The sequence below is a fragment of the Rattus norvegicus genome, chromosome 1, assembly GCF_021556685.1.
Source record: "Rattus norvegicus strain SHRSP/BbbUtx chromosome 1, alternate assembly SHRSP_T2T, whole genome shotgun sequence".
In the NCBI taxonomy this organism is placed as follows: domain Eukaryota; kingdom Metazoa; phylum Chordata; class Mammalia; order Rodentia; family Muridae; genus Rattus; species Rattus norvegicus.
Window position 1 is genome coordinate 96,676,953 of NC_141534.1, and position 139,441 is coordinate 96,816,393.

Sequence of the window (139,441 nt, forward strand, 5' to 3'; positions counted from 1 at the left end):
CTATGTTCTACTCCCAGTGTGTGTGTGTGTGTGTGTGTGTGTGTGTGTGTGTGTGTGTGCGTGTGTGTGTGTGTGTGTGTGTGTGCCCCACCCCCATCCCACCCCCCCACCCCCCCACCCCCGTTTCTTGCTGCTTGAGTCCCCCCTGGGCTGCTTTCCTTCCACCAGCCTGTCCCTAGGGTCCACTTCTGGCCACAGGCTCATGATCCACTTGGTCTCATGGCAGCCTCCTCTCTGTCTCCCTTCTCCTTCTCCTTCTTGTGGTCCCTACTTGTGACCACAAGCCCAGTAACCAAAACTCCATCTTACCTCTGTTCTCCCCAGTAATTGGCTGTAGACACTTTTATTTAATCAGTCAGAGAAGATTGACAAGCAAAGTTTATACAACAACATTTTGCTCTTTGTGGGCAACCAGCTCTTGGGGGCCAGTATTTAGCATTTGAATACATAGCAGCACCAGGCCAACCCCCAACACCCTGTTGCCTCTGCTCCTGTGTGCTGGGAGCTATGTTCTCGGTGTAGAAGTGGGGCTGTTTTAATAACTTGACCGTAGCTGGTTTGGTGGTACAGTAGATGCCAGTAGCTGGGAGACAGAAGCAGGAAGATCACAAATTCCAGTATGGACTGTTTCAAGAAATAAAGAAGAGCCCGGTGTGGTGGTATATGCTTTTAGTCTCAGTACTCTAGAGGCAGAGGGGTGGGTCTTTGTGAGTTCAAGGCCAGCCAGAGCTACATAGTAAGACCCTGTCTCAAAATAAGCAAAAACAAGGGGTTGGGGATTTAGCTCAGTGGTAGAGCGCTTGCCTAGCAAGTGCAAGGCCCTGGGTTCAATCCCCAGCTCCGAAAAAAAGAAAAAAAGAAAAAAAAAAAGATCTGTGCAAAATAAGCAAAAACAAAAAGAAAAGAAAGAAAAAGTGGGGGGGGGTCTCTGTGTCCCCTCTTGTATCTGAGTTTTCACATGAGCTCTTTAATCAATGGTACATAGGTGACAAAGTGTAGAGGTGACTGTGTGGAGGTGACTGTATGTGGAGGTGACTATGTGTGGAGGTGACAGTTTGTGAAGGTGATAATGTGTGTAGTTGACAGTGTGGAGGTGACTGTATGTGAAGGTGATAATGTGTGTAGTTGACAGTGTGGAGGTGTCTGTGTGGAGGTGACAGTGTGGAGGTGACAGTGTGTGTGGAAGGTAACTGTGTGTGTGGAAGGTGACTGTGTGTGTGGAAGGTGACTGTGTGTGGAGGTGACAGTGTGGAGGTGACAGTATGAAGGTGGCAGTGTGGAGGTGACAGTATGAAGGTGACAATGTGGAGGTGACAGTGTGTGGAGGTGACTGTGTGTGGAGGTGACAGTGTGTGGAGGTGACTGTGTGTGGAGGTGACTGTGTGTGGAGGTGACAGTGCGGAGGTGACTGTGTGTGGAGGTGACTGTGTGTGGAGGTGACAGTGCGGAGGTGACTGTGTGTGGAGGTGACAGTGTGGAGGTGACAGGGTGGAGGTGACAGTGTGGAGGTGACAGGGTGGAGGTGACAGTGTGTGGAGGTGACAGTGTGTGGCTTCTGGAGCTAGGTCAAAATAATTAAAAGCCATGTTTCTGGCTCAGAGCACAGCTGCAGAGAAGGGGGATTTCAAATCAAAAGGCCATCTGCACAGAGGCTGCCTCTCTGGAAAGGCCATGTGAGGTCTCCATTCCCAGGGTCAGGCCAAGAGCCAGCATAACCTCAGCCAAGTTGGTGAGTCACTTGGACATCCAACCTTGTCATGATGACAGTCAGAGAGAAGGCTCTGAGAGAAGGAAGAACCAAAGCACTGGTGGAATAGTCGGACATTTCCATTTTTGCTGTGACGGGGTTGGGACCCAGGGCCTTGGACATGCTAAATGAATGTTTTCTACTGCCCCAGCCTTTGGACATTTCATCTTTAATTATATTTATTTTGCGCGCATGCGTGCGCGTGCATGTGTGTGTGTGTGTGTGTGTGTGTGTGTGTGTGTGTGTGTGTTTGGGGCTAGAGTGCCAAATGCATGTGTGGAAGTTGGAGGTCATAGAGCGGCTTGCAAGAGTCATTGCTCGCTAAGATGTGGGTCCTTAGAACAAGCACCTTTGCTCAATGACTTCACTTGCCTTTTGTTCTTTTTGATACAGGGTCTTCTGTGTCCCACACTGGCCCTGAACTCTCTCTGTAGCTGTCGGTGGCCATGACCTCCAGATTCTCCGGTGACTGCTTCCAAATACTGTTCCCTGGGTGCTAGGGATGAAACACAGGGCTTGTGTATGCCATTCAAGCCTTCCACCAACTGGGCTACACTCCAGCCTTCCTTGAATGTAATTTAAACACACACACACACACACACACACACACACACACACACACACACACACACACACACACACACACACAGAGAGGCCTTATAAACAGGTTCCAATTCTAACTCTGAAATAGTCAAATATGGAATATGTGTCAGGATTGGGGCTTCATGTAGCACTCCGGAAGCTGAGGCAGAAGGGTTGGGACATGAGTTCAAGTCTAGACTACATGCCTACCTAGATCCCGTCTCAAACAACAACGACAGCAACAATAACAACAACAACAAAACACCAGACAGACAGACAGACAGACAGACAGAGAGAGTGGATCTCTGTGGGTTTGAGGCCAAGGCAAGGTTACATAGTGAGACTGTCTCAAAAAGGACAAAAACCAAACAAGCGGCTGGGTGTGGTGGTGCAAACCTGAGCTGTGGGCATGTTTACCAGGGGTAAACAAACAATGACTGTTCACCCCAAATAGGGCTTGCCAGCACATTAAAGTAACAATTCCACTCAAGTCTAACTCCTCTGAGCAAGTAGTTATGTAGGGTTGTTCACAGGACTGTGGACAGCCTCTGAGTGCTTGGCCTGCATTTCTTCTCTTTAAAAACTATTTATGGGGGGTTGGGGATTTAGCTCAGTGGTAGAGCGCTTACCTAGGAAGCGCAAGGCCCTGGGTTCGATCCCCAGCTCCGAAAAAAAGAAAAAAAAAAACTATTTATGGGGGGTTGGGGATTTAGCTCAGTGGTAGAGCGCTTGCCTAGCAAGCGCAAGGCCCTGGGTTCGGTCCCCAGCTCCGAAAAAAAGAAAAAAAAAAACTATTTATGGGTGGGAGAGATGGCTCTGTGGTTAAGAACACTGTATTGTTCTTCCAGAGGTCCTGAGTTCAAATCCCAGCAACCATATGGTGGCCCACAACCATCTGTAATGGGATCTGATGCCCTCTTCTGAGCCAAATGAAGACAGTGACAGTGTACTCACATGCATCTTAAATATATAAATAAATGTTATTATTACTGGGGCATATACATATGGAAGGCAGAAGGCTGTGGAATCAGTTTCTTCTACTTTTATGTGGGTCACAGGGATTGAACTTAGGTCCTTCTGCTTAGCAGCAAGCTCTGTTAGCTACCGAGTGTTCTCACCAGCCAGGTTTGTATTTTCTCTCCATCTGTCTGTCCCCGTCTCCTTTTCTGCTGAAGATCAAACCCAGGGACCTCATTCGGAATTCACCCTCCTTTTAAAAACAAGTCTCCACATGTACCCCAGATGGACTTCGAACTTACAACTCTCCTGCCTCGGCCTCCCTAGAGCTGAGATTGCAAGCATCGGCCACCAAGGTCAGATCTTTTTAATAAACTGTTTTAAATTTTATTTTTGTGTATGGTTGTTTTGCCCACATGTGTGTCTTTGTATGTTTGTGCATGGTGCCTTGAGGCCAGAAGAGGACATTAGACGATCTGTAACTAGAGATTGTGAGCTGCCATGGGATCCCTGGTCCTCTGGAAGGGGAGCCTTTGCCATTCTGGTATCTCTCCAGGCCCAGCCAGGATTGGATTTTAACATCACAAAGACACCAAATCTAGGGGTGGTACCTCTGTACCTTAAAGAAACAAAGTTCCAAAGCCTGAAGTTACAAAATCTCTAACTTCAGTGCTTACAGCAAGGTCAAGGACAGCCTGAACTACAGAAGGAGAACCTGTCTCCCAAGAAGGGACAAGGAAGCAAGGCCGGAATCTAATTCTGGAAGAATTCAACACTACCCATAAAATAGCATTTACTCTAAAATACCATTACTCCAGAATAGTATTATTCACTTCCAAATTGGATATTGTTACAGCCTTTCAATCTATCTATTTACAGAAGACTAACTGGAAATTGAAGAACATCTCAGGGCTGGTGTGATTGCTCAGGGGCCAAGGCTTGATCACCTGAGCTCCATCCCCGGTGACTATAATTGGTGGCACCCACTGCCTGGAAGGAGAGAACTGCCTCCTGCTAGTTGCCCTTTGACCTCTATAGACTCACCCAGGCACGCGCGCGCGCGCGCGCGAGCGCGCGTATACCACATATTGAGGGGTTGGGGATTTAGCTCAGTGGTAGAGCGCTTGCCTAGCAAGCGCAAGGCCCTGGGTTCGGTCCCCAGCTCCGAAAAAAAGAAAAAAAAAAACTATTTATGGGTGGGAGAGATGGCTCTGTGGTTAAGAACACTGTATTGTTCTTCCAGAGGTCCTGAGTTCAAATCCCAGCAACCATATGGTGGCCCACAACCATCTGTAATGGGATCTGATGCCCTCTTCTGAGCCAAATGAAGACAGTGACAGTGTACTCACATGCATCTTAAATATATAAATAAATGTTATTATTACTGGGGCATATACATATGGAAGGCAGAAGGCTGTGGAATCAGTTTCTTCTACTTTTATGTGGGTCACAGGGATTGAACTTAGGTCCTTCTGCTTAGCAGCAAGCTCTGTTAGCTACCGAGTGTTCTCACCAGCCAGGTTTGTATTTTCTCTCCATCTGTCTGTCCCCGTCTCCTTTTCTGCTGAAGATCAAACCCAGGGACCTCATTCGGAATTCACCCTCCTTTTAAAAACAAGTCTCCACATGTACCCCAGATGGACTTCGAACTTACAACTCTCCTGCCTCGGCCTCCCTAGAGCTGAGATTGCAAGCATCGGCCACCAAGGTCAGATCTTTTTAATAAACTGTTTTAAATTTTATTTTTGTGTATGGTTGTTTTGCCCACATGTGTGTCTTTGTATGTTTGTGCATGGTGCCTTGAGGCCAGAAGAGGACATTAGACGATCTGTAACTAGAGATTGTGAGCTGCCATGGGATCCCTGGTCCTCTGGAAGGGGAGCCTTTGCCATTCTGGTATCTCTCCAGGCCCAGCCAGGATTGGATTTTAACATCACAAAGACACCAAATCTAGGGGTGGTACCTCTGTACCTTAAAGAAACAAAGTTCCAAAGCCTGAAGTTACAAAATCTCTAACTTCAGTGCTTACAGCAAGGTCAAGGACAGCCTGAACTACAGAAGGAGAACCTATCTCCCAAGAAGGGACAAGGAAGCAAGGCCGGAATCTAATTCTGGAAGAATTCAACACTACCCATAAAATAGCATTTACTCTAAAATACCATTACTCCAGAATAGTATTATTCACTTCCAAATTGGATATTGTTACAGCCTTTCAATCTATCTATTTACAGAAGACTAACTGGAAATTGAAGAACATCTCAGGGCTGGTGTGATTGCTCAGGGGCCAAGGCTTGATCACCTGAGCTCCATCCCCGGTGACTATAATTGGTGGCACCCACTGCCTGGAAGGAGAGAACTGCCTCCTGCTAGTTGCCCTTTGACCTCTATAGACTCACCCAGGCACGCGCGCGCGCGCGCGCGAGCGCGCGTATACCACATATTGAGGGGTTGGGGATTTAGCTCAGTGGTAGAGCGCTTGCCTAGCAAGCGCAAGGCCCTGGGTTCGGTCCCCAGCTCCGAAAAAAAGAAAAAAAAAAAACTATTTATGGGTGGGAGAGATGGCTCTGTGGTTAAGAACACTGTATTGTTCTTCCAGAGGTCCTGAGTTCAAATCCCAGCAACCATATGGTGGCCCACAACCATCTGTAATGGGATCTGATGCCCTCTTCTGAGCCAAATGAAGACAGTGACAGTGTACTCACATGCATCTTAAATATATAAATAAATGTTATTATTACTGGGGCATATACATATGGAAGGCAGAAGGCTGTGGAATCAGTTTCTTCTACTTTTATGTGGGTCACAGGGATTGAACTTAGGTCCTTCTGCTTAGCAGCAAGCTCTGTTAGCTACCGAGTGTTCTCACCAGCCAGGTTTGTATTTTCTCTCCATCTGTCTGTCCCCGTCTCCTTTTCTGCTGAAGATCAAACCCAGGGACCTCATTCGGAATTCACCCTCCTTTTAAAAACAAGTCTCCACATGTACCCCAGATGGACTTCGAACTTACAACTCTCCTGCCTCGGCCTCCCTAGAGCTGAGATTGCAAGCATCGGCCACCAAGGTCAGATCTTTTTAATAAACTGTTTTAAATTTTATTTTTGTGTATGGTTGTTTTGCCCACATGTGTGTCTTTGTATGTTTGTGCATGGTGCCTTGAGGCCAGAAGAGGACATTAGACGATCTGTAACTAGAGATTGTGAGCTGCCATGGGATCCCTGGTCCTCTGGAAGGGGAGCCTTTGCCATTCTGGTATCTCTCCAGGCCCAGCCAGGATTGGATTTTAACATCACAAAGACACCAAATCTAGGGGTGGTACCTCTGTACCTTAAAGAAACAAAGTTCCAAAGCCTGAAGTTACAAAATCTCTAACTTCAGTGCTTACAGCAAGGTCAAGGACAGCCTGAACTACAGAAGGAGAACCTGTCTCCCAAGAAGGGACAAGGAAGCAAGGCCGGAATCTAATTCTGGAAGAATTCAACACTACCCATAAAATAGCATTTACTCTAAAATACCATTACTCCAGAATAGTATTATTCACTTCCAAATTGGATATTGTTACAGCCTTTCAATCTATCTATTTACAGAAGACTAACTGGAAATTGAAGAACATCTCAGGGCTGGTGTGATTGCTCAGGGGCCAAGGCTTGATCACCTGAGCTCCATCCCCGGTGACTATAATTGGTGGCACCCACTGCCTGGAAGGAGAGAACTGCCTCCTGCTAGTTGCCCTTTGACCTCTATAGACTCACCCAGGCACGCGCGCGCGCGCGCGCGAGCGCGCGTATACCACATATTGAGGGGTTGGGGATTTAGCTCAGTGGTAGAGCGCTTGCCTAGCAAGCGCAAGGCCCTGGGTTCGGTCCCCAGCTCCGAAAAAAAGAAAAAAAAAAACTATTTATGGGTGGGAGAGATGGCTCTGTGGTTAAGAACACTGTATTGTTCTTCCAGAGGTCCTGAGTTCAAATCCCAGCAACCATATGGTGGCCCACAACCATCTGTAATGGGATCTGATGCCCTCTTCTGAGCCAAATGAAGACAGTGACAGTGTACTCACATGCATCTTAAATATATAAATAAATGTTATTATTACTGGGGCATATACATATGGAAGGCAGAAGGCTGTGGAATCAGTTTCTTCTACTTTTATGTGGGTCACAGGGATTGAACTTAGGTCCTTCTGCTTAGCAGCAAGCTCTGTTAGCTACCGAGTGTTCTCACCAGCCAGGTTTGTATTTTCTCTCCATCTGTCTGTCCCCGTCTCCTTTTCTGCTGAAGATCAAACCCAGGGACCTCATTCGGAATTCACCCTCCTTTTAAAAACAAGTCTCCACATGTACCCCAGATGGACTTCGAACTTACAACTCTCCTGCCTCGGCCTCCCTAGAGCTGAGATTGCAAGCATCGGCCACCAAGGTCAGATCTTTTTAATAAACTGTTTTAAATTTTATTTTTGTGTATGGTTGTTTTGCCCACATGTGTGTCTTTGTATGTTTGTGCATGGTGCCTTGAGGCCAGAAGAGGACATTAGACGATCTGTAACTAGAGATTGTGAGCTGCCATGGGATCCCTGGTCCTCTGGAAGGGGAGCCTTTGCCATTCTGGTATCTCTCCAGGCCCAGCCAGGATTGGATTTTAACATCACAAAGACACCAAATCTAGGGGTGGTACCTCTGTACCTTAAAGAAACAAAGTTCCAAAGCCTGAAGTTACAAAATCTCTAACTTCAGTGCTTACAGCAAGGTCAAGGACAGCCTGAACTACAGAAGGAGAACCTATCTCCCAAGAAGGGACAAGGAAGCAAGGCCGGAATCTAATTCTGGAAGAATTCAACACTACCCATAAAATAGCATTTACTCTAAAATACCATTACTCCAGAATAGTATTATTCACTTCCAAATTGGATATTGTTACAGCCTTTCAATCTATCTATTTACAGAAGACTAACTGGAAATTGAAGAACATCTCAGGGCTGGTGTGATTGCTCAGGGGCCAAGGCTTGATCACCTGAGCTCCATCCCCGGTGACTATAATTGGTGGCACCCACTGCCTGGAAGGAGAGAACTGCCTCCTGCTAGTTGCCCTTTGACCTCTATAGACTCACCCAGGCACGCGCGCGCGCGCGCGCGAGCGCGCGTATACCACATATTGAGGGGTTGGGGATTTAGCTCAGTGGTAGAGCGCTTGCCTAGCAAGCGCAAGGCCCTGGGTTTGGTCCCCAGCTCCGGAAAAAAAAAAAAAAAAAAAAAAAAAGACATATTGAAAGGCAGCATCAAGAGATGCAACTGGCTAAATAAGACTGGGAAATCCCAGAATGAGCGGGAGGCAGACTGTTGTAGAATACGAAAGCTATCCAGACGCAGCGTTCAAAGGTGGGGTCCTAGATTTTGATTTGTATAAATCAGTGGTTAAAAAAAATAAAGAAACAACCAGAAATTTTTGAATACTGACCGAATATTAAATCATACCTTAAAATTAATGCAACTTCTTTAAAGATTTAATAGAAACCTCTATCTTTTGAAGAATTGCATCTCTGGATGAGAAGTTACACCAAGACAGGCAGGCGTGGTCGCGCATGCCTATAATCCCAGCCACAGCTACACAGCAAGACCCTGTTTCCAAGACACCAAACAAATGACTTCATTAACCAAGACAACAGGAGATGTGTAATAAAGAAAGCAAGATGGCCATATGATGATGATTAATGAAACCGAATCAGGCGTGGCTTGATGGTGCAGGCCTGTAGTCACAATATTCTACACTGGTTGAAGTTCAGGCTAGCCTGGGATACACAGTAGCAGAGTTTTCAATACCAGCGCTTGCCCAGTACCGCCATCCTCACAGTGGCCTGCCAAAATATCCCACCGCACAATTCCCGGTATGTCAGGGACTGGGTGGTGGTGTTGAAGGGGGAGGGGGTGGGTAGGAAGGATCTGGGACGATGACAACCTCCACTTGGGGACAGAAAGAAGCCGAGATGTCGCGATGCTTTCTGGGAAATGAAGTCCTTTTCATCTGTGGGTAGCGTTGTCTTGCAGGGGGCCGTGGGCTCAGCGGCTGAGCGGCACGCTGCTGCCCTCTGCTGGATGCTGTGCGGTTACGGTCCAGGGTAGGGTCATAGAGATGAGAGAAGAGGGAGGCCAGCCCGGTGCGGACCTGGGGAGGAATGGGAATCTTTTCTGGAAAGAGTAGACAAACCGACAAGAGCGTTAGGGGATGAAAGGGTGATGGGAGAAAAGAAGGCGCAAGGCCGCTCTGAGGGTTGCATGAACCAGAGCGCTCTATTCAAGTCGTATATAAAACCTCAAAGCGCTTCTAGCTAATAATGAGCAAGCGTGTCTTTTTTCTTTTCTTTTTTTAATATGCAACGCTTCACGAATTTGTGTGTCATCCTTTCGCAGGGGCCATGCTAATCTTCTCTGTATCGTTCCAATTTTAGTATATGTGCTGCCAAAGCGAGCACAAGAGCAAGCATTTCTAAGGTCAGTAGACTCACTAACCGTTAGTTTGTGTGCATGTGCGTGTGCGAGTGCGTGTGCGTGTGCATGTGTGTGTGTATGCGTGTGCACAAGTGTTATCAGCCCTGCTTCCTAGGAATGAGGCTGCAGCTCACTCATCAGAGTAGCCAGTGTAGGATTTGAAACTGGCTGCCAAGGGTCAAAGTCTGCACTCTATCGCTCACTAATGCTTACTGAGTATAACCTGTTCAAACCACTCCTGTTCAAACGTGACCACCCTTCCTTCCCGCTGACACCCCTGACAGATTTGGCTAATTAGCTTCCTCTTTTTTTTTTTTTTAAAGACATTTATTTATTATATGAGTACACCGTAGCTGTCTTCAGACACACCAGAAGAGGGCCTCAGATCCCATTACAGATGGTTGTGAGCCACCATGTGGTTGCTGGGATTTGAACTCAGGACCTCTGGAAGAGCAGTCAGTGAGTGCTCTTGGGGTTGGGGATTTAGCTCAGTGGTAGAGCACTTGCCTAGGAAGCGCAAGGCCCTGGGTTCGGTCCCCAGCTCCGGAAAAAAAAAAAAAAGAGTGAGTGCTCTTAACGGCTGAGCCACCTCTCCAACCCTAATTAGCTTCCTCTTCACCCATCGCCAGCTCGACTTACCTGGCGAACTCCAAATCCGGCTATGTTGTTAATAATGGAATATTTCAGGAGAGATTTCTCAGGGATTAAGAGCTGTTCTGTGACAGACTTTTCCAGGGAAAATGTGAACAAACTCACCCCAGATAGGAAGCCCATGACAGAACAAAGTACGGATACCACCGAGGTCCAATTTGGTGAAGCAATGAGTTTTACTGGGTCACTTACAGGGGTCTGGGTGAGGGGTTACTTATGGGAGCAGAAGTGACTCAAAGACATGCATCTCCAAAGCCCACTTTAGCCTACGTGACAACTCACAAAGGCTGCGAACCTGTAGCACAGAGCGCAGCCTGCAGGAGTTCAACGGGTTGGAGAACTTTCTTTTCAGGTGGCTAAGTTGGTCTGAGCCTCTTTCGGGAATCTTGGATGGTTTACTGTTTTTTGCAATAGGCTTGTCTTGTCTGAGCGTGACAAGCAGCAGGCTTTACACCTTACATACTTTTGGGAGGAGCCTAGGGAATCAGGTCAGTTTCAGCTGGTATTTTCAATTGTTTCCTTTTTGTCTCAATGAGCGCCCCTGGAGGGTGGAACGTTCACACAAAGGACCAATTATGTTCCCAGCACCAAATGAAGGAGGCTCACATCATCTATAACTCAGTACCAGGGAGTCCAGTGTCCTCTTCCAATCTCTGTAGGTACCAGGCACACACACACACACACACACACACACACACACACACACACACACACACACACAGAGGCAAAACATCCATACACAGAAAATACAATATTAAAAAAATACTGCATTTGGGGTTGGGGATTTAGCTCAGTGGTAGAGCGCTTACCTAGGAAGCGCAAGGCCCTGGGTTCGGTCCCCAGCTCCAAAAAAAAAAAAAAAAAGAAAGAAAAAAGAAAACAAAAAGAATCAGGTTTAGCAGGGAGTGGTGGTTCATGCCTTTTATCCTAGCACTTGAGAGGCAGAGGCAGGTGAATTTCTGGGAACTCAATACCAGCCTAGTGAGCTAGGACACACAGAATCACAAAACTCATAGCTAGGACTACATATATACAAAGAGAGCCCTCCCCCCACCCAAGCCCTGAAAAAAGAGCTGAACTCAATATCATAAGCCAGTATTTGCAAAGCTTGGTCACAGGGTAAGGCAAGAAAATTAGGAGTTTACAAATCTGCCTTGGCATTCTTAAAATAATAAGCTAACTCACATAACACTCAGAATAGTAAAAAAGTAGGGGTAGAGCCAGGCGGTGATGGCACGCGTCTTTAATCCCAGCACTCCGGGAGGCAGAGGCATGTGGATCTCTTGAGTTTGAGGCCAGCCTGGCCTACAGAGGGAGTTCCAGGACAGCCAGGGCTACATGGAGAAACCCTGTCATGAAAAACCAAACAAACAAACAAAGGTAGGGGCTAGAGAGATGGCTCAGCAGCCAAGAGCACTTATGGCTCTGGGTTTGGTTCTTAGTGAGCACACTGGGCAGCCAGCCACTGCCTATAGCCTAGTGTCAGGACATTTGTAGCCTCCAATAGGGCTTGCACTGATGTGCACACACTTACTTCCATACAGAAACACACAGAAACACATCCATAAAAATAATGAAAACACGTTTTAAATTTTTTTTAAGATTTTATTCATTTATTATATATAAGTACACTGTAGCTGACTTCAGACACACCAGAAGAGGGCATCAGATCTCATTACAGATGGTTGTGACCACCATGTGGTTGCTGGGAATTGAACTCAGGACCTCTGGAAGAGTAGTTAGGTGCTCTTAACCGCTGAGCCATCTCTCCAGCCCACGTTTTAAATTTTTAATAGTGGGTTTTTTTTGTTTTTTTTTTTCAGGGCTGGGGACCGAACCCAGGGCCTTGTGCTTGCTAGGCAAGCGCTCTACCACTAAATCCTCAACTCCACGTTTTAAATTTTTAAACAAAAAACCAAGAAGTTCTAAAAATTTGGTTCAGGGGTAAATATTTGCTTTGAATGCTCAAGGCCTTGGGTTCAATACCCAGCATTGCCAAAACAAACAAACAAACAAACAAACAAAAAAGCCCTAAGTAAACATAAATAAGAAAATCACCAGTCTGGTGCTGGGAGCGTGGCTCCGTGGTACAGTGCGTGACCAGAATCCATCAGTGAGAGAATAGGGCGGTGTTCAGTGGGTGACGGGAGGTACACGAGGGCCTGCGTTGCACCCCCAGACGTGAAATTCACACACACAAAGTATGTTTTCCATTGTCAGTTTACCACTTGACAACTGGGAGCCTTTATTTATTTTTATTCATCTTTAAAGTTATCCTGTCTTGAGATTAAAAGTTGTTTATGTGTTTTGCCACATTTATGTCTGTTCAGCACATGCATGTAATACCCACAGATACTAGAAAAGGGCGCTAGAGTCCTAGGAACTGGGGTTACAAATGTTTGTGTGGGTGCTGGGAATCCAACCTTTAGAAGTCAGTGCCCTTAACCTCTCAACCGCTGAGCCATCTCCCCAGCTCTAAAGGGAGGCTCTTGAAACTCCTGGAAAATTTGTGCTGACGCGTGGTGGATCTTTGTGCGCAGTGACGCAGGCTCCTCCTAGAGCTTATAGTGTGGTTTTGAGTGGTCAGCGCACCAATGGGCAAAAACGTAGTCCTCTTCTTGTCCTCTTAGCCATCAAATGCAAGTGCACTCAGAGGTCGGGTCCTCAGTGCTCCGGGATGAACTGAGGTTAGCATGTGTTACAGTGGAACCTCTAGACGGGAAACTAGTTGAAGGACAAGAGGGCATGGTGGTGCGCGCTTGCAGGGGATGGTGGGATCCTGGCCCCTTTCCGTCTGCTTCCCGGGCTACTGTGAGAGGTGCCACAGGCTCCTTTTGGTGTGAGTTTGTGTCACCACAGGCTGAGATAATAAGAATAACGAAGGACACATAATCACAAGTAGAAATCCTGCAACCAGGAGGAGCTTTCCCCATTTGCTCTATTTACAATGTTTCAGGTCTGGGACCTCAGGATGTTCAGCAACTCTGCTGTCACTGAGCCACGCCCAGCCTCCTTTCCTCTGTGCTTTGTTTCTGGTAGGGCTGCCGGTTAAAGTGCATGCCAAACTGAGATCTGGAATTTGCATGTCCGTCCACTAAATGGCAGGAAGAGGGGGAGGGTGTCTCCAAGCAGCTGTGTGGCAACACTAAGCAGATCAGTGAGCTCTGGGTTTGATTGAGAAACCTGCCTGGATTGGGGGGGAGGGGACAGAGAAATCCCCAACATTAACCTCAGATCTCCACATGCATGCCCATATACACAGATGCACACATACCCATGTGTGTCCACGCATGCAAGTATACCTACCTATATGAACTACACACACAGAGAAATGGAAAAAAACTATCTCAGGTATTTGCCACCACAGGAAGCTGACAAATAAGCCGGTGGGAAAGTTGGGGCAATCCTGTAGCTTGTTGAGTTGAGGGCAGCGGCGGTGTGGGGGTGGGAGTGGGGGTGGGAGCGGGGTGGCAGCATGCTCCTGTATTTCCTGTAATGTTTGATGGCACCCAGTGTGTGTAAATCAGCGGGCATTTTCCGCATGCAGTGTCTCCTGTCTGTGTTCCGGGTTGGCTCTGAGTCTCCACCGGTCGAGTCTCTATCAAAGTGAGCCCACGTGCTTTCCGGTGGGATAGGTAACACCGGCTGTGTGCCCAAGGATCCCAAAGCTCTCGGGCACTTTCATTTCCTGCTTACTGTAGCTGCTCACCATGTTACTGCTTCTCCTCCTTCAGAAGTCATAATTAAGCAATTATAACAATTACACCACTTTCCAAAATGTCATTCGACCAAGAATCCCTTCACGGAGCTAATGAGGGTTATAATTTTACAGGCAGGTCCACGCCTCCTGACTCACACGGGCAGCACAGATATCACACACCTGAGGGCACAACGTTCTCTGGCAGGCTATACAGTGGTATTTATCTGCTTCCGGTAGATGCTTTACTTATTTTCTTCTACTTGGGATGGAACCATACGTTAGACAAATAGTCTAGCGCTGAGCAATATTCCAAGAGCTTCTTTTACTTTAGTAAGAGAAGAAAGGATGGCAGGGCGGTGCCACAAGATTCTGTTGGAGGTTGAGTGTATGGGTTTTGGTCCTTCTACTGGGTGAAGGATGCTTGTCATTATAAAGGGGTTGGTTACAAGTTAATGAATGGTCTTGATCAGGGAGAAAACAAGGCACAGAAATTTATACTCAGGGGTTTCTTTCTTTCCTTTTCTTTTTTTTAACTTTTTTTTTTAAAGATCTATTTATTTATTACATACACAGTGTTCTGCATATATACTATAGATGGCTGTGAGCCACCATGTGGTTGCTGGGAATCGAACTCAGGACCTCTAGAAGAGCAGTCAGTGATCTTAATCGCTGAGCCATCTCTCCAGCCCCCTCTCTTTCCTTTTCTCTATCCTTCTTTCTTATGTAGTGGAGAGTAGTTGAGAAGAAAGAAGGGGAATAAAGATATATGAAAGATAGAAAAAAAAAGGGGTAGCTTATTGAATCTATTCTTAGGCTGCTTTCTTTCTTTTTTTTTTCCGGAGCTGGGGACCAAACCCAGGGCCTTGCGGTTACTAGGCAAGCGCTCTACCACTGAGCTAAATCCCCAACCCCTATTGAATCTATTCTTAACTCAAAATTTTATAGCCAATAATCTTATATTGGTATAGATCTTTGTATATTGATACACAATAAGGCTATTTTTGTTATATCATATTATGCATACATGTTTTAAACTCTTATTTGAGGTACTGTACCTAGATGATTCTTAATAATGTAACATGATGTTCTAGTTACTTTTAAAGCTGCTATTGCAGACTGTTTAGGGTAATTAAGAAATACGAATTAATAGTCAAACTCATGGTCATGTTAGATACTAGTCTATCACAAAATACTCTTTCTAGGTTGAACAGATAGTAAATGGTTAAAAACAAAGTTTGCTAATTCAGATGTGCTACAGATAAATAGATGGTCCCCCAAAACCTCAGAGACTTACAGAATATAACATTTAAAGATGATTTTTTTAGCCTTTTTGGCTAAAAGTGAGACAGGTCTGCTATTCACAGCAGCCTATTTTTACATCAAAGAGAGTGCTGGGCACGGAAGAACCTCCTTATGGCATCCGCTTCAAGGGGGCCATGCTGCCACTGGGCAAAATCCGTGCTGTTTCAATTGCAGACAGAATTCCAAAATGGACAGACATGGATGAAGGGAAGTTGGCTGCTTTGGAAGCACAAGGTAGGCTAATTCTTCATAATTCCTGCTCCACCAAAATTTCCATCAGACTCTGGGCCAGAAGGCTTTCTTTTAGAGAAAGTCTGGGGAACTGTCCAGACAGTTCCTCCTCTGTGGTTTCTATAGCTCTGGAAGCTGTGTCCCTGCACTTCCTGCATACTCAAGCAATATTCATTCCTTCTCAGGTCTCTGGTAGGGTTGAAGACTAGGGAGTTACAGTCTCGCAATTAAGCCCAAGTTGGTTAGGATTAAGAAGATGTCCTTAGGTCTAAGAAAATGTTTCTAAGTTGGTAATGCAAGTTATAATAACTCAGAACTCACCAAGATAGGATAAATGATCAAGTACTTTATCAAAAGTAGCCAAACACAGAGGGACTGAATTTTCTTTCTTTCTTTCTTTCTTTCTTTCTTTCTTTCCTTCTTTCTTTTAAAGATTTATTTATTTATTAAATACACTGTAGCTGTCTTCACACACACCAGAAAAGGGCATCAGATTCCATTACAGATGGTCGTGAACCACCATGTGGTTGTTGGGATTTGAACTCAGGACCTCTGGAAGAGCAGTCAGTGTTCTTAACCACTGAGCCATCTCTCCAGCCCCTGATGGTAAATCTTTTTTCTTTTCTTTTCTTTTCTTTTTTTTTTTTTCTTTTTTTCTTTTTTGGAGCTGGGGACTGAACCCAGGACCTTGCGCCTGCTAGGCAAGCGCTCTACCACTGAGCCAAATCCCCAACCCCAGTAAATCTTAACTAATAGTTTTCATAAGTATTCTTAGTGTATGTTGCTTATTATTGTAAGAGAAAGAGCCTTTTTATTTAGACAGAAGGGGGGAAGTGTTGGGGGGTTACTCTGGTGCTAAAGTATTCAAATGCTAAATGCTGGCCCCCAAGATTTGTTGCCCAAAATGAACAGATTTTCACACACACCAAATGCTGCTATGTAAACTTTGCTTGCCTTTCTTCTCTGACTAGTTAAATAAAAAAGGATGACCTCCGAATAGAGAGGAGGAGAATAGAGGTAGGCAGGATTTAGGTTACCAGGCTGGGAGTCAAGGGTAGGGACCACAAGGAGTGAGGAGAGGAAAAAGAGAAAGCAGCTGGAGAGATCAGGGGGGTCTGCATTAGATGTGACTGAGTGAATGTCCCCTGAGGACAGGCTGATGGAGCAGAAATAACCTGGGTGAGTCTCCAACAGCAAGTACTGGGGAGCATAGCTGGGAAGTTAGCAGTCGATGCATAGAAAAATAGCTTAGTGCTAATTTGTCCAGTAAAAATCCACAGGACTTTGCCTCCATTATTGGGGGCTGGCCAGGTCATATTAAGAACTAATAAATTTGGGCTGGAGAGATGGTTAAGAGCACTGACTGCTCAAATCCCATCAACCACATGGTGGCTCACAACCATCTGTAATGGGATCTGATGCCCTCTTCTGGTGTGTCTGAAGACAGCTATAGTGTACTCACATGCATAAGATAAATAAATAAATTTTTTTTAATAAGATTTATTTATTTACTTTATATGAGTACACTGTGGTTGTCCTCAGACACACCAGAAGAGGGCATCAGATCCCATTACAGATGGTTGTGAGCCACCATGTGGTTGCTGGGAATTGAACTCAGGACCTCTGGAAGAGCAGTCTGTTCTCTTATCGGCTGAGCCATCTCTGCAGCCCAATAAATAAATCTTAAAAACAAATGAGAAGAAGGAATCGGCCTTCCATCTTCCTTAAGCTCTGATTATTTGGGGCTGTTATAGCAGCAGAATGCTTAATTAAATTATTTTGTATTTTTTAAATAAGTTTTTTAAAGATATATTTATTTATTCTATGTAAGTACACTGTCGCTGTCTTCAGACACACCAGAAGAGGGCATTGGATCCCATTACAGATGGTTGTGAACCACCATGTGGTTGCTGGGATTTGAACTCAGGACCTCTGGAAGAGCAGTCAGTGCTCTTAACCGCTGAGCCATCTCTCCAGCCCTTATTTTGTATTTATTACAAATTTATTTTATTTTATTTTATTTTATTTTATTTTATTTTATTTTTTGGTTCTTTTTTCCGGAGCTGGGGACCGAACCCAGGGCCTTGCGCTTCCTAGGCAAGCGCTCTACCACTGAGCTAAATCCCCAACCCCTATTTTTTGGTTTTTAAGACAGGGTTTTTCTGTGTAGTCTTGGCTGTCCTAGAACTCATTCTGTAGACCAGGCTAGCCTCAAACTGAACCCAGAGATCTGCCTGCCTCTGCCGGAGTGCTGGAATCAAAGGAGTGCGCCATCACTGTCTGGCTTCGGAATATTTAAATTCTAAAAGAAATGTGTGTGGGTATGAGTGCTGTGTATGCAGGAAGCTGCGGTTACAGCTTTGTGAGGTGTCTGAGGTGAGTCTTGGAATGGACTCTGGTCCTCTGCTGGAGCAGCAAACATCCTTAACCACACGGTCATATCCCAGTGCTCAGGATATTATCTTAGTAAAAGGGACAAAGCCACCTCTGGGAGTCCTCCAGGTGTCACCATTTTGTCCAAATGGTGCCCCCTCCCCCTCCCCTCTGAGGCAGGGTCATTTTATGTGCATCTGGCTCTCTTGGAACTAACTTTGTAGACCAGGCTGACCTTGAACTCACAGAGAGCCATCTGCCTTTGCCTCCCAGTGCCGGAAGAATGCTGGGATGACCACCACCACACACCATCACGAGTATTTTATTATACTCTTCCTGGAATCAAGAGACTTCCACAACCTTCTCGATCTGCTTAATTTAATGCACAAATCTCAGAGGAAAGGTGCCACTGGCATTCAGAGGGGCTGTGTCAGGGATGGGGCCGGAAGGGATAGGGTCTCATGTCCATCAGTGTCACATCTCGTCCAATCCGTAATCTTCCTCTGGGAAATCTCCCACCGTGACAGCCGCTGGCTTCACAAAGGCACCGTACTTGGCCTGGCATTCAAAGTAGCGTTTCCCATTCACACTGTGGGCAAGATGGGAGGTAGTGGTGAGGGGAGGCTTCCAGTCCACGAGCCGGTGTGCGCAGGCTCAGCCAGCAGCAGAGGTGGACTTCCATGTCCACGCACGAGCATACGCCTCAGCGGCAATACGTTACCTGCCATCGTTTTTTCCTAATGGCTCATCATATCGGACACCAACCCAGTAGCCTGGCTTGAAATCTGTGAGTCCTGTCCGGGAGAGAAATCTCAGTGAAACCTCTCCAGTAAGCTCACTCCTTGTTGGCAATTTCTGGGGGAGCGGGAAAGCCATCATGGAGACAAAACCTTCTACCTCCATTGCTTATACTCATTGGTCAGACAGAGTGTGAAGGCCTAGGGAACTGTCACCTACCCTCTAGCAGGCTACTTTGTGTTGTTACCATATCATAAGGAAACTTTCTCATGTGCCTTACTAGGATGCCTTGTGCTTTGGTGCTCCTGGAAACCCATCCCAGCAGAAGTCAGGTAGTTAGCCACGAGAATCAACTGCCGGGCAGGGGCACTTCTTGTACCTGTGTATGAACCTGTATGGTGTTTAGAAGCTGCCCCTGGGATGGACCCCAACATAAGAGAGACACCTGCACCAATATAAGAAGCTCTTTGGCATGAGACTTCCATTTCAGTGGGGTTCGAGTAAAATTTAAGTTCCCAAGACCTCCCTGGGAACTGACATCCTACTTGACAGAATGAGACATGTATGTGGGCCTGACATCCTGGTTGGCGAGTTAAGACACTAATGTTAGGCAAGGTACATCCCCTACCATAGATAAACACCCCAACCAATGGGAACGGGGTAAGTACACAACAAAGACACGTTCCCAAGGAAGTCCCCATCCCTAAGTCCTGATTAACTTGGCACAGATGTTTGCGATTTTAGGCTTAAAAGAAAAGCCCTGTATGACCTTAACTCGATCACGGTTCAGCTCCTGAGTCTGTCCCATGGCCCTGATTGATCAGCCTTGGGTTGTGGCATTCAATAAACTATCTGACTGAGATTGGAGTTGAGTTTGTGAGGTGACTGCCAGACCCCAAGAGATGGCCGCCTCCTCACTGGAAGACTTGGGTGTAGATCTGTGAGCTTATCTTGCCCCTGGCCCTCTCCTTCCCTGCCGAATACCACCTCCTCCATGATGGTGCATGAGTCCAACTGGCCATGCTCTGACTCTGGAACCATGAACCAAAGACATCTCTCTTTATACCCTATCACGTTTCCAGTCGCAGGAACAAAAAGACACGTACCTACATACATGACAGTGCCCCTGCGAAGGGACTGGCCGGGTGCCCGCACCTCACAACGGCTCCCCACAGAGATGGCACTGGCTTGGGCCTCCTCCTCACTGAGACGCTGGGCAGCCTCTGCCTCTTGCTGGGCCCGGAGTTCTTCATTGTACGGGCCTAACTTGCTGCGCTTCATGAAGGATCGAACTGTGTCTGTGGGCAGGGAAGGGGTGGAGTCAAACTTGACCTTCAGAACATGTTTTGCATCTCCTAGCAATTCAGAACTGAAGGGATGACGCCTACCCCCAGCCCTCCTCCTCCACACACACACTCTGGCCTGCCCTCTGACCTGTCCTCCTTGCCCTGGCACATGCCCCATGACTACCCTCTCAACACAACCTCAAATAGCCTCAATTCCCCTTCCTTCAAAGCCCCCATCTGCCTGCCTGACCTCACTCCCCTCCTCTCCCAGTATCTATGCCCACCATCAATCCCATCTCACCCTCTTCCGCCCTCCAAGCCCGGGCCCCACTACCCAGGCTGTGACGGCCCTGCCCTGCCTGCCCCACTGTCTGGACCCACAGGTCCTCCCAGCCCCGCCCATGCATTCTGTACTCTGTCTCCGTTCGTAAGCTTCTGGTGAGATCTCGTATTTCTCCACTTTGGACACGTCCTCATATTCTCCGAGCCGGACACCACTGTGGTCAATGACCTGTGGTAAGAGGAGAGGAGTCAGGCCGGGGAGACATGGGATGCTGGCGTGAAGGGACACACCGGCATAGCCTGGAGACTATGGCAGGACAGTCAGGGGCCACTTCCTTTTCTCACGCCATCTTTGCCTTTGGAGATGCATCGGCCCCCAGATGTCCTCCACACACTGGCGTCAACACCACTGATGTGCCCATGTTCCTGAAACCAGCTGCAGAGCTCAAGTCTGCCTCACACCCTTCCTCGCTGGACCCTGTGATGCTCCTGGGTTGACTCCACCCTCCAGAACCAGGATCATCCGGGTCACAGCCTTCTTTCTGGTCTCCCTGTCCTGCCTGTCCTCTGTCTGACTGCCCACCCACCTACATCCCGAGGGTGCCCATGAACACCTGAGGCACAGCAGATCCTCCTGGCTCAGAGCCCTCCCACCTTCCACAGTCCGTCCCCAACAGCTCCAGCAGTTGCTGTGGCCCCTACCACTTGAACATTTTCACATACCATGCCCTTCCCTGCCTCTTCCAACCCTCTTCTTGAGGTGCTCCCAGAGCAAGCACTCCAGGAAATGCTCAAAGATCTCACTGAAGGCTGGCCTCGGGGATGCCAAGCTCTCCTGCGCCATCCTCATCCCCCCAGATTTCCCCTTTAGCTTACACTACCACACACACTGGGTAGGGATAACCTGGGCCTTCTGCGTCATGGCTTGTACCAGGCATTCGATGAACCAGTAACAGAATAATTGAAAGACAGGGAAAGAACCAGTTCTCTGAGGCAGACTTCTGAAGTCAAGGTGGCCCATGTCAAAATTCTAGCAAGAGTTCACTCTTAAGAAAGTAAATTCCAAGGCATGGTGGCAACACACGCCTTTAATTCCAGCACTCGGGAGGCAGAGGCAGATTGATCTCTTGAGTTCGAGGCTAGCTTGGTCTACAGGGCAAGTTCCAGGACAGCCACAGTTACACAGAGAAACCATGTCTTGAAAACCAAAACAATAACAACAACAAAAAAATTAAATTCCAGTGTTGGGAGGGTTGCCCAGGCCTGCAATCTTACCCACTCTGGAAGTGGCAGCAAGATGATTAAGAGTTCAAGGACAGTCTGGAACACACACACAGGAACACACACAAATCGAATTGCATAAAAAAGAACAACAAACAGAAGAAAACAACAACAAAAAACAAATTCCACCCTGAAGATGAAGTTTTTTTCTTCCTCAAATGGAGACAACCCAGCCATGGTCCTATGTTATAGGACCAGCCCCCATGTTATACTGGGGGTTCAACAACTCAGCAGTGACTCAGTGATTCATCGAGGACCCTGTCTGATGACAGAGTAGTGAACTAAATGAGAGAGACGTCTGCCCTCCTGGAATTCTAATCAGGGAGATGGACAAACTAGACCAACGAGAAAATCCATTCTATGCTAGAACATGATGACAGCTAAGAGCAAAGGAAAGTGGAGAAAGAAGCCAGGTGGTGGTGGTGCACACTTTTAATCCCAGCAGTCAGGAGGCAGAGGCAGGTGGATCTCTTGGTGTGAGGCCAGCCTGGTCTACAGAGAGAATTTCAGGACAGCCAAAGAAACCTTGACTCTGGGGAAAAAAAAAAGAAAGAAAGAAAGAGAGAAAGACAGATCAAATTTTTATACTAAGCCATAATCCCACTTGGGAGGTAACAGTCAACCTGGGGAATAGAGAGTCAGCCATGGCTACACAGTGTTTTGAGACCAATCAGACCAATCAGGGCTACATGAAATTATCTCAAAAAAACAAAAGAGACGCTGGAGAGATAGTGCAACAGTTAAAGAGTAGTATCTGCTCTTGCAGAGGACCCAGGTTTGGTTCTTTGCATCCCAAGGACAGCTCATAAATAACACTTATAATTCCAGTTCCAGGGAATCCAGTGTCCACTCCAGACTCCATGCATATACACACACACAGGCAAAAAACTGATAACATGCAGCAAATAAAATAAATCTCAAAACAATAAAAACACGGAAGGACAGAAGGACAGCTGTAGCGAGATGGTCAGGGAGACAGAGATGGCAGCTCCTGTACCAAACCTGGAGTTCAATTCATAGGACCCACACAGGGAGTGGAGAAAAACAAGCATGTGGTACCATACCCATGTGTTTGCACCATGGCGCACAATAAATATAAACGAAACAAACAAACGAAAAAGAAACCACTGACTCTTGTAATTTTTTTCTGTGCTGACAATCAAACTTTTTCCTTTGCGTTCTCTCTTCCCTTTACGTGGGTCCAGGAACTGTACTCAGGTTGACAGGCTATCTTTCTCTTTTTTAACAGCGTCCGACTGATTTTCTGCAGCTCACCTCCTAATTCCTCCTGAACACTGAGACTACAGGTGTGCCTCATCACATGCCATGATAGAAGATGACACCTTCAGTAAGTGCTAAGAATGGAGGCAGAGCTCACCCAGACTGTCAAGCAACAGCAGGGCAGGGACTGAGTGGGGGAGGTGGGGAGAGGCTGAGGGCAGAATGACCATCATGAGCTGATACACACAAAGGCCTTCCGTGTTCACCTCAGTTCTTTACAGCTCTATACTTTCTTCCTCTCCATGTACTATCCTCTAGATATCAACTCAAACATCCATTCCTCCAGGAAGCCTCTTCAGATATCCCTAGGTAAAGCCTGGCACCTCTTCTGAATTTCACCACTTCCCTGGGTTCCCCCTAAACCAGTCTAGACAACTCTGGTCTGTTACTGTCTACTGAACATCTAATTCTTACCAGGCTGAACTGGGGGTTCTATGAGGATAGGGCCTCTACTGGTTATCACACTGGGCAAAAGATAGTATTTGTTGAATAAATAAGTGAATGAATGTGGTGCGGGGTCCCAGGTAGGGTGGCCTCACATGGATTCGGCAGCCATCATCCACAGGATAGGAGCCCAGCAGTGCATCCTCCTGATCCAACTTGCTGTAGAACTGGTCGTCAGCTCCATACAGCTCCAGTTCCATGCAGGAAGCAGGGCTGCCCACCACCAGTTCCAGTTTACACTGTGGCAAGGAGGCAGGATGAGGAGAAAGGCTGTCAGAGGCCTCATCTTCAGACTTGTAACAACAACCACGTTCCAAAAAAGATCCACCTTGGACCAGTTCCTCCTGGACCCGCCCCCTCGGCTCTCAGGAGCGTCTGATGTACCCGGGCCCCGCCCCTACCCTGTAGACTCTGTTCTCTGGGGCTCCCAGGGCTCGGAGGCCGGTCGCCAGGCTCTGAAACCTTACCTCCAGCTCCGCCCACTAGTTTTCAGCCCCTACTCCCTTTTCTTTGCCCCGCCCCTGCGGACCCCGCCCCCATGGCCACACCTTGAACTCTGCGATGGTGAGGCTACGACTGTATCGCTTCTCCGAACGGAAGCTGTTGAGGGAGCTGCTGATGAAAACCGTCACGGTGGGCGCCGATGTCCCCGACACCTCCATCTCGCCGCGCCCTGTAGTGGCCCGCGGTCCGCTTCAGCCGTCTCACACCGGCTCCGCAGTGGCCGCCGCTGCTTCTGGGATATAAGTCCCGCCCTCGTCCCGGAGTTGACCAATGTAAGCTCTCCACCTAACATGATCAGCCAATCGCTGTCGCCCTTTCTCCACGGACAGGCGGATCCTCCGTTGCGTCCAACCAATCCCGAGAGGCCTTCCGTGGCTCTCGGTTCTTCCAATAGCTGCGAGGGAAGCAAGCGAGGCGGGCGGAGGAGGCCGACGCCGGGGAGAATGGCTGGAGTTATCCTGGCCCGCCGAGTATAAGCTCGGCGCATGTGCACTGGCCTTGGGCCAAGAAGAGAGCGGTGGCTTCTCCCGTTTATGCTCAGCGCCTTGTGGATGACGTTGCGCGTCACAGTCCCAGCCCTTGTCCTAAATCCAAACCACTCGGAGTTGTGAAGCAAGGTTCCGAAATAATCGGGAGTAGGTATCAAAGGATAGACGCAAGCCGTCAGCCAGACATCCATAAGATAAGGAGCCCTCACGTGCACGCAGCTCCGCCCCATTTTAGTGCAGCTACGCGATCCGACCCTTCCCGCGGTCCGTAGCGCGGCCGCGCAAGCGCAGAAAGGTAATCAGCCCAGTCGCTATGGAACCTGACGGGACGTACGAGCCTGGCTTCGTCGGTATTCGGTTCTGCCAGGAATGGTGAGGCCCGGGCAGCAGGTGTGGGAAGGCCGTGAGGATTGACTTCAGGGCTGACCTCTGACTTCCCCTCCCCACAGTAATAACATGCTGTACCCCAAGGAGGACAAGGAGAATCGCATTCTGCTGTACGCGGTGAGTGCCGGCAGCCCTCTAGCCAGCGAGTTCGCGCCTTCCCTGCGCGCTCCCTGCTGGCTCCCTACACTTTCGCCTCTTGACTACCCCTCAACACACCCTCTCTCCCATCTTGTCCATCCCCTCCTTGGATCACCCTATCCTCCCGTCCAGTCTTGTTGCGGATCTGATCTGTTTGTGATACTCTCTTCCCGCCACGCTCTCCCGTCTGCAGTGCCGGAATTGCGATTACCAGCAGGAAGCCGACAACAGCTGCATCTACGTCAACAAAATCACGCACGAAGTGGAGTGAGTGGCGGGACCCTGGCTCGGGGTACGGGTAACGTGTTAGGACACCGGGTCTGACCGTAATTACTTCCCCATCCCTGCAGCGAGCTGACCCAGATCATCGCAGACGTGTCCCAGGACCCTACGTTGCCCCGGACCGAGGACCACCCGTGCCAGAAGTGAGTGTACAGCTGGCATAGGGAAAGAGGAGTGGCTGTCCACCGAGGGGTCTTTCACATTTTCAGTAACTGAACCATTCCCTCAGGTGTGGCCACAAGGAGGCAGTGTTCTTCCAGTCACACAGTGCCCGAGCTGAGGTGAGTGGCTAACCTTCTTGGTGGCTGGGTTCGCCCCCTTACCCCCCGGGGGGTGGGGACACCAGTTTTGGGCCGATCCTATGTCCTCGAATCAAGATTGGGAAAGTTCCTTTGATTGTTCTTTTGGGCCTCACACTATGCTCTGGGTCCGGACCCTGACTGAACGTTCTTATTGCCAGGACGCCATGCGCCTGTACTATGTATGCACCGCCCCACACTGCGGCCACCGCTGGACTGAGTGACCGTTCCTTCCTCCATTTGTAATAAATGCCCAGTTTCCACACTAGTGTTTCCGGTGTTTATTTGTCTTGTGGGTAGGAGAGCAGTCAGTATATCAGGTTGTGCTGCGGTGTAGGGTGCGGTGCTGTGCATAAGCCTCAGGCCGAGAGCTGGTGAAGCCACAGTCTTCACATACGTGCAGCTTCTCCCTGCGTTCCCGGTAAGCGTAGCTGGCTGGCTGCCCGTGCACCTTGGCAAGATGAGCTTCAAGGGAGCAGCGTTGTGTGAAAGCTTTCCCACAAGCTCCGCAGCGGAATGGCCGTATTCCTGTTGGGATAAGCAGAGAGAGCAAGGGCCTGGGAGCCCTTCCCTTGCACTCCCCACCCTTAGTCCACTTATGTTTGTGGCCCACTAGCCATCTGCTACCCCTACCTAAGGCAGCAGGAGCTAGGCCGTGTGTCCCCTCCATCCCTCAACAGGAAGTGTCTGTTGAGAGAGGGAGGGGCCTTAGCAGCATGGCGAGTTCCCTTCACTGCTCTGAATCTGCAGCCTGACGATTTATCCATTTATCGGACGGACAAGGTCCCGCAGCGTAGCCCTAGCTGGCCCGGAACTCAGACATGTGCCTTCCTCTGATTCCCAAGTGATTAAAGGCAAGTACCACCAGGCCTGGCTGAATTTTTAATTGCATTTTGGGGTGTGTGTGTGTGTGCACATGTGTGTATGCACAAATGCTATGGTGCAAGTGTGGGGGAGTCAGAAAACAATTTGCAGGAGTCCGTTCTTTCCTTACACCACCTGGATCCTGGGAATTTTCTTTTTTTTTCTTTTTTTCCGGAGCTGGGGACCGAACCCAGGGCCTTGCGCTCGCTAGGCAAGCGCTCTACCACTGAGCTAAATCCCCAACCCCAGGATCCTGGGAATTTAACTCAGTATCAGACTTGCCATCAGTGACCTTACCCACTGAGAAGTCTGGCTGACCCCGAACCTGAGTTCTGTAGCCAGCACCCATCTCTACCCTTGCCAGGCCTCTTCCTTGGTGCCACCTTTATACTCACTCCTGTGAGGAACACTGTGTGTCCTGTTGCCTGTGTCCCTGCCGTAAATCCCTGATCCCGGGAAACCCCACATCCCATGTATCTGCCTCTGTCATTCCATCACCATTGCTATCTGGCGTCCCTGCTGTTGCTCACCAGTGTGAGTCCTCATGTGACGCTTGAGATCGAAGGCATCGTGAAAGCCTTTACCACAATAGTGGCACACGTGGCGCCTTGCTGGGCTGTGGCATTTGAGGTGCCGAGTCAGCATGCGTTGCAGCGGGAAGGCCTTGGGGCACAGTGGGCAGCTGAGTGTCCCAGGGCCCTTGGGAGCAGAGGTCAGTGTCCCCTGTGAGGACTGCCAGAGGGTGTAGGGTTAGTATGACCAGCTGGATCTTGTCCAGCCGTTGCTGTTCTGCAGTCTGTGGTGTGCCCAGACTGAAGGGCGGCTAGAAGAGGGTCTGTGAGTAGTGGGGGCAGCTGCAGCAACCCTCTCCCCAAAACCTTCCCTAACCAAGTCTATCACTCTGACCGTCATGTCCCTCCATACCCAGAACATAGTTGTCTGATAGGAGCTTTCTTAGTTTTATTGACTGCCTCCAGCTCCCACCAGAAAGAAGCTCTGTGAGGAAGTGGACTTCTGTCCCTCCTGCCGGACCCTCAACACCTAATCAGTGCCTGCCTCTCAGATACTCAAGTGACCACACACTGAATTTTGACTCGTATTGTCCCTCCTTCCAAAGCCAGCACAGCTAACCTACTCCTGGGAGGTTAAGATAACAGAGCCCCCTCCCCTCTGTTTATCTAGTGTTCTACATAGTTTTTGGAATCTTGTTTGCACCCACTGGACACAGACCCCTGGAGCAGGGCCTTACAGCTGCCCATCTACCCTAGGAATAGGGGTCCTAACTGAGACTGGAATGAGCTGGCTGCTGGGAAGGGAGTGATGCCAAGTGAAGAGACACGATGGGCCGGAGAGCGTGTGTGGGAGACCTGGAGTGAGGGCAGCCAGCTTTCTGTGCGCGAGGGGAGAGCCATCCCTGTCTTACTGCCAGCAACAGACTCACCGCTGCCCACGTGTCTCTCAGACCAGAAGAGCTGTGTGCTGGTGGCACTGCCGGGCTGCTGCAGTCTGGGAAGAGAAGCCAGATGGTGATACCCCGTGCCTCCCAAGCCCTCGCCTCCAGGCCCAGATAGATGCATACCTGGGACATAGGCATCTCCCCGGAGCTGGTCAGGAAGGTGGCTCCAGTTAGGTGGCTGTGGACGCCGACTCCTCACAAGAAAGACTCGGGGCATTGCTTTCAGGACGGTACTTCACAGAGCTGCCTCCTCTGTCTGCTGCCTGTCAGACCTCCGCCCCAGAACTAGGTGAAATCCAGAGACCCATGGCAGCCTCATTCGTTCTCATGCAAATTTTGGGACAAGCCTGGGGAGCAGCCTTAGCTGGCTCTGGTTACCCCTGCTGGGGCCTGCCATCATGGCTCCTTCTCTAGTCCAGGCTCCCAGGCAACTGTGCCATCTCCAGGGTACAGAGACACTGGAGAACACCCTCCCCTCCCCACCAAGGAGGCTTGAGTGAGAGAAGAGCCTAGGCTGCGCTTCGGGATGGAGATCAAAAAGACACATGGCCCCAGGCCTGGAAGGGCCACAGACTCTAGGGACTGTTTACCAGGCAAATCAGTCCCCTGGACGTCCATCAGCCTGCCTAGTTATTCAAATCACAGCAGCTGTCCGAGGATGCGGGTGGGGGCAGCTGTGATTGTTTTGTGCCACTGGTGTAGGATGACAGCAAACTAGTAGTTAAAGGCAAAAATAAAGATGGGGCTGTTCGTCCTCAAGCTTTCACTCATGCACATGCTCTCTCTCTCTGATCTTTAGATTTCCAAAGATGACATGGCATCATTCTGGCTTAGGGCTGTAAAATGCTGGTTTGTCAACAGCCCAGTTCCTACTGATTGTCGGGGCTCCTCCCATCCACAGTGGGTGGGCAGTTCTGGACTGCTCCTTCTCTGATGTCTGAACTAAGTTCAGAATTGTGAACACTGTCTTCACAGCTACTTTCTCTAGTCTCTCTGACAGTCTTCTGAATGGAGTTCTAGACTAGAAGTCTAACTATAGGCAGACCTTACTTAGTTCAGTACTGAAAATGAGCACAGTGTGTGGGGCCACAAAGGAGAGAGAGCAGTGACACCCAGAATAGTCAATTCATGAAGAACAGAGTAATCCAAGCTGGGATAGGCAAAACTGGGAGAGCAGAATTCTTGGAACCAAAAGAAGATTCTAATCTTGCCTATAGGTTTGTGTGGGGCCCGCCATCCAGCTTGCATCCAAGGGCCTTTACCCCTGAGCCATCTCAGTAGAGGGTCTCATGTAGGCCAAGCTGATCTTACATAGCTGAGGAGGAAAATGAATTCCCCAGTTCCAGCCAGAGGGAATAGTGTTACGAAGGCTTGCTGGGAAGAAAAGGTACATTTACATTTCATTTTTAATGTTTGGTGGTAGTGGTGGTGTGAGGGCATACACAAGAGCCCAAAAGGACAAACCATAGGAATTGGTTCAATTTCCACCTTGTATGTGGTGTGCTGGCTGGTTTTATATCAACTTGGCACAAACCAGAGTCACTTGGGAAGAGGAAACTTCGATTGAGAAAATGCCCTCACCAAATTGGTCAGTGGGCAAGCCTCTGGTAAACTTTCTTGATTGATGTGGGCAGGCCCAGATCCCTGGGTGATTGCCACCTGTGGGCAAGTGACCCTGGGTTCTATAAGGAAGAAGGAGGAGTAAGCCAAGAGGAACAAGCCAGTGAGCAGCACCCCTCTCTGGCTCTGGCGGTCAGTTCCTGACTCCCTTGAATGATGATACTGTGATGCGGAAGTGAAATAAACCCTTTCCTCCCCAATGGACGCACCGTCTTTGTGACTGTTTTGTTTTGCTTTGTTTTGATTCAATCACACTAACAGAAACCCTAAGACATGAGGATTTAAGGGGTTGAACTCGGGGCACCAGGCTGTGTTGCAGATGCCTTTACTTGCTAAGCCTTCTCGCTCCCTCCCCTTTATAAACAAAATAGAACAGAGAGGGTCTTATGTATCTCAGGCTGGCTTCCACCTTACTATGTAGCCAAGAATGGTACTGAATTAACGATCCTCCTGGCTCCGCCGAAGTGGAAACTTCTGGTTTGTTGGAAAGTTGGTCATTGTCAGATGAGGGTTTGCTGGGACACACAGGTGAAGGCTGTTTGCTATAGCAGAGGGGAAAGGCCGTGTGATGGAGTATAGACACCACCCCACAGCCGATGGGAGACACCACCGAGCATTGGTTTGGTTTGCTCCACTTTGATCTTCTTCGCTATGACGCGCATGCATTGGTTCACGTTACGTAGCGTAGTTGAGTTGCTCTTGTGGTACCATTCAGCAAGCGTTGCGGTTTCTTCAGGATTGATCGGCAGTTGTGGTTCATGTGTGACGTCTGCCTGCCAAGAGGACTGCACTGCAGCCGCTGAACTGTGTTTGGTGTTTGTTATGGAACTGAGCTGTTGACAAAGGTTGAGCTTGCCTCTGAACTATTGCTAAACAGGTCCACTTCCCACATATCCTAATAACTTCTCTTCCACTGCCTCTGGTGGGCTAGAGGAGAGGTTGAACATTCATTAAAATAGGCTGCAAAAAATGTATGCCCGCTTCTCAAGTGCTGGGATTGCAGGCATGTACCACCATACTCACTCTATGTGGTGCTAGGGCTGGACCCTGGGGGGCTTGGTGTATGCTGGGTCTGCACTCTTTACATCCCCTGCCCAGGAAGGTTTTCTTTGCATTTCCTGTGTTATGAGTATGAAGTGTCCCCCAGAAAGGCTCACATGCTAAAGACTGGTGAATCCAACTGAGAGCTGATTAGCTCATGAGGGTTCCAAGCTCCTCTGCGTGCTGTCCTTTGCCACCAAATCTCTGTAGGACCTGGGCAAAAGCCACTTCTCAATGAGCCTTTGAAACATATTGTGTGTGCACGTGTCCGTGCAAAAGTGCATGTGAGTGTGGGGCCCAGAGGCGCTGGAGCTCCATGAATTCAAAGTGGTTGTGAACCACCCAATGTGGGTGTTAAGAATAAACTCAGAGGGGCTGGGGATTTAGTTCAGTGGTAGAGCGCTTGCCTAGGAAGCTCAAGGCCCTGGGTTCAGTCCCCAGCTCCGAAAAAAAAAAAAAAAAGAAAAAAGAAAAAAAGAGAAGAATAAACTCGGGTCCTCTGGGAGACCAGTGTGTGCTCTTAACCTTGGAGCCAACTCAGCCTGTTGGTTTTTGGTGGAGTCGGATGCAACCCAGGCTGGTCTCAAACTCCTGTGTAGCTGAGGCTGGCCTTGAACTCCTGATCCTCCATCTCTACCTCCCAAGTGCCAGGAAGGACAGAATTGCAGGTGTGCCCCCTGGCAAGTGTGTGTTGATCTCCACTGGCTACACGTGCAGTGTTAGGTCAGCCAAGGGTGCACATGTAAATGGTCCTGAGGTAGCGGCTGGCAGGCTCCAGTGTCAGCTGAGTTAACGGAGAAATGGGGCTGAAGTGGCTCCATCTCAGACACAAATTCATGATTGATGTCCCGGGTGCAGGTTGGTGTCTCACTAAGGAACAGTCCTGGTATCGGGAGCGAAGGGTGGGTCTGGGGCACAGAAATGAGTGGACAGGCTGACACTAATGAGGAGCCCTATGCCTGCTACCATGCCAGCAGACACCTGGAGGCAACCTATTGCGCTGCACGAAGGTCCAACAACAAAGCTGCTTGTTTTTCAAAACAAGTTTCAAATAGCCCTGGTCTCCTGTAGACCAGGCTGACCTTGAAGTCACAAAGACCTGCCCACCTCTGCTTCCTGAGAGCTAGGATTAAAGGTGTGCACCACCACTACCTGGTGGCTGTTAGAGCTACCATGACTACCCCCAGATCAGGCCTGTGGACCTTCATAAGAGTGGATGACATGAAGCTGGGTGTTGGCTCTGTGCAATAGACCTCTCTGCTAGAGTCCCTTTTACAGGGACATGGCAGTGTATGTGGTCATGAGACTGTCCTTCTTAGGAATATACTGCCTGAGGGAACTGGTGTCTCAAGGAACAAGGGTAGACAGTCCTCTCCCTAGTGAAGGCAGCACAGGTCAGCACCTGAGAGGTTTGGGTCTGCTGCCCATCAGTGTTTGTTCAGTGGGTATTGATTTCTGCTCCCTGTTGCAGGAAGGACAACAGCAATGGGACCCTACAGGATCCAGTGTGGACTTAGCTGTGGGCTGGCTGTTGGCCAGTAGTATACTGAGGACAAGTCCAGACCTGCTGTGACCACAGTGACCCCAGTGAATTTGTAAGCACCCACAGGTTAAAGTTAGTTCCTCCCCAGGGCACAGCTGGATTCCAGTGGCAGAGTATGACCCTGCAGAGCTCAGTTTGCTAGGGATGGAATACATGAGAAGCCAGGTCATGCATTATGGCTAGTCCCATGTCCCCTGTCAGCAGGTCCACAGAACGGGGCCTGGAGCTAATGAGTCTCCAGGCTGCTTCATCCATGCAGGGGGCCCTCTGCCCTCTCTGCCTCCACTGAAGAGGGCTTTACAGACAGGACAGGTTCCAGGAAACAACTGTCAGTTTATTTGCTTACAAATCTATTTCTCCGGGGGCAGCAGGGCTTTGGTAGAGGGGCTGCAGCCTCTCAGTCGCCCCTCACCTTCCTCCTCACTGCCTGCACTAGCAGCTCCGAGTAGTGTTCCAGCAGGGCCTGCAGGTTTGGGCTGGCCAGGGGACAAAGTGTAGGTGGGGAGGGAGGGCCTGGGCTAGGCAGTGTGAGGGGTGGGGCCACGCTAGCTGCACCCACACAGTTGCTGGCTTCCAGCTGGTGGTGGATCCAGTGGAAGGCGGAGGCCAGCTCAGTCTGTGCCTGCTGCTGCTCTGCACCCAGCTGGTTGCTGGAGGCCAACTGTAAGGGGTGGCAAACTTGTTAGAGGACATCCAGGTTGTGTCAGGGAGCCCTCTCCACTGTCCCACCCTGCCCTGGGCTCCTTGGCTTACCATTCGGTAAAGGTCAAGGGCTTCTTGGAAGGCAGTCTGCAGCCTGTACAAGACTGATTCCACACTGTCTAGCTCAAGGGGTCCTGGGGGTGGGACTTCAGCTCGGCGCCCAGGCTCCCCACAGTGTCCAGGGCTGTCTGGGCTCCCACTCAATGCATCTAGGCGTAGAGAGGAGTAAATGGCTAGGATACTTTGACTTTCTAGATGGCCCAAGACAAGCCAGGTGGCTGGCCAGGCTAAAAGACTGCTTGTCCTGGACCACTGTCTCCGGCCCCTAGGCTCCTCTTTCCCATAGGGTTCTGCCGGCCGTTACCTATCCCCTAAAACCTTTTGCTGCCACCCTGAAACTTAAGCTGCACTGCCGGCCCTTCTCTTATTGTTCTCACTAGCTTCTATCACCATGATATGCTTGACACTTAAGGTTTTTGTCTGGGCTTCTCCCCTAGGGTAGGAATCAACCTTTGCTGTTTGCTACTGTGTCTCATGTATGCAGGAGCAGGAGCTGGAACAAAGGCCAGCATGTGCTCACCGACTATGTAAATGAGGGAATGGATGGGTGAACGAGTGAACCTGGCCCTCCCCAGTGGCCAGGCTGATGTCCCACTTGGGGAGGTGAGTCAAGCAGCACAGGGGACAGGCTAAGGCTCTAGCCGCCTCCCAAGGGCAGTACTCACCAGGAGTGGGCTCCAGGAGAGCAGGGGTGCTGCCAGGCATCCTAGACCTGGTCTCTAGAAGTTGGAGGCTGTTGGGGTGGGCAGGAGGGGTGAGGGGCCCAGAGGCTGAGGTCTTTGGAAGAAACACAGAACTGTGGAGTCCCAGGGTGCTCATGTCTGCAGGGCTGGGTGCTGAGAAGCTGGCTACTGTGACTGCCATACTAGGTGGGACATCCACAGCTTCCTGAGACCACACAGGTGTGGTGGGTGGCTCCAGTTGCGGTGGAGAGAGGAGCTGCTCACAGACACTGGATAAGGTCAGTCTCAGGCTGGCTCGGGCCTCATGGTTGCCCCAAGCAGGCAGTGCAGGCTCATGGCCTTTGACACTAGAAGTGAGTGCTACTGTAGTGGGAACAGCCTGGGGTTCCTGGCCGGGGGATACGGGCTTGTGGAGTGGCCTGGGTAGTTCGCCTGTCACAGGGCCCTCACTGTCCCCGAGAGAGGTGCTGCGAGTCATCTTGGCATGTGAGCTTGTTGTGGACTCCAGGTAAGAACACGGAGATGGGGCGGGAATACTCTGCTCCCGGCCTGTGGTCAGTCCAGACGTGGGTGTTGGAGGCTTCCTGTCTGTGGGTATCACTGAGGAAGGAGGGACACAGGATGCCAGGCCTGTGATGGGAGGGGCTGTAAAAGAAGTAGATGGTTCACTTGCACCCCTGCCTCCTAAAAAAGTTTCAAATCTGAACAGACACTCCCATGGCTCTGCTGGGTACCCAGGGCTGTTCCTCTAGGATTAGGGAGACTTACTTGGTAGACACGAGGCCTCTGGAGTCTCTTCAGCCATCTGCCCAGAGAGGACCTGCAAGCACAGCTCTTGGTAAGAGAAGGCCTCCTGGCTTGCAGCCCTGTGTCCTGAGAGAGTGACCCCAATACTCACATTGGTCCCATCTGAGGACATGTAGCCAGTACCTGCTCTCAGGGGCCCTGCTTTGGGCTGGTTGCCCCCTTGGCCCACAGGCTGAACCTCTGGAGACTTCATAAGGTGCAGGGGCAGCCGGGGAGGGAACCTGGGGAGGAAGCCAGGTGGGAAAGGCACGCTCACATAACCTTATCCTAGGGTAACTGAGGGGGTGTTTCTACCTGGGGCTGGGGTAGAAAGAGGGGAGCATAGGTAGTTTCTAGCTTCTACCTGGAGGTCTTCTGGAGGCGGGAGAGGAACTGTGTGGAGATGCTCAGCCGGGGATTGAAGAAATAGTCATCAGTCTCTGAGATCTTTATGTCTCCCAGTGATCCAGGAAAGAGCTCTAGGAAGACACCCATAGGCCCTCAGGCTGCTGACATCTCAGATGCCTTAGGTATGAATGGATGGGCCAAACTGTCTGCTCTCTTACCCATCTTTCACCACCTGACCATGGAAGACTGCTCAAGAACACCCACACTGTGCCTGGCACTAGACAGACACATACACACACCAGGACACCAGGGTGCAAGACAGACAGACAGACAGACAGACAGACAGACAGACAGACAGACACACACACACACACCAGGGTGCAAGTCAGGTCCTACCTTCAGCAGGGGCATCAGTAAGAGTCTCAAAATGGTGGCGGAGGAACTTCTCCTGCTCAGGCGTCTGGGGTAAGGAGCCATTGCCCAAGCCCGGCACCCCAGGCTGGGCAAGCTCGTCTGTACTTGAGTGCTCTGGATGGGAGGCAGGGTGGAGAGTTGTCAGCACTGAGTCACAGCAGGCGACGCTTGACAATGGAGAAATCCAGACTTGCCTGCCACACTCCTGGTTGCTACCAGGCTGAGAAGGAAATGGCAGTCTTCCATTGAGGAAACTGAGGCTCAGGGCTGATAGGAACCTTTACCTGGCTTACCTGTCATGGTGAGGTGAGGGCCAGGGTCCGTTCGAGGAGCTGAGACATGGGCGGCAGCAAAGCTGCACTCCAGTTCAGCCTCTGATTCCCCTGAGTCTGAAGGGAGAGGGGGTGTCAGGAGCCTCCCCGGGGGAGACGGCCCACTCCAGAGGCTTCGGAATTTGTTTCCCATCTGGAGGATGGGGTGATCTATATGTATCCCCTACATTCTATGGTCCAGCAAAGTCCCCCAATCAAGCAGGGGCAGAGCTGGGTGCTCAGCGAGTGGCTTAGCATACTCAGGTAATGGCAGGAACGCCTTTGTTTTCTGTGGCATTATCAACATCAGAAAACTGGATCACAGCCTCTACCAGTGCCCAGAGGCCATTGCAGACCATGAGGGTGCCTGGTTGCTCCCCACTCACCCTCAGGAGGGCTCTGATCCTTTGAACTGACGGAGGAGACCCTGAGATAGGAATCGCCTTGCTGGTCCTCAGGTCCTGCCTCTGCCTCCTCATAATACTCCCTGCAACACCGTCAGGGTGGGGTTATACAGGCAATGAAGAGCTGGCCTTGCCCGCAACCATGAGGCCCACACCCTGCTCCCAGAGCACACCCCAGCCTCTCCTGCCTCCAAACAAAACCCCTCATCCAACCCAGGACTGAACCAAGGAAAATGAGGCTGCAGCTGAGTCTGTCTGAGAGAGCCTCTCAACTCTCCCATGTCCACTCACACAAGCCACTGGGAGAACAGTTTTTCCAGGTAGGGCCTCTCACCAGGGCCCCCTCTCTGCAACTACGGCTCCCTGTGGTGCATAGGACATTCACCTGTGCATCCCTGTAACTGTCACTTCCACCTCTGGGGAGCAGAGGATGAGTTCTCTTGTCTCAGTGCCTTCCCTCTGTAGAGGCAGGTAGGAGGGGTGTCCTCGGCTGTCTTCTTTGGGGCTCCCTGACTAGGAGTGAAGAGCAGAGCCATTCTGAGGTAGCCAGATTCATCCCAGGTCCTTGAATGCTGCCAGCGGTTATGCACAAGTGGCAGAGGAGTGACCCCACGGACACCACTGCCAGACACCACATCAGAGACAGTGTGAAGTCAGCCCTTGGCCAGACCTCCTCCCCGATGTTGGCAAAAGCAGCCCCTTTATAGATAAGGTATAGTCTGGCCTAAGGCCAGAGGAGGCCTAACCTCTGTCTGTTTACAGGACAACCAAGAATAAGCAAAGCACTAACCGGACAGGCTCAGCGGCACACACACAAGGCCCCAGCATCCAGAGTCAGAGACAGACGGTCTCTGAGCTCACGGCCAGCCTAGTCTATGTAATGAGTTCCTGTCTAGCCAGAGTTACACGATCAGACTGTCTCAAAACACAACAAATCAGGCAAACCAGTTCATGAGAAGTGAGAACATGGGCTCCCTCAGTGGGGTGCGTGGGTACTGACTCTGGGTCAGGAGGTAGAACATGCTCTGTGGGGATGTAGGTGGCAAGTACCTCTGAGTGACAAAGGTAGCTCACCAGGCCTTCTCCCGGGGCCGTGTGTCCATTCTCTGGTGAGCACTGTACCACAGCAAAGAGGAAATGTATGCATGAGCATGGGAAAGGACTGCCCCCGAGGAAGGAAGAGTAAGGTCCGAGGCCTGCATCTGTGAGTCCTCTGAGGCAATAGAACCATTATTTGGAAAACTAAGACAAGAGAGGCAAGCCTCTTACCTCAGGTCAGAGGCAGGGAGGGGCTAATCTAGGGTTCACCCACTTGAGCGCTCCCCATTTAGAAGAGAAATCTATCCTGGGGCCCAAGCTTGAAGAGCTTGGTCAAGCCTCTGAGTGACCCACTCCCAAAGATTGCTTGTTTGCCCTCCACCATCCTGTGACTCACTCTCCTCACCCAAGTGAGCAGCCACAGTACAGGGGACGGCTGGTGGGCTTGGGGGACTGGCTGTACCTCACTTAGCAGGCCTGCCAGGTTTTGTGGCTCTACTGAGTCCAGAACAGAGTCTTCAAGATTTCCAGGCTTCATGGGTGTAAAGTAGGAATCCAGGGCCCAGGCATCCAGGATGGTCTTGAGGGGTTCCTGCTCAGCCCGCTCTGCCCAACGGCCATGTGGCTGGTAGCTGCGCTTGGCGTGGAAGGCTGAGCTGTCTGTCACATCATCATCCCCTAGCTTGAGGGACAGGGACAATAATCAGGCAGCTAGCCATAGCCATTGGTCTGCTACTTTCAACAAGGACTATACAGATCTGCTGCTGTCTCCTGGCTTTACAACCCTTCAAGAGAACAGCTTCCCGAAATTATGAGCCTCCATCCCAAACCTATCTACCTTCCCTGCTACCACCCTTCTCTCCTTCCCTCTCCTTCTCCTCCTCCTCCTCTTCCTCTTCTTCTTCCTCTTCCTCCCTCTTCCCCTCCCTGCCTGCCTCCCTCCCTCCCCCACCTCTCTCTCTGACCCAGCTCTCAAGAACCGGGACTACAGGTGTAAGCCACCAGGCCAGCTCAGAACCCTTACCAAGGTTTTGCCATCTCTCCACATGGGCGTCTCAGAGTTACTATGTTGGGGGCTCTACTTCTGATTCCCCCTTAGCTGCCCTCCTGAAGTCTCACCAGCCCCAATGATGCTTTGCAGTTCCTTAAGCCCCAAACTGGCAGTCATTCTTCTCATGATGTGTCCTGTCCCTCCCATGTCACTTGTATTTCACCAAAAGATTCTGTCAGCCATCACTCGAACACACCCAAACACAGCCCCGCTCCTCCTATCCTACCCACTGAGTCTCCCACCAAAGCTGCTGCTGGAGAGGACACGCTTGTGGTTTGTGTTAATTCTACATTTTCTTTTATTTATTTATTTTTTTCGCATACATCTTTTTTTAAAAAATTTAATTATTTTTTATTCATACAAGTACACTGTAGCTGTTTTCTGACACACCAGAAGAGGGCGCCAGATCCCCTTACAGATGGTGGTGAGCCACCATGTGGTTGCTGGGAATTGAACTCAGGACCTCTGGAAGAGCAGTCAGTGTTCTCAACCACTGAGCCATCTCTCCAGCCCCCAATTCTACATTTTCTAATGAGCAACTGGGAGACAGCTGAATAGGCACTTAATGTCTCTGGGCCTCAAATTTCCTGTCTGTGAAATAGGGATAGGAAAAACCCCACTGAAGGTTTTGTTTTGTCTTTTCAAGGTGGGGTTTCTCTGTGTATCCCAGGCTGTCCTGGAACTCACTCTATAGACCAGGCTAGCCTGGAACTCAAGAGATCTGCCGGCCCCTGCCTCCTGAGTGCTGGGCTTAAAGGTGTGCACCACCCACTGCTCAGCTAATTTTCTTAAATACTCAAATAACTTTTCACAATGTAAAGTAAAATTGTTTTACAGGAAATTAAGATATAAAGCAACCCAATAATAGACGAATTATTTCCACACCAGTGAAGACTGAGGAAAAGACAACACAGAGGCTTAGAAGTAAGGAGTAAGTAAGGAGTAAGTAAGGAGTAAGTTAGGAGTAAGTTAGGAGTAAGCAGAAGGGATAGGGGGTGGGGTTTACAGAGGGGAACTGGGAAGGAGGATAACATTAGAAATGTAAATAAAGTAACCAATAAAAAAATGAAGAAAGAAAGTAAGCATCTTATCCAGGCTGAATATCACTGCATTGTAAAGTGTGGGCAGGGAGAAGCTGGGAGAAGATCAGGCCTGACCATGGGCTTGGCCTTGAGGATAAAATAAAGTCCTGAACCTTTGTTTAGCCCTTGCAGTAGTGGGGATTGGCCTGAGGCGTCGCAGAGCTACAACCCATTTCCAGCTGGCTCTTCACCACTGTCTTGTTGCTGAGACAGGGTCTCGTGCTCAATCTCATGTGTCCCTGGCTGGCCTGGAACTTGCTACATAGCAGAGGATGACCTAATCCCGTGTTTACCCTCTGGTGCTGGGCCTACAGATGTGCATCACTACAGTTGAGGGCGTCATGAGTGCTGACAAGAAACTGTCACCTCCAACCCATCATTTTGTTAGAGACAGTCACATATACCGCAGGCTGGCCTTGAACGTCCATGAACTTCACATCCCTTCCTTCCCCTTCCTCCCAAATGCTGGGTGTTTGTCAGGGGTCTTACAGAGCTGCCCAGGGTGGTCATTTCCTCACTCCTCAGTGCACGCAGGCCCTGACCTGGTGACCGTCCTGTGACAGTCTCCTGAATACCTGGGATTACAGGCCTGTACCACAGCCCTGGCTCAAGGCCAGGTTCTGCTACCAGTCTCTACTCACAGGCTCCTAGCTGAGCCTTCGCCCTAGTACCAGTCTCTACTCACAGGGTCCTAGCTGAGCCTAGTACCAGCCACTCCTACTCCGTCACTGTCTTTGTAGTACTTCTTTCCCTTATATCCAATTGAATGGTCTCTCCTTTGAAACCCCTCTAGATTCTGCCCATTTCCTTCTGACCCTGCTCCCCAGCCTCTCTTCTAGGCCTCTTACCTTCCTGTCCCTTGACCTCTTTCCTGTCACTACTTCTTCAGCTCTGGAGACTTCAGCAGACACCCCTTGGCACTAAACCGACACCGTGAACAGTCTTTACTTCCCATTCTAGTGTCCTTTCCTCTTGCATATGTCGCTCCCACATACTACACGCTTACTTACTTAATGTGGGGTATACGCCCTCTCCCGCTCCCCTTCACAGGTGAGCAGGCCTTGGAGAGCTCCCGTCCCACCTCCAATGGTGAGGACAGTGGCAGGCATGGGGTGGACGGTTGTCTGAACCAAGGGCTGTCTCAGCTGAGACTGCAAAGACGAGGGGGTTCTCCACAGAAAAGAGACGCAGAGAGAAGAAAGGACTCCCTCAAGGGAGCACGTGGGGAGGGTTCCCCAGCCGGCCATCCTCCCAGCACACTCACCAGCCGCTTTGCCCACAGTGGCAGCTTGCCATTGGTCAGCAGGCACCGAGGATCTGCAGACAATGGTACGTGAGGACACGTCAGGCAACCTCAGAGATAGACCACACTGACAACTCAGTTTCTCCAACAAGGGTGGCGCAAGGACCATAGGTGGATCAAAAGATGTTCAACCTCACTAATTGTCAGAAAAATGGCAGTTTAAATACTAAGGTATACTGGTACTTATAAGACTCACCAAGTGTAAGAACTGGGGGAGAAGGGCTGGGTCTACTGCTACATGCCTATAATCTCAGCACTCAGGAGGCCCAGGCCGGAGAAGCAAGCGCTCCAGGACAGTCCGGGCTACAAAACCACAGCCTGTTTTCAAAAGACGAAACCAAGAGCACGGGTGGGCTGGGCTGCAGAGTGTTAGCCCCATGGGTAGGCTGGGCTGCAGAGTGTTGGCCCCATGGGTGGGCTGGGCTGCAGAGTGTTAGCCCCATGGGTGGGCTGGGCTGCAGAGTGAGCATGGCATGTGCAGGGCCCATCCTGAATTCCATCCACATCGCAGTGTCAGGGAAAGCAAGTGTGGCCTCACATACCATTTTGGATAACGTATGAATTTGGAGCACTTTTGGGGTTCCCTTTTAAAATATAAAATGTTCTGATGTCAGGATCCACTGTGCCTGTTCAGAAAAAAAACTCAACGCCCAAGTAGGTGACCCAGGAAGGTGGGTGCAGCTCCTCAATATGGTATGGAATTAGAAAAAAACTGAACGGGGGGGGGGGGGGTGGTGGTGGTGGTGGTGGTGATGGCACACACCTTTAATCCCAGCTCAGGAGGCGGAGGCAGGCAAATCTCTGTGAGTTCAAGGTCAGCCTGGTCTAGAGAGTTAGTTCCAGGACAGCCAGAAGTACACAAAGAAACCCTGTGTTTCCCCCACATCCACCCCCCAAAAAAGGAAAAGAAAAAGAGCAAACAGCTAAATGCCCACTTTTGTGGGAAATAACTATACAAGGATGCTGTGAAAGACAGACAGACAGAAAGACAGGTTTCTGCTTTACATCCACTCATACATGGTCGGATAAGCTGTCTCTGGGAGCACAGAGCAGGAAGTGGCTCCAGTTCACCGTACTTCCATCCCTAATAGCATGTGTGCCGCAGTGCACACAGAATATTAGTGTTCAGGGGAAGGCTGACAATCTACACCAGCCTAGTCCTAGTGGTCACTGGAGCAGCAGACCACGAGTGTGAGGAGACAACACGAGAAATTATACCGGCTTTTTCCAGCTAAATTCTCATACTGTTATTCTGTATCAGGAAGCTGAAGTCCTTCTGTCCCTGGGGAGAGCCACTCTACAGGCACCCGGTTCTGCCTCTGCTTCCAGCCTCCCTTACAGCTGGAGGCATGAAGGCCAGTGAGAACTGTGAGAAGCCTGAAAGTGACCTCTGAGGAATGGCTTCCTCTGTGCGTGCGTGCGTGCGTGCGTGCGTGCGTGCGTGCGTGCGACTGCACCCAGGATCTCACATACACCAGGCAAACACTTAACCACAGAGCTCCTTCCTCAGCCTTTTTTTTTAGTGAGCCAGGTTCCCAGGCTCACCGAGTCCCAGGTCAGCCTGGAAGTCTGTACCCAGATTGGTTCTGAGGTTGCTCTCTTGTCTCTACCTCCTGAGCCCCTGTGATTACGGGTCCACCAGGAGCGTCTTTGAGAGAGACTGTCTTCCCTCTTTAGCCAGCTCTAATGCCTGGACTTGAGCAGCCATCTTGGAACCATAGGCAGACACAGGGCCCACAGCTAGCTTTTCATCAAATGGAGCTAGTGTTCACCCTTTGCAGAACAATGGCACCTCCATCCCTGGGAAACCCTTTGGGGAAGCTCCCTTAGTCCTCAACTACGCTCAGGCACCTAAGCAGAGCCGACTAAGTCAGCCTGCAGGATCTGGCTGAGCACAGCAACTGACTGGACACGGGCCACAATTTACTTGAGGAACACAGATCACAACTCCAGAACTCTGCTTGAGAATTAGGAAGGAGGGCTCACTTCTCTGCAGAGTTTTATAAGCCTACAGCTAATCGAGGCCTCTTCTCCCCTCAAAGGGGACAGTCTGCCTGCGCACAAAGGCAATGTGAAGGAAAGCAGAGGGAGAGGATGGAGAAAAAGATCTTCCTCTTCTTTCTGGTTTTGAGATAAGCCTTACTGACTATGCAGTTCAGGCTGGCCTGGGACTTGCAACCCTCCTCCTTCATCCAAAGAGCCGCATTCTATGTGTGAGCAACCACACTCAGCCAAATTCCTCTTTTTGAGACAGTTTCTCTATGTAGTACAGAGTGTCCTAGAACAACTTCCTATGTGGACCAGGCTGGTCGTGCATTCACAGAGATCTTTTGGGGTTAAAGGCATTCCCAGGCCAGCCTCAGCTCACTGTGTGGCTAAATGCTGGGACAACGGGCAGGTGTACAACACTCAGTGGGAAAAGTATCTTCCTTTTGACATCACATGACTACCTGGGCCCAGCAAACCTTGACTAGGATTCATTTCGTCAGTGACATCACCAAATGGCTAGCTCAATGTTACACTCATAGTTCTGACCGCAGGCTCCCGGCCCTGCTCCCTCACCTGGGTCCAAGCTCTCTTTGGACGGTGTTTTCAGCGTCTCTTCTGGTTCACACTCCTCCTCCATCTCATCCTCTGTCTGCTCCCCAGGGCTCAGGGAACGGATCTCACTTGGGGTGGATGCAGAGGTCTCCTGGCTGGGAAGGGAAACAGAAAGGAGAGAACGTAGGTAATGGGGCGGGACAGGGGTTTGTCCAGAGCGGAGTCTGTCCAAAGTTTCAGTTCTGACTCTGGAGGTAGCCACAAGGAAGGGTATTAGCCTCAAAACTATAGCACCAGCAAGGCCCATTCCCTTGGTGCCTTGCCCAGTCATCCCTCACAGGCACCTGGGAGCCCGCATGGAGGCCCTCGAAAAGTTTCCAGGGGAAGAGCTGGCAGGAATAGACCTAGAGCAGAAAAGAAACCTCTGAACATTCCTGCTAAAATGAGCGCCCACCAACACCTTCAGTGGCAGATCGGAATCTGAGCCAGGCATCGTGGTTCATGCCTATAATCTTAACACTTAGGGGCTGAAGCAGGAGAAGCGCCTTGAGTTTAAGACCAGCCTGGGCAAGTTGGCCAGACTATACTAAAAGTCACTGTGGGAGTTCACTCCAAAGCATTCTGAGCAACGAATGTGTTTATGGGACTCAGAAGTGAATGACCAGCTCTGTGCTGAAGGGTAAGAGACGCTCAGTGACACTGGAGTCCCCTGCTAACCCCCCTTCTCCACCGATGGGAAGGAAGCACCTTCTGGTACCAAGCATGAGGTCCCTGCACTTTAAAGCCTGTCCTAAGTAAGCAGTCTTTGGAACTCAGTTTCCAAAGTCTGGCATCCCAGCAGGCTAAGGCTAGGGAGGGCTCAGCCAGGGCTTCCTTGGCCAGGGCCACTTCATTGGTCTCGGGGGTGGCAGGACCTGGGAGGGCCACTCCACTTCTGGTCCTTGGGCAGATGCTGCTGCTCCTGGTGGTTGATCTCCATCAAGTGCTGCTTCATGCAGGTGGTGATCTCGGGGCCCAGGTGCCAGATGAACACACAGCTGCGAAGACCGGGCACAAAGCAGAGCAACGTCCATGCGGGCCACAGCCACAGTCGGGCCTGGACCCCACGTCACCATGGCTAAGATCCTACCCCACAGATGCCCCATCGGCTTAGTTTAAGGGCTTTGGACCCTGGCTCAAGGTCCAGGCATCCCAGCAATCTAGGGCCTGCTTTGGGGCTTCAACAGCTTTGGGGAGAAATCAAAGGGAGAAACAAAAGACCTCCTTCCCCAGGACCAACTAATGCCATAGGACAGGGTACAGCATCGTGCTTTCAGACAGATGGGGGCCACCTCTCTCATAGAGCAAACCAAGGCTCAGAGGGGAAAGGACCTGTTAGCATTACAAGGAAATGACAGATCTGGTTGGAACTTAGGGCTAGAAATGACTCAAGGTGTACAGTGACCAAAGTGAGAGTGCGCTGGGACTGAACCCCTCTCCCCATGATGCATGCCCACCTATTTCTAGAGTGAGGCCCACCCAGGGGCAGCCTCCACACTTGTCCTACCTGTCTCCGGATACTGTGATCAAGTGGCGGCAGTCATAGGTGAACTTCATGCCAGTGACAATTTCTGCAAGTAAAGGAGAGGCCATTCTTACTCTGGGTCAGGCTGTGGGAGCAGGGGAGGGGGCACAGACAGTCACCTACCTGAATGGCCAAACATCTTGGCAACACACTCGCCTGAGTAAAAGTCAATTACGGAGATGCTTTTGTCAGAGCAGCTTGTGGCCAGGAAGGTGCCTGAGGGGTCCACATGGACCTGAGGGAAGAGGCACATGTCACCTTGAGCTGTTTGCTTTATCCCTATTGGGAGCCTGAGACAACATCTCAGTACACCCTGAGTGACCACCCCTCTTGTTCTGGACACTTGGTACAGGGAATCAACTCAGGGCCGTCTCATGACACCGTGGCCGGGCAGGAGTCTCTGCTCTCATTTTGCTGGTAAAGAATCAGCAGCTACCAGGGCAGAGATGGTGATGGCCAGGCCCTGGGCTAAGGACTGAGATGGAAGACAGCCTTAAGATGGAGGTCGGTCTCCTGTGCATCTCACAGATGACCAAGCAGGCCTAACACCTGCCCGCGGGCACGCGGGCACACGGGCACAGCTGGGAACTGCTCAGGGGCCTCAGAACAGCTCCCTAGGCCCAGAGTCTCTGAGAAGTGCCCACCTGTCCTGTGGGAGAACAAGCCAGGAGAGGAATGAAAGTCTCTGCTTCTTCCAGCCACACCCTGTTGTCAAACTAGAGCCCACTCAGCAAGAGAGGAGTCCTCCTCCTACTCCAACTCAAGCACCCTTGGGTAGCCAGGCCGGAGTGGGCACTGCTCAGTGTATGGTAATAAGCACCGAGGACAGAGACTCGAGGAGGCAGGGTGGGGCTGTGTTGGGGCACATCTGAGGTTCACACTCACCTTCAGCAGGGACCCTTCGTCACCCTGAGAGCCCTTGTAGCACTTCTTCTGTTTCCCGCTCACTGTGTTGTAGACCCTGGGGAAGTGAGGCTGTCATGTGGGACCTGGCCCTGCTGCCCTCTGCACTAGGCGCCTCTTCTTCCTCCTGCCTATGATGTCTGGGAGGGAGCCCCCACCTCGAGCAGAAGCCATGTCCTAAGTACTGCTGATTTGGCATCTTTCACACAGCAAGTTTAGGGGCCAGCCCCAGGCAGGAGCCCATGAAGGACGCAGAGAACGCATTCGCCAGGCCAACCGTGATAGCTCCCGATTCTCCTCCTACAGGCCACCCATGAGTCCCAGGGCTCCATTTCAGCCCTGACCACTAGGCACTGTTCCTTTCATGGACTGTGAGCTTCATGAAGGAGGACTGGGCTACCTTGGTCCCCACTGTGACAGCAGCATTCTCCTGCCCAGATAGGAGCTCAAGTGAGACAGGTAAGTAAGCTATGAGTTTGTGACTTCTCCATGCCTACAGTCCCAGGAGAGCCAGAAGTCCTCTGCAGGGCTGCTGGCTAAGCTGGCTGGAGCTCCTCCTCCTCCAGCTTTGTGATCCTGGGCCTTCGGTAGGCTTCCAATGGCAACTTCCAATTTGCTATGTATCCAAGGCTGGCCTTGAACTCCCGATGTTTTTCCCCAGTGCTGGGATTACAGGCAGGCACTGCTATGTTGAGGATTAAGATCCTGACTCTCTCTTCCCCTTGAAAAGAGGCCGATCTTGCTTAGCTCTTTCTCAGTTACAGAGTGGAGCCGCTGTGACGTTGCATCTCTTACAGAGCTGAGTTCTCTCCCTCCCTCAGACGGCTGGGAGACAACCTTGAATTATAACTGCTTTTATCAGTGCCTTGTAACTTGTAGGGCACATGAATCCTCCTACCCTCAGCCCCTCAGAAACCTACTTTGTCTTACAGAACTGAAAGGCCTCTCTCTCCTTTTGGGGCTCTCTCAATGCTGCCTATGTTAGCTGTATGGTGTTCAGGGAATAGAAGGGCCTACCATTGACTCTACTGTGTTTGCCACAGTATCCTGCCCTAACTCTCCTAATACTCCAGCGCTCTCTCCCTTTAAGAATCTCATCACACTACTAGAAGACTGTACCCTCCTAATATTCTGGGAACTGAAGGGCTGCCACTGCCTTTGGGACCCCTGCCATATTATATACATGGCTGCCTATATAAAGCTCTTTTGAAGGGTGATCTCATCTCAGCTTCCTAAGAACCTGCTATTACAGCAGTTATGATACATGCCTGCTTGAAGCACACTTCTAAGAAACAAAGGCTGGGTCCGTCAGCCTCACCAGCTTTTCAGGGAGGAGACGAACAGTGAGAAAAAGCAGGCAATCTCTCCTCAGGGAGAAGACAGTGAGCAAGCAAGAAAGATCTTACTAGGCCAAGCTGGAAGGAAAGGGCACAGAGAACTCCTTACCTTACATTGCGGTCCTGGCAGGCCACAGCCACATACTTTTGTGTGATGTCAATATCCATGTCATACAAGGTGGTCTTCTCTGCTACGTGGTGGGTACGGACAAAGTGCAGCCCATCCGAGGTCTGGCAGGGCAGGCAAAACCTTCAGAGGGCACCCCTGACAAGCTCCTGACCTTAGTTCCCCAGGAGGCCACCTCACTTTACCTGCTGGGCGCTGCGAAAGTAGATGCTCTTGTCAGCTCCGCAGCTGATCATCTGGACATCTCTGGTGCCTGGAAGAGAGGACAGGGGCTGCACAGGGCTGCCTTATGCTACACAGGAAGGAGGAAATAGGAAGCTGGGAAATCTACTTCAGGGCAAGCACCCAACTCTATTAGGGTCAGAAAGGTTCCTACTGGTGGGGAGGCCTTCTAAGACACAGTGTGTGAGGCAGGCTGGGCAGAGCATGGGCACACAGGGTACGAGGGGACAGCACTTTGAGATGAGGATGGTGGTATATGTAGGTAACCACAGCACTCTGTACTCCAGGGCATGGGCAATCGAGGCAGGAGGAACTCAAGTTCTACGCCAGCATGGTTACAGGAAGTCTTGTCACAGAAAACAAGAACTAAGGGCCAGGAATGTAGCTCAGTGGTACAACCCTTGTTTAACGTGCTCAAGGCCCCAGCGTTGTAAGACAAATCAGAACAAGTGCAAACTTTGTGCGTGATCCCAGCACTTAAGAAACAAGGTGGGAAGATCAACTCCAGATCATTCTTAGCCCACAGTCAGTTTGAGGCTAGTGTGGGCTGCACTCGAGAGCCCTGTTTATATAGCTGAGAATGCTCTTAAACAATCCACCTATCTCCACTTCCAAATACTGGGGTTACAGGCCCACGCTCCCACAGGTTAAAAGACTGTATCAGGTATCTTCCTGTCACCTACCTTTTCTTTTTTTTAACATTTATTAATTTGTTGTATACGCAGTGTATAGTGTTCCTGAGGAGGGCAAAGGATAACTTGCAGGAACTGGTTCTCTTCCATTATGTGGGTTCCAAGGTCATCAGGCGTGGTGGCAAGCACTTTACCAGCGAGCCATCGTGCCTATGTCTTCCACCTTAGTTTTTTTTTTTTTTTTTGTTCTTTTTTTCGGAGCTGGGGTCCACCTTAGTTTTTTACTTAGGTCTTCACCTTTCATTGAAACTAGAGCTCCCAGATTCCTCATGTCTCTAGGCCTTCAACACTGGGATTACACGTAGCCTTTTATGTGGGTGCTAGGGATTAGAACTCAGCTCACCACGCTGACATGATCTGCTGATCTGCACTGCCAACTCAGTTGGAATCATGTAACATACGTGTCTGTGAGGAACCCTGCAGGGTTAACGGCGCAGGGATGACCCACCCCGAATGTGGGCAGCACTGCACACACCTCTCTCTGTTCCTGACCGTGGATACTGTTTCCTACTCCTCATCATGCCTTCTTACCAACAACTGTATTTTCTCCTAAACCATGAACCAAAACAAGTCTTTTTTTTTTTTTTTCAGAGCTGGGGACCGAACCCAGGGCCTTGTGCTTGCTAGGCAAGCGCTCTACCACTGAGCTAAATCCCCAAGTCCTTTATTTTTGAGTCAAGTTTTCTCTGTGTGGCCCTGGCTGTCCTGGAACTCACTCTGTGGACCAGGTAGGCCTCGTACTCACATAGATCCACCTGCCTCTGCCTCTCAAGTACTGTGATTAAAGGTGCGAGACACCACTGCTGAGGCCTCCCATTCAATTTTAAAATAACATTATTGACATTAATTTTCATAACTCAGTAACCTGGGGCCGGCGGGTGGGAGGGAAGGAGCTTACCAGCAAACTTAATGGCAGTGATGGAGGAGGAGTGGTCATCCAGTGTCTGCTCCAGGTTGTAATTCTTCTCCACATTTAACACATGGATGAGCCGGTCCCGACTGGCTGAAGCCAGCAAAGTCACTCCTGTGAGTAGAGAAGACAAGCCTGGGCTAACAATAGCTGGATGCTTTTACCTCCCAGATAAGCAGGTAACTGAGATATCCAATGCTTGGAGAAGGGGTCCAGAGCTTCGGCCTAGCTGCCCCAAACCAACAAAGGTCAAGTTCTGGGCTCTGGGCGGTCTTTTTACAGAGCCCCCACACCGTTATCACCAGTCCGGTAAAGGCAAATATTGTGTGTGCACCACACTTATCTGCAGTAGACACCTCAGCACACCACAGCACTTCTGCTGAGTCCTACTGTGGAGTGCCATGGAAAGAAGCCCTGGTGTTCTCTAAGCCTCACTTCAAACCATGTCCCAGCTCTGAGTCTTGGCTACCCGGACCCCAGGGAGGCCTTGCTGATCACTTTCAGCCAATCCTTTCATTGGGCCTCCTCCCCCTTATCGGCCCTCAGACTCTGCCTGCTCTGGTCACCTAATAAAGTTTTATTAACACAGCCCGAGGCTGGGCTAGCTCAGAAAAGAGATGCTGATGGAGTGTGTGGAGGGTGAAAGTACAAAGATTGGTATAGAAGATCAATAGATCACAGCAGGATGGGACTCCACCTAGACTGGATAACATGGTGGTCTGAATGAGAAATGGCCCTCCTAGGCTCTCGTAGTTGAACAGACGTAGTCCTGTATGGAGAGGTAATGGAACCTCCAGGGCATAGAACCTTGTTGCTGGAAGTGTTATCAGTCACTGGGCACCAACTGTGAGGCTTTACAGCCTCACCCTGCTTCCTGCTCTCTCTGCTTCCTGTGTGCAGCGAAAATCATCAGCTAAGTTCCTGTTCTTGTCACATGCCATGCCTTCCTTGACATTAATGGCTCTATCCCTCTGGAACCATGAGAGGTAAAGGAAATTCTCTCTTCTATACATCGTCTTTGGTCATGGTATTTCATTACAGCAGCACAAAAGCAACTCAACACAGGCTATTCCAAACACATATTGTCTGAACCAAAAGAAGAAGAAAACAGACAAACTCCAAACTGAGGGAATTCTACATGACTGGCCTTACACTGCAGAAGGCCAAAGTCCAAATACCAAGTTAAGACTGGGGAAGTTCTCCAGAATAGACGATAATAAAGCCAAGGTAGCTAAAAACATGAACCTAGATTAGAAACAAGGGTTCTGTGGAAGACAATACTGAGGAACTGACAAAATTTGAGAAAGAACCATTGTATAACAACCTCATGGTATCAAAGTGGAACACAGATTTGATAAGTGTAGCACAGTGTTTCATATGTGTGTGCACATAAACAGATATATACACATGTGCATATACCTGTGGATACACACGATCAAGATGAGACCCCGGGCATCAGCAATGATAGTGTGATAGTGCTCCAACACTGGGCTACACCCCTAGCACACAGTCATGTAAATGGGGATGCTCTTCTCCTGAGGGTAGTGGAGGGTCAGGGGACATTATGCCTGAACTTTTTTTTTTTTTCTCTTTTTTTTTCTTTTTTTTGGAGCTGGGGACTGAACCCAGGGCCTTGCGCTTGCTAGGCAAGCGCTCTACCGCTGAGCTAAATCCCCAACCCCATGCCTGAACTTTTACACCAGCAAAAACCCAAAATGTGCATGCTCTTATTTTGATCTGCATGTACACACACACACACACGCATACACGCAGAACAATGAGAAAAGCAGAGAAGTCATGCGCAGTCAAGGGGTCAGACTACATCTAAAAGAAAGACCTGGATCTAGACGAAAGGGCTGTACGTATTTGCTATAACTCCTGCAACTTTCCTGTAGCCATTGACCATTTAAGAGCAGACCATGAGCTTATTCACATCCTCACACACCTTCGTCTCGGGCCTTGGAGGTTCTGAAACCAGCATGAGCCTTCGGCTGTCTTACTTTGTGGAATCCAAGGCAGCGAGATCCACAGTAGCAACAGGGCTCTTCCTGAAGATTCCCACTAGCTGCTGCTTTCTGTGGCTCTGCCTGCCTGACCTCTGAGCGTGGTGGGCTCACCTGTCTCAGGCTTGGAGTACTCCAGGCACAGCACCTCAGCATCATGGGCCTCCACCTTGATCAGCTCATCCATGAAGTGCAGCTCGTGGATCCTGGGAGACACACACTGCCGACTGTACCCTGTCCACAACTCCTGGCCTGCCTCTAGGCCAGGACTGCAGTCTTATTGTGTCAAGTAGTCTGAGATACCGAACCAGACATCCAGAACATGGCTGTGGTAAAGGGAGCAGTGCAGGGCCAAGGAGACCACAGGCTTGACCTCTTGTAGTTCACAGGCCAAAATATAACCACGGGGATTGAGGACAGTCCTCGGTAGCAAAAGCCATTTTTACAGAACTAAATGTCATAGGCAGTCTCTGCTGAAAAGGGCAAAGAGTCTGAGACCAGATTCATGGATTTACCTTTTTTTTTTCTTTTCTTTTTGTTTTTTGAGACAAGCTTTCTTGTGTAGCCCTGGCTATTCTGGAACTCACAGAAATCCGCCTGCCTCTGCCTCCCAAGTGCTGGGATTAAAGGTGTGCACTACCATGGCCCAGCTGTTCTCTCTCTCTCTCTCTCTCTCTCTCTCTCTCTCTCTCTCTCTCCCCTCCCTCCCTCTCTTTCTCCCCCTCTCTCTATGTTTCTGCCTTCCTTCCTCTTTCCTCTCCCTTCTTTCATTTCTTTCTATCCTGATCACAGCTTCTCCTCCCCCTCCTCTCTTTCCAGTCTCTCCCTCTCACCCCACCCCCATCCCTTCTCCTCAGAAGAAAGGAGGCCTCCCATGAAAATAAAATCAGATTTATCTTCCCTGATCCTGGTGAGCTTCAGGATGAGGGAGAGATCTGTCTCAGAAGATAATAAGTGTAACAGTGATAGAAGCAGAGAGCCAACCTTGACCTTAGCCTCCATACAGGCACATACAAGCATGCACACCCACATCCACACGGACGCATAAGTAATAAAAATTACAACACATCTGGACATGGTAGTGCACACTTGTAATCCCAGATCTCAGGAGGCAGAAACAGGAGAATTAGGAGTTCAAGGCCACCCTGGCTATAAAAGACTGTTTTAAAGAAAGCCACACCAGGGGCTGGAGATGACTCAGCAGTTAGGAGCCCTGGCTGCTCTTCCAGAGGACCTGAGTTTGGTAGGTGACTCACAAGCACAAGTAACTTAAGCTCCAGGTGATCTGACATCCTTTTAGCCTCTTCTAGGGACAGGCACAGGCACAGGCACAGGCACAGACAGACACAGACACACAAACACACACACACACACACACACACACACACACACACACACACACACACACAAGAAAAACAAAACAACCAAATAAAAGTAACGAACAACCTTGTGGGCCTTCTGTGCTCTACTGCACTGACCACTCTCAGTATCCAGCCCCTTACAGCTGGCTCCTCTCATCCACCTTTCAGTTTCTGTGCCCAGTGCATGTGAGAGTGTTTAAGTCTCCCTGGCCAGTGAGGAAGCTATTCCATGAAGCTGCTGAGATGCTGGCAGCTACTATGACTTCAAGCCTTCGGGAAGCCCCCCTCTCCCGGTTGAAGTCCTGGGTGCTGCTGGTAGCTGGATCACTATCCACGGTCCTTACTCCCAACTAGCAGCTGAGGTGCCAAGACAGGACTCCTCCCCAGTGCCCTAAGACCCCAAGCCGAGGTCAGGAGGTGAACACCAGCCACTACCAGGGTCACTTGCCTCAGATTTCCACTGCGGTCGCCTGAGGCCAAGTGCTGGCCATCAGGACTGACCTGCATGACTCGAACCCCAGCTTTCATATCCATAGGCGTCCCGTTCTCACTACCCCGGTCTGGGAAGTGAGACATGTCCTGCAGGTGCTGGATGTCGTTCTCCACATAGACCACCTTCAGCAGGGACTGTGGGAAAGAGGCTATGATCAGAATTGTAGGGAGCTTACAGCAGCTCTGCGCTCAGTGCTCTCACAGCGCAGACCTTCCTGAGGAACACGGATCAAGTGGGGTGCTTCCTTGCAGTTAGAGGAGATGCTAGGCACTGAGAGAACGCGTGCGTGGCCCTTTCCCATCTGGCTGCACAAGGGTGACAGCTATCTTCTCACATGACGGAATAAGGAGATGGAGGACCCCTGAGTCTCTAAGAGCTTCCTGGAGCTGGATAAGCTGCCTCCAGACCTTCTGAAAAACTGTGAGTGCTCTCTGCCTGCATGCATGTGGACCACGCACGTGCCCTGTCGAGGAGGCCACAATCAGTCTTTGGTTACTCCGCAACTAGAGTTAACTGGCTGTGAGCTGCTGCAGAATGCTGGGAAGTGAACTCAGGTCCTTTACAAGAGCAACAAGTGGTCTCAATGCTGCGCCATCTCTCTCGCCCACACAGCCCTGCATGCATGAGAAAACCACACCTGCACAAGAGTTTTAAGATGTCCTTTTCCCCTGGGGTTGGGGATTTAGCTTAGTGGTAGAGCGCTTGCCTAGCAAGCGCAAGGCCCTGGGTTCGATCCCCAGCTCCGAAAAAGAAAAAAGATGTCCTTTTCCTGTTGTGACTTTGTTTTTTAAGACAGAATCTCATGTAGCCCAGGCTGGCCTCAAATTTCTGACCCTCTTGCCTCCACTTCCTAAGCACTGGGTTTCTAAGTGTCTGACACCATGCCTAGCAAATCTTGCACTTTCTACCATGCAGAACAGTGCTGTTGCCTGGGGAGGGGATAACAAAGGAGCACTTGCCATGCATCTGATGCATTGCTGCCACACTGACCCTTCAAGGTTTTTCCATTCAACAAGTTTTATGTCACCCCAGGGCCTTTGCAGAGGTTCGTCCCCAAGTATGGAGTCTGTCTCCTCCTCTTTTCACCCCTCATACTGTGGCTAAAGTGTTTTTTTCCAGAAGAAGCTGCTACTTCTGCTGGCCGGACTCTTGGGATAGCATGACAGTGTTCCATGGTTATTAGCAGCCTGTCTTCTTCTTTTATGGTGATTCCTGCAGTTGTATTTGCATATGACTTGAAATTATTGAACCACTGTCTCTCACTAGACTTGGAGGTATTCTAATGGCAGAAGGGTCCTTTAGCAAATCGTATAATAAATGATTCAGTTCCCAGAAAAGGTCCCTTGTTGATCTAGCAGTACTGAACTTCCTCAGCAAACTGTTTCTCTCCAGCCTCCCAGACCTCTTCCTACAATCCATCTAGCGCACCAGCTGAGATGTGACAGCCACTTAGATGAGTGACTCTGCCTACTGTGCTCTTCTGGAGTTGCTACTCAAGACTTGGAAGCAAGATCATCTCTAGCTGGACTGCTAGGAAAGGATCCGGACACTGATACACACACACACACACACACACACACACACACACACACACACACACACACACACACACGCTTGAACAGAAAAAGCCAGGTGGAAAAGAAAGAAGCGAAATCACACCACAGAGCACAGGAAGGGGGAGGAGGGAGGGACACAGAGAAACAGAAACAGAAGTGCGCCATTCCAGGTTCCTGCCCCTGGGAGGCCTTTTTCCACAGGAAAGTCAGCACATTCCCAGAAACCAGAGTGCAGAGAAGCCACTCACATCGCTGAAGATGTTTTTCCGCCATTGAGTGTCAGAGCCGCTATCCATATTCCAGAAGCGGATGGTGTTGTCTGAGGAACAAGTCAGAAAAGTCCCGGATGGCAGGCAAGCTCTCTGGTCTTCGAATTCGGGGTACACCTACAGTCGCAGAGAACAAGGCAACACTGCAATGACAGATGATGATGGACTGCTGCATCTGGGTGAAAAACTAAGCTAAGGCTTGAAATGGTAGTCAACTATGCCTAATTGGGAGTTGAGGCAGGAGGATCAGAAGTTCACTTCAGACTTAGCTACATACTGAGTTCAAAACTAGTGTGGGCTACATAAATCCTTGTCCCAAACAGAAAAATAGAAGAAAAAAACCATTTTGAGGACTACATAACAAGATCCTAGTCTCCAAAACACAACACAAGAGCAGTGTCACACACCTGTAATCCCAGCACTTGGAAAAGGTAGATACATCTCTGAGTTCAAGGCCAGCTAGGGCTACACAGTGAGACACTGTCTAAATGTGTGTGTGTGTGTGTGTGTGTGTGTGTGTGTGCGTGCGTGTGTGCGTGCGTGCGTGTGCGTGCATGTGTGTGCGCATGTGCGCGCACGCACTTGTGTGTCTCCCAGATAGAAAAAATGTTTTTAAAAAGTGACATTTTGTTCTTTCTTTTTTTTTTTTTTTTTTTTTCCCCCCCGGAGCTGGGGACCGAACCCAGGGCCTTGTGCTTGCTAGGCAAGCGCTCTACCACTGAGCTAAATCCCCAACCCCAAAAAGTGACATTTTGGAATTCAATAATTGACACTCTTCAATTCTGGTATTTATGACATGGGAAAAAAAACCCAAATGAATAATAGGATATTCTTATTCCATGATTTCCTGTCTTTGACAACTAGGAGTCGCCTTAGTGCCCTGCGTAACTGGCAGGATGGCAATGCAGGTCAGTGGTAAGGTCTTATATCGTATGGATAGAGCTGTGAGCTCAACCTCAGCAGCAAAACATGAAAGCGAAAATTAAACCACCCACACCAGCTCCCACTGAAAAACAGTTATTCCAAAACAAAATATGGCTGGGTCCAGGTCTGGGACAAGAAATGTACAAGGAAAAGCTAGAGCATATTGGTTCCGTACCAGCCAGGTGCTACCAAAGACTATTAGGGTCGCTTCCAACCCCAGAAGCCAATGTAGAGAAGCTCCCACTGGCTAAGAATGGATAATTTGAACTCCAACAATATGGATGGCGACAATAAAAGCATGTCCACCATGATAAAATAGACAAGTTATGTAATGTGGTGAACTGAAACAACCAGGGACCATCAGCAGGCAGAGAGTCAACTGCCTGCATTGTAAATGGGGAAGTCGAGGGAAAGAACCAAGCATTCACTGGCCACCACTGTAGCAAATGCACCAAGTGACCAAATACTACAGGAAAAGAACTCCTCAGCCATTTAATTGGGCCAACGAAAGAACTGACAGCATGAGGATAGCCCACAGTGAACCCCTTAACTAGGAAGTGGATCTGTGAGTTGAACCTTAATATCTGCTAACATCAGTCAATTAGCTGTACATAGCTTTCTCTTTATTTTCATTTTATGTTGAGAGTTTTGCCTGCATGCATGTACACCATGTGCATGCAAGGCCGACTGAGGCCAGATGGCGATGATCTCCTAGAACTGTGGTTGAGGGCCACCATGAGCCACAATCACACCCAGTTCTTCCCAGAGCAGCACCAGCCCTGCCTGCTTTCCCTCCTTCCTCTTATTCTCTTTGTTACAGTCTCACTTTCGGTACAGCCCTGGAATTTGCTACAGCCTTAAACTTAGATGTGGCAGCCTCTGTCTTTAGAATACTGGGATTCAAAGAGCATGCATGGGTCACCAACCCTGTTCAAGTTTTCTTTTCTTTGAGACAGGTTCTCATGTAGCCCAGGTTGGCACTGAATATTCCGTACAGCCAAGGATGTCCTTGAACTCTCAATCTACCTGCCTCTACATCTCAAGTGTGGGAACTACAGGTGTGCCACCAATCTTAGCTCAGTTTTGTCTTTTAACACAATGGTTAAATGAGTTCTCTAAGCTCTATGGAGAATACTCAAGCTGAGTCCAAAGGGGACAGAGCTGGACAGAGAGAGGGAAAGAGGTCTCACCTCTACATTCCAGACGAAGGAGCTGTGGAAGAGTTCTGACCATATCTTGCTGACTTCATTAATGTCCTTGACATCCCAGATGTAGACGCTGTGGTCTTTATAAACACAGGACAGCCACTGGTGGATGGGGTCAAAGGTCAGGGCCACTGTATCTGGGTAGACTGCTTCTGCTTTTCTGTGGAAAAGGAAGCTACCAAAGCCACACAGGTCAGTCACCATCAGGGCCTGTCAGCCATCCCTGTGTCTTTGTGGCTGGCCATCTTTCTACTCCAATCCCACTTCTTTGTCCTTTCTTTTCTTTTGTTTTGCTTCTAATATAGGTTACAAACCGGAAGTGCCTATATGGCTCAGAGAGCACATTCATTTTGTGAAAATGCCTGTATTTACTATTTATTGCTACATTAGAAATGAAAGACTGAGAAGTTACGAGAGCATGCAGCTTCATGAAGATCATGAAACAATTGTGGCACCCACTGTGGCCTGCAGGTGTGCAGGGACCACACATGCCCTTGACGGTCACCAATGGTGAGATGATCAGCAGCATTTGCCACTGCAATTGACACACCAACGACAACACTGACAGCAAATTCAAAACCAGGTGTGGTGGGCACACCCTAACTCATCCTAGCACTGGGAGGCAGAGGCAGGCAGATCTCTGAATTTGAGGCTAACCTGGTCTATAGAGTGATTTCAAGGACAGTCAGAGCTACACAGAAAAACCCTGTAAGAGGAGGAGGAGGAAGACAAAGAAGGAAGAAGGAATTAGAAAAAAGGGGAGGAAGAGGAGGAAGAAGAGAAGGAGGAGGAGGCAGAGGAGAAAATCTTCATCATATGTGTGCTTGGTACCCAGAGGTCATAAGAGGGTGCCAGATCCTCTGGAAGCTGGACGTTCGTGAGCCCCCATGTAGGTGCTGGGAACTGAATTCAGGGCCTCTGGCAGGGCCGTAAGTGCTCTTAACCACTGAGTCATATCTTCAGTCCCTTTTATTTGAAATAGGATCTCACTATATAGCTAGCCTGGTACTTCCTTTGATGGCATGTGGGTGTGAGTTGAACAAGGATGGCCTTGAACTCACAAAGATCTGCTGCAGGTGTGTGCCATAATCCCTGGCTGAATTACTGACTGATTATCATTTCTATCCTCATTCCATTCAACCCAAGATCCAGAGGAAAATGAGCATGCGTCTGAGGCCTCCTCTCTTCTCTCCGGCCTCATTAATAACTGATCTAAAACAGCAGTGCAAAAGGCTAGAGTACTCGCTCTGTGCCACTCAATTCTCACCAAGAAGAGCCCTTTTGTTTTACAGATGAGGACGCAAACTCAGAGGGGCACACTGTTGAGGCCCCACTGCACACTGCAATAGGAGGAGCTCGGCAGTCTGGCTACTGCAGTAAACCAGGATCTGTAGCTTGCGCTTTCCTTCTCTTCCCTTTCCACCCCAAGCCACTCCCTCTCCAGCTTTCTCTTGGAGAAGTTGCTGCCCTTGGAACTGACAATCTCTAAAGAGGCAGCCCATCGTGATTAGATACCCATGCTACTTCCCAAAAAGTCTTGCAACAAAGGGAACAGGCAGCTGGTTGGCCCTCCCTTCCACTCCAGACATGGCATTCACATGATTCTGCATTCAAGGGCTTACCATGCAACCCCCTCCAGCTAGCCCCATGAACCTCAGAGACGTAGACTCGCCAGCTGTTCTCCATCAGCATTCCAACCACCCAGTCCCCCAACCCTCTGCCAGTTCTGCAACATACCGCACCATTTATACTGGCTATTAATAACACCACTGACTCCCATTCCAGATACTCTGGCCACAGCCCCGCCTAGCACATGTCGAGTCGCTGCTTTCTTCCTGCATTATCTCACGTGTGTACTTCTCATGGAGCTCCTCTTGTACTTAGGCTTCCTGCAGCAGAGGTTTGCTGCCAGATTTCTTGTTTTTATTTCTATTTATTTATTTATTTTTTTGGAGACAGGGTTTCTCTGTGTAGCCTTGGCTGTCCTGGAACTCTGTATATCAGGCTGGCCTTTAACCCAGAGATCCCGTCTCTGCCTCCCGAGTGCTGGGATTAAAGGCGGTAAGCACGATGCCTGGATGCTGGCAGAGATTTTCCTTGCCCAGATTCCTGCTTTCAGCCTTGGGCTGTCACTGAGTAGCTGCCTAATAAATGCTACAACCCAGGGGACACATTTGCTTGTCATCATTCCTGTTCTGATCATTTCGTCCCTGATGCAGGAGTGTCCCCTTACCCTGAAGCTTGCCTCTGGAGCAGGACTTTTATGCACACACACACCACCAGTGCTCAGAGCTAAGAACAGGGATGGGCTGGCAGGTAGACAGATGTGAGCGCATGCACGGATGCCATCGAATAGATTCTGGGCAGACCCTTCTTCCCCAGTGTAGGATAGTACCTGGAGTCCAGACCCTGGGCCACGTCTATTCCCAGGTAGTGCGGTTTGGGCAGGTTCGTGAGGTAGAGCAGGCTGTGGGCCTGGAAGATGCGGACTATCCCGTCTGTGCATCCACAGAAGATCAACTCGTCACTGACACAGAGGCAGGAAGACAAGGAGACCTGAGGGTATTTTACATGATTGTGAAATATCGTAACAGTCACCACTGAAGTATGCCAATATGCAGACAGAGGCCTGGGGCAGAGCTGCCACAGCTCTTCACAGAACAACCTAACTGTGTGTAAAAGAGTTGCTGGTGATACAGAGATGGCTCTTAAGATCACTTGGTTTTGGGGGCTGGGGATTTAGCTCAGTGGTAGAGCACTTACCTAGGAAGCGCAGGCCCTGGGTTCGGTCCCCAGCTCCGAAAAAAAAGAACCAAAAAAAACCAAAAAAACAAAAAAAAAAAAACTTAAAAAAAAAAAAAAGAGGGGCTGGGGATTTAGCACAGTGGTAGAGCGCTTACCTAGGAAGCGCAAGGCCCTGGGTTCGGTTCCCAGCTCCGAAAAAAAGAACCAAAAAAAAAAAAAAAAAAAAAAAAAAAAAGATCACTTGGTTTTGCAAAGGACCCAAGTTCAAGTCACACCTACATGGTGGCTCTCAACCATCTCTAACTCCAGTTTCAGGGGCTCTAATTCCCTCACCTGACCTCCACAGGCACCAGAAGCATAAGTGGTGCACATGCATACATGCAGGCAGAACAAACACAGACATACAATAAAAAGAACGTCTTCAGCAGACAGTGGCAGGTCACTTGTAGTAGCTGAGCTAAAGTTTAGACCCAGACACACAGAGAAAAGGGTTTAAGCGCCAGACCTTACACAGTCTCGTTTCCTATAGGGATTTATGAATCTCGGAGCTCTGTCAAAGTGTGTGTTATTCTTGGTTTTGTTTTGTTTTTTGAGACAGGGCCTCACTATGGAGCCTGAGACAGAGTGCTATTTTTGACAATCCTCTGGCCTCAGCCTCCCAAGCGCTAGGATTAGGGTGTGCACACCATACCTTACCAACAAAGGGGATTTCCTAACACCAACAGTGGTGGTGTCCAACTGTAATTCCAGCACTAGAAAAACTGAAGTCAAAGGATCACAAATTTGGGACCAGCCAGGGCTATGAAGAGACCTTATCTCAACAGAGGCAAACAAACAAAATAGCTTTTAAGTCACTATAAAGAGTGCCGACTGCTCTAGAAGGGGACAGGAGTTTGGCCCCCAGTGCCCACAGCAGGCGGCTCAAGACCACCTGCAACTCCAGAGCCTGTGCAGCCTCCACCCCTGCTGGCCTTACGTGGTGACCAGAGTTTGGTTCCTAGCACCCACAGGGGTCAGTTCACAACCATCTAACTTCAGCTCCAAGACCCCTGACACCTTCTTCTGGCTTCTGTAGAAACCTGCACTCATTTACACACACACACACACACACACACACACACACACACACACACACACACACACGCACGCACGCACGCACGCACGCACGCACGCACGCAAAAATAAAATAATTTTAAAAATGATATATAAGTTCCTCTAAGACGTAAAATTTGGAACACTTCCATATGCTATAAGCTCTTAAGACAAGTTCTGGGGGCAGTGACCAAGGCCAGCCCTGAAAATGGATAAAAAGCACATCACTTCCATGGGATTGCACTGCCAATCAATGGAAAACTGAGCGTGGAGCTTGGAGTGGGTTCACAGCTTGGACTCAACTTTCAGGTACTGGGAGAAAAAAATACAACTCCACAACGTATTAAAACACTGACCTTTAGTCTAAAGTGTTACACATTTGCACAGACTTTTCTTTTTTGACAGAAAAAAATAGTAAGGTCACCCCTTAAATTATGAAGAAAAAAAAGATTCCTGAATATTATCTCATGTAACTTCCTTGTCCTCTTTGAGGAAGGTAGTATTTCCATTTAAAATGTTTCCTGGTTTACTTATTTGTGCAGTGGGAAGGGATGCTCCTGCCACAACGCACGTGTGACAGTGAGAGGACAGTCTATGGGAGGGGACAGTCTCTCCTTCCATGAGGATCTCTAGGCTTGGAGGCAGGCACACTGACTTGTTCAGTCGTCTTACTGCTCAGTACTTGCTTTGACAGATGAGAAGATGAGGAAACTGAGGCTCAGAAAGGGAGAGTCACACACTGAACCTGTGCTGTCAGCCATGACACGAAGCCTAGCATGGCGGAGCACACCTGCAATCCCAGCACTCAGGAGGCTGAGGCAAGAGGACCTTGAGCTTGAGGACAGACTGAACTTCACAGTGAGAACAGGAAACACATCAAACATCTCAGCCCCTCCCCAGACCATCAGCAGGTGCATGGTGGAGCACCCCTCGACACACAAAGGGAAGACTGCCAGCAGAAAGGAAGAGGGGTACCTTTAGGTTGATCCACTTGTCCAGTACCCTCTTCTCATTGAACTGGCAGAGGAGGCCAGAGTAGGACACACAGAAGGTATTGCCTGCCATCCGGCCCCGGCCGCAGGCCACGCCACAAAAGATATTGTTGTGCAGCTCACCCAGGATGCCTGAGCGCCCTACCAGGGGCATTGTGCTGGTTACCTGGAAGCGTAGCAGGACATGTTAGAGACTACACCCTTGCCTCGTGCTCAGCAGGGCCATAGTAGGTCCTTTACTGACACAGCTGAAAAGAAGGGCTTTTAAGAGAATATTCCATGTGGAGGAGAGGGAAGAAAAGCAGAACGCATACTCGGGGCAGAGGGGCCAGGAGGCAATGGTTCAACAGTGAGCTCTGGCCTGGGGGCAGAGCCCAGCAGGATTATTAGTCAGCACCTGGATGCCCGAGAAGCCAGGTGACCTGGGAGACCCTGCCACCAAGTTTCAGGTAGACAAAGGAGCCATGCTATGGGGGCAAAACCGGAATGGGGCAAAAACTCACCTTGGCCTCTGTAGAGGCTTCTAAGAACCAAAACCTAACATGCCGATTGCCAACAGTGACAAAATAGCTGCTGTCCTCAGAGAAGGAGAGGGCGATGACTCGACACGACACCTTGTTGGAAGCCACCACAATGTCTTTCTGAAAGAGTAGGCACAGAGCAGATCACAGCACCACCCACCATCTCCACACCGTGCTCTCCCTGCTCTCTCTCCCATTTTTCTTGGACCTGGCAGTGATCTAAACTCTAGGGGAAACTGTGTGCAACTCTGGTCATTCCTAGTCTCCAAGAAACCTAGTCCCCAAGAAGAGTGACAGAGGAAAAACTCCCACCACGGGCCAAGCTCTATAGCCGCACGTTGGGAATGACAACAGCAGGAGGGGAGGTAGGACCATACCATCTATGGCTACCACACAAAGAACTGTTGCTCTGGGCCCTGCCCCTCACCCCTCACAGAATAAGCTATGGGCTCCAGCTCACACGGGAGGTGGGAACCTCTACCCTGCCAGGCTGAGCTCAAAGTCACATGGTGGGTTTGAAGCAGACAAAGCCCAGCCTTAGACTGCATGTCAGGGAGCTGCAGCCCACACACCAAAGAGGCATATGCTAGAAAAACCATTTTACAGAAACAGTCAAGGCATTTGTCCACGGTCATAGCTAGTCAACATAAAAATAATACTTCTGTCATAACCTTACAGTGGAGGTGCTTGGTTCCCCATCTGTTCCCTACATCAACACAGACATGATGGCCCAAACTCTACCTTGCCACCAGGTGACCTCAGGGACAGAGGCCTCACCGTGAGCATGGTGCAACAGCAGGCAATAGGCTGGTAGGTGCTCCCTAATGCCCAAGATTTAGGGTGCTGGTGACTCCCTGCCTACCCATACACCCACATGCCCACTGGGTGCTCACCTTCCAGTCCCAAACATTGAGGACCATGTCATGTTGGTAGCCCATGGACACGATGTGCTTCATATTGGGTGAGAAGGCCACACAGGCCACACCATACTTATGGCCCAGCATCTCTGCCACCTGAGTCTTCTCTTCCACATCCCAGATGCGCACAGCTGGCCGGTGCCCATTCTGGGGGACAGAGAGGGAGTGAGGCCATTACTATTGCTGAACTATGTGCAAGGCAGAGTGTGATGGTTTGTACACGCTTGGGCCAGGGAGTGGCACTGTTAGGCGGTGTAGCCTTGTTGGAGTAGGTGTGTCACTGTGGGTGTGGGCTAGAGACCCTCATCCTAGCTGCCCAGAAGTCAGTCTTCTTCTAGCAGCCTTCAGATGAAGATGTAGAACTCTCAGCTCCTCCTGCACCAGGCCTGCCTGGACGTTGCCATGCCCTCCACCTTGATGATAATGGACTGACCCTTTGAACCTGTAAGCCAGCCCCAATTAAATGTTGTCCTTCTAAGAGCTGCCTTGGTCGTGGTGTCTGTTCACAGCAGTAAACCCCCAACTAACATAGGGCTAGAGGGGCTGTTTAAGCTGAAGCTGCCACTGCTGTAACTTGTTCCCAAAAGCCACTCCCCTATTCACCACAGGGCTTTTCTAAAACTAGGAGCCAATTCAGGGATTCCCGGGCCTGCAGGAAGTAGAAGGAATGGCTCCCAGACCTTCCTTTTCCACCTGCTCAGTCAAGACTCACCTCTCCTGTCACTATGTACTTCCCATCTGGGGAGAAGGCCAGAGCACTCAGGGACTTCCTGGGGACAAGCAAAGGGGTCGTCACTGGTTCCACCAAGCACTGTGCTCTTGTCGTTCTACCCACTCCTGGTCCCCAAGGCTTGGAGAAGCGTCAGCTCCTACACAGCCACCGTAGCCTATGTGCCCAGCATGGCACTCAGGGAATGGAACAAAAGCAAAGGTCTCCTCCTCCCTCAATACCAAATCCAAACACTGTAGACCCAGAGTCAAGGTTCTGTTTCCTTCCCCCCAGTGTGGAGTGAGCTCTCCAGGACCTTACCCACCTGTAACACAGCCCTGAAACTCAAGCGCAGGAAATAGTACAGGCTTAGCCTAACTAGAGGAGAGGTGCTCAAGGGTGGACCCTTGTAGACAGGGCACAGATATACCTCATGGAGTGTTCTAGAAACCCCAACAACTGAAATGTTTCTAATACCCTGTGCGCATTAATGCACAGGGAGGCCGAAGGTCAGTCTTCAGTGTGGCTCCTCAGGAGCTATCTGCCTTATTTTCCTGAGACAGGGTCCCTTGCGAGGACCTAGGGCTCACCAGTTAGGCTAGACTAGCTGGTCAATGAGCACCAGGGATCCCCGCCTCTCTACCTTTCTAACACTGGGAATATAAGCCCATGTCACCATCCCTAGCTATATGTGTGTCCTGGGGACTGGATTTAGATCCTCATGCTTGCGTAACAAGGACTTTACCCACTGAGCTATCTGTCCAGCCAGTCTCTGATCCTCTTACCTCGCCTGAACATGGGCCGACTTAGCTGGCATGCCTTTGGAAGCAAGCCCACGCCCAGACTGTCTAGCTTTAGCCCCTCATTTCAATCCAGTTTTTACACACTTTTGTTTTTGTTTTCTTAGACAGGATCTTATTGTGTAGCTCAGGCCTCACTTCACAATCCTCCTGCCTCAGCACCCTAAGTGCTGGAATTACAGGTTCATGTGCTTCTATGTGAGCCTGACAAGCCCACAGATGATTTACCATCCTCCCTGCCTGTGTATGTATCCGGTGACTTCTCTTTACGTCCATATGACATCGAGGGCCCTCTCTAAGATGCAAGGGGGTGATACAGCTTCTGCTTAAGAGTCCCTTCCCCCTTCTTACTCCCCTGCACTTGGGCCCATGGCTACTCTGCTGTTACTTGACCCTTCACCTCTGCTGCGCATCTGCCCTTGCATGTACATGGCTATCATTACTTCTGTTTGGGCTCAAACTCAGGGAGGCCTTCTGATATAGCTGTTCCCATTCTCTTTCCTAACAGCCCTGCAGGCATTTTCCTCTCCTTATCAGCTAGTAATCTGCTGGTGGGCTCATGGTCTGTCTCCCATGCTGTCTAGAACTCTAGAGGGCAGATCCTTGTCTCTGTTCACTTCTAGGTCACCAACTCCTGGAACAGTACTTAGCACAAAGCAGGTCCTATGAACACGGCTGAGGGAATGAACCCACAAACACCTCCAGGCTCTGTGGAGAGGAAAGGGGATTTGGGCCAGCACCCTGGTCCCCCAACCCTGGCCCATGCCCAGTCCCAGCCTACCTGGTAGTGTTAAATATATGTTGCTGCTTGTTCTCCTTGGGGTTCAAGACCACCACCACACAGCTGGGGAAAAGAAGGAAGTGAGTCTAAACTGGGGGCTTGGGAAAAGTACTGGGCCCAGGGACAATTCTCTCCCCAAAGAAAAACCCATGTGTCAACAAGGCTCCCCCTGGTTTTGTTTCTGGTTTTTGTCTCATCATGTAGCCTAGGCTGGCTCTGAACTCTTTCCTGCCTCTGGCTCCTGTGCCAAGAAGCTTTTAGTTTTAATGGTACTGAGGGTGGAACCCACGGTCTTAAATATGCTAGGCAAGCATTCTATGACTGAGTTGCATCTCCAGCTTTTATAAGCCTTCTTCTGGGCAGAAGATTCTCTTTCTGCTCTCCCCTTCCTCCAGATATTAATGCTGAGAAATCTTGGGCACTTGTCAACATTAATATATTCTTAAATAAAAACAAGCACTTCCTTCCTAAGGACTATTCTGGCAGGCCCTAGGCCTACACAGACCTTATGGCTATAACTGTCTTAAATCCTCACAGCTGCCTGGTGAGGCCAGGGCGCTTTCTACCTGATTTATTTTTGTCTGATTTAGAGGACTAAAGGGGAAGTTCTTTGCACAGGCCACCCAGCAGGTCAGAAATGGAGTGGAGATGTTGAGTGTTTGCCAGCTGGATTTAAGAGCCCAGCCTGTCCTCAATCTTAGACTGTTTCCCAAGGTCTCATGCATAGATACCATTTGCTACTCTGAGTCTACTGGGCCCTGTCTTGTTGGGGGAGGTGAAGAAGCTCTTTCACTGCCCAAGCAGCATTGGGCTAGACAAGTATCTCCTTCAGATCTCTCAACTACCCAAATGGAGTGTATTCCTAGGGAGAGCAGAGGAGCTAAGAAGAGCACATGCAGACGAGCTTGACATAAGTTTGGGTTTTAGCCACTTGAGTTTCCCATAACCTCACTTGTGATTAAAAAGCTTTCTAAGCGCTGCCTTGCTGGGTACTACTCTTGACACAGAGGGCCTGTGAAGTTCCCTCCACAGCCCTCAGGGACAGCAGCCTTCTACAGATGGAAAAACTAAGGCTCAGAGAGACGTCCCAGTGACTTCACCTCCAAATCCCTAACCAGTGACCGGCTGCTGAAGCCCACACATGTGCTTACCCTGCTAAGTAGGCCACATGGCCTGTGCCAGGGTCACAGGTGAGCCCGCTGCTGTTCTGGGCTGTGATGCCAAGCACCTTCTCAAGTGTCACCTGTAAAGAAAAGGGCTGTCAGAAAACTACTGCTCTAGCAGCCCGGACACGACACAGCTGCCTCAGCCATGAGTCTTAATTCTTGCTGCATTCCACACACACTCTGAGCTTCTGAAGTCATTCGTGCTGGTTACCAGCAACTAGCACTTGACCTGTGGCAGCATTCCCTTGCCTGCTGCAAGGGGAACAAGTACTAGCCAGGAAGAAGCTGGGCCTGCAGAGGAGGGAGAATGGCTGGTGACAAGGTGACCTCTGACTATGTGTCAAAGGATGTTGTAGATGAGAGACCTAAAATCCTGACAATCTGTGGAGAATATGCATTGCAGTCACCCTTATTTATTTATTTATTTACAGATAAGCCAGAAGGTCCTGCTGCTGGAAAACAGTAAGGCTGGTGTACCACACAGGGCAGACATGACACTGAGCAAAAGCAGACAGTGTTCCCTCATCAAATTCAGTCTTGAGTTTCCAAAAACAAGTCACATTATAATTTTTTAACAGGTTGAAGATAAAGGCCAATAATAGAATGCTGCCTAGCGTGTCTAAGGCCTTGGGTTTGAGTTCCAGCACTAAAAAAAGAAAAGAAAAGAAAATGTATTTTGAGACAAGGTCTATTTGTATAGTCCTGGCTGCTCTAGAATTCACTATGTAGACCAGGTTGGCCTCAAATACACAGAGCTTGGCCTGCCTCTGCCTCCTAAATGCTCAGATTAAAGGCCTGTACTACCATGCCCAGCTAAAAGATTTTTTTTAATCTCACAATAAAATTTATGTGCCAGAACTCCATCACAGTTGCTAAAACAGTAAATAAGAAACTACATACTACGAGAGTTGGGAGGGGTTGGGGATTTAGCTCAGTGGTAGAGCGCTTGCCTAGCAAGCACAAGGCCCTGGGTTCGGTCCCCAGCTCCGAAAAAAAGAACAAAAAAAAAAAAAAAAAAAGAGAGAGATAGAGAGAGAGAGAGAGAGAGAGTGAGTTGGGGTACTTTCATATGTTAAATATACTGGTTTCAAATTACTGTAGAGAAAACAATCTTGGTAGCCGGCCTTTCATCTACTTTGTGGGTTCCTTTATGTTCCTTCCACCTTTCTCCTCCATCCCTCTTCTTCCACCCTTTGAACTCCCTAACACTAGGTAGAAGAGAAAAAGAAGTTAGGGGAAAGGGAGACATTGTTAGAGTACTTCCTGCTGATTAGAGGTGTCAAGTTCCTTGGGGCAAATTTGATCTTCACTGTCAGGACATCTAATTTCTTCTTTTTGTCTCAGGACTGCTTGACAAACTGCAACCAACCATAACCAGCAGCAGGCAACTTCATCCAACCAGCAACCAGCCAACCAGCCCCGTCTGTCAGGGCTCTAGCATTTACATATCCTCTGAAAAGTGACCAGAGTCAGAATATCACACACTCACAGAAAGTATCCAAAACCATGCCCAGGGGCTGGAGAGATGGCTCAGTGGTTAAGAGCACTGACTGCTTTTCCAGAGGTCCTGAGTTCAAATCCCAGCAACCACATGGTGGCTCACGACCATCTGTAATAGGATCTGATGCCCTCTTCTGGTGTGTCTGAAGAGAGCTACAGTGTACTCATATAAAAATAAGTAAATTAGGGGTTGGGGATTTAGCTCAGTGGTAGAGTACTTGCTTAGCAAGCGCAAGGCCCTGGGTTTGGTCCCCAGCTCTGAAAAAAAAAAAAAGTAAATCTTAAAACAAAACAAAACAGAACAAAAAACCACGCCCCTGCAGCTGCACACAATCTGAAGCATCCCCATATCCCATACCTAGAAGTAAAACAACCATTCCTATAACATTTCTGTGTTTTTAAAGAAACCAAAATTCTCACCACACTTCTCGAGTCCAGTCCCTGGCCTCAGAATCGACCAGCAAACACAGGAATGTAAGTGCTAATGTTACTAAGTTATCACAATCAGACACTGTGCTCAGCCTCTGAGTAAGGGGCTCCTTAACACTCATGGCAGCCCTAAGATACAACCACCACTGTCACCCTCCACATGAGCAAACAGAGCCCCAGAGCAGCCACCCACCCAGAAGGAGCAAGAGCCAGGATTCTGGCACAGCCAACGGTTACTTAGTTTTACTGGGCTTTAGTGTAACCAGCCATTTTTAGAGTGCAGCTTTTGCAAGCCAGATGATCTCTGGGATGTGCTTGTCAAATGAGAAGCATAAGTGACGTAACCCAAGGCACAGGAACAACAGTGCTGACTGACACTGATAGAGCACCTGCAACGTGCCTGCCGGGTGTTGTTCTGAGGCTGAAGACACCCGAAACCACAGAATCTCACAGGTACCCTGTGAAGAGGCCAGGGAAAGTGTCACACATTTGTGATTCGAACACTCGGGAAAATGGCAGGAGTGGAAGCTGAAGGGCAGTTTGGGTTATAATAAGATGTATGTTGTGGGGGATTCTACATCATTATTCTTGTGTTACAGCTAGGGTAACTGAGGCACAGGAAAGTTCCTAACTTGCTACAAGGAACAGAATTAATAAGAATAATTAACAGGGGGTTGGGGATTTAGCTCAGTGGTAGAGCGCTTGCCTAACAAGCGCAAGGCCCTGGGTTCAGTCCCCAGCTCCGAAAAAAAGAACCAAAAAAAAAAAAAAAAAAAAAAAAAGAAAGCGGGTACAGGAAGGTGAAACATAGCCTCTGGACACAACTGTGCGAACTTAAAATTCTGTTAATTATTCTTTTTTTCTTCTTTTTTCTTTTCTTTTTCTTTTTTCTTTTTTTTCGGAGCTGGGGACTGAACCCAGGGCCTTGCGCTTCCTAGGTAAGCGCTCTACCACTGAGCTAAATCCCCAGCCCCTGTACCCTCTTTCTGTATGTGCTTCTGGCATTCTCCTACATAAAGTTTAAGAACTCCCAGGCACTTTCAGGAACATGTAAGGGCCCTGAGAGAGAGTTAAAGTGAGTGTCTTTAGGCTGGGATCCAAGAACACCTCTCTGGACAGCAATATTCAGGCTAAAACTTGAGGGATAGGAAAAAACCAGATAGACAGAGTACAGCAAACACACCCAAGCAAAGGACTCATCGAGGAGTCAGAGAAGAACTTGCAACCTTAGGTAAAGAGAGAGCAGGCCAGTATGGCTGACCTCCAGGAGAGGGAGGACACAGAAGGTACGGCCAGGAAGGTCAGTTAGGGCTGGGTGTGCTAGCCCAGGCCTTTAATCCCAGCACTTGACAGAGACAAGTGGATCATGTGTGTTCAAGGCCAGCCTGGTCTACATAGAGAGTTCCAGAATAACCAGAGCTACATAATAGAGAGACCTGGTGGGCAAGGGTGGCTTGCCTAGAACCCAGAATCTGGGGAGAAGGGATACGTTACCTGAGGCACCAAAAACCCACCCAAGAGGGAAAAGAGCCAGCAGCAGCTGCCATGGATCCATCCTTTATGTGGACACTGTGTGCCAAGGGCACAGTCACAGTTCCACCTCCCTTCAATTCCACAGGACAGCTGTCATCTCCATTTTATACAAAGGCCTGTGTGTCCAGGCAATGACTAAAGAACCATTCTTAAGGTGTTGCTGGGGAGTGCGGGTTGGAGTTTGTCCAAAGGACCTCACAGTTATCTGCAACTCCAGTTCCACAGGATCCAAGAAGAGGTCCTCTTCAGGACTCCTGAGGCACCAGGCACCCTCGTGGCACACAAACATACATGTAGGTAAAACACACATACACGTAAGAATAAATAAACCTTAAAAGAAAGCAGGAAATAAAAACTGTTGCTTTGGGGCCAGAGAGGTAGCTAAGTGTCAGGACATGGTCCAAGAACAAACTTGTATGAGATTTCTGAGGACTTGTGAGAAAACTGCAAGAAACCGAGACAAGAATCTCACTATCTGTTTCTTCAAAAACACAGAACTGAATTGTTCTTGAATTATGCTTTTGTGTCCCTGCAAGTGTAGCAGATAGGAATGAGTCTACTTCTATTCATTACACTATTGTTACTTCTTTTCGTGCTTCAATGGAAAAACGTGTTTTTGCTATGTGTGTCACTTATCCTTGTGACTGTACACTTATCTCATGTGACTCCTCTTAACCCTCAGAGTACAAACTGTCTGATGCTGAGACTAAAGTTGGCTATCACATGAGACTTTAGCCTCATTTATGACTCTATTCTCCCAGGTCCTACTGCCTCTAGAGTACCCAACAGCTTAGCAGGCAAAAGCCCTTGGGGACAAAGCTGACTCTAGGACAGTGGACTCTCAAAAGTTGACCTCAACCAGTTCCAGGTCAGCCACGCTACACAGAGAAACCCTGACCCACCTCCCTCCCCAATTACTAATAGCATTCCTTCTACCTAAAGTAATTTTTTTCTATGACTCAAATTTTGTAGAATTGTTCTGTACACCCTCCTCCCCAGGCAGCGTTTCTAAGATTTTTACAAATAATTACTCCATAATTTTAAGCTGTAAATAAAATAAAAATCAGTTCTAGTGAAGGAACAGGAAAGCAATCAGGAATAGAAAAAGTCAGGAAGACCGGAAACGTTGAGCAAATGAGCCTTAAAGACCCAGGGGAGCCGGGCCAGCCTTTAATCCCAGCAGTTGGGAGACAGACAGGTAAATCTCTGAGCTCAAGGAAAGCCTCCTGGTCTACAGAATGAATTCCAGGACAGGCAGAACTACACAAAGAAACCCTGTCTGGGAAGAGAGCGCCGGCGGAGGGAACGACACGCAAAAATAACAACAAAGGACCCAGGGGAATGTAACACAAAATAGGGGCCTGGAAGGGCACACCTTACCCAGAGGCGCCACAGAGGAGGCAAGAGCCAACAGCCCACCCTCTCCCTCAGACCCGGGTATGGCACCCTTGTTGTTATTGTGGTCCCCTGTTCCAATTTAAAAAACAAAACAAAACAAAACACTGGAATTAAATAAGTGACTTAGGTCACTGAACAGTAAAGTGAGACCAGGGATGATTTGTAAACGCAAAACATTTCCCGGGAGTTAAAACTAAAATAAAGCAATGTGCCAACTCTGGTTGGAGCCAGAAAGATGGGCGGCACCAAACTCTGAAGCCAGCACGAACGTAGAGGGAGCCTTTGCCAAGGGGGCGTGGCTTCCGGACCAGAAGAGCCTGGGAAGCCGCCTGAGGGAACAAGAAGTGATGGGAGGAACCAAGGAGGCACAGAGAAGCCTGGAGTTGGATAAACAGGGCGACCAGCCTCTCACCCGGTTCTGCACAGTGTCCTCGGGAGCCGCCGCGAGTCGCGTCCGCCGCCGGAGGCAGAGCGGTGGGGCAGGAGGCGGGGAGGACTGGTTTCTCCGCGCCGGAACTCCCGCCATGACAGAGGACAGCTTTTCTATCGTGTCACTCCGCGCGTAACCTCCGGCCGCTAAGGCAGCCATCATGCTGTCGGAGACCAGCGTCCGTTACGCTTCTTAACAGCCGCCTGTAGCCAGCACCCACTCGAATAGCGAATGGCCGCGGGAAAGCCGGCGCCGCCTCCCATTGGACGCAGCCGGTAGCCCGGCTGGCCAATCGCGAGGCTGCCGGGCAGGCTCATTGGCCAATGGGAGATAAGAGGCGGTGCTGAGGGAGGGTGGGGCCACGGCTTGTCCATTGCACTGCTTATTAAGCCTTGCAGTGTTTCTCTAACCTGTGCTTTCTCTATTCATAGATACACAGCTTTTAACTTTTATGAAGCTAAGACCTCAACCAGTTTTTTGCTACAGTCCCGGGAGGTTATTCAAGCTTGTACCAGTCTCCCGGATGTAGGGGTAGGGTGGAGCCAGAGAGCCCTGGACTTGGCCCGGGCTCGAGAACATCACCGCCCTACTCTTGCCTATGCAAATAGTGAGGATTAGGACAGGGAAGGCTGTAGTCAGTCGCTCTCCGTCCGCGTGACTGGGGCGTAGTCACGGTAGCTCGAGGAATACCGTGTACGCCTGCGCCCTCAGTTTTCCGTCACGTGTTGCAGTGTTGATCCTCCGTGGGTTGACGTGAGGTGGACGGATTGCACCGGGCGGGACAGGGTTCGGCCCAGACTCCAGTGCTACTGCTGACTGGGCAGGACTGGCCCGGGTAGGACAGCTACACATAAGTACAGCAGTGCTCCAACACTGCGGGGCGCATGGGCACGGACACCCGGCCTGGGAGCTTCGACACGTGAGCGCAAGCATAGGGCGTGGCTCTGAGAGGGGCTGGGCTTGGTCCCTCTTTGGGTCTTGGGAACTATTGCTGTGAAGGTGCTGGGGTAGATCATTGCTACTTTGCCTTGGAAGGATGAGAGGGATGTGCGGGAACGTCGCTCTCCCTGTTCATCTCTTGGTTTCTTTTTCTCTTCAAGCTGTCTTCTAGGGCATCACAGGTTGAAGTATGCAACATTGTCTCCACCACTAGAATGTCAGCCAGCACTCTGAAGCCGACACATTTTATCTCGTTTTCTGTTGTTCCCAAGTCGCTAGACTAGTGCCTAACACATATATTGTCCATCAAATGTTTGTTGGAAGGGTTTGATTTTTAGCCCAGAAGTCTGTTGGGATTTGGGAATTACCGCACAAACTGCTCAGAAACCGATCTCAAGTTAAACAAGGCTGGTTTATTGAACACACATCCCAAGGCTAATTGATCACTCAGACCCAGGAACTCTAAGCCCTTGAACATTTTCCAGGGCCAGTTTATCTATGGGGAGAAAGCATCAGGATCTGATAAGCGGGTACAGGGAGGCCTGTGGGGTGGTTGGCCTTTTCCCAAGTTTTTTTTTTTTTTTTTTTTTTTTTTTTTTTTTTTTTTAGTAGTTAAGACATAACGGTTCAGGCTGACCTCTATTTTGATGGGTCCTGAGTGAAGACTGAAGTTGGGGAATTTCTAAGAAGGAGGAGGAAGAGGAAAAGGGAAGAAGAGGAGGAAGGGGAAGCCTCAGATTATATGGCCAACTTGTCCTTGCTCAGAGCCAAACTATTTGTTCTTCTTCTACAGTTAAGTTGCTTTTATGTCAGCAGAATGAATAAGATGGCTGGCAGGCATGAAACAAGAGTTACAGCTAAGCTAGCAGGTGTTAGGACCAATGTTGGGGTTTAAATCTCGGCTTGTGCCTGGACAGAACATACCAAGCCAACATGGTTCCACGTGGAGAGGCTTAATGAGAGAAGAAGAGAGGAGAGGAAAGGCCAGCCACGAGCACGTGGAGGGAAGGGGGGGGGTAGAGAGAAGGGACAGGGAAGACGGGAAGAGCAGAGAAGAGAAGAGAACAAAGAGAAAGAGGAGGGGGCAAGCAGCCCCTTATAGAGTGTCAGGCACAGCTGGCTGTTGCCAGGCAACTGTGGGGTGGAGCATACCTGGCTACTGCCAGGTAGCTGTGGGGGTGGAGCTTAGGCAGAATACCAACAGCAGGCTTCATCAATTCTGCATCCCAGCTCTCCTTTGAGGGAGTCTCCTGCAGGGTAGAGAGGGTCAGGGGAATCAATGAATGTGTTTAGATACATATTTTTGACGCTGGGTGTCCTGTGAGCATGTTGGCTCACATATGTAATCTGAGCACGTGAAGGCAGGAGTTCAAGGCCATCCTCAGCTCCAGTCTGAGGTGGAAACTTAAGAGTTCTTTGGAAAGTCAGTAGTGTTGGATGGTGTTTTGCTGGAACAAACATGTGAAGGAACATTTCGTTAAAGTGGACAGAGGTATGAAAGGCTAAGGCAAACTCAAGAAGGAACGTTTCACTGAAAGAGACACAGGAAAAAGGTTGTTCTGCTAAAGCAAGTACGTGAAAGGACACTTGAAGGATTCTTTGCTAACAACACACATGTATTGGTCCGCCTTACATTGCATAGTTGAGCTGCATTTGTCAGGACTCTGTGCAGAGAAACACACCAAAAACTTCTCGTAGTGTACTGCAGTTTCTTGCTGCTTCCAAGGACTCAGGCTGACCGGATGCACGTGCTGAGGCAAGACACGTGTGAAGGAGGCAAGGCATGTGGAGAACACATGATGTTTGGAGAATATAAATAGGACTCCCCCAAGCGACGGAGACAGAGCTTAGCTTGCTGGTACAGCTGGTTGAGCAGTGCTTGTGGGTATCTCATCTTCTCTGACCTTCACTTCCCTGAGAGAGGCACAGCCAAGAACTTCTCCTGGTGTTCCTGTTGGTCCCTCCTGCTGACTCAAGCCAAGGCTGAGGCCTGGCCGTCTCTGCTAGGTCATGTCACCACTGTTGCTAAGCTGACTTTACCAAACTGGACTACTGGCGTATCCGTGAAGTGTTTACAAGTGGATCGAGCTGCCGTGTACTGAACTGCAGATTCCCAGACAGCACAGATGGGAGTTGCTCTGAAGAACCTTTCTAAACAAGTCCACTCCCCCAACCCCCACCCCACGCACACCCTCCTGTCCTTTCTTTTCCATTACCTCTGGCAGGTGGTGGGCTACAAGGGATCATTAAAAATAAGATTTAAAAAAATTAAAATTATACCAGTCAATTAGAGACCAGCAAGGGCTACAAGTCTTCCTACATCAAAAAGCCAAAATGAAAACTAGCGGTTGTGGTAGTTCACAGAAGTAGAGGCAGGAGGATTAGTAGTTGAAGGTTAGATAAAGAGTTTTAGGCCAGACTGAGCTATGTGAGAGACTATCTCAAAAACCAAAGACTTTAGATAAATAAATAGCACGACGGTACACAAAAGTCCTGACAAATCTTGTTTCCGTTCTGCTAAATCCTTCTGTATTGAGATAGGGGATCTCTGTAGATCTGGCGATCCCGGAACTCACTAAGGTAGATCTTCCTGCCTCTGCCTCATGTGTGCTGGGATTAAAGGTGTGTTCCACCATACCTGGTTTAGGACAGATCTTTCCGACAGGTTGCTAGGCATGTTGGTACTCGCCTATAATCTGAGCAGAGAGGTGAGAGCAGGCAGATCAGAAGCTCAAGGTCATCCTCTGCTATGTAGCAAGTTCGGACCAGTATGGGCGACGTGAGACTGTCTCAAAAACAAAGACAAACAAAAAGCAAACCCGCACGGGTGAAAGGTCAAACCCTGAAGAACTGAATACAGCAACAATCCTTTCTGTCAGGACAACTTGGGCCAGTCACCCATCCTTTAACTTGACCTTCGGAACACTCCCTGCTAGGGACACCCACAGCAACATCGAGAGACCTCGGCTGTGCGGTTGTGATTGCAAATGGAAAAATCTCAACTGAACGATTAGGAAATGGAGGGTAAGGAAAGCACATGGCAAACTACTCTTCACCTCCACATCCCCAGCATCTCCTCACCTCCCAACCAGACGCGCCACGGAGAGCTGCCCGCTAACCTGGCCTCCAATAGTAACACGCACAGACTATTTCCCGAGCATTTCCGTGCCCGGTACTGCCTGGAACACAGCGGCAGTGAGGAGAATGGCACCAGCTGTCTGCAGCAGCCAGATGACGTCATAACATTCAGGGTGCTTCGTTTTGTCTTGCTTGCATGTTTTCAGATAAGGTCTTATGTAGCCCTGGGTGACCTTGAACTCATGAAATTAAAAATAACTTTAAACTCGGGGGGCTAGAGAGATGGCTCAGCGGTTAAGAGCACTGTGTGCTCTCCCAAAGGACCTGGGTTCAATTCGCAGCAACCACATGGTGGCTCACAACTGTCAGTAACTCCAGCTCCAAGGGATCTGACACCCTCACACCAACACACATGAAATAAAATTAAGATGATTAAAAAATAATTTTTAACTCTTTTAAAAATATATATTGGCTGGGCAGTGGTGGTGCACGCGTGTAATCCCAGCACTAGGGAGGCGGAGGCAGGCAGATTTTGAGGTGAAGGTCAGCTTGGTCTACAGAGTGAGCTCCAGGACAAGCCAGGGATGCACAGAGAAACCCTGTCTTGAAAAAATACAGGGAGTTGGGGATTTAGCTCAGTGGTAGAGCGCTTGCCTAGCAAGCGCAAGGCCCTGGGTTTAGTCCTCAGCTCCAGAAAAAAAAAAAAACAAAAACAAAAAAACAACAACAACAAAAAAACAAAACTTTGAAAAATACATATATGTACATACATACATATATATATTTACATGCCAGGGATGTGCACAAGAGTATTGATGCTGGCAGAAGCCCAAAGAGGACACTGGGTCTCCTGGAACTAGAAGAGGTGCTGTAAGCTGGGTATGATATGTATGCTGGGAACTGAACCTCTCCCTCTCCTCCTCCCCCTACCTCTTCCCCTCTCTACCAGTCTTTGCATGACTGGTAGAAGCATAGTGCAAGCCTAATGACCTGAGTCCAGTCCTTGGAATCCACAGTGGAAGAAAAGAACTGACTCCTGAAAGTTGCCCTCTGACCTTCACACATGTAGACACGCATGGTATATGCCTGTCCTCCGCATTCCTCTCCCCAACATTAATAATACTAAAATAAATAATTTTTTTAAAAAGGGAAGAGGAGCCAGTTGTGGTAGCACACACCCTTAATTAATCCCAGCACTCGGGAGGCAGGGGCAAGTGGATCTCTGTGAGTTCGAGGTCAGCCTCATCTACAGACCGAGTTCCAGGACAGCCAAGGCTACATAGAGAAACCCTAACTCAACTACTTACCATCACCACCACCCAAAAAGATAGGAGAAATATTACCCAAAGAGGTCCAAGAGCAGGCCTGGTGCCAAGAAGCACAGGACATGGAACATAACGGGAAAGAGCTTCTAGGAAGTGAGTTGAAAGCCTGCCTGGGAGCCAAAGAGAACATTCTTAGGTCCTTTGGGGATTTGTTCCATGGACTTCTTATTTTTTTTTCTTTTTTTTTTTGGAGCTGGGGACTGAACCCAGGGCCTTGCGCTTGCTAGGCAATTGCTCTACCACTGAGCTAAATCCCCAACCCCCCATGGACTTCTTAATAAGGAATTACACCTTTTTTTTAAAAAAAAAAAGATTTATTTATTCATTTATTATATATAAGTACACTGTAGCTGTCTTCAGACACACCAGAAGAGGGCATCGGGTCTCCTTACAGATGGTTGTGAGCCACCATGTGGTTGCTGGGAATTGAACTCAGGACCTCTGGAAGAGCAGTCGGGTGCTCTTAACCGCTGAGCCATCTCTCCAGCCCATGGAATTACACCTTCTTAACAGTCACAGAGTCGGGCTGGAGAGATGGCTCAGCGGTTAAGAGCACTGGCTGCTCTTCCAGAGGTCCTGAGTTCAATTCCCAGCAACCACATGGTGGCTCACAACCATCGGTAATGGGGTCCAATGCCCTCTTCTGGTGTGTCTGAAGACAATGACAGTGTACTCATATGTAATAAATAACTCTTTAAAAAAAAAGAAGAAAAAAAAAGAAAAAAAATAAATAAATCTTTAAAAAAAAAAAAAAAACAGTCACAGAGTCCTGAACTAATGGCTTAAGCAAGTTACAACGTCCGTGGACTAACAACATGAAGTTATACTGTAGTCAAAAATGCCCCAAGCTCTGGCTTACTACAGCCCAGGTACAGGTCTTGCTAACGCTATGGCTATGTCCCGTGTAGGTGTTCGTATCTCAGCTCTACAGTATTTTAGTTGGGGACCCAGCTTGGAGGAGCTGTCCCTACTTGGAGCATTTGGTCTTACGAGGGGAGGCAAAGGTTGATGCCTGTGGCTCGGCGGTTAAGAGCATTCTCTGCTCTTCCAAAGGACCTGCCTCATGTTCTTCAGGCACAGCAGTCGCATGTAGTAAACAGTTCATTGGTGGGGTAGGGATGAATGCCCTTCGTGCGGGGAGAGGCAGCAAAGGTTTCGAACAATGCAACTCCCCAGAGGATTTTGCTTCTCTTTAAGACTTATTTTTAATTCTTTATGTGTGGGGTATATGCGTGGGATGGCGGGTATCTGGAAAGACCAGAGGCATGAGATCCTCCTGGAGTTGCAGGCAGCTGTGAATCTCCCGGGGTGGGTATTGGGAACCAAACTTGACAGAGCAGGTCCTCTGCAAAAACAGTGTCCCCTCCTGCCTGTTGAGCCATGTCTCCAGCACCCTTGCATTTCTCTCGTATGAAACATGAGCAGAAGTTGACATACCAGCACTGGTGTAGCACCTCCAGCATCATCCAAGATGAGGGGTCCTCTCCTGCTCTGTCATCCTTAGCCTGTGGCTCCAAGATGGCTACCAGTGCCCCAGCTCCCATGCCCTTGGCTTTCCTAGAAGGGAGGAAACACAAAAAAAAAGGTCTCAACTCTAAACTGAGCAGCCAGCTCTCTTTGCAAGGCCTTCCTAGGAACCCCATTCAGGGGTGGCTTTGTCATTGGTCCCCAACAACTGCTAATGAGGCTGGGGTGAGGTCCTCTAGCTAGATATTTAACCACCCAGAAGAAATGGCTCATTATGTTAGTAAGAAAAGGCCTTTAGAGCATGCTGTCCTGTCCTGTCAGTGTGATCAGCTAGGCTAAGACACGTGAGGGAGAGGTGAACACTTGTCCAGTTAATGTAGGTGTCCAGAGGGAGGGCCCAACGTCATGAATGCCGATACCCAGAGGAATAGGAGGGAAAAAGACTAGACCTAGTTGTAGAGGGTTTTGTTATGCTAATCACCTTCTTCATTCTTTGAACCATCCTGATTCTGCTGCCCTTTTTCAGCTCGGCACCCGACACTACAGGAAAGAGTACACTGGTCAGAACATGGTTACACGACTCACCTGGGATAGATGCTATGACCTCAAAGTTGGACTTCTGTTAGGAAGGGAAAGAAGAGGGTAGATATTGGAGTAGTCCACTAGCAGGCTCTGTGTGCGGGGAGGGAAGAGTGTTGCGTCAGTCAGTAGGTCTCATGTCTCTGTGTCCAGGAAGCACGGGGCTAGTGAGGACATTTGGCTCCCAGATGGAGGCCGAAGGGACTGCGACATTCAGACTCCCTGGCTATGTGCCCGGAGTTCTGTTGTGTGCCACAGTGTCTCTGAGCCAGCCCTTTCGTCCCTTTCACTCGTCCCTGCTCTGTGCAGCTTTTGTAAGAGAAGTCTTGCCCCATCATCTCTCCGTCTCACTGACTTCTCCCTATTTGTCTTTTTTGGTTTCCTTCCCATAGTTTCTCTGATTGGTTGATGAGGGTTTTTTTTTTTTTCAGTCAGGGACTCTATATAACCCATAATGGCCTGTAACTTGCTGTGTGGTCCAGGCTAGCCTCCTGCTTTTGCCTCCCAAGTTCTGGAATTACAGCCGTATGTCACCATGCTTCCTGTGGTTTATTTGTGTAAATATAAGCAAACTTGAACATACATTCTTATCTCCCTTTTTTTTTTAAAGATTTATTCATTTATTATATATAAACACACTGTAGCTGTCTTCAGATACACCAGAAGAGGGCATCGGATCTCATTACAGATGGTTGTGAGCCACCATGTGGTTGCTGGGAATTGAACTCAGGACCTCTGGAAGAGCAGCCGGTGCTCTTAACCACTGAGCCACCTCTCCAGCCCTCTTATCTCCCTTTGACTATAGTAATACTTTTTAAAATGTAAGTATGTGTTAGTGTGTGTATATGCCACATGTGTGTATGCACCCATAGAGGGAAAAAAGGGGACATAGAATCCCCTGGAACTGGAGTTACAGCAGGTGTGAACCACCTGCTGGGAATTGAACTCCAGTCACACACATACAGATGAAGCTCACTATGTAGCCCTGTCTGACCTCAAACTCACAGAAGTCTGCTTCCTGCCTGCTGAGGTTAAAGGCATCACCACAGCAGTTTTCCATTTCTGGTGTCACTTCTCGTTTATGTGCCAATATTTCATACTTAAAATCGATCGATTTGAAGAAGAACATTAAAGAAACGAGTGTGGGAAACCTCATGAAGGTCTTTGTATATGCGTGCCTGTACAAATGGTCTAGTGCCGTGTAGCAAACCAGCCCCATTTCCACCGAGAAACACTGATAAAACTGCCTCAGAGTTCCTGGCGGCTGCCTCAGGATGAACCGGCCAGAACTCAGTCATGTGGAAAGCAGGAGGCTGAACGCTCAGTTCTCTTACCCTCCTAAGTGCCGGGATCATAGGTTTGCGACACCAGACCCACTCTAACACTGTTTTAAAAACAAAACCGATACAGTAATGCTCTTAAAAGTATTGATCTGTGTGTGCCCATGTGTGCATGCGTGCGTGCATGCATGTGTGTGTGTGTACATGAGTGTGCCCGTGTGTGTACATGTGTGTGTGTATGTGCATACACATGTGCAGGTGCAGGTGCCAAATGTTAGCATCAGGAGTTCTTTTCTATTACTCTCACTGACCCCCTTATCCAATTTTTTGAGAGGTTTCTTTCTGAGCCTAGAGCGCACCATTTTGGTGACACTAGCCAGCAAGCTCTGCCTGTCTCCATCTCCCAGCACTGGGGTTCCAGCTATGCTCGGCCACTCCCTTCATGTGGCCGCTGGGGCTCCAAACGCAGATCCTCAGGCTTGCTCAGCAAGCACTTTACCCGTCGAGCCATCTCTCCAGCCCTCCCAAATTAAATTCTTATAGCTCTCTGATACAGTTTATTGCTTCTCCGGTTGCCTTACATTGGGCTTTCCCCGGATCTGGATTAATGTTTGATTGAATTTTTATTACATTTATTTGTCCATGTGACTGTGGTGTACATGGGGAGATCAGAAGATAACTTGCAGGAGTGAGTTCTCTCTCTTCGCTGTGAGGGTTCCGGGGATTGAACTCGCGTCACCAGGCTCGATGGGAAGCCAGTCCACCCACTGACGCATCTCACTGGCCTTCGTTTGTTTGTTCATTGGCAGAGACTCAAGCTTGCTATGTAGCCAATTTTGACCTTTAAATTGAACTTCAGATCCTCCTACACCACCCTCCCCCCAGTGCTGGGGTTATAAGCATGGACCCCCGCATCCAGTATGTATGGTGATAGAGGCAAACACTGGGGTTTGTTAAGGTAGACAAGTACTCTATCAGTCTAGCTACATTCCTGAGATGGGGAGAGGGACTACGAGGAGGTCTTACTATATAGCTCAGGCTGTTTTCAAATGCTTGGTAGTCCTCCTGCCTCAATGTGATGGTTTGTATGTGCTTGGCTCGGGGAGTGGCACTATTAGGAGGTGTGGCCATGTTGGAGTAGGTGTGTCACTGTGGGTGTGGGTTTAAGACCCTCATCCCAACTCCCTGGAAGTCAGTCTTCCACTAGCAGCCTTCAGATGAAGACGTAGAACTCTTTTTTTTTTTTTTTTCCCTTCCAGAGCTGGGGACCGAACGCAGGGCCTTGCGCTTGCTAGGCAAGCGCTCTACCACTGAGCTAAATCCCCAACCCCAAGACGTAGAACTCGCAGCTCCTCCTGCACCATGCCTGCCTGGATGCTGTCATGCTCCCCCCTTGATGCTAATGGACTGATTCTTTGAACGTGTAAGCCAGCCCCAATTAAATGTTGTCCTTCATAAGACTTGCCTTGGTCATGGTGTCTATTCACAGCAGTGAAACCATAACTAAGACACTCCATTTCCTTAATGCTGGGCTTATATGTGTGTTCCACCAGGTCCAGCTGTAGGTGGACGTTTCTTGGATGTGTATGTACATGTGTATGTGTGTATGCACACACACACACACACACACACACAGAGTTATATTGTGGAAGAATCCCTGCTCTATAGATAAGAAAGAAATGTTCTGGGGGCTGGAGAGATGGCTCAGCGGTTAAGAGCACTGACTGCTCTTCCAGAGGTCCTGAGTTCAAATCCCAGTAACCACATGGTGGCTCACAACCACCTGTAATGGGAGTTGGCACCCTCTTCTGGGATATCTGAAGACAGTTACAGTGTACTGATATATAATAAATAAATAAATTTTTTTTGTTCTTTTTTTTTTTTTCGGAGCTGGGGACCGAACCCAGGGCCTTGCGCTTCCTAGGCAAGCGCTCTACCACTGAGCTAAATCCCCAACCCCAATAAATAAATTTTTTTTAAAAAAAGAAAAGAAATGTTCTCCCTTGGCTTCAGATTCTCATATTCTGTATATCCAATCTTATAAACTCCTCCCTCAAAGTCATGCACAAGAACAGAGTTGGAGGCTGGCAATGGGCAGCCATGGCAGAACCCAGCTGGAAAAAGAAAGAATCAAGTTTGGATGAAAGGAGCAATGGAGATGGCTGGTACTGGAGCTCCAAAATAGGATGTGAGCATTAGAGAGCCAGCCTGAGAAGGAGGCATGAGCTTGGAGCTACGCCTAGGGTCCTCAGGTGTGAATATCTTCAGGTCAATGTACATGGCATGTGTGACTATCCTCAGGTCAGGGTGCATGGCAGGTGTGACTGTCCTCAGGTCAGGGTGCATGGCAGGTGTGACTGTTTTCAGGTCAGGGTGCATGGCAGGTGTGACTGTCCTCAGGTCAGGGTGCATGGCAGGTGTGACTGTCTTCAGGTCAGGGTGCATGGCAGGTGTGACTGTCTTCAGGTCAGGGTGCATGGCAGGTGTGACTGTCCTCAGGTCAGGGTGCATGGCAGGTGTGACTGTCCTCAGGTCAGGGTGCATGGCAGGTGTGACTGTCCTCAGGTCAGGGTGCATGGCAGGTGTGACTGTCCTCAGGTCAGGGTGCATGGCAGGTGTGACTGTCCTCAGGTCAGGGTGCATGGCAGGTGTGACTGTCTTCAGGTCAGGGTGCATGGCAGGTGTGACTGTCCTCAGGTCAGGGTGCATGGCAGGTGTGACTGTCCTCAGGTCAGGGTGCATGGCAGGTGTGACTGTTTTCAGGTCAGGGTGCATGGCAGGTGTGACTGTCCTCAGGTCAGGGTGCATGGCAGGTGTGACTGTCCTCAGGTCAGGGTGCATGGCAGGTGTGACTGTCCTCAGGTCAGGGTGCATGGCAGGTGTGACTGTCCTCAGGTCAGGGTGTATGGCAGGTGTGACTGTCCTCAGGTCAGGGTGCATGGCAGGTGTGACTGTCCTCAGGTCGGGGTGCATGGCAGGTGTGACTGTCCTCAGGGCAGGGTGCATGGCAGGTGTGACTGTCCTCAGGGCAGGGTGTATGGCAGGTGTGACTGTCCTCAGGTCAGGGTGCATGGCAGGTGTGACTGTCCTCAGGTCAGGGTGCATGGCAGGTGTGACTGTCCTCAGGTCAGGGTGCATGGCAGGTGTGATTATCAGGTCAGGGTGCATGGCAGGTGTGACTGTCCTCAGGGCAGGGTGCATGGCAGGTGTGACTGTCCTCAGGTCAGGGTGCATGGCAGGTGTGACTGTCCTCAGGTCAGGGTGCATGGCAGGTGTGACTGTCCTCAGGGCAGGGTGCATGGCAGGTGTGACTGTCCTCAGGGCAGGGTGCATGGCATGTGTGACTGTCCTCAGGTCAGGGTACATGGCAGGTGTGACTGTCCTCAGGGCAGGGTGTATGGCAGGTGTGACTGTCCTCAGGTCAGGGTGCATGGCATGTGTGACTGTCCTCAGGTCAGGGTGTATGGCAGGTGTGACTGTCCTCAGGTCAGGGTGCATGGCAGGTGTGATTATCAGGTCAGGGTGCATGGCAGGTGTGACTGTCCTCAGGGCAGGGTGTATGGCAGGTGTGACTGTCCTCAGGTCAGGGTGTATGGCAGGTGTGACTGTCCTCAGGTCAGGGTGCATGGCAGGTGTGATTATCAGGTCAGGGTGCATGGCAGGTGTGACTGTCCTCAGGGCAGGGTGTATGGCAGGTGTGACTGTCCTCAGGTCAGGGTGCATGGCAGGTGTGACTGTCCTCAGGTCAGGGTGCATGGCAGGTGTGACTGTCCTCAGGTCAGGGTGCATGGCAGGTGTGACTGTCCTCAGGTCAGGGTGCATGGCAGGTGTGATTATCAGGTCAGGGTGCATGGCAGGTGTGACTGTCCTCAGGGCAGGGTGTATGGCAGGTGTGACTGTCCTCAGGTCCGCATGTATAGGGAACTGTGGCGCTTACCAACAACTCCACCATGTTGCAAGTTTCCCCTGAAGGATGGTCCCAGGCTGTGGGCCTGGCTGCAGCACATGGGCTGTGAGCACTGGGTGTCTAGCTGTCCCCAGTACTTTAGCAAGTGAGCATTCCCTACTTCCTGCTTTCAGTGGCAATGGGGGGTTCACTCCCTGCGGCCTGATACAGTACCCTCCACCTTCTCCAGGGCATCAACCGACAAGGTAAGGAGGCCCCCTGTAGAGGGGAAATAACCATAGAATCTGGACTCCAGCCACTTGCCCCCAGGTCAAGGTCCCTGTAGAGGCTAACCCCAGCCTTTAACACCTAAAGGAATACCCCTTGGAGTATTGCTCTGATGCCTTAACACCTCCCCCTCCATTTGTCTTCCAGATCCAAGAACCAGGAGCACCAAGGAGCCTGTGGCGCTACCATTTCTTCCTGGACCGGAAGTTTCATCTGTGCCCCAGGAGCCCAGCAGCACAGCCTCTGGCCCAGTGTATTTCATGGTCCTGGGACTGCTATCTCAGGGGAGACCATGAGGCAGCAGCCACCATGCTCCTGACCCCCTTGTCCACTTGCTTCCACAGGGCCAGGGCCTGGCAACCCCTGACTAGCACCCACAAGCCGGGTGAGAGGCTACTCTTGGGGTATTGCAACAGGGAGTTCACAGGAGCAGAGGCACCAAGAGCAGCACCAGGCACAGCTGTGAGCTTTGCAACAGCTGGCACAGCAGCTGCTGGGAGAGCCTGCTGACCTGTGGACACAAGTGTCCTCTGTGCTGCCTGAGAGCCTCTGGGACTGGCACCCAGGATATGAGCTCCACCTACAGGTCTCTGCTTTAAACCAGAGCTCAGTGTTTAAAGAGCCTTCTGGGGCTGGAGAGATGGCTCAGCGGTTATTGCTCTTCCAGAGGTCCTGAGTTCAAATCCCAGCAACCACATGGTGGTTCACAACCATCTGTAATGGGATCCGATGCCCTCTTCTGGTGTGTCTGAAGACAGCTACACTGTACTCATAGACATAAAATAAATAAAATCTTTAAAAAAAAAAAGCCTTCTGTGGGGGTGTAGGAGTGTCCTTGCAGCAGAGGGCTTACCTATGAGGGCTAGCCCCTGGGTCCCACCTAGCACCCACCAAACAAAACAGCCCTTGAGAGTTGGTGTAGGCCTGCAATCCTAGCAAGTGAAGATAGAGGCAGGAGAAGTTTTTTTTTTTTCTGGGAGCTGGGGACCGAACCCAGGACCTTGTGCTCCCTAGGCAAGCGCTCTACCGCTGAGCTAAATCCCCAACCCCGATAGAGGCAGGAGGATGACAGCAAGTTCAAGGCCAGTTTAGGCCATGTCCAACTGCAATTCAAACAAGTAGGCACTAAAACCTGCTAACACCAGGCAACATCAGTCAGAGTTGAGGGACGGCTGCTCGACGGAGGCATAATTAGTTTGTGGAGCACATTCTCCGTGCCAGACTAACTTAGAAAACTACTGAGACCAAGATGTGCTCTTGTGCCAATTTCCAGATCTAAGAGCCAATAGTCTTAACTTGCCCCAAAGCAGGTAGGCATTAAAAACTGTGAAGCCAGGCTGGAGAGATTGGAGAGATGGCTCAGGAGTTAAGAGCACTGGCTGCTCTTCCAGAGGTTCTGAGTTCAATTCCCAGCAACCACATGGTGGCTCACAGCCATCTGTAATGGGATCTGATGCCCTCTTTTGGTGTGTCTGACGACAGTGACAGTGTACTCATATCCATTAAACAAATAAATAAATCTTTTTTTTAATTTAAATTACCTCTTTTTTAAAAAAAAGAGTTATTTGTTTTATGTAAATATACTGTACACTGTGGGAATTGAACTCAAGACCTCTGGAAGACCTGTCAGTGCTCTTAACCACTGAGCCATCTCTTCAGCCCCAAACATATATACCCACCAGGGAGGCACCTGGGTTTGAACTGGGGACCGCTTGATCTGCAGTCAAATGCTCTATCACTGAGCTATATGCCCTTTGCTTCTAATTTTTATGTATGTGAGTACATTGTCGCTGTCCTCAGACACACCAGAAGAGGGCACCAGATTCCATTACAGATGGTTGTGAGCCACCATGTGGTTGCTGGGAATTGAACCCAGGACCTCTGAAAGAGCAGTCAGTGTTCTTAACCACTGAGCCATCTCTCCAGTCCAATAAAAATAAAATCTTAAACAAATAAAAATAAATCTTAAACAAACAAACAAACAAACAAAAAAACAAAAAAGAAACTTCCAAGCCAGGAACCAGACTAGGGCATGTGCGCCCTGGATGGAACTGCCCTGTTGGGAAGCTCCCTACCTGGCCTCCATAGAACTTGTGTTAGCCCCTCCAGGCTGTCTAAAGCCTGGGTAGCTCCAATATTGTACTTTTGGGGGATGTAAAATAAACCAACCCTCTCCTTATGACCCCATGGAGGCTCAGTGGTAGAGCTTGTCTGGCATGTGTGAGGTGCTAGGCTCAAACTTTAGTACTACCACAAGAGAAGCCCCCACGGTGGAACGTGAAGCCCCAGACTGACAGAAATAGGATCGGATAGGAACTCCCATGTACCTCGAGTAGAGGAGTTTCTGACGGTGCGGGGGTGCCATTGGCCACACCCCACAGGCAATACCGTTTGGTTGGTTTGTGGTGACTCAGGAGGAGACAGGTTCATTTTCCCAGGCCACACTCGTCAGATGGAGCTGCGGAGTGGCTGTCCCTGGTGCTTTGAGACGGTGGCCTGGGCACCAGTAGTACAGTGGGGCCGGGACAGAGCTCAGACTGGGGCCTGGGGCTCTCCATGGAGCGTGCTGGGGTCCCCTGGCTGACACTGTTTCTCTACTTCCCTTCCCCATTCAGCCTCTGTCTCTTCCTAATCCATCTCATCTCGGCATCTCTGCCACAGTCACCGACTTCCTGCCTCCGCCTTGCTGTGCCCCACCTGTCTTCCCATCTCCCCATGTCACTCTTCACCTGTGCCTTTGCATGCCTCTGTCTGTACAGGTTGGTTCTCCCTGGATTCATCTCCCCTCTCCCAGGCCCCTGTGACTGTCTCTGGCCTCACCTCCGCTGCCTTGTCTCCACACATCTCTCCGTCCTGACCTCGCCGTTCCTCACAGTATGCCTGTCGATCTTCCTTGTGGTCTCCGTCTACCACTTCCTGTGTGAGGAATCATAAACCTTCACCATCACCTGTGGAAGGCCTGACAAGGCTGTGGTCCATGCTCAAGGCCCTATACCTGCCACCCGGGATGCTAAACCCAAGCCCCTGGACACTCAGATACCAGTGTGTAAGTGACAAGAGTGACGATGTTGACAGAGATAGACGATGGACAAGTTATCACACTTGGCATTGGCCTGGCCCTGCAGCTCACACCTGGGGGGTAGTGGGGAGCAACATCCCCAGCATCTGCCACACTTGAGTCTTGTATGTGTCCCCAGACTGAGCTGCCCCTCAGCCCTCATCCTCTAGGATGCTCACCCTCTGGGGTGGCCATCCCCTGCCACACCCAAGTCAAACGCTTCGTGTTCTGTAAAGAAAGCTCCGATCAGAACAAGAGTCATCTGCTTCAGGGGAGCTGTGCCTGGTTCTTAAGAGCCCTGGTGTGCCTTGCCGAGCCTGTTGTGGGGTGACACGGCCCCAAGCCATCCCTTCCTTGGAGTTCATGTCCACTTCAGTGGAAGGTGAACTTGTAAACTAATAAACCAGATCACTCCGAACCAATGAAGACTGAAGTGTGCTTGACACAGGGTGTCTGCGGCACCTGGGTGGAGAGGGAGCCTGTCTGGAGGGCACTTGGGTTAGTCAATGTAAGAAGAACTCTGCAGGGCCCCTCCCGTCTGGGTCATCAGAGTAAGGAAGGCTGGATTGCCCTAGAGAAAACCCAAGGGGTGGGTGCGATTTCTATAAAGAGCAAGTTGTCACTGAAAAGGTACTTGTGGGTAAATATTAAGGAAGGGAGGGAACCATCCAGGTGTCTGTGGGAAGAGCTCCTAGGCAGAAGGGACGGTGAGGATGTGGTACAGGCTGCAGTGAGGTTCACGCACCACCACCCTTCAGCAGGTGGCTAATAACCTTTTTGTCCTGGGTGATGAGGGTAAGAGTGATGAGGAAGATGACTGACCATAGAGGGAGTTAGGACTGAGATTTACAAAGAGCTGACACAGTACCAGACTCACCACTGCTCAAAACGACCTGGTTTGCTGAGTGGAGGAAAACACCCGTTCCCACCCATGTCCTTTTAGTCCTCCTCTCTACCTCATCCTGTTCCGGATTCTATGCTTGTCACATCCTTCCAGGGGGACGGTCTCCCCTTCCTCTAGAGATCCTGAGTGTCTAGCCCCTTCCCGTTGCCTCTAGCGTCTGCCTCAACGCTGTCTCCCAGCATCTCCTCCCCTCCACCCCCCCCCCCGTGTCTTGCCACTGCGCATGCTCCGCCAGCCGCCCCTCCTTCATCCCCATCCCCCGCCTCTGTCTGGGCCTCGTCCCCTTCTCTCTGTCTCCCTCTCGTCCCCCCCATTCGTCCCCTGACACCGACACCCCGATACTCCTGCACTCTCTTCAGTCTCAGCCTAGCTCTCCAATCCGCGCTATCCGAGGTAAGAAGGGAGGCTGGGGAGAAGGGGAGGGGCGAAGCATCCTGCATCCCTAGATAAACAAACCCCGGGAGGGGGCGGCGGAGACCCAGGGGCCTGGCACCCGAAGAGAAGAATGGGAGGCTGGGCCTGAGGGAAGTAGCAGGCGTTGGGGCCCATATCTCTGGCCTTCTAGTGAGTAAAGGGGATCCCTTTGGTCGCCCAAATCCAGAGCTGAGGACTAGGGGGCCTCCTGTGGCTCTTGGAGCTTCTGTGGGGCTTGGACCCCCGCGCTGTGGGGAGCCCTCTCTAGCTGACCTCTATCTTAAGGTTTGCCTCCAGGCCACCCCCAACTTTGCACCGGCCCCCAAGGGCTACTGAGGACCATGACTAAGACGGATCCTGCCCCAATGGCCCCTCCACCCCGAGGGGAGGAGGAAGAGGAGGAGGAGGAAGATGAACCGGTCCCAGAAGCCCCCAGCCCCACCCAGGAGCGCCGGCAAAAGCCAGTTGTGCACCCCTCAGCACCTGCTCCGCTCCCCAAAGACTACGGTAACCACTGTCCCCACCCTGGAATCTGGTCTGGAGCTGTAGGCGATGGTGGGTGGGTGGCTTGGCTGTGTTGACGGTGATAGTGGGGGTATGCTGAAGGGGTCCATGGGAATCTTAGTAGCAGAGCCTTTTAGACCTCTCCTCTTCATTAATTACGTTCATCTATTAGAGAATGGGGGTTGGAGAAATTCTAGTCCTCCATTCATGACATATCAATTCAGTCGTTTAGTCATTCAACAAACACTGTCTGGAAGCTACTGCCAGCCTAACTTTATGCTAGGAACTGGAGCTACAGCACAGAGCAAGGCTTTCCTGAGGCTTTGCCGAGAGAATTCCCCAATCACAGCCCCACAAACGAGGCTAAATATGAGATTACAGGAGACAATGAGATTGATTTTTATCAAGCACAGAATGCTGCCAGAGGTTTTAAGAGACACGGTTCTCCTTAAGAGGTAGCATGTGGGGAAAACCCAGGTTGGAGCCGGGAGGGGGAGGCTGTAGGAGAATTAAATACAGGAGTCAAGGGTCTGAGGTGGAAGGAAGGGTGTGAGGAAGGGGCTGAGAGTAGCTGGGGAAACGAAGTGCCTATTCATTCCATTCATGGAGGACGGAGGATCCAGGCATGAGCCTTGCTCCCAGAGAGACCCAACAAGTGAAAGGATACACGAGTGCACAGTGGAGTGTGTGCTGTCAGAGTATCAAAAGGCAGAGGCTTCCAGCACGAAACGCTGGTAGTTGGCTGGGTCTTTCTGATTAGGTGCATTGCAGACTGAGGCCAGAGGGGAGGAAGCAGCTATAAGCAGCTTGGAGCAATAGCTCCAGTTGGAGAAGAGTCTGTGCAAATGCCCAGGGGCAGAAATGCCAAAGAGTCTGTGCAAAGGCCCAGAGGCAGAAATGCGTTTGGGATGGTGAGACCACAGAACTGCATTTAGGAAGTAATCAGAATGGGGACAGGTCTGGGAGTGGCTTCCAGGCCTCACCCAGGGCTTTCCCTGAATTCTGAGTGTGAAAAGGAGAAAACAGTGTGTGCGTGTGTGTAACCTAAAAATAGAGTAGTGACAGATTCTACGGGAAGCCTTGTTAATTACATTTTAATTGATTTTTGTGTGTGCTTGCGCGTGCATGCCATGGCGCGTGTGTGCCAGTCAGGTGACACATTTCTGTCGATCTTTTCTCTCCTTTCACCCTGTGAGTCCCAGGGATCGAACTTGGGTCATGAGGCTTGGTGACAAGCCTTTACCAGCAGAGCCATCCTACTGGCTTTTGATTGACAGTCTTGAAAGCTTCTTCCTGCTTGTGATTAGAGAGAGATGGAGCTTAACCCTGGGCTGGATGTGGGAGAGAGGTTTGAGGACCTCTCCGGAGAAGAGGCTGGTAATTCCCAGGGGCTGCCAAACTAGTGCTAGATTCAGAGAGTTGGGGGATGGGGCAGGAAGGATCCTAGCTGGAGAGGTGGCTCAGTTGATAAAGTCCTTGCCATGTAGCTGTATTTAGTTAGATCCCCAACACACACACAAAAGGGTTGGTAGGCATTGGCTGCTGGAATCTGTAAGCCCAGCGCTGGGGAGTCAGAAACAGGAGGATGCCTGGGGCTGACCCTGTCTCAAAACTAAGGTGACCATCAGAGGGAGACAGACGACATCAACCTCTGTTCCCACGGTGCACACTCTCCATATGTGTATACACACAGCCACACACAACAGTATCGTCTGGGAGTCTGGGGTGCAGCGGGAGGGTCCACCCCATGGGCCCTCGGAGTAGTCCTGCTTGTAGAACAAAGGTTCTGGCAATGTGGCGTATTCAGGGAGAAAGCTAAAGGTGGTGTTTGTTGGCTCCGTTCATGTAGTACTTCTGAAGAGATCCAGTAGGCCTTTCCTGCACGGTGGTGTACTGTGAAGTAGGCAGTGTAGGCACACCCAGCTGTGGGCCTTGAGGCGTAAGGAAGGCGGCACAGAAACATAGTGTGTGTGTGAAGCGGTCTGCAGCGAAGGCGACAACCGAGAATGGAAGAGAGAAAAGAGAGAGGGGAAACTCGGGCTGTGGTTCAGCTTGGATTTTGTCCTCAGCAGGGAAAGGACTAGATAGAAGGAAAAAGGGTAAGGGAGAAAAAAGAGTAGAGAAAGGAACACTGGGGAAGGAACATACATACCATTTTGGGGGTTTGCAGTACACCAAGACATCTCGGACACCAAGACATCTCGGACAGGAGGCCAGGGCTAGCGGTTTAGACTGGGTGGTGTGAGGAGGCCTCTCTTTGGATTTGGGTTTGCAAAGCCTTGTGGAGGCCTGAGGGAGGACACTGGAAACAGCAGTGCAGAGAGGCCGGAATTTGCTTGGCACATTGGAGGGACAGAAGGTCGGTTGGCTGAAGGGGCCTAAGGGAGCAGGATGTCGCAGAAGATAAAAGGGACCAGATTGTCCAGAGCCTTGTGCACCACCGGGAGGCCTGTGGACAGTACTGTGTGAAGGAAGGATGGGAGCCAGAGAAAGGTTCTGAGCCAGGAAAGGCTGTGACATCAGTGGATGGGGACAGACTCCTGTTCATAGGTGCTATTTATTACTTTGTTATTATTATTTTTTAAATTATGTATGCTCATGTACATCTGCGTGTGGGTATACCACATGAATGCAGGTGCTTGAGAAGCCCAGAGGTGTCAGGTCACCTCAGAACAAGAGTTGTAGGCAGTCGTGAGCCACATGAGGAGGGTGCTGGGATCTAAGCTTAAGTCCTCAGCAAGAGCAGCAGGTGACCTGAACCGCTACCTCATCTCCCCAGCCTCCAGACGTTTTAAAGAAACATTCGAGTTCCTTAAAAATCAAACAAGAACAACAACAGAAATAGGAAAGATTTCGGGCATATTTATTTATTTGAGACAGGGTCTCATTGTACAGCCCCAGGTGGCCTAGAACTCCTGTTTTAGACCAGGCTGTCTTAGAACTCACAGAGCTCCATTTGTTTCTTGTCTGGCTGAGCTTTTTAGATAACGATTAAAGAGGAAAACTAGCCTCTCCTCTTGGATTTTTTTTTTTTTTTTTTTTTTGGTTCTTTTTTTTCGGAGCTGGGGACCGAACCCAGGGCCTTGCGCTTCCTAGGTAAGCGCTCTACCACTGAGCTAAATCCCCAGCCCCTTCCTCTTGGAATTTAACCAGGCTGTGTCCATTCTGTTTGTGTACGCGTGTGCACAGGTATAAGGTGCTGATGACAGAATCCAGGGCCTTGTGTATGTCAAGCCAGCGTCAACTGCTGAGCTACGTCTCCAGCGGCTTCATTGTGGAGGCGGGGTCTTGCTATGAAGATCAGGCTGACGTGGACTTAGCCGTGTAGCCAGTCAGTCTGTGGTAGCCTCGAATTCCCAAGCGCTGAGAGGACAGGCCTGTGGTACTACATCCAGCTCACTGTGCCCATAGTTTGACCTGGTGACTGGGGCCCAGAGCCTTAGCAGGACCCTTGGATGTGCAGCTAGAAAGGTGCTGAACCTGCAGCCACTTTCTCTCAGAGGGTAAAATTACCCGATTATGGGGTTGGGGATTTAGCTCAGTGGTAGAGCGCTTACCTAGGAGGTGCAAGGCCCTGGGTTCGGTCCCCAGCTCCGGAAAAAAAAAAAAAAAAAAAAAAAAGAAAAAAAAATTACCCAATTGTCCAATTTCTTAAGACGCTGGGGGTCTATACGTTACTCATTTAGCATTCTCCTCTTTACGTTGAAACATGCTAGTCTTCCAGAAAAAACCTGTGGGTTGACTGTGGCCCGCGTGCCACCACTTCAAACTGTGTATTCAGGACTCTTTAAAGGCAACATGGCAGAGGCTCCTTCCCTGGTGATGCAAAGGGGAGGCAGCTTGCCTAGGGTGAGTCTGGACTTCTTTCTCCAGCTTTTACCTTCTTCGACCCCAATGACCCTGCGTGCCAGGAGATTCTCTTTGATCCGAAGACCACCATCCCAGAGCTGTTTGCCATCGTACGCCAGTGGGTTCCCCAAGTCCAGCACAAGATAGACGTCATTGGCAATGAGGTAGGAGCACTTGGGGAGGCCGGGGACGGAGGAGACCTGGTTCCCCGTGTTTGGGTAATCCTATGATGTTATCTGGTGCTCACAGATTCTGCGTCGGGGCTGCCATGTGAATGATCGTGACGGCCTCACAGATATGACACTGCTCCATTATGCGTGCAAGGCTGGGGCCCATGGAGTTGGTAAGAGCCCAGACCCCAAAATCTAGGCTCCCAGCCCTGATATCCCAAAACCACCGAGGACTCATGCCCTAAAAGCACATCTGGAAACTGCTATCCAAGGCTCCAAAACGCATAACTGAGACACCAGGGTCCCTACCGACATGTTGGGCACTTGTATTGGAAAATGACTTCCTAGCTGACCCTGGCCCTTTGCAGGAGACCCTGCGGCCGCTGTGCGCCTCTCGCAGCAGCTGCTGGCGCTAGGCGCAGATGTGACTCTGCGCAGCCGCTGGACCAACATGAACGCACTTCACTATGCGGCCTATTTCGACGTGCCAGACCTTGTGCGTGTGCTGCTGAAAGGGGCGAGGCCCAGGGGTGAGGAGGCGGAGCCTTGCTGGGATGGGGAGGGGCCTGGATGAGGGGTGGAGTTTCTTGGAGGAGGGGGCCCAGGGTTTTGAGAGTGTGGGGGCCACCATCCATCTGGTTAAGGGGGAAAAAATCCCAAGACGAAAGGATAAAAGACTGAGGCTTAACTTTGAAGGGTGCGGGGATTCAAACAGGAAACAAGGGCTAGAGGGGCATGCGCATGCGCACAGGGTAGGGGGGGCTGTTGGCCAGGGTATGTAGTGATTGGCTTATATACAGGATGGACAACAATGGGATAGAAGGGCAGGTTGGGAAAGATGCTTAGAGCCAGGAACCCCGAGCAGAGGTGAGGCTCCATGCAGATGCTGCAGGAGGTCACTCACTCTTACCCTTCCCTCACATGCCCACTTCGCAGTGGTGAACTCCACCTGTAGTGACTTCAACCATGGCTCAGCTCTGCACATCGCTGCCTCGAATCTGTGCCTGGGCGCCGCCAAATGTTTACTGGAGCATGGTGCCAACCCAGCGCTGAGGGTACTGCCACCCACCCCTTCATCTCCTCCCTCCTGCCCCCCCCCTTTCCCTTCAGCGGTGGAGCAAGCCCACTCCTAAAGCATCAGGAAACCTCTGCACGTTTTACAAATGAAATCACACCCGAGATTCACGGAGTAGTCATTCTGCAGCACGTCACTTCTGTTTACTATAAGCCCCGTTTTACGATGGGGAGGCTGAAGTGAAGAGATCAAAAGAATTGCCCAGGATATGCTATGAGGAGTGCGTTCGTTTCTTTTAGTTCTGGGTGACTAGAATCAGTGATGTAACAGGCTCCAGCCTGGAGTCTTGCAGATTGACTTTGAATCTCGTCTTTTTTTTTTTTTTTTTTTTTTTTTTTTAATGTTTGGTTTTGAGATCAGGTCTCACTATGTACATAGCCCTGGCTGGTCTGAAACTCTGTAGACCAGGCTGGCCTCAAACCCTCAGAGATCTGCCTGCTTCTGCTTCTGCCTCCCTTGCACTGGAACTAAAGGTGCGCGCTACCACTATCTGCCTTTCGAGACAGGGTTCCACTATGTAGGCCTGGCTGGCCCGGAACTCCCTCTGTATACTTGGCAGACATGTACAACTACACCCAGGTCACATCCTATTTCCACATTGGCCTAGGGTGTAAGATAACACAATTCCTGCTTTACCCAATCTGGGGGTCTGAGGTGCGGTCTCCAAAGGGGTAGTATGGCTTGTCCCACTCGGTCCCCATTTCTTGTGTTCTCTCTGATCCACAGAATCGAAAAGGACAGGTACCAGCGGAAGTGGTCCCAGACCCCATGGACATGTCCCTTGACAAGGCAGAGGCAGCCCTGGTGGCCAAGGAACTGCGGACGCTGCTAGAAGAGGCTGTGCCACTGTCCTGCACCCTTCCTAAAGTCACACTACCCAACTATGACAACGTCCCAGGCAATCTCATGCTCAGCGCGCTGGGCCTGCGTCTAGGAGACCGAGTGCTCCTCGATGGCCAGAAGGTTAGGGGTTGGGGTGAGGGGAGGGAAGGACTCAGCTCTCTCATCCCTCCTGTAGCTGGGTGCATGGGCTACAGATGGAATATGTACCCCATGCTGAGCTCTGACAGACCTGTCCCCTGACAGTGACAGCCCATTGCAGTCACAGCTGAAACCGTGCTTAGCATAGCTCTCTGTGTACTGTGGCTCTGCTGGAAGGCCTGTGACACACTTCACCCTCGGGCACAAAGTCATAGCTTTCACTGGGATGTTATAGGCTGGAGAGCCTCAGGGCGAGGCCTGCCTAGAAGCTAAGGGACCCAGGAGAAGAGAAGCAGGAAGTGTCTTGAGTTTTAGCAATCAGAGGAGGAGCTGAGGAAGAGGCAGATTAAGTGTGCCCCATCCACACACTTCAGCTTTCATTGCCTTGCCTGGTGTCCCTCGGGCCATGCCTATTTGTTCTTTAGGACAGAGGGTCGTGTGAACCCCAGCTCTGCTCTCGTGGAGTTCTGACAATGGAGTAGACAGTAAAGTCCTGCTGTGGCTCTGGTCATTCCCAGTGACAGCAAGGACTGTGACAAACATTCGGTGCCTGGATTTAGGAAACAGATCCTGGCTGGAGGCAGGAGTGGTTTTAGCTGGAGTGTTCTGAAAAGGATTCCTGAGGAGGTGATGTTCAAGCTGAGAGAAGCTCCCAGAGGCCTGGCTGCTGATAGGAAGGAACAGGGTGAAAACAGAGGAATTCTGGGACAGGAGGGGAGCTGGAGGGATTGGAAGATCGCACCAGACCTGCAGACCTCGTGAAGGAAGTAGGACTTGGGGTGTGTGTGTGTGTGTGTGTGTGTGTGTAACGAGAAACTGTATGAGTTATGTTTTGTTTCCCAACTGAAAGCTCCTGGGACCGTGAACCGGCCCGGAGGTAAAGGTGATCGCCTCGCAGGTGTGTCAGCGTAAGTTCAGCCACCAGAAACCTTGTAAAGTAGAACTGATTCAAAGACATTCTCTTTTAATTCACACACATGTACCACGGCACTCGAACACACCCCCTACACACCATTCACACGCACATATGGGCATGTGCACGCACATGAATTCTAATAATACTACTAATAATAGTGGGTTTTGGTTTCGTTGTTGTTGGTTTTTTTTTTTTTTTTTTCTTTTTTTCTTTTTTTCGGAGCTGGGGACCGAACCCAGGGCCTTGCGCTTGCTAGGCAAGTGCTCTACCGTTGAGCTAAATCCCCAACCCCTGTTTATGTTTTCTTGGACATGATCTCTCTACATAGACCAGGCTGGCCTCAAACTTGGAGATTAATGTGCCTCCGCCTTCTGAGTGCTGGCATTAGAGGCATGTATGACCACACCCGGCAATAATTTATTTTACTCTATTGAGACAAGAGTCTCACTGTACAGGTAGCCTTGTCTGGTCAGGAATTAGTAATTAGATGAGTCTGGCCTCAAACTCCCAGAGATCTGTTTTTGCCTCCCTGGTCCTGGGATCAAAGGTGTGCACCATCGTGCCTGGCTGATAATAACATTTTTAAAGAGCTCGCCATGGCTCACCCGGAAAACTTCCTGTAACTCACCAGACAGTTTGCGGGTATGGGCCAACTCTTCGTATTTTATATCCCAGAAGAGGCTCCAAAAGAAGGGTCTTTTGTCCTTAATTGTGGGATACCCAACACTGTAGCTTGCCCAGGTCCAGTTCAGGTTTGTCACACACCAGCAGTAGGTCCTGGGATAGTGATTCTCCTGTCTGTCAGCTTCTCCAACTGTAAATGAGATGGTAGTGCCACCTCAGGCAGGTTGGGGGTGCATGTCAGAGAGTTAGAGGCCTTTAGAAGAGAGTACGGCACAGAGCCCAGCCCCACACAAACCAGTCAGCAGGCTAGCTCTGTCGGTCTGTCTGTGGTGCTGGAGATGGAGCTCGTGCTTCAGATATATAGGCCAACGCTCCGTCACCGAGCCGCGTCTCCAGTTTTACTTAGCCTGTTCTTCACACAGAGAACTCACAGCTAGGAGTGAGAGCTGAAGTAGCTCAGAATGCTTGCCCGTTAACATGAGCACCAAATGGCTGTGTGTGGTGGCACATTCCTGCAGTCCTAGCTCTCAGGAGGCAGAAGCAGGGGAGTCAGAAGTCCAAGGCCAGCCTGGGCTACTTGAAACCCTGACTCAAAAAAAAAGAATACAAGGTGTGTGAAAATTAGGAGGTCTCATGGAACTATAGTAACCACAGTCACCGAGAACTCTACAGCTAAGTATTTTTTTTAAAAAAATATGTGTATGTTTTTAAATGTGTGCACAGTAGTGCAGTACCCCAGGAGTCCAGAAGAGGGCATTGGATCCCCAGAGCTACAGTCACAAGTGGTTATGAGCCTTCTGGCTGGGTGCTGGGAACCAAACTTCTGCCATCTTGACATCTTAACCATTGACCCGTCTCTCCGACATCCTATGTGTCTTCAAAAATGTTCCCTCCCCTACTCTTTTTTAAAAAAATGTGGGTTGGGGATTTAGCTCAGCGGTAGAGCGCTTGCCTAGCAGGCACAAGGCCCTGGGTTCGATCCCCAGCTCCGAAAAAAAAAAAAAAAAAAAAAAAGAAAAAATGTATTTGTTATATATTAAGTACACTGTAGCTGTCTTCAGACACACCAGAAGAGGGCATCAGATCCCATTACAGATGGTTGTGAGCCACCATGTGGTTGCTGGGGAATTGAACTCAGGACCTCTGGAGGAGCAGTCAGTGCTCTTAACCACTGAGCCACCTCTCCAGTTCCCCCTCCCCCACTTTTAAGCCAGGTGTGATGCCATGTGCCAGCACTGGGGGAGACTAAGGCAGGAAGAGGTCCAGGCCTAGCTCAAGGGGGTGGGGGAGCACAGATTAACTGAGACAGGGTCTCACTCTGTAGCCTAGGCTGGACTAGAACTTGCTATGTGATCATGGTTGGCCCCAATCTTCCTGCAATTCTGCCTCAGCAAAGTGTTGGGGTTGCAGACACGAGTCACCAGACGTGGCGTCAAACTTTTAGTTGTATGTCACCTGTAGCTATGACCGTTCACTGCAGTGGGTAAGACAGTTCTGAGACAATCGTTTTTGCTTGTGGCGATGGAACCCAGGGCCTTATGTGTAGTGGCAAGCACTCTACCACTGAGCTCTGTATGCCAGTCCCCTTAACGTCCTCATTAAGTGGATGCAATCTTCGTTCCCATTTGGTGGATAAGGAAGCTGAGGCCTAAAGAGTCCTACATAGTCACAGAGCCAATAAGGGCTAGAGCTCAGATTTGAACCTGGTTCCTGCATCCATTTCTGCCTTGCTGCCTGTCACTGTGGTCTCCAAGGCCCCCGTCCAAACCATGTTATTCTTGTCTCCCCAGACGGGCACGCTGAGGTTCTGCGGGACCACCGAGTTCGCCAGTGGCCAGTGGGTGGGCGTGGAGCTAGATGAACCGGAAGGCAAGAACGACGGCAGCGTTGGGGGTGTCCGGTACTTCATCTGCCCTCCCAAGCAGGGTCAGTCTCTAACTGGGGCCTGGGGCCAGCGGGATGGTATGCTCAGTTCTGATACTGCTGCCTGGGGAAAGGGGATGGGGACGGGGACACAGCAATGGCCAAGGGTCTCTTCTGGCTTGGGCAATGCTACACTCAGTCTCTGCCCCCTCCCCAGGTCTCTTTGCATCTGTGTCCAAGGTCTCCAAGGCAGTGGATGCACCCCCCTCATCTGTTACCTCCACGCCCCGCACTCCCCGGATGGACTTCTCCCGTGTAACGGGCAAAGGCCGGAGGGAACACAAAGGTCAGAAGTGTGGCCGGATGGGTGGGAAGAGGCAGCCTTGGGGACATTGTGTGGGAGCTCAGCTTCTGTTCTCCTCCACTCCAGCTGTAGAGAATAAGCTCACTCCCTGCTTCAGTGACTTGGTTTCCCCCCTGACTCACCACTAGCCCCACCCAGCTTTCAGAAGGACTTCTGGGGTTCCCAGCCCCCTGAGACTTAGTTTCCTCTCAGGCTCGAAGACCTCTCTCAATTTTAGGGAAGAATCTGTCTCTAGGGGTTACTGTTTCAGAAGTTTCTGGTGTTTATGAATAGAGGTTCTCTCAGACTAAAATTCAACCTTATCTTACCACTGTCCCCCCTTTCTCTGAGGGGGTGTCCATGTATGGACAAGTGTTGGCAGGCATTCTCATAAATAACATGCCTGCTTGTGTGGAGCTCCGCCTGCGTCTGCCTCCTGAGTGCTGGGATTGAAGGAGTTTGCCGCCACTGTTGGCTTCCACTTAAGGGACAGAATCTCACAAAACACTGAACACGAAGATATTATATTTGGCTAGGCCGGCCAGCACACAAGCTTTGGGGATCTGCCTGTCTCCACCTTCTTGATGCCTGCGACTGCCCCTGGCTTTTCACATTGAGTGTTAGGGATCCAAACTCAGGTTCTCAAAGTGGAGCTGAGCTCAACCCTCGGGGTTTGCACAGGCTGATCTTGAACACCTTGGCTCGATGGGCGATGGTGGCACACACCTTTAATCCCAGCCCTAGGGAAGCAGAGGCAGGTGGAACTCTGTGGGTTCAAGGTCAGCCTGGTTTACAGAGCGAGTTCTAGGGCCACACAAACCCTGGCTCAGAAAACAAAAGCAAAAATAAAAGACCCACTTTAGGTCAAGTGACTTTGTCTCAGTCTCCTGAGTCCTGGGACTACAGTCCCACACCACTACCGTCAGCTCCCTTTCTTTTTTTTTTTTTTCTTTTTTTTCAGAGCTGGGGACTGAACCCAGGGCCTTGCGCTTGCTAGGCAAGCGCTCTACCACTGAGCTAAATCCCCAACCCCTCCCTTTCTTTTTCTGTCTGGTCACGCTAGGGATTGTATTCAGGACTTGAATATACGCTAAGCAAGTGAGCGTATGCCTCCTAAGCCATGCCTCCAACTTTCTTCCCTGTGTTATCGAAGGGAAATTTTGGGGTTCCTGACTTCCATCTCCATTTTTCCTTTGGTCTCCATATCTTTACCTTTCATTCCCAGGGAAGAAGAAGTCCCCATCTTCCCCATCTCTGGGCAGCCTGCAGCAGCGTGAAGGGGCCAAAGCTGAAGTTGGAGACCAAGTCCTTGTGGCAGGCCAGAAGCAGGGGATTGTGCGTTTCTATGGGAAGACGGACTTTGCTCCAGGTGAGGGTGGGCTCTGGGCTGGGATGTGGCTCAGATGCATAAGGGCCTGGGTTGCACCCTTAGCGCTGAGGTTGAGGCCTCCTGGTGATGCCCTGTTGCAGGTTACTGGTATGGCATTGAGCTGGACCAGCCCACGGGCAAGCATGACGGCTCTGTGTTCGGTGTCCGGTACTTTACCTGTGCCCCGAGGCACGGGGTCTTTGCACCAGCATCTCGTATCCAGAGGTGAGCCTCGCTGTACCCCTCCACTCAGGAAGCCACATAGAGCCCATGTCTCCCCTCAGATGGTCCTTTTGGACAGGCACGACATGGTTGGTTGTTCCACTGTACCTTTTTTCCTTTGGGCTCCCAGGGGTTCATCTCCTAGCCCTTTGTGGTTCTGAATATTCTATGTGTCTCCCTAGGATTGGTGGATCCACTGATCCCCCTGGAGACAGTGTTGGAGCAAAAAAAGTGCATCAAGTGACAAGTGAGTTGGGGGCCAGGATGGGGGAAGGACTGTGGGTTCTCAGCCATATGTTAGTAACAATCTCTGGCATTTAGTTTGATACACATGGCCCAGAAAAATAGGAGACAGGGTCCCAAGAAGATAGGGACTATAGATATGGAGAAGTTAACAAGGGTATGAGGGTTTGGGATACGGTTTAGTTGTAGAGCCCCTGCCTAGAATCCCCCAGTGAGGGATTAGGGGTGGAGCATAGCTCAACATGCATAAGGCCCTGGGTTCAATCCTAAGCACTGAGAAAAAGACAAAAACCGTCTGTGGGGCTGGAGAGATGGCTCAGTGGTTAAGGGCACTGGCCTTTCTTCCAAAGGGCCAGAGTGGCAGTTCACAATTGTCTGTAACTCAAGATTCAGGGGAACCTGACTCCCTCACACAGACATGCATGCAGGCAGAATACCAGTGCACATACAAAAGATCAAAAATCTGCACTACCAACATTCCTGGAGTGGAAGTGGAAGGATTGCAAATTTTAGACCAACCTCAACTGCAGAGGGAGAAAATGAACGAAACCCAACCTAACAAAAACAAGGGTCTAAGTAGACACTGGGGAAGTGGGGTTCGATGGGAGAATTGGGGGTGTGGATAATTAATGGGTAATGGGAGGGAGAAGTGAGTACTAATAAGAGGTTCAAGTGCATATTGAAATTGAAGGAATCTATCAAGGTCTGGAGACACAGATAGATATGACAGAGTATGTGTGGGCTGGGGTTTCTGATAACACAGGTGCCTTTACTGTCACCTCTCTTGAGACCTTGCCTTCCTCTCTAGTGACACAGCCCAAACGCACCTTCACAACAGTCCGGACCCCAAAGGACATTGCATCAGAGAACTCTATCTCCAGGTGCGTGGCTAACCTAGCAGAAGGTTAGAGACGTCTGCAAGGCCATGGTGCCCAAGGCCCTACTTGGGCTGGGAATGGAAGTTAAGTTGTAAGTAGAGTGGATGTGATGGGGGCGCTGCCTGTAACTGCAGCACCCAGTGGGCGGGAGGACCATGGATTCCGTGCCTTCCTGAGCCACGTGGTGTGAGACTGTCTCATCCATGAAACCCGCTTTAAGAAAGAGAAAGAAGGAGAGGGGAAAGAGGCAGGTGGATCTCTGTGACTCCAAGGACATCGTGCAATTTGGTCTACAAAAAAAAAACGAGTTCCGGGGCTGGGGATTTAGCTCAGTGGTAGAGCGCTTACCTAGGAAGCGCAAGGCCCTGGGTTCAGTCCCCAGCTCCGAAAAAAAGAACAAAAAAAAAAAACAAAAAACCAAAAAACCGAGTTCCAGGACACAGAGAGAAGCCTGTCTTTTTAAAAAAAAAAAAAAAAAAAAAAAGCGGTCGACACCTCTGTCTCCTGCTCGGGATACGTGTCGGCCCGGAGATCTCCGTAATAGATCTCCATAATAAACCTCACCTTTGCTTATTACCAAAAAAAAAAAAAAAAAAAAAAGCAAAAAGCCAGGCAGTGATGGTGCACACCTTTAGTCTCAGCACTAGGGGGCAGCCTAGTCTACATAGCAAGTTCCGAGACAGCCCAAGCTACACAAAGAAGCTCTGTCTTGAAAAACCAAACGAAAAAACGCAAAGTGTGCCACCCTTGCCTCGTACAGTGGCTCATGTAGCAACGAGGAGCCTGAGGCAGAAGGATTGCCCTCAGTCTGAGAACAGCTTAGGGTAGTGAGACCCTGTCCCACAAACACAATGAAGGGGGAGGGAGGGAGAGCATCTTTAGAGAGCAGGGCTTGCCTGGCTCCTAGAGACTTCATCTGAGGAAGCAGAGGCTCCCCAATCCCCCCAACACACACACTCACACACACACACTCACACGCGCACACACACACATACACTCACACGCGCACACACATACACACACTCATGCACACACACTCACACACGCGCACACACACGCGCACGCGCGCACACACACACACACACTCACACGCGCACGCACACACACAGAGCACAAACCTAAACGGGCAGAGGCAGAACACCAGGCACGGAAGTGGAGCGAGGGAGCCAGATGTCCCTCGCCTGTACCCACCTGACCGGTCTTCCTCTTTCAGGTTACTCTTCTGCTGCTGGTTTCCTTGGATGCTGAGGGCGGAGATGCAGTCTTAGAGACCTGGATACCTAACACAGAGACAGAGTCCCCTCTAGCATCTCCTGACACAAGGAGACCCCAGTCACCCTAAGATAGAGATTCCCAGTGACACCTCCAGAATAGAAACCCCGTTAGCCAGCCCTCGATTACTGAGGTCCCATTATTAACAGATCTCCCATGACGACTCCCCCAAATACAGACCTCATGTTACCCCAAAAGAGATTCCCTGAGTAGCACCTTCAGGCTAGTCCCTGTCCCCTACCCCTCAGAGCAGATTTCCCCCAATAAACATTTTCCACATCACCCAAGGGATGCTGACCCTCTCCACGACAGGACGTTCTTGAGTTACCAGTGGATTAGAGTCCCATGAATGAAGACCCCCCCCACCCCGGTTCTCCTTAAGCATAGGTCATACCTCCAGAATAGCCAGCCACATCACTATCCCCATGTAACATCAGTCTCCTCAAAATGGCGTGACCCCAAGGTCACTAGAAAGACCTTATACTCTCCTCTCCTTCTCAGAGATGCCCTCCATTCACTTAAGTCCCTGTTCTCACCCCTGAACAAGACACCTACTTAACCGGCCCACTCACCTCAATTACAAACACCAAAATCGTCCTGGAAGCATGAATTACAGGACAGCAAGTCTTCCTGCCCTCTGCACCCTTGAGAAACCCCCAGTGCCTTGTATGAAGCCCACCCCACATGGCCCACAGTCCCTGTGCTGGCCAAGGCTCCCAGAAAATTCTCTATTTTTTAAAGTAATAACTTCCCCCCCTTTGGGGGGATCCCCAAATTTGGAGACCCCATTCTAGAACACTGGGGAGTTCAAATTCCAGAGAGAATATATATTATATATAATCCCCAATTCCCCATGCCTCCAAGCCCTACAATCTCTAGAAGACCCCAAATTTCTAATTCCCAGGACTTCCCCCTACCCAAGTCACAGAATCTTCAAATCCCCAGGGAATCCCAAACTTAAGATACCAATCCCAAACCCTCAGGAAATCCCCCAACACAAGGTCCTTAGGACCGGGAGGAAGGAACCTGTTGCCAGGAGAACATCCCAGGCTCTCAGGGCATCTCAAACCTGACTCCCAGGCACCAGGAGACCCCAAACAGAAAGTCCCATCTTTGGAACAAGGATAGGACTCTAATACCCTTAGTCCATGGATCTTTAATTTCCCAACCTCCAAACTCCATGGGCCCCACCCTCAAGGGAACCCCCAAGTTCCAAATCTCTGATAACTAATATGTGCAGGGCCCCAGGGCTCTAACAGGACCCCAAATCATGGAGTCCCTACTTCAATCTACCTTCTGGTCACAGGTCCAAGACACTAAATCTGAGTCATTGGCCCCAAAGGACTTCACAGCACCTGGGCCAGACCAACAGCCTGAGGGAGAACCTGAGGGCCCCGTGGGTCCAGAGCAGACCTGGGGCCCTGACCACCAAGGACAGCTCACGACTGCCCCTTCACTGCATGTCCCTAAACTCAGCATGACTCCTGTCCTCTTCAATAAAGACGTTTCTATGGCCTTCTTGTGTCAGGTCTCTGGGGGTTTACTACATTGACCTTGTGCTCTTGCTGGGTAGGAATGGTGGACGTTTTGCTTTGTTTTGTTTTGTTTTTTATAACGTCTTTTCTCTGTGTCAGTGGCGTAGGACCTGCAGCTTGCCATACAGAAGGCTAAGTCCTTCAGACTCCCTGCAGCCCGCCTCGCTGTGGGTCTCATCCAAGTCCACACGGATGTGCGTGTCGGTTAGGTTCTGGAGTCCTGGTTGGTAGGAGCCAGGCGAAGTCCCGCCCCTGAATTTAGGACGCAGCCTATTCTTGAGCGAGAATAGCGGGGTGCTGAGTGAGAGCGCTGATTGGCTGGAGGGCGGGCCCATAAGGTTCTTTGAGTATGCCCAGTGGTCTAAAACCTCCTACGTCAGTAATACTGGGCGGAAGTGACTGGGGGGGCGTGCGACCATGAGCATGTTGAGTCTGGAAATTGGAGAAGACGTTGTGGACGGTCAGATTTATTTTTGGGAGGGGGGTTTCGGGGGAGCTGTAGAGGTGAATGTCCAAAGGGCTGAAAGTGGAGATCTAAGGGGACTCAGGGTGGGAGCTCTAGGGGACTCTAGTGTGGAATCTTGACATCCAGGGTCTGGGGTCTGAGAGGTTCTACCGGGGAAAGAAGCTTTAGCAATCGGGCTCAGGTCCGGGGGTGCTGTAATGAAGGGGACACTCGGCAAAGGAAGTCAGAGAGGGTTCCGAGTGGGGTGATAAGAGGAAGCTGGGAGTGGACAAGTCTGAGAAAGCTCAGATTAGGGGAGCAGAGGTGCTCAGAACGGGAGATGTGAAGGAGCTGAGGTGACAGGAGGGTCCTTAGGCTCTGAGGGACCTATGCTTATGGTTGCATTCGAGAAAAGCTTCATTTGTGGGCTCAGAGAATGTTCTCTGGGAGGCTTGGGAAGACTCACGTATACTTTGGTGGGCATCGATGGACAGAGCGATGGAGGAGTATACTGACTGTTGATATCAGAGCTGGGATCTGGGGGTTGGAGGAGGAGGAGTGATCCTCGGGTGGCTTTTGAGAAATTGAAGACTCCAGCTTTAAACACAGGAGTTTATAGGAAGTCTGAGGGTAGGATCTGGCCCCTGATAGGCTAGAAGGAAGGCTGGTCACAGCTTAAAGATAGGAGACTTAGTGACTTACCCCTCCCCACAGGACGGCACACAAGGAGTTGATATCCATGGAGGAGCAGGACGCCAGGATCCCAGCACTGGAACCATTCAGGGTGGAACAGGTTGGCAAGACTGGGGTGTAGGGAACGGACGGGTGTGAGGTGGGTGGGTTGACAGATCGATTCCTGGGTCTCTTGGTTGGACTGCCCCAGCTCGCCTCAGAGTCTAGTCCTCTGCCCACTTCCAACCTGCAGGTTCATAGGCCATCCCAAGTCCCTCTCAACTTCTTTTTTTCGGAGCTGGGGACCGAACCCAGGGCCTTGCAGTTGCTAGGCAAGCGCTCTACCACTGAGCTAAATCCCCAACCCCCAAGTCCCTCTCAAAAGGGAAAGGTTGCCCAGTCATGATAGGATCCCTGTGTTGGGCAAAGCTGCTTTTAAAAACCTTCCTAATGCGGGGACCCTTTAATACAGTTCCTCATGTTGTTCTACCATAAAATTATTTTGGTTGTTACTGCATAATTATTTTATGAATCATAGAGTAAATGGCTATATTTCCTGCTGGTTGGATCTGTTGACCCGAAGAGGTCGCGACCCACAGGTTGAGAACCACTGTCCTAAAGGCAGTCTTTCCTTCATAGGCGCCACCTCTAATCTACTATGTCCCTGACTTCATCTCCAAGGAAGAGGAGGAGTATTTGCTTCGACAGGTGACCACAGTGCCCCTCTTTCTTTTCTTTTTTTTTAGTGTGTGTGTGTGTGTGTGTGTGTGTCAAACGGCATAAACGTTTATTGGGGGAGGGGCCATCAATCGTCCTTGGCTGCTGCTTTCCTCATGGCTGCCAGCACGTTTCTCAGCTCCTCCTGCTTCCTTTTGGCATGAGTGCGCATGCCCACCCTCTTTTTTTCTGCTTGTCCTTGAACACCTCGAGCAACTCCCTGGCCCATTGTTCATAGGGCGTGAAGCCGTACTCCTCCCGGATCATGTCTCACATGAACTTGGTATACTTGAGGCCCACAGCCATGGGGTAGCGCGGCGCCATGGCTGCTGCTCTCCTAGGGTGGTCGGAACTGGACCCCCTCCCCCAAGTGCTCTTCTAGCCTGCCTTTCTTGTCTTCTCACAATTCTTTTCCAACACTCAGCCTCCATATGAGAACCGCAGAACTTCGGTGGGAACCCTGGCAAGGAGAGTCCCTTAGCACACCCTCGATCCTCTCCACTCCTCTTTCAGACATTCCCTGGTCTGTCTGAAAGAGCTTTCTCAGTCAGATGTGGTGGCACAGACTTGCAATCCCAGCTAGGAAGGCTGAAGCAGGAGGATCCCAATTTCAGGCCTTTTGGTGTTTTAGATTCGTGTGTGTGTGTGTGTGTGTGTGTGTGTGTGTGTGCCTGCTGTGGGGTCCATGCTAGGCACACACACTACCATCAGGACACACCTCTGCCAGCTTAAGGGTGCACTTTATAAAGCTCACATTCTCTACCCTGAGATAGTCCAGTTTAACCTTTAAAACAAGGGTGTTATTGAGATCACATTCCTGACAGGAATAGCCCAGTGCAAATCCCAGAGCCTTGGGAACAAAGTCTCAGAGCTCCTTTTCCCTATGTTGAGACGTCCCAAGTTGTGTGTGGTGGCCCGTGCCTGCAGTGCCAGCTCTGGGTAGGAGGATGCAGGAGAATCAGGAGATTTTGAAAACAGTCTGGGATACATGAGACCCTATTTCTCCCACTCCCACCCCCTGCCACAAAAAAGGGGGGGAGGATCGGGACCCATACCACATCAAGAGAAAAATCCCGTTCATAGCTGTGGTGCAATCTGGATAGAGCATGTGTTACCCCATTGATTGCCAAAGTTGATTCAGCCGGTGTCTGGCTTGGCAAGTGTCTCTGTGCTTCCCCCACACCTTCATGAGACTCCTCGAAGCTAAACTCTCAATAAAGCAACCTCCCTGGATAGAGGAGGACCATTTTCCAGTCAAGGTTATGTGAATAACTGCTCTCCCCAACTAGAACCACCAGACTGAATAGCTGCTCTCCCCAACTAGAACCCCAGACAAGCTATGGATAGTCCCCGTTTTCACCCCACGTGAAGGCCCTTATGTGGGCATGTGTAGAAAAGTCGTGAAAACCCCATCCCTCACCTCCTAGGTTTTCAATGCCCCAAAGCCAAAGTGGACCCAGCTGTCCGGGAGGAAGCTTCAGAACTGGGGTAGGTGTTCCTGGCTAGAGATGTGATCGGAAAAGACGAGAAGAACTCAGGTTTAATGGTTTCAAAGTATGTGGGGCTATCTCCAAGGGTCCCAGGCGTCCCAGAGCAAGGAGGACTTAGGGCTTGGTGGTGGTCTTGAGGGACGTAGGCATCTACTGGTTAGTTGGGAGTATCTCGAAGGGCCAAGTGCTTTGAAGGAAGCTTCAGAGAGATCCAGTGGCGGTCTCCAAACCTCAGTGGGTAATGATGCTTCCAGCCACTGGAACATCCTTAATGGGGGTAGCAGATTCCAAGACTCTTTGGGTGCCTTCAAGAGTCCCTTGCACTCTGCAGGTGGGCTCCCCCACCCCCGGGGGATGGTCCCTGAGCGACTCCCTCCATGGCTTCAACGCTACGTGGACAAAGTGTCTGACCTCAGCCTTTTTGGGGGTCTCCCAGCTAACCATGTCCTTGTGAACCAGTACCTGCCTGGGGAGGGCATCATGGTAACCGCACATCCTCATCCCACTTCCCCTGCTGAATCCCTCCCCCAGATCTCCAAGTCATTAAGAGGAGGGCAGCCATCATGCTCGCCTCCCCTGACTAGGCACACTCCGCCTAGGCACGTCCCTCCCTGTCCCAGCTTGGGACCCCACTTTGACTTAGTGGAGTGGGGTAGCCTCCTGCCCTGGCCATCTCTGGTGCCCCCTTCCTCCCCAGCCTCATGAAGATGGACCATTGTACTACCCAACAGTCAGCACCATTAGCCTGGGCTCCCATACTGTCCTTGACTTCTATGAACCTCGGCAGCCAGACGATGACGTCCCTCCAGAACAGGTGGGTCTTGAGATGATGTCCCAAGCTTTTAGGTGCATTCTGACGTCTGACCCCATATACTCCAGGACAGCCTGACTGTACTTGCATCTAGAGTATTCCTGACACCCAGATATGTTCCTCTATGGGTATCCCTACTGTCTCCCAGATACCCAGTCCAAACCCAGCCAATGTGTATGGTGCTCCAGCTGCCATGATAGCCACTGATACTCCTTTCTCTGTGGTATTGGATAGCTAAGGGTATGAGTGACTGCGTCCCTCCCACAGACCGCTTGAGCTCAACATGGTGTTCCAACAAACTGTTTTTTTAGAAATTACTATTTACTTATTTTTGTGAACAGGTTTATGTAGCCCAGGCGGGCCTCACGTTTGTGTCTTCCTGTCCCATTCTCGTTACAAGCATGGCTCCAACACACATTCTCGATATTCTCGGGATATCCCAATGTGTCATTCACTCATGTGTACCCCAGTGTCCTCCCAGACTGCAGGCTGCACCTTAACACCAGTGTCCTGAAACTCTAGTCATGTGCCCTATGACCCCTAGATTCTCCTTAACCCCACATGGCTCTGTTGGGGATACCCAACACCCTTATCTCTGACATCTAGCTCTTAAGTCATGCATCCTTGATACCCCAGTGTTCATAGAATCCTCCCCCACCCCACCCCACCCCCCAACACCGTGGCTAGATGTTTCTCAGCTTCACTCCCTAAACTTCCCTCTTTTTCAACCCTTCCACCCAGGCAGGCTTGCTGCAATTCCTGACTAAAGCCTCCCTAACATCCAGAGTCCTGGGATAGGCCACTCCCTTTATCCTCTGTATTAGAGCCTGACCCCAGCAGTGTACCCCCAGATTAGCTCTGTGTAAGTATCCCTGGGACTGCCCATTTTCTGTCCCAGCCCCTCAGATGCCAGTGAAGGCTCCCACAGTGTAGTAACCCTTTATACCATCACCTGTACATAGGCCCTGGCTTCTCCCAAAGGGCTCCGTGCTCACACACGAGCGCGGGCACGCACAAACACAGCCCAATAGCCTTGTCCCCAGAACCTATAGATTACCACTCCTCAGCCATCAAAGCTTCCATCCCCCAAAGCAAACTCTTTTTCTCCTGGGGACTTGCTGACCCTTGCCCCCTGACCAACTGCTGGCGCCCGCTGACTTTGCACCCACTCCCAAACGCCGGATATCCACTGACCATTATTAACTGATTCCTGCAGCCCAGGCCTCCTCAGCAGCCCATCACCTCGCTGCTGGTGGAACCACGGAGCCTGCTGGTGCTCCGGGGCACGGCTTACACACGTCTGCTCCACGGCATCACAGCCACCCGCGTAGATGAGCTGGACTCCACCTCGCTGCCGCCCAATGCCGCTGCCTGCCAGTCGGCGTTGCCCGGAGCCCGCCTAGTGCGTGGCACCCGTGTCTCGCTGACCATTCGACGTGTACCCCGCGTGCTGCGCGCCAGCCTCCTGCTGAGCAAGTGACCACCAGGCTCCAAAACTCCTGACCTTGGAACCTTAGGGCAGAGGTAGCTGCCCAGGGTTATTTATTTTCCCAGTAACTGTGGAAACCACGGAGAAGTCACCATTCCAAATAAACAGAAAATACCTTTATTCATTTTGGATTTTTTTTTTTTTTTTTTTTTTGGCTAGGTGGGAACTGATGCTTCAGTTTCTTTCTTCCTTCCCTCCCCCCTCTTCAGTACTGGAGGTAGAACCCAGGGCTTCTCGGATGCTATACAAATATTGCACTAGTCAAATATAACCCCAACAACAATCACGTTATTTTTTTAGTTTCTTGATAGGGCCTCAATAAGGTCTTGGCTAGTCTTGAACTTGAAACCCTTTTGCGTGAGATGACAGGCTTTAGCTGCCAGGTGCTTGGACATTTTTTTCAGTATTACACCCGAGACTTTAAATGAATGGGATGGACCCTGGTACTCAGATACAGCTGTCCTTGAAGGTGACAGGATCCAGGGTCTTGAGGAAATGGGTGGAGTTTTCTATCTCAAAGCCCCGTGGCATGGTGTGGGGGTGGTGTTGGAAGATTTAGGCTCTGCTGGGGAAGAAGGAGTTAAATGCCTCTGCACCTCAGCAGGGCATCAGATTTCTCGGGTCCAGGTTCTTCCAGGAAGGGGTGGAGCTAGGCTGGCTCCTGGGCCTCTCAGTAGCCTCGGTCCTGGGTAAGTCCTGCTAAGAAAGCATGGGACACTGTCTAAGAAAGAGGCTGTTACTGGACATCCTCACCTGACTATCCCCAAGTGCACAGCCATGGCCCAGTTTCCACTTCTTGGCCATGGATTCCCTCCAGAGCCTGTGAATCACCCCCTGGGAGGTCCTAGGGGGCTGGACGTTGCCGGACCTACCATCTGCCCTGCACCTGAGGAGGAGCCGAGCAGGTGGGGACTGGGGCTTGATAGGGAGCTCCAAGGGAGGGAGCTGTAAGAAGGGCCATGTGTGACCATGGTTGAATAAGGACATGGAGACAACTGGGGATGGGGTTTAGGTGGGAAAGAAGACACTGTGGCCCATCAACATTTCTTCTCTCTAGGCCAGAGCAGGTCCAGGCCTCCTTGGACGCGCCTGAGCATTTCATGGATGAACCGAAGAGCACTGAGTCTGCCACCAGCCCCTCAAAACTACCCCTGGCCTCTTCCCATGAGCATCAAGATGGGGGCAAGCCCTGTGAGGTGAGCTGACCACACCCTCTGTTCCAGTCCCACTTCCCGCCTGTCCCCTTCAATCTGCCTCTTGCTCTAGGAATGATATGATGATTCTGTAGGGGTGCTCGGTATCCGTGGAGGAAGGGACACCGTAAGGTTTGACAATCAGAATAGAAGTATTTCAGTTATTTCTAATCTTCTTGTATATTTACCGTGTGTGCGTCTAAGTGTGAGCAGAAACACAGGCATGTCATGCAGTCATGCATTCGGTTGCCAGAGGCCAGTGTCTCTCAGTCACTCACCACCATGGGTTTCAAGACAGGGCCCCCCATTGAACCTGGCTAGGTTGCCTGGCCAGTGAGCGCCACGGATCTGCCTGCCTCCACCTCTCCAGCACTGGTATTACTGAGCGACCGGTGCTACATGCATGGTTCTTTGTGTACTTACCTGCACAGCAAACACTTTATCAACTGAACCATCTTCCCGGTTCCCCCCAACCTCTTTATTTGAGATAGGCTTTCACTGTGTGGCCCGGGCTGCCCTTGAACCGTCGATTCTCTTGTCTCAGAGACCTGGGGTTATACGTATAATTTACCACCTTTGAGCTGGACATATGCCCATATTTACCAAGTAGGACATGAGATGTTTTATTAACGGCCGCATTCCCTTTGGGGGTACTCTCTTCCATTTCCCCTCCCGGTTTAGACCCATCTAAAGAGCTTTCTAGAAGGCTCGGGAACCTGAAGATCTTAAATTAGATGTCTCCAACATTAGGGTAAAGGGTTGCCAAGTGGGAGCAGCGCGAGTGTTGTTCTGGAGATGGGCACGCCTTCAGAGCAGCACCCACAAGGCAGCAGCTTGCTTGGGATAGGGGTAGCGTATTGGCCCACTGGCCCTGATTTGGGTCCCCTGGAATCTCCAGCACTCCGTCTCTGGTCTGGAAGTACTAGAAGCTGAACAGGACAGCCTACATCTTTGTCTGTTGGGGTTGAAGTTCCGGCTGCAGGACCTGGAACAAGGCCTTGCATCTTGGACGCTGGCCCACAACAGGATTGTCCAGCTGCAGGTCGGCAGTGGGAGGCCAGGATACGGGGGAGTGGGTAGTCCTTGTGTGAGTGTAAGCTTTCTTGGATAGAAAGTGGGTTTGTTGCATATCCTGACTTCTGCACAGGACAGGGAAGACAAAATGACTCCAGGCTCTGGGGTGGGGGATCTGGTATCACTGTCGTGTGTGAGTGTCGAACTGTGTGTTCCAGGCCCTGCAGGCAGAGCTCCAAGGGGCAGCCGAACGTGTGGATGCATTGCTTGTATTTGGTGAGGGCCTGGCAGAGAGGAGTGAGCCCAGAGCCTGGACATCCCTGGAGCAGGTCCTGAGGGCCCTTGGAACCCATCGAGACACCATCTTCCAACGGCTCTGGCAGCTGCAGGCCCAGTTGATCAGCTATAGCCTGGTATGACCTGCCCTGGTAGTCACCAGTCCAGACCCTAGTCCCCCCAACTCCCATGACATCTATCCTCTGCTCCAGGTGCTTGAGAAGGCCAACCTACTGGACCAGGACTTGGAAGTTGAGGGAGACTCAGACGGGCCAGCAGCTGGTGGAGTCTGGGGGCCCTGGGCACCCAGTATCTTCCCCACTCCTGCAGAGTTGGAGTGGGACCCAGCAGGGGATGTTGGGGGTCTTGGACCCTCAGGGCAAAAGATATCTCGGATACCAGGAGCTCCCTGTGAGCTGTGTGGCTACAGGGGATCCCAGAGCAGTGGACAGGGCTTTGAGGTGAGATCAGCCCCCTCAAAGGCTCCTTACTTGACTGGGCCCCACAAGGTACCTTTCTGCACCCTTCTAGTATGGCCTTTTCCTCTCAATGAGGACTTGGCCCTGTCTCTGCCTCTAAGCCTCTCTTGTTCAAATTATTATCATTATTATTATTATTATTATTATTATTATTATTATCATTATTATTATAGACAGATTCATGCTATGCGGTATAGGCTGGCCTTGAACTCACAATCCTCCTGCCTTAGTCTCTTCAGCGCTGGGGTTATAGGCATGCCCGCCTACGTGTCCACCCTAGCTGTCACCATGATTCTCTTGTGCACTCTGTATCTCCTTGCCTCCATGAATCCATTTGCCTCCCTCCTCTCTTCTGTCACTGTCGCCTCATTCCTCACTTCCCTGTGCTGTAGACACAATCCTGACCCTTCTCTAAGCACAGCAGCCACTCCCATCTCTAAGTCTTACCTACATGCCCGGCTCACGTCTCCCAGTTCAGTCCAGTTTCCTTATGCCACCTCTTCAGAGAGCCGCTGTGATCCAACTTAGCATCCCCACCATTACTTCCTGACGTTCCTCACCACACCTTGACATGGTATATTTATGTGTTAACTTCCTACCTCTCAGGATGAAATGCTAAGCTCCATGGAGACCAGGAAATTTTGCCCATTTCCCTTCTCACCAAGTCTCCTAGAATTGTGCCTGGCGTGTAATAGACACTCATTAAATATTTGTTGACAGGATGAATAAGTAAAGTTTCTCTCCTCTTGGTTTGGTTCTGCCCCTCTCTCTCTCTCCCATGAGATTCAAGTGTATCTGCATAATTTCTCCTCTGTGGCACCTCCTTCCAGACCCTTCTCTAACCATGCCTCCGGTCTTCCGAGAAACACGAACCTTTCTCTGCCCACAGGACCTGCTCTCACTGGGGCTTGGCCACCGGAAACATTTGGCGGCTCACCATCGAAGGCGTCTCCAGAAGCCTCAGGTGAGCTAGGCGCACCAGGGGATGTCGATCCGAGTAAGAGAGAGACCATGCATACTGACAGCCACACATGTGGAGGAACATTCTCTTCCCTCTGTAACTGAAAAGTCTAGACGTCACGGGTTCAGGACCTAACAAGCATCATCGTTCTGTCTCTGTTTTTTGGTCTCTTCTCTAACCCCAGCTGGAGTCCCTTTCCCCTGGTTTACTAACCCACCCTCTGACCCCCTGACCTACTTGCAGTCCAAAGTCCCAGGCTTGACTTCAACCTGCCCAGCTTGGGTGACAGGCTGCACCCTGAACTAGTCAGAGTGCTCCGACTGGCCAGGTCTGAGTCACATGCCCCCTCACAGAAGAGGGGAGAGCGGAAGCCAGCCTAGAGTGACCCTGAAGGTCTGAATGGAGAGGCACCCACACACTCACATATCATGACATCAGCAGTGTCAGGAAAAGGGGAGTGGATGCCTGAAGGACAGGTACAGATGCCCACCTCACTATCAATTCATGTGTGGTTCAGGGATGATAGAAAAGGAGGAGAGATAAGCCCAGCCCCGTGGGTCTAGAGTAGTGAGAGAATGTCCCCTCCAAGTGTCACTGACATTCCTGCTGCTGCTGTCTGCTATCTACCCTCAGGACAAGAAGAGGCAAGGACCTCCTAGTCTGCCCGATGCGATGCTGGAAGTGGATCGTGGGTGAGAGGCTTGAGAGACTGGGCTTGGGGGTTAGGAGAGAGGGAATCATGGTAGCGGCCCACCCTTGGTTTTAATACCGTGTCTCTTCTCAGGGTCCCAGCTCCTGCATCCAGGCGGCCCCTGACCTTCCTCCTTCTCCTTCTCTTCCTCCTTCTGGTGGGTGCCACATTGTTGCTGCCCTTGTCGGGGGTCCCCTGCTGTTCTCATACCCGGCTGGCCAGGACGCCCTACCTGGTGCTCAGCTATGTCAATGGGCTCCCTCCAATCTGAGTCCACCAGCCCAGACATGTGCATTAAATGTTCACTCTCAAGAGATGTCTGAGAATATTAACGCTTGAGAACTTGGAAACAGACACAGCTCGGATGTGTTCTGACAGCCCCTTCTGTCCTCTTTGTCTTGAAGGCAGAACGCAGAGAGCCTATCTTAGTTGTGGTTCCCTGAATTGTGACACAAAGATCAAATGCAACCCAAGCTGTTGACTGAGTGGTAGGAGAATGTGGACATGATCCAGGAAAGAGAGCAGGCCGCCATTGGTTGGCTTAAAGAGCTGGGGGCTGCAGTTAGTACGCAGAGTACCAAATGCCCGGAGACCCTAGGAAACCGTGTGGAGCACGCCCAAACTGGTTCCAGGCTTCCACACCTCATTGGTGAGGTCTCCTTCTCGGGAGGTAGACACCGTAATACTTCCCATCTATCTGTCTATCCTTCCCATGAACACCAGTCTCAGGCCGAGGGAGAGAAAAAGAAAAGCACACTCAGCACCTGCCAAGGAAGCAGCTGCCAGGCTGGGGCAGGTGCTGTTGGTGCACTGCCAGCACCTGTCTCACGCCCATCCTGGAGATGTTCCCATATTCTGCATGGACCGGTATAGGCTGTCACTAGCTCAGGACTGAGACAGTCACTCTCCTTCATAGGATAATTTTTCCCCTTGGTAGTTTTACTCAGAGTTCAGGCTGACTTTGAACCTCCTGCCTCGACCTCCAGGGGGCTGGGATTACAGGTGTGTGTCACCAGGCCTAGCTAATATTTCTGTTCTGCGTTGCTTGGAATGAAACCCAGGCAGGGCCTGGAGCATGCCAGGCAAGTGGTCCACCATTGATCCGCAGCTCTGGTATGAAGTCCTGGGATTGTCCACACTGGGTTGCAGCCTGATCTCCTCAAATCTACGGTGTGAGGGAAGAGGTGGTAACACAAATACAAGAACAAAGCAGAGCCGGGTGCTAGCCCATGCTCATTGAACACAGCTCCTCCTCCCTGTGCTGGCCTCCAAGCTGCACACAGAAAGAATGTATGCCTCCTTGAATTGCCACAAGGCCCCACTGTAGCCAGGTGCCAAGAGAGGTCAGGGCCGAGGCCACCCAAGAGCGAGTGACTAAGGCCAAGTGATCCCTGACTTAATGGGAACAGGAGTTTGTGTGGTAACAGACATTCAGGACTTCTGGCACAACTAAATCCTAATGATGTCTTTGTTTCTGCCCTCCCACCCCACCCACCCATTTTGTCTTTGTCCATTCCCTAGTGGCTAGAGTGTCTATCAATTTATAGTCAACAGGATAGCTCTCCCTTTAAACTTCCATACTTAAGAGTCCCCAGGAGGGCTCAACTGGTTTAGGCCGTGTGTTCTGCCTTCAGGAGGGGCCAGTCAGGTCTGCTGGAATCATGGGGGCTAACCATGGGGAAGGGAGTGTGTCTTCAAAGTAGATGGAATGGCTACTGGAAATGCAAAATCGGGTACTGAAGAGGCCTGGGGAACAGTAGCTTCTAGGAAAGCCCACATTAAGATAATGCAAACCAGTAGCTAAGGGGTATATCAGGGAATCTGTCATCATGGTCTGTCTTCCTAAATACATCTATCTCTACCTACCCACTTATCTACCTACCTACATATCTGTGTGCACACAGGCAGATGGACATTAGATTGCCATAGTTCTTTCTCATCTCCTGTGTGTTCCCTGGGATTTAAACTCAGCTAGTCAGGCCTGTCACCAAGCTCCCTTTTCCACTGAACCTTCTCTCTGGCCCCCTTTCCTTCCTTTTAGAGACAAGGTTGCTCTATGTAGCTCAGGCCCTTGGGGCCAGGAGATGAGACAGGAGACTGGGATATGTCAAGGGTACAGGTTGGGTAGGACTTCAGTAGTCACTTTCAGACCTGGAGTTGAGATGGCACCAAGATCAACAGGGTCACCTTGGGGTTGGAAGAGAATCCCAGTGGTTATCTCACTTGCTCAGCAAGCACAAGGCCATAAACAGAGCAAACACAGATTAGCATGTGTTGTGGTAGAATGAGCCTGTAATCTGGAGGTGAACGGAGGAGTTGCAAGCCATTATCCCTTACATGACCAGATTGAGGCCGGCCTGGGTTAAGTGAGTCCATGTCTTAAAAACAACAAAAACTACCCAACCAAGATCACCTTGCTAAATAAAACCGAAGCTGAGAGATGAGCAGAGAGCTAACATCCTATGGCAGGAGGGTGGGGGTGATGTAACAAAGTGAGATAAAAGCCATATGAAAACAGTGTCACAGGCTCTTTATGTCACACACCAAGCCTCAGCTGGGGTTCCATTTTCCTCCCTTTTGTTCCCGCCTGCCTCTCCAACCTTGGCATGGCAGTACGTGCCAATAATCTTGGAGTTCAGAGGCTGAGGCAGAAGGAGCTGACGCTGAGAGCAGCCGAGGTTATATTCTAACAAGACCCTGTCTCAAAAGAAAAAGCAAAGGCCTCTAATGAAAGAATCAACAAGATTATTAAGACAACAAGGAAGAAAGCACACCTCACATTTATTCCCTTTATACAAGAATCCTGAGGAAGACTGACAAGAATAGGGGCTAGGGATTCTCCAGAAGTCTCAGGCTCATCAGCTGGGGTGAGTTACTGTAACCTCCCTTACAATCCTGGTTCTTCACAACAAGTCGGGCAGTGGTTTTCCAAACCGGACCGCGAAGCTTCTCATGGTTCATCAGGGTGTTCCATTAAACATGCACGGCAAAAAGGCCGTTTTCTCGGCATTAAAAACAGCAAAAGGCAGAGAGTGGGGAGGTGTATGTGTTCTTAGAAGTCAAGAGAGGTGTCACGCCCCGAGGGGAGGAGAACGTGAGTCTGTGCTCTCTTTGACTTTGGGTTGGTGAATCCCAGCATACATTGTTCAGCCAGCCGGTGCCACCGGATGCCCGGAACCTCCTTGGTGAGGGAGTGTCTGACCTCTCACCATGCATCGAGAAAATTCCGTTGTCTCTTAAGACATCTCAGCTTCCATTTGGATGAGTTCCCGATCTTCCTCCCAAACTGTCAAAAGGAACCTTTCTCTGGGTCTGTCACCGTCCATCGGATCGCGTTTCCCGTGCTCCCGTGCCTTCACAAGGATTCTTTAGGGCATCACTATCGTCCAGCCTGTTCCCCGGGGCTGTCGCGTCGACGGGTTCTTCAGTAGGGCCCCGCGGGCGCACGAAAGTACCCATGGCCGTGGCGTGGCCGGAACGCAGCAGCTGTAGCTGGCGCCGTCCCCGGCGATACAGATACTCGATACGCAGCACGTCGGAGCGCGGAAGGCTGGCGTGCTGCCGGAACTCGGCCCGCACCCGTGCCTCGGCGCCCGGCTTCCCGCGCCCGGCGCGCAGCAGTTCGCGGTACAGGTTCAGAACTTGCCTCTGCAGCCGGCTAAGCCGGCTCATGACCGCTGCGTCGCGGTCAGTCGCCCGGACCCTACCGGAAGGACCGCCCCGACAGACAGTGCTGAGAAGCTAACGGGCAGGGCCACAGTCACGTCCGCCAGAAGTCCCGCCTCCTGCTAACCGGTGCCGCCGCATCCGATTGGCTAGTACTGCAGTACGTCGTGGCGGCCCTGGAAGTGGACGGGGTCTCTAGTGCTCCGGTTCACCCTAAAGGGTAGTCTTTGAGTGGCCTACAGTCCTGGTTGTTTCTGAACTTGAGTTGAAGCAGGGGGCAGAGCCTAAGCGGTTAGATGTTAGAAGAGAATAGGAGGAGATAGTTCTGAGTCCTGGGAGGACTGGGAGCGAAGAGTTCGAATCCGGGAATAACCAGGGGGCATAGGGATATTGGGAAGAGACAAGCAGTTTTTAAAAAGATTTTTACTGTTTGGGGGGCTGGAAAGTGCATAAACTGACGACATGACCACTCCATGGTATGGTTAAGGGAAAGCTGTTTGTTGAATTGTTTGTTGTAGATATGAGAGAGAGGACAGCCAGAGACATCTAGAAGAGTCCAGAATAGACAGAGGAAGTAGATTGGACATAGCCAGAGCTGTCTGTGAGAGAGGAGAAAATAGTGTTGGGGTTCAGGATTAACCACACAAATCACTGGGTGACACCAGTGTCAGTAGGGTATCGAGACGGTTTATTGAGCACACATTCCAAGACTGATTAATCAGGCATGCAGACCTCAGGCAGTTCTCAGGGCCAGTTTTTATATGGGGGAAACCCCTGAACAGATGCATTTGGCTCTCTTGACAGAGCAGCACTGTCTGACCTTTAAGCTCATTGGCTGGGTCTAGAGGCAGGAAGGCTAGGAAATCCCCAGAGGTCTCCAGGGAGGCTCTAACCGACAACATGATGTTATGGTCAGGGAACATTAGGTCAGGTTAAGGTCATGAGCCACAAAATGAAGGTTGAGGCAATATGGCAGAACCGTTGTCAGGTTTAACCCTTAACAAATAGCAGGAGATAAGGCTGCAGGCTCTTTGTTTTATTGACAGGCCCCACATGTAGCTATACATCCCTTCTAGAGGTGAGGGAAAGGATGCCAAGTTTCTCAAGTTCCTGAGCTGTGCTGGCTTTGTTTCACCACCAGAAATCCTCCTGCAGTCCAGGGTGAGCTCATTTCTGGATATTTGGACTGCCCTTTGGAATTGGGGGAATTGGAGTTTCCCTTGGAGCTGACAGAAAGTTCAGCTTTTTTCTTTTTTTTTTTTTTTTCTTTTTTTCTTTTTTTCGGAGCTGGGGACCGAACCCAGGGCCTTATGCTTGCTAGGCAAGCGCTCTACCACTGAGCTAAATCCCCAACCCCCGAAAGTTCAGCTTTTAAATGTAGCCAGTCTCTGTTACTTTGTGGGTTTTTCTTTTTCTTTCTTTTTTTTTTTTTTTTTTTTTTTTTTGGTTCTTTTTTTTGGAGCTGGGGACGGAACCCCGGGCCTTGCGCTTCCTAGGTAAGCGCTCTACCACTGAGCTAAATCCCCAGCCCCGTGGGTTTTTCTTTATCCCACCCTTTATCCCTGCCCTCCATTCTACCCCCTTCACTAAATAGAAGAGAAAGAAGGGGAGAGGAGAGGGAATGGGGAGAGAGAGGGGGAGAGAGAGAGAGAGAGAGAGAGAGAGAGAGAGAGAGAGAGAGAGAGAGAAGGACAGAGAGAGAGAGAGATGGAGTTACAGCTTGTAGTGAGCCAACATGGTATGGGTGCTTGGAATGAACCCAGGTCCTCTGGAAGAGCAGTCAGTGCTCTCAACCACTCAGCCCTCTCTCCAGCATGTATGTATGTGAACACATTGGACAGGCCAGAGGAGAGGGTCAGAGCCCATGAAGTCTACAGGCTTCACCCATTGTGAATCTAATGGGTGCTGAGTGTAGGAGAAACAAGGCAGCGGTGGACCGACTCCATTTCAGTAGGCTGCGATAGCTTCATTGAAACATTTCTGTGGGATGAAGGTTGGGTGCATTTAATGGCGATGGGGGACATGTTTATGTGCACACACATATATAGGTAGCCACGAGGAACTTACAGGGATCTTTTGTAATTTGGCTGAGAGCAGAGTGGGTTGTTTTTCAATACCCAGGCATATTGTTTCTGCAGTTGGAACAGAAGACTGGGGCTGAGCCATCTTTTATGGCTAAAGGCTGTGTCAGGAGCCCTTTGCCTGCTTCTCTGAAGCAAAGAGAGGTGGAGTGGGGAGGGAGGGGAAGAAGAAGAGGAGGAGGAGGAGGAGGAAGAGAGGAAGGGAGAAGATCGAGGGAAGGAGGGAGGGAGGGAGGGAGAGAAAGAGAAGTCGGCCTGCCAAGCAGAGTCAGGGTGGGTCAGGGTCTGTTGGCAGATTTCCTGGCCTGCTGAGGTATGGGATGATAAGAGGACGTACACTTGGAGCTCAAGGCTCAGGGCTGAAGATTCTGTTGACCTTGGTGGAAGGAACATGGAGGCCTTTGGATGGGAACAGATGTCCTGTGTATATTTCAGCAGTTGTTTCTATTAGCTTGTGGCTTTGCTTCCCACAGTACTGCGAGGTATAAAAAGGCTATAAAAAAGAAACTGGAGGCTGCTGCAGTATCGGCTGGCAGTCCTCCCAAATCTATCTCTTGTCTTTGCATCCTCTTTCTCTCTCTCCCAGACTCGTCCTCACTCCCCACACAGACTGTTCGACTTCCGTTGGGGCCAGCGCAGGGCTATTGCCCCACACAGCCTGATTCAATTCTAATGACCTGAGACTATTATTACCCAATACTGAGACTTGAACTCAGGTCCTCTGGAAGGACAGCAAGTCCTCCTAACTGCTGAGCCATCTCTCCAGTTTCCTCCCTTTGTGAAAGGTGCAGGGCCTTGCCATGTTGCAACCATGGGAAAGTCCTTACGAACTCTTGGCCTAGACTGGCAGTCTTCAAGCCTCCCCAGGGTATCAGTCCTCTAGGCTGTGAAGTGTCATTCTAATTACATTCGGGGTGGGGACTGGGAGTGGGGGTGGGAGGGTAATGGACCCTGCCCACCTTGAGTTTCTTAGGACAAGGAATGAGGGATCAAAGTCCTCTGCCCAGTGCACTTCTATGTCTCTCCTTGTGTAGGTGAGCTAAGTCGCTGGTGTTCTGTTTTATAAAAGAAGCCACGTATATGTTTGGTGGAGGTGCGGTATGGTGGGGGAAGGGGTAAAGGAGTGCCTTTGTGGGCCCATGCTGAGGGATCACTTCCCCCTGAGGTACCAGCCACAAGAGCATGTGGGGGTGGGTGGGGTGGGGAGGGGGGTAGGGAGGGGAATGGGGATAGAAGAGGCAGAGGGGAAAGAGAGGAAGAGAGCAAGAGAAGAGAGTGAGGAGGGGGCAAGCAGCCCCTTTTATAACCAGTCAGGCATACCTGGCTGTTGCCCAGTAACTGGTGCTGAGCCTAAAAGTTATGCTAACAACTGGGCCACAGTCCTTATTCCATTTTATATATGTTCCTATAAGAAGCCTTGGTGGTGGTGGTGTGTGTGTATGTGTGTGTGTGTGTGTGTGTGTGTCTGTACTCAGTGATCTGTCTCATCTCTCTTATCTATGTCTTAATGTGGTCTTGCTGAGGCCATAACCTGTTTTACCTGGTGGTGCACACCTTTAATCCCAGCACCTGGGAGGCAGAGGCAGGCAGATCTCTGAGTTCAAGGCTAGCCTGGTCTACAGAATAAGTTCAAGGTCAGCCAGGGAAACCCTGTCTTGAAAAACAAAACAAAACAAAAACCCAAAACCCTCAAACCCTGTTTTATTATTTTTTCTATCTAAGTTGTTTACTGAACACTTACTTTATGCCAGGCACAACTCTGCATACTTTAATGTTTAATTATTTGTTTTCTGTGATTTATGCTCTACAGGGCTGGAGATGTATGAAACCCTGGGTTTGATCCCCGACATTGAGTAAAACTAGTTTATGGTGCTGTACCTGTTATTCCAGCCTAGATACATAGCAAGACTCTGCCTCAAAACTGAACAGCACAAAGATTCTGAAGGGGCAAAGCGAAGTGTACACCAGCACAGATGGGTACACCAGCACAGATGGGTACACCAGTGCAGATGGGTACACCACTGCGGATGGGTACACCAGCGCAGATGGGTACACCAGCGCAGATGGGTACACCAGCGCGGATGGGTACACCAGCGCGGATGGGTACACCACTGCGGATGGGTACACCAGCGCGGATGGGTACACCAGCGCGGATGGGTACACCAGCGCGGATGGGTACACCAGCGCGGATGGGTACACCAGCGCGGATGGGTACACCAGCGCGGATGGGTACACCAGCGCGGATGGGTACACCAGCGCGGATGGGTACACCAGCGCGGATGGGTACACCAGCGCGGATGGGTACACCAGCGCGGATGGGTACACCAGCGCGGATGGGTACACCAGCGCGGATGGGTACACCAGCGCGGATGGGTACACCAGCGCGGATGGGTACACCAGCGCGGATGGGTACACCAGCACGGATGGGTACACCAGCGCGGATGGGTACACCAGCGCGGATGGGTACACCAGCGCGGATGGGTACACCACTGCGGATGGGTACACCAGCGCGGATGGGTACACCACTGCAGATGTATCTGTTCTTTTGGCTTGCTCCTCTTGCTGAGGCCATCTCTTGATTCCCAGGATTCAATGGATTTTAAACTTCCATTCATTTCTACCAAGTGGCCTTTTGCCTCTAAGATAACTTTGCCAAACAGGTTGACAGACTTGCTTTATTTTCCTGTGGCCTGGAGGAGTCATAAAACCTGAAACACTGTTCCCCCTGCCCCTGCTTCCCCAAGGCCTTCTGACCCCTGACCCCTCAATCTGCCTTTGGAGACTAGTCTTGCTCTCAGTTTGTAAGGTTTCCTAGGTGACATACTTTCTCTTGAAAGACCCCCAGAGCGGGGAGACCCTCACTCAAGTTTTGGGATGATGCGACCCCCCAAGAACTCACAAGAGACCGTCCTTGCTGTAATTACATGAGGTTTATTGATAGGAACCAGTGCACTGGGGTCGAGACTCGTATCCCATGCAGGGGTAGAGGAGTTCAACCCCGAGTAGCTGAGAGAAGGGGTATTTAAAGGAAGAAGCCACAACCCAAGGGGGTAGGGATGACGTCATTGGAAAATGTCGAGAATATCAGTGAAAAATCACAAGGAGAAGCTTCCTGTTTCTCAAGATTGTTTTCAAGATTGTAATCTAATTTTATGGTCAGCTAGTTCCTGGGAGAAGCTTCCTGTTATCTTACTAGGTCGGAATCCCTTACTTACGGGCCTATCTTATGCCCTTTTATCTAGTTCCTGGGAGAGCAGGCTCAAGAAATGTGACCTTTTACTTACTTACTGGCAGAGGGCAGGGCTGGAATTTGAGGTATTTAGGGCTTCTTAGGGGTGAGATAGCATTTCAAAACTTCTGACTTCTCGGCTGCATTTTTCATTCTTTCACTCTCAGCTTCCAGATGTGGACAGATTCCCCAAGACCTGTGCCATCAGCTGGCTAATGTGATTGGTTTAGAGATAAGAAATGGCTTTGGGACAATGAGGATCTGCCCTGAGCCTTTTGCTCAGATGGAGACAGAAATGGTGGCTCCCAACCAGGATTGTCATTGCTGCCTAGTTTCTAACTAGGAGTGGTGGCCCCACCTGTGTCCCACAGACACAACAGGGGTCTGAGAATCCAGCTGTAGCCCCATTGAATTTGTAAAGTACAGGTGAGGGGTAGGTACAGGATAGAAGGAGGCCTGTCATTGGTGGAGAAGGAAGGATGGGCGGGAGAGAAGTTTGAAGGAAGAGGAGGAGACTAGAACAGAGAGGAGAGACAGGACAGAGGAGAGGGTGAGAAGCCATGGCAGGTGACGTTAAGATTCTGCTCTGTGTATTTACAAGTTGTTATTAATGTTCCTAAGGGATGGATTGTAGGGAGCGGCCAGCAAAACAAAGATGGCGCCGACATCCAGCCCCTTCTGGATGTAGACAACTTACCACGCATGCTCAGGCTTGTCCCCTTGCTAGGGCGGCCGTATGAAAATGAGGTGATCCAGCGCCCTCCTGTGGTGAACAATAGTACTGCGCATGCGCGGGGTTTTGTACCTGGTGTCAGTCTGGCTGGGGCGGTACTATGCAAATGGGTGGTTCATGCCACGCCAATCTCTGGAGGACAAGTAGCTGGGATGACAGTGGGGTGATAGTGGGGTGACTCATGCCCCGCCAATCCCTGAAAGAATATTAGCATACTGTTGTGTATATAAGGCGCGAGCGACTTTGCCGCTCGTGGTCCCCGTATCAGCAATGAAGGTGTCCTGCAGTAAAGGCTGTTGAAAAGAATCCAACTGTGTTGCGTCTTCCTTGCCGGCCGAGGAGGTGGGCGCGACAATGGATGGTACCCCTGGCTTTGTATGTTTTAGCGGGCAGTTATATCTTGTCAATTGGATCTAAGATTATTGTGTTGCGTGTTCTTTAATGTGTAGATTTAAGTAATATAATGGATTGTGGGGCGACTGGTCTGGGCCACTGCGGAGTTAGGATGTGTTTCCGCCAAGATATCCAGGAGATATCTTGGGGCACCGCAGTGCCGGACCTAGGGAGGTAAAAGACACCTATACCGTTTTTATTTTTATATTTTTACAACAGCAGTAGCTATCTTCAAATATCCGCCCCTCGTTTCTTCCCCGGAATGGGGACGCTTAGCTACACACCTGGCCGCTGTGTTAAAGATGAACCCTCCATCTCCCTTGTACGCAGATGATAACGTTCTGCAGCGTGTTGATGTGTGGGAAGTAGAAGGCAGTGACGTGCCTTTCTGGCCTGTGGACTTAGAAGAGACTCAGTCCCTTTGAGTGCACACACCCCTCTGTCCTGCGTGTGTGTAGAAGTGGCGGGAATCAGCTTACGACACTGTCCCTGGGGAGCATAGCCAGACTCACATTAGAAAGCTCATCCAGGCATCGAGGCACATGCCTGCAAACCCACCATTTTCCAGGTGAAGACAGGAAGATCGGGAGTTCAAGGCCAGCCTGGGCTACAGAAGACCCTGTCATGGGAGGAAGAGGACTAGAGAGATGGCTTAAGAGTACTTTGGGTGGGAATGGCTCCCGTAGATTCATAGATTGGCATGAGGGAATGGCACTTTGTAAGTATGGCCTTTTGGAGGAAGTATGTCACCTTGGGCTTTGAGATTTCAAACACTCACACCAGGCCCAGTACCACAGACTTCCTGATGCCTGCCCATCCACATGTAACTGTCTGAGCTCCTTAACCAGCACCATGCCTGCCTGTGCACCCCCGTGCTTCCCACCATAGCATGGTGGAAAACCATGGGCTAAACCTCTGAGCCTGTAAGCCAGCCTCAAAGAACGGTTTTCCTTTGCAGGCGTTGCCGCAGTCATGGTGTCTCTGCATAGCAATAGAAAACCAGAATTAAGACAGGAGTTCCTAGTATCTATGTAGAGTGACTCCTAACTGCTATAGCTCAAGTTCCAGAGGATATGGTGCCACCTTCTGGCCTCTGAGGGCACCTTCACACACACACACACACACACACACACACACACACACACACACACACCCCTACATGTCTAATGTCTACCTTCAACAAATGTGTGTGCAATACCAGTGGAGGCCAGAAGAGGGTGTCAGATCCCCTTGGAACTGGAGCTATGGCTGGTTGTGAACCAGGATGTAGGGCTGAGACCCAAATCCAGTTCCTCTGCAGAGAGTTATATACGCTTAACTGCTGAGCTGTCTCTTCAGCCCACTTAGAGTTAATGAGTGGATGGACTCTTTTACATTTATGTATGTATGTATGTATGTATGTATGTATGTATTTATTTATTTATTTATTTGGGGCTGGTGCTGCTTACATGCCATGGTGCCAGTGTGAATGTCAAAGAACAACTTGTGCAAGTCAGTTCCCTCCACAATATAGGCCGGGCTCTAAGACTTGCCTGTACCCACTGAGCTATCTTACCCATCTCTGAATGGGTCTTGAGTGACTGGTTCTCTTCCACAGTGTATGACAGATGATAACACAAAGACCAGCTACTGTTTTTACTTCGTCACTGCTGGAGAACAAGTCCAGGACCTAGTCCTAGCTGGGGTTCCTTTTGCTATGATGAAGTACCACGACCAGAAGTAACTTAAGGAGGAAAGGGTTTGCTTTGTGTACATATTCTGAATCATTGTTGGGTAAGGGAAGCCAAGGCAGAAATTCAAGCAGGCAGAAACCTGCAGAGGCTATGAAGTGCTGCTTTCTGGCTTGCTTGGTCTGCTTTCTTCCTTCCTTTCCTCCTCGTCTTCCTCCTCCTCATCTTCCTCCTTCTTCTTCCTCCTCCTCCTTCCCCCCTCCTCCTCTTCTTCCTCTTCCTCCTCCTCCTCCCCCCACCTCCTTCTCCTCCATTTGATCTTTCAAGATAAAACTTTACTGTGTAGCTCTGGCTGTCCTGGAACTTACTCTGTGGACCAGGCTGGTCTCACACTCACAACAATCTGCCTGTCTCTGCCTCTGCAGTGTTGGCACACCCAGCTCAACTTACCTTCTTATAGCATGCAGGACCATCAACCCAGAGATGGCCCCACCCACAATGGGCTGGGCCCTCCTCCATCAACCACTAATTAAGAAAACGCCCTACAAAGCTGGAGGTGGTGGTACGCATCCTTAATCTTAGCACTGTGGAAGCAGAGGCAGGTGGACCCCTGTGAGTTCAAGGCCAGCCTGGTCTAACAGAGCAGTCAGTGCTACACAGAGAAACAGATTCTTGAAAAACCAAACCAAACAAAAACGGACATAAAACTAGCCAGCATTGTCGGCCCATTGTAGGCTACTCTGGGCAACTAGAAACGGGAAGTTGCGCATGCGCCTTTGTCCGCCTCACCCCCAAATCCTGTGGCTGCGGCCAGGTTCAGGGTAGCAGACTGCGCTCAGCGGGAGGTATCCGCCCACACACCAGTAGCTGCATTTAGCTGTAGTCACGGACACAGGTGGCACTGCTCAGCACCGAGCCCTGTCGCTCGCACATTGGTCACACTCACAGCAGTAGCTGCCACTGGCGCTGTGCCCAGCACAGCTCTTCCTTTTGTGCTCCAGTGGTCTGGGAACACAAACTGCAGGAACCATCTCGAGGCTGGGGTGGGCAGTGGCGACAGTAATGTCACAGACCCCGAGTGACGTAGAGACACAGACGGCATACGGTAGAGAACAGAGTTCCCTGGCAGGATACTTATGGGTGGATAAGGAAGAAGGACAGAGGTTGTGGGAAGGAGTGGGAAGGAGCAACCTGGGTACGGAAGAGACTAGAGCATAAGAAGCAGGGTCCCTAAAAGCCGCAATAATGCCATATGTGCCAGGTTGTGACCTAGATCAGCAAGAAGTGGAAGTCTGTCTGCACAGAGCTGACAGGCCCGGGAGACAGGACCAGAGGTAGTTGCTTAGAGAGAAGAGTAATTCCAGGATCATGCTCACCTATGCGGAGGGCATATAGTGGGGGAAAGGCTATCAGGCAGTCAGAAGTCACCTCCTGACAGGATCAGAGAGGTGAATGAAGAAGGCATTAGAAAATAGGGGCTCTGGAATCCATGAGAGCCACATTATTCTCTGGTACTTTTTGCTGTGTTTTATAAAAAGATAAGAAGGGGGTATGTTTGGTGGAAGGAAGCTCAGAAGGGTGTGGGGGAAGGAGGTGCCTCTGCAGGCCCATGCTGAGGCATCCCTTCCCCTTAAGGTACCAATCACAAAACAGTATAGTATAGAATAGAGTTTATTCAGGCCATGGAGAGGGGAGTTGAAAGGCAGAGAGAGAGAGAGAGAGAGAGAGAGAGAGAGAGAGAGAGAGAGGGAGAGAGAGAGGGAGAGAAGAGAAGAGGAGAGGAGTAGAAACTGGATGTGGTATGAGGAGAGAGACGGGGGAGGTGAATGGAGAGAGGTGGGAAGAGGGTAAGGAAGCAGAGAGAGAGAGAGGAGGGGGCAAGCAGCCCCTTTTATAGTGAGTCAGGCACACCTGGCAGTTGCCAGGTAACTGTGGGGCAGAGCCTAGACTAAATGCCAACATTTTTCATTTCGGTGATGGGTAAAGAATTTCACTGATTTGTGTCAGCCTGGCCGAGAAGCTACTTGGAAAGCTGAGGTTAGAGAGTCAAAAACTCTATATTACCCTGGCTTACACAACTAGGTGAAAACCAGCCTGGTCTACATAACGAGTTTGCAGCCACCGAGTGTCTGTGTTGAAACAACAACAAAACTTGGTAGGAGAACACTTATTTAGCATGCGCAGGGCCCTGGGTTCCATCTCCAGGACCATGGGAGAGGGGGAGGGGGAGAGGCTGAGATCAAAGCGGAGTGCAGTGACACTTGTCATAATTGCTCCTGAGCCTGAGGCAGGAGACTGGAGTTTGGAACAGCCTGGGCAACAGAGAGAGACCCAGTATTAATTAAGAAGAAGAAGAAGTAGGAGGCACCAGAGGTTAGTAAATTGGGACAGTCATTAGGAATCATAAAATGATTCAGTGGGAAGCTGGCCAGAGGCACCATGGAAGTCAAAAAGGATTCAGTTGGGGGGATCAATGGTGTACTAATTGGAAGGTCCGACCTACTGAGAGGTCAGTGGAAGTTAAATGGGGGGTAATGACAGCTGGGGGCGAGGTGCAGACACCAAGCAGTGGGAGGTCCAAGAAGAGGGCAGACAGAGGAACTAGTGAACCAGCCCAAGGATTGCTGAGGGTCAGGGTGAGTGAGTGGCTTTGGGTACCCATGGGGCGGTGGGGTCAGAAGGTGAGTCACTGAAAAAATGGCAAGAAAGCACAGTGGGTGGAGAGGACGGGTCAGGGGCAGGTCAGTTAGAACGCTGGCAGAGAGGCCCAGGGAAGGCTGTCGGCAAGGAGTTCAAAGCAGAGTGTCATGGTACTGAAAGACCACCGGGGTGGGGAAGACCCCCACTCAAATCTCTAGACGATGCAACCCCCCCAAGAACTCACGAGGAACCGGTCTTGATGTAATGAACAAGAGGTGTATTTGAGGAACCAGAGCTCTGGGGACAACACATATCTCACACAGGAGACAGAGGAGATGACCCCGAGCCCAATTAGGGGAAGGGATTTATAGGGAAAATTACATAGGCAGTTGGCAACAGTCACACAAAGCAATTTCATTGGTTTGTAACTTGGGCTCAGTTCAACTCTAGGCCACCCTGCTTCTGGGGCAAGCTGACCCTAATTCTCATTTTTCTCAGGACTGTTGAGTCAGGCCTCATCGAGGTGAGATGGTTTGTGGTGCCTATAGCCAGGCTACATCCCCAAAACATGTTACGTTATTCTTTGCTGTGAGATGCACTTGTCCTCACAGCGGGGTCAGGGGGATAGTTTAAAATCTTTATTCTTTCAGGACCTGCCTCCTGTCATCTCTGCGCTTGGGATGTGGGAGTGGGAGGATCATGAGATCAAGGCCAGCCTCAGCTACACAGTGAGGGCCAGTGGGGGAGTGGGGGGGTGGGGGAGGTCCATCAAAGCCAGACGGGAAGGAGCCCGGCAGCCATTGCAGTTGCTGGAGTACTAAGACAGAGCCAGATTCTGGAAGACCAAGAAATCAAATCCACAGCAGGTATGGTGGCTCATGCACAAAGGGAGGCCAGCCTGGGCTACACCGTGAATTCTATCTACATCGTTGTGACTGTCCTAGTTATTGCTCTATTGCTGTGAGGAGACACCACAACCATGGAAACGTAAAAAGAAAGCATGTAATTGGGGGCTTGCTTTCAGTTTCAAGGTGATCACGATGGGAAGTGTGCTGGCAGGCAGGCCCAAAGCTGGACAGTAGCTGAGAATCACATGATCTGCAAGCTGCAGGCAAAGAGAGAACTGGACTAGTATGAGCTTTTGAAACCTCAGAACCCATCCTTAGTGACAAAGCTCTTCCAACAAGGCCACACCTCTTAATCCTTCTAGAACAGTTCCGCTAACTGGGCCTAAGCATTAAACACGTGCGCTTATAGGGTCCATTCCCATTCAAACCACTACACTCGGCGGTCAAGCCTGACCCAAACCAAAAACAACAAAACCAAGTCCTGTAACTTTGGGCTTTTCCACTTGAACTAGTTACCAAATAACGACTTGGAAGCTTAATAAATGCCTAGGCCTTAAGCTTTGGTTCGTTCCTGCTACCTCATAATTCTCCTGCTTAAACTAGTCTACGTTCTCCACATGGCTGGTCACCTCTCCTCAGTTTCAAAAGTCCTCAAGTCCAGGGTTGGGGATTTAGCTTAGTGGTAGAGTGCTTGCCTAACAAGCGCAAGGCCCTGGGTTCGGTCCCCAGCTCCGAAAAAAAGAAAAAAGAAAAAAAAAGAAAAAAAAGTCCTCAAGTCCAGGTGACAAATCTCTCCCCTGACTAGGTCCTAGAGTTCCAATGTCTCTCCTGGAACTCCCACCTTCCACTTTCTGCCTTTTACTATTAGGCTGCTGGCTATTTTATTGACCAGGTCATGCTTCCACACAGTGCACAAGAGATCATCCCTACAAGGTCCAACCACTCATCCCAAAATCTCAAATAGGAAAAAGTAAGGGACAAAAACTTTAAAGGGATTTATTTTTAAGATTTATTTATTAATTATATATAAGTACACTGTTGCTGTCTTCAGACAAACCAGAAGAGGACATCGGATCCCATTTTACAGATGGTTGTGAACCACCATGTGGTTGCTGGGATTTGAACTCAGGACCTCTGGAAGAGCAGTCAGTGCTCTAACCACTGAGCCATCTCTCCAGCCCCAGGGTTGTTCTTTTAAAGACAACATCTCATTATGTACTCTCCGCCAGCCAGGAGATCACTATGTAGAGCAGGGTTGCCTTGAATGCCTGGTGCCTAAGGAGGACAGAAAAGGGCATGGGATCCCATCAAAGTGGAGCTCCAGACACTCATGAGCACGTGGGTGCTGGGAACCAACCCTGTGTCCTCTGTAAGGGGGCTAAGTGCTCTTAAACACTGAGCCATCTCTGCAGCCGCAGGAAATAACTTAACAAGGAGACCAGTACCCACGGTCCTGGGTCAGCAACACTGACCAGGGAAGAGACAGAGAAGGGGATGGGTGAGAAACACAGGAAGCTAATTACTGTTGGTCAGTCTGTGGTCTGGTTATGTTATCCCGGAACTAGTCAGTCTTGTTCTTGTCCTGATAAAGTTGCTGTTGCTTGGGGGGGGGAGTTCATCTGTGGTGGTGGGGAGATCATCTCAACAGATCTCTTCCTCCAGGAACCTGAGAGGACTGCAGGCCAGAAGAACACAGAGCAATGGAAAAAGACAAAATGGAGGCAAAGATGCCAAGTTTTTGTCCTGTTTTAAACTACCTGTCAGGCATGGGCAGGCCCAAGTACAAAGTCACTGCTTTTTATCAAAAGAGGCCTCCAATTTCTCAGGACTGGGCCTGTAGCTCAGTGGTTTCCATCCCTAACACTGAAAAGAAAGGGGAGGAGGGAGAAGAGGGGAAAGAAGGAACATTAAGAAGCACGTCTTACATTTTTGGTTGTGAGCCTAGCTTTGGACAGCTACCCATCTCTCGGTTGGATGGTGGTGGCACACACCATTAATCCCAGCACTTGGGAGGCAGAGGCTGCCAGATTTCTTTTCAAGGCCAGCCTGGTGTACATAACGAGTTCCAGAACAACCAAGGCTACACAGGGAAACCCTGTCTCACAAACAAAAACAAAACAAAGAAGGAAGAAAAAGAAAAGCAAGTCTTTGTGTGTTTGTTACACAATTTTTCTTTTAAAAAGATTAGGCAGCTGTAGCCCAGGCTAGCCTCAAACTTGCTATGTATCTGAGGTTGATCTCGAACTCCATTTTTCACACTGCCATGTCTGCCCTTGGCTTGTTTGGACTCTGGGTAGACCAGGCTGGTCTCAAATTGTGGCAATTTGCCTTGTGAGTGCTGAGATCGATAGGCCTGCTCTCCCCTGCCAACCCACAGTCTTCATTACACTCTGGTGCCCACAAAAGAGGGGTCTGTGGGAAAACTGTCAGTGATTCTGTTTGTTTTACAGTGAAGTTTTATCACTTATTTTGCAAGAAAAACGAGGCAGAGAAGCAGACAGACTCAATCAACAGGCTGAGACTGCTTTATTGGAAGATCAAGGGATCCCAACTTTTCCATGGATCAAGGTTGAGAGCATTTAGAGGGGCTGGAGGACATGTATTCACACACACACACACACACACACACACACACACACACACACACACACGCACGCACGCGCGCACTTATACACACACATGGCTACCAGGAAGTTGGTGGGTTGCTTTCAATATCCTGACATAATGTTTCTGCAGATAGAGAGAAGGTCATGATGGGGTCAAGCAAACCTTTATAGCTAGGGTCTATGGTCCAGTACAGCCAGACTCAATTTTTCATAATCCTAGGCCATTTCCTGCGTAATATCCTCCTTGCATTCTCTAGGTGTCTGATAAATACTCTTAAAAACCCAAGGCACAGCCTTTCATGAGATTTACCACTGAGTCACCCCCTCATCCCCTCAAGGAGCTCCCATCATCTAATTTATTTTATTTTGAGATCCTGGGGATTAAGCACAGGACTTTACACATATTAAGCAATAGCTTTGAAATTCTTTTTTCAACAAGAACTTGTATAGGACACAGAGTGGCCTGGAATTTCTGATCCTTCTGCCTCCGTTTCCGGAGTGACAGGACGACCTTGTACTATTATGCCTCTGGGTTTACTTTCAGCCTGTGGACTGGTGTGATTCCATACAACCAGTTTCTAGGCGGGGATGCCCAAAGGATCCAGGGCTGGCCAATCAGATTACACCTTCCTCCCTGGGCTATTACAATTGGCCAACCAAGCGTATTGCACAACCAATGGGAAGAGGATGTCAGGTCTGTCTACAAAGTTGTTGGAGCCTCTGCTGCTACCACTAGGGTGAGGCTCTCCTCCGAGGTGAAACTAACAGGCCGAACGAGAAAGGAAAAGAGGGACTGAGACACGGAGCGAAGCTGGTTTCTCCTGTCTGTAGTAGATAATTCTACCTCTACAGAAGCCTTAAGACAAGAGTACATCCCGGACCCTGTGGTCTTTGAAGTTATGTCTGCTTCCAGAGCCGTTTGACTTCCTCTCTTTAGTTTCGGTGGGACCCCTGTCGCTGCTATCTTGCTAGGAGCAGAGTGGCGCATGAGTGTCCTGGCTGTGCTGGGAGTGGAGGCTTCCTGACATATTGGGCATATTGTGTCCCCAAGACTGCGCCTCTGACAAAGCTAGTTGGTTGGGTCAGAGTTGGACAGAAAGTGTGTGTGGAGGTTTTCTGTATTCAAGGGCAAGCCAGGATTTGTTTTTTCTTTTTAAAGATTTATTTATTTATTATATATAAGTACACTGTCGCTGTCTTCAGACACACCAGAAGAGGGCATCAGATCTCAGTACAGATGGTTGTGAGCCACCATGTGGTTGCTGGGAATTGAACTCAGGACCTCTGGAAGAGCAGTCGGGTGCTCTTAACCGCTGAGCCATCTCTCCAGCCCCAGAATTTGTTTAGAAGCATTTGAACCTAGACATAGAAAAGGCCTAAAGAGGGAGCAGAAAATACTGCTTCTTTCCCCTCAACTCCCCCAAATAAAGATAAGTGGGGACAGCTAGATGGCTCAGGTGGCAAAGGTGCTTGCTGCCAAGCACGATGACCTGAGTTCGAACCCTGGGACACACGTGGTAGAAGGAGAGAACTGACTCTTGTTAGTTGTCTCAGTTCTTAAGGAAAGGTAAGTCAAGAGGAGATCAAGAACGCGGAGGAAATACGGAGGGAATAAGTGGAAATACAGACTGGAAGTTGATGAAAGCTTGTGAAACGTAATGTCCGGCAGGGCAATAGCTTGTTTCCACCGCCTTCTGTGGCCTCATGCTCTTCCACCGCCTGAGCTACCAACTCAGCCCAAATATCAGACTTTGATATTTGTGGTTTGGTTTTGAGACAAAGCCTTGAATTTGTTATGTGGCCTAGATTGGCTTCAAAACTGACAATCCTCCTCTACTCCGGTGCTGCTGAGATAACAGGCTGTGCGTGTGTGTGTGTGTGTGTGTGTGTGTGTGTGTGTGTGTGTGTGTGTGTGTTTGCTGGGGAAAGGTAGAACCTATCTATGGCTTTGTGTGCACCCAGCAACACTCTGCTGCTGATCTGTACTCTCGCTCTTGGTATTTTGAGTATCCCCCACCCCCACCCTCCCTTCTGAAAACAAGTCCCAGGTGTTGCCGATGCTCCTGGGACATTTTGAAAACCGATGTCTTAAAATAGCGCCTCAGGCAGGGAGTGAGTGCTTTGTAAGCGTTCACTAAGAAATGAAATCCAATTTTTTTTCCTTCCAGGAGGCTGCGTATGGGAGTCCATCTTGTTTGATCCTGTCTGCCCGTAGAAGATTCTCACCACAGCCTAGGATAACTAAGCCCCAGACCCAGGTCTCCTCCTGCCCCAGGCCCCATTGACTCCGGCCACCCTTGAGGGGAAGACTCACAGCAGAGCTGGACGCCTGCCAAGGAGCTGCACTGGCACCGACTGTTTGGCTGGCAGCCACAGGCTTCCTGGCAGATACAGAGCACTTTGGAGTCTAGAAAGTGAGGCCCACTTTGCTCGTGCAGTTCCGGAAGCAGCTTCAGCAGTGAGTGTATCTGGATGGGTGCCAGTTGGCACCCCTTGCTCGGCCCCCTCAAGAGTCTAAGTGTTAGGCTGTGTCCGCACCTGTACTGCGGTGGCCACGGGATGGTCTAACCTTGGGCAAGGATACCGGGTAGCACAGGACTTAGGCCCCAGCAGTTGGGAGTCACGGCTGCACGGCTACTGATGTGACTGCAGAGGCCACACACGAGCTTGCAGTAGGTCACGGGCAGTGCAGTACTTGGGTAGCTGTCCCTGGTGAGCAGCAAACACGGGCCTCAGGACAATGAGCAAAGATGTCCTGCTTCCGGTGAGCTGAAAGAGCGGGTGGTTTCATATGCGCTCTCCCTGCATTAGGGGTGAGGGAGTAAGGAAGCATGTACAGGACTCGGGGAAAGAGGGTGTCCTGGCTAGTTTTATGATACCTTGACAGAAGCTAGAGTTGTCTCGGAGAGGAAGGCACCTTGGTTGAGAAAACGCCTCCGTAAGATCAGTCTAGGCAAGCCTGCGGGGCATTTTCTTAATTAGTGATTTTTATAGGCGAGCTCGGTCCATCCTGCGTGGGCTATCCTTGGGCAGATGGGCCTGGGTTCTGTGAGAGAGTAGACTGAGCAAGCCATGGAGAGGAAGCCAGTAAGCAGCTCCCCTCCACAACCTCTGCCTCAGCTGCCTCCAGACTCTTGCCCTGTCTGAGTTCCTGTCCTGACTTCCTTCAGTGATGCTCTACGATGTGGAAGTGTGAGCCCGACAAACCCTTTCCTCCCCAACTTGCTTTTTGGGTTTATGGTGTTTCCTCTCAGCAATGGAGACCTTGACCAAGATGGAGGGCAAGGGTGCCTGATGCCTTTGCAGAGGGGAGCTGGAGGGTGAGACGGGTTAAAAGAGATTCGAGGAGCGAGGTTCATGTCGGAGGACATACAGGACAACAGGGAAGCCAAGGCAAGAGGTGTAGGGCAAGGATGGAGAGCTCTGCTTGGGCAGAACCAAAGCCAGGAGCCTTGGGCAGATAAAGAGAAGGGGGCTGGTAGCTGTCCTTTGTCTCTGCACCCAGTGTCAACAAGGAAGCACCTTGTCTGAAAGGAAGGGCCTTTCACAGGGTAGTGGAGCCCAGCAGAGTACCCAGGGCCCTGGTACGAACCATTCATGGAGCTGCCAGCACAGTATAGGAAGACCGGAGGCATAAACTCTCCCTGGAGTTCTCCAGGGGTTACCCTTCCAACACAGCCACAGTGAAGTTCCTCACACCCTGCTACCACTCCAGGGCGGACACACAGGACAACATCTGCCTGCACATCTACAGGGATACGTGATTTGGCTGTATGACGTCAGGACTCTCTTGCTTTCTGTCTGCAGTCTGCTAGGACCACTCAGCCCTTTGAACACACATGCTGCTGAGCTCTGGCCAAACCCCACAGCATTTAAGACGTACGTGTAAGAAACCTGTTCAAAGCAGGTCTCCAGTCGAGAGCCCTGATGCGAGCTGTCCAGACTCTTTTGTGTTATCTTTTCTCCTTAGGTGGTCTGCCTTTCCCTTGATTACTAAGCTGTGGTATTTTTTTTTTGTTGTTCTTTTTTAAATTAAGTCTGTTTGAGTCCTAGTGGTGTATATTAAATAAATATACATTGATTGTTTTATATTTTAAAAAAGTGCGGAGGCTGATCACGCATGCATGCATAAGTCTCCAGGATGACTGGGTTTGAGGCTAGGTCAGGAGTAGGCTCTGAGTCCCTAAAGTCTTGAAGGGCTGGGATTTGGGGATGTAAGAGAAGACATTGCTGTTTTGTATCTATTCCTTTTGTTTTGTTTTGAAACAGAGTCTCAGTCCGCAGCCCAGGCTGGCCTTGAACTCGTAGTCCTTCTGCCTTTGCTATGGAAGTGCTGCTAATGTCAGGTATGAAGTGGGAACTGGATTTCAGAGTACACACTTCAGGTTGGATAAATGTTGAGGGTCTGGGCCATGATAGAGTGAATGGGTGTCAGGTTGGCACCGGGAGGAAGCATAAGGTCTCAGGACTAATTTGTGCATGGCACACTGAGATGGATCATGAACTCAGCCCAGGCAGACTTGGAGCCAGCTTTTCCAGACGAGCAACCAAGTGGTTGGATGGAGGCCCTGGGCACTTATGCCACGGGCTTAGCTTCCACCAGGGAAAGCCTTGCCCACTCAGTAGCTGGCAGGGTTCAGGGTTTGCAGTAGAGTTGAGCATCTACGGAAAGCACCTATCAGTCATGACATTTTGGAAATAGGGGTTCAGAGCCAACAACCCGTGGTACTGATGCAAGAACCTCAGAAGGTTGCCACAGATGCACAGATGCAGGCTGAACTGGTGGGATGCTGATGATTGGCAGGGTGTTACAGGATGCTGGTATAATGGAGTCTTTCCTTCTGCCCGTTTTCATGCATGAGTGTGGTGTGCATGTGGGTATGTACATGTTTGCATGTGTTGGGCATGTGGGGGAGAATACATGTTCTTGTGTGTGTGTGCATGTGCATGTTGGGAGCCTGGGGTTGGTGCTGGTAACACCCTTGACTGTGCCTCCACTGTGTTCACTGAAGCAGCATCGCTCAGTCAAACCCAGACCTTGTCAGTATGGCCACTGTCACAAACTTTTTCTGGAGAGCTCCTGTCTTCCTCTTCTGGGACTAAAATTACAGGTGGGCCACCATGCATTTTTCAGTGGATTTAAACCCATTGAGCAATCTCCAATTCCCCAGTAGTAGCATCTGGGTACACGCTGAAGGACAACCGACCAAGCAGCCATAGGCAACACCAGCACTGTGTCTGCATGGAGCTAAGCGTCTCTGGGCAGCTGGGCAGCGCATCTATGGGATCGCCCATTGCAGTTAGCGCACAGTCCCACTAGATGGCGCCTGTGTGCTGCTGGAAAAACCAGCACTTTATGGCTCAATCCCAAGGGGTGTGGGGGAGAGGTCTCCCCACAGCGTCCTAACTTTGTGGATTCTCCCAGTCTCAAACACAAGTTGGGAAAACCGGGGGTGAGAGTGGACAAGTTGGAGCCCTGGGGAATCAGTGTTACCAATTTTCCTTGGATCCCCAGGTAAGTGCAGGGGTTCGGGGAGGGCCCCGCTGAGCTCCAGAAGTCTGCGTGCAACACCTTTACATACTTGGGCCGCCATCTTCTTGACCAGTATCCTTTGGAAAATCCCAGAGAGTAAGGAAGTTGTGTCCTAAGAAACCAGATTTCCAGGCTTGGGAGGTGGCTCGGTGGGTGGGTAGAGCACTGGCTATACGGAGTGTGAGGCGCTGAGCACACCCCCGTGGGCCCGGTATTCTTACAACAAGATGGGAGGCAGAGAAAGGAGGGACCTTGGAAGTCACAGGTAGGCTAACTTGGTGTGGGTAGAGGCTAACGACAAAAGAGGTGTGAGGTGAGGACCCACAAGCAAGGGTGTCCTCTCACGTCCGTACATGTCCTGGTAGTGCTCTGTGACTCGAGACTTCTGGATTCACACATCATGCACAAAACACAAATATATTATAAGTAGTAACTTGTCAATTAAAAAAAGAAATCGGCACCCTCCTCTGCGAATAAAAACATTCAACACTGGCTGTGAGACTCAGAATTCGTGTGTGTGTGTGTGTGTGTGTGTGTGTGTGTGTGTCTGTGTGTCTGTGTGTGTGTCTGTGTCTGTGTGTCTGTGTTTTAATTAAAAAATTATTTTGGGGTTGGGGATTTAGCTCAGTGGTAGAGCGCTTGCCTAGCAGGCGCAAGGCCCTGGGTTCGGTCCCCAGCTCTGAAAAAAAGAAAAAAGAAAAAAAATTATTTTGAGATGGGGGGTGTCTCTCTATGTAGCCCTGGCTGCCCTAGAGCTCACTTTGTAGACCAGGCTGGCCTCAAACTTACTGGGCTCTGCCTGCCTCTGCCTCTTGAGTGCTGGGATTCAAGGTGTGTGCCACCATGATCAGCATATGTGGTGATGGTGGGGGTGGGGAGCTGTATGTGTCATAGCACACATGTGGAGGTCAGAGGACAACTTTCAGGATCCAGTTCTCTCCTTCCGCCATTGTGGGTTCCAGGGATCAAACTCAGGCCATCAGTCTTGGTGACAGGCACCTTTACCCTCTGAGGCATCTTACTGTTCTGTCCCAGAATTCCCACCTGCTAAAACAGACAGTCCACCAAGCCAGAAAACCATTCCCTTCTAGTGAAGCTGTATTAATTCTCAGGCCTCTAGAAATCACTGTCCTGGGGCCAAAAAACACCCTTCATGCCCTAGAACCTAAGCCCGTAAGTGTTCTAATCCCCCAAGAGCAAGAACAAAGAATTCCTGGTCCGAGACCAACGAGTCTTTAACCATAAGAGCTGGGGTTCATCAACCCAGCTCCAGAGAACTAAATCCAGGCCACAGATATTGCTGTGCAGCTTGAATGTGAAGCATCTCCCGTAGGTGGACACGTGCGTTTGAACGTGGTGTCTCTAGCTGGCAGGGCTGTTTTGAAGCCGCGCTAGCATGTGAGTAGTTGGGGGCGAATCTTTTCTCTTTTCAACCTTTTTATTGGATGTATTCATTTATTTGATGCATGTGTGTATGTGCGCCACAA

General features: G+C 50.2%; 8 protein-coding genes, 2 long non-coding RNA genes and 1 other non-coding gene across 22 annotated transcripts; 5 read left to right on the plus strand and 6 right to left on the minus strand.

Moving 5' to 3' along the window:
- Positions 1–9,639: 9,639 nt before the first annotated feature.
- On the minus strand, positions 9,640–9,746 carry Rnu6-826 (RNA, U6 small nuclear 826). The gene has a single exon (XR_015656358.1). It is a non-coding gene; the product is annotated as a U6 spliceosomal RNA (small nuclear RNA).
- Positions 9,747–18,383: 8,637 nt separating this feature from the next.
- Tbcb (tubulin folding cofactor B) lies at positions 18,384–24,232 on the minus strand. Its single transcript, NM_001040180.1, is given in 6 exon segments — positions 18,384–18,608; positions 18,741–18,813; positions 19,864–20,055; positions 20,458–20,554; positions 23,427–23,570; positions 23,880–24,232. Coding segments are annotated over 6 exon segments (735 nt in total). The 5' UTR covers positions 23,994–24,232; the 3' UTR covers positions 18,384–18,493.
- A 26-nt stretch (positions 24,233–24,258) lies between these two features.
- Positions 24,259–25,696, plus strand: Polr2i (RNA polymerase II subunit I). The gene is given in 6 exon segments (NM_001106244.1): positions 24,259–24,695; positions 24,773–24,827; positions 25,042–25,115; positions 25,199–25,273; positions 25,360–25,411; positions 25,591–25,696. Coding segments are annotated over 6 exon segments (378 nt in total). The 5' UTR covers positions 24,259–24,636; the 3' UTR covers positions 25,654–25,696.
- A 3-nt stretch (positions 25,697–25,699) lies between these two features.
- Ovol3 (ovo-like zinc finger 3) lies at positions 25,700–29,321 on the minus strand. Its single transcript, NM_001289820.2, is given in 4 exon segments — positions 25,700–25,957; positions 26,824–27,025; positions 27,735–27,799; positions 27,873–29,321. Coding segments are annotated over 4 exon segments (573 nt in total). The 5' UTR covers positions 27,967–29,321; the 3' UTR covers positions 25,700–25,745.
- A 2,945-nt stretch (positions 29,322–32,266) lies between these two features.
- On the minus strand, positions 32,267–71,503 carry Wdr62 (WD repeat domain 62). Of its 3 annotated transcripts, none has more exons than XM_087555134.1 (33): positions 71,238–71,503; positions 65,951–66,042; positions 64,800–64,862; positions 63,222–63,279; positions 62,486–62,656; positions 61,575–61,712; positions 61,055–61,237; positions 58,638–58,798; positions 56,228–56,417; positions 54,093–54,230; positions 52,244–52,422; positions 50,549–50,640; positions 48,420–48,545; positions 46,793–46,860; positions 46,590–46,711; positions 45,126–45,201; positions 44,364–44,475; positions 44,223–44,286; positions 43,591–43,713; positions 42,698–42,831; positions 40,097–40,149; positions 37,163–37,381; positions 36,712–36,777; positions 36,047–36,174; positions 35,644–35,744; positions 35,240–35,335; positions 34,929–35,060; positions 34,549–34,663; positions 34,297–34,426; positions 34,167–34,218; positions 33,381–34,043; positions 32,707–32,864; positions 32,267–32,614 (listed from the first exon to the last, which is right to left on the minus strand). In XM_087555134.1, exons 1-33 carry the CDS (start codon positions 71,415–71,417, stop codon positions 32,351–32,353), a joined length of 4,647 nt encoding a protein of 1,548 aa, XP_087411260.1. In that variant the 5' UTR covers positions 71,418–71,503; the 3' UTR covers positions 32,267–32,350.
- A 478-nt stretch (positions 71,504–71,981) lies between these two features.
- Positions 71,982–84,904, plus strand: Thap8 (THAP domain containing 8). The gene is given in 3 exon segments (NR_185096.1): positions 71,982–72,174; positions 81,183–81,346; positions 84,245–84,904. It is a non-coding gene; the product is annotated as a THAP domain containing 8 (long non-coding RNA).
- Positions 77,779–78,756, minus strand: LOC120096980 (uncharacterized). The gene is made up of 3 exons (XR_015650531.1): positions 78,650–78,756; positions 78,035–78,154; positions 77,779–77,942 (listed from the first exon to the last, which is right to left on the minus strand). It is a non-coding gene; the product is annotated as an uncharacterized LOC120096980 (long non-coding RNA).
- A 3,399-nt stretch (positions 84,905–88,303) lies between the features above and the next one.
- Positions 88,304–104,298, plus strand: Clip3 (CAP-GLY domain containing linker protein 3). 2 transcript variants are annotated; one of them, XM_087555137.1, is made up of 14 exons: positions 88,304–88,452; positions 88,771–88,980; positions 92,851–92,990; positions 93,076–93,169; positions 93,365–93,526; positions 93,933–94,051; positions 94,798–95,034; positions 98,383–98,518; positions 98,673–98,801; positions 100,024–100,167; positions 100,269–100,392; positions 100,572–100,636; positions 101,441–101,513; positions 102,724–104,298. In XM_087555137.1, the coding sequence occupies exons 2-14, from the start codon at positions 88,815–88,817 to the stop codon at positions 102,776–102,778; spliced, it is 1,644 nt and encodes a 547-aa protein (XP_087411263.1). In that variant the 5' UTR covers positions 88,304–88,452; positions 88,771–88,814; the 3' UTR covers positions 102,779–104,298. The 2 variants fall into 2 exon arrangements, with proteins under 2 accessions (XP_087411263.1, NP_001100971.1); NM_001107501.1 differs by having other exon boundaries at positions 88,317–88,452; positions 88,759–88,980; positions 102,724–103,065.
- A 410-nt stretch (positions 104,299–104,708) lies between these two features.
- Alkbh6 (Alkbh6 nucleotide demethylase) lies at positions 104,709–110,061 on the plus strand. Of its 4 annotated transcripts, XR_015683266.1 has the most exons (8): positions 104,709–104,777; positions 105,477–105,555; positions 106,074–106,142; positions 107,579–107,639; positions 107,973–108,124; positions 108,339–108,455; positions 109,194–109,314; positions 109,669–110,061. XR_015683266.1 is itself a non-coding variant. In NM_001127450.1 (7 exon segments), coding segments are annotated over 6 exon segments (717 nt in total). In that variant the 5' UTR covers positions 104,717–104,777; positions 105,477–105,501; the 3' UTR covers positions 109,933–110,061.
- Syne4 (spectrin repeat containing nuclear envelope family member 4) lies at positions 109,669–114,871 on the plus strand. Of its 6 annotated transcripts, none has more exons than XM_087653705.1 (8): positions 109,669–109,976; positions 110,999–111,137; positions 112,033–112,176; positions 112,367–112,561; positions 112,637–112,885; positions 113,793–113,867; positions 114,498–114,556; positions 114,649–114,867. In XM_087653705.1, exons 2-8 carry the CDS (start codon positions 111,042–111,044, stop codon positions 114,824–114,826), a joined length of 996 nt encoding a protein of 331 aa, XP_087509831.1. In that variant the 5' UTR covers positions 109,669–109,976; positions 110,999–111,041; the 3' UTR covers positions 114,827–114,867. The 6 variants fall into 6 exon arrangements, with proteins under 6 accessions (XP_087509831.1, XP_087509833.1, XP_087509827.1 ...); XM_087653701.1 differs by lacking the exon at positions 109,669–109,976 and adding an exon at positions 110,359–110,630; NM_001415792.1 differs by lacking the exon at positions 109,669–109,976 and adding an exon at positions 110,614–110,846 and having other exon boundaries at positions 114,649–114,871.
- A 2,432-nt stretch (positions 114,872–117,303) lies between these two features.
- Sdhaf1 (succinate dehydrogenase complex assembly factor 1) lies at positions 117,304–118,253 on the minus strand. The gene is given in 1 exon segment (NM_001177687.1): positions 117,304–118,253. A coding segment is annotated over 1 exon segment (357 nt). The 5' UTR covers positions 118,228–118,253; the 3' UTR covers positions 117,304–117,870.
- Between the last annotated feature and the right edge of the window lie 21,188 nt (positions 118,254–139,441).

Coding starts and splice junctions, on each gene's coding strand:
- Clip3 (XM_087555137.1), top strand. CDS start 88,815: ATGACTAAGACGGATCCTGCCCCAATGGCCCCTCCACCCCGAGGGGAG. Junction 93,527..93,932: donor GAAAGGGGCGAGGCCCAGGG/GTGAGGAGGCGG, acceptor CCCACTTCGCAG/TGGTGAACTCCACCTGTAGT. Junction 100,168..100,268: donor GAAGACGGACTTTGCTCCAG/GTGAGGGTGGGC, acceptor GCCCTGTTGCAG/GTTACTGGTATGGCATTGAG.
- Syne4 (XM_087653701.1), top strand. CDS start 110,437: ATGGGTGGAGTTTTCTATCTCAAAGCCCCGTGGCATGGTGTGGGGGTG. Junction 111,138..112,032: donor ATGGGGGCAAGCCCTGTGAG/GTGAGCTGACCA, acceptor TGGAATCTCCAG/CACTCCGTCTCTGGTCTGGA. Junction 112,886..113,792: donor GCAGTGGACAGGGCTTTGAG/GTGAGATCAGCC, acceptor CTCTGCCCACAG/GACCTGCTCTCACTGGGGCT.
- Alkbh6 (XM_087653697.1), top strand. CDS start 106,093: ATGTCCCTGACTTCATCTCCAAGGAAGAGGAGGAGTATTTGCTTCGAC. Junction 106,143..107,578: donor AGGAGTATTTGCTTCGACAG/GTGACCACAGTG, acceptor CTCACCTCCTAG/GTTTTCAATGCCCCAAAGCC. Junction 107,640..108,338: donor GAGGAAGCTTCAGAACTGGG/GTAGGTGTTCCT, acceptor CTTCCTCCCCAG/CCTCATGAAGATGGACCATT.
- Wdr62 (XM_087555134.1), bottom strand. CDS start 71,417: ATGATGGCTGCCTTAGCGGCCGGAGGTTACGCGCGGAGTGACACGATA. Junction 44,476..45,125: donor ACGAAGGGTCCCTGCTGAAG/GTGAGTGTGAAC, acceptor CTCTTCCCTCAG/GTCCATGTGGACCCCTCAGG. Junction 44,287..44,363: donor CAAGATGTTTGGCCATTCAG/GTAGGTGACTGT, acceptor CTTTACTTGCAG/AAATTGTCACTGGCATGAAG.